Here is a 144,179-nt window from a genome sequence, read left to right on the forward strand (position 1 = left end):
AATTCGTTTTATTAAACGAACCCAATCAAAAGAATTTAATTCAAGTCCTAAGCTAGCCCAATCATTTAATCCCCTAAGCCCAATTCTAATTTCCTAAGCCTAGCCCATTAACAATAAGGAGCCTATAAATAGGACTCCTCATCATTAAATGACCCCCTATTTTGTCATAAACCCTTTTCTCTCTTTCTTGCCCAACACTCCTCTTTCTCTCTCCCTTTGTTCGTCCGGCTCACTCGGCCCGCAAGCACGAGCCTCGTGCTTTTGCGTCGCTGCTGCTCTCCCTTGTGCCCTCGTGTGCTGCCGCGCCCAGCGCCCAGCATTCCCTCTCTCGCCCCTCGCGCGCCAGCGCCCACACTCCCTCTCGTCTCTCGCCCGCAGCGAGCCCTCGTGCCTGCGCTGCTGCTGCGCCTTGTTGTTGCTAATGTGCTCAGCGCACACCCCCGGTCTCTCGCCCCTCCTCTCGCGCGCACGCGCCCCAGCGTGTCGTGTGCCCTGTCCCACGCGCAAGCTCTGCTGCGTCCCTTCGTCCCTACGCGCACACACGCGTGTGTGTGTATGTTGTTCGTGTTCGCAATTCAATTCCTTTTTTGCCTAATCACTCTAATTCGTGGTTGTTCCGTCCTATAGGCCGGATTGGTATAATTCTCTTCTTCCTTGCCTATTCTATTTAAATTCCGTATTTTAAATTATAATAATAATATTGTTTTGAGTAATTAAAATGCTGAGAACCGGTTATGAATACCGTGGTTTGAGGATTTGCGTGTTGTGATTCATTAGGTTTGTTTTAATTATTAAAGGATGAATTTTCAGATTTGTTTATTGAATAAAGCATTGATTTTTATGATAATAAACTATTTTTATTGGGATTTTCAAGTTAGGGTTTTAACCTAGACCTAATGAGTCAATTTATTAGCATAATTAGGTGATGATTTTAATTATGATAATCAATTATATTTTCAGATTTGAATAAAGGCTTAAAGTGTTGATTTTTATTGATTTTTATTGATTTTAAAGACGGAAAAAGTATGTTTTTGTACTAGGCATTGACCTTGAAAATTGAGACGATTATATTATTGAAAAACGATTGAATTCTATAGTTTAAAGGAGGTTTTAAATTTTATAAAGTTGCTGGAAATTTAATGAACATGGAAATAATTTAAGTTTCATTATTTTGATGATATGAGGTGATTTCTAGTTGAGTGCTCGTTATTGCAAAGTGGCCCCTACGCTTAGGTATTCAAGGTACGTACAAGTCTAGGGCGACCACACCTTTTGTCAATGACATTACATGATTGTTGATGATGTGAATTATATTATGTGGAATCATGTTTATTTTGGTGAACGAGCATGTGATTTGTGATGTTGGATTTATTGGATTAATTGTTGAACAAGCATGTTGGAATTGTTATGAGTATGGATTTCATTGTCAATCATGTTTTTCAATATTTATGCATGTATGGTTTGTTTCACATGCAAGGGATGGATTATTTATTTGTATGCTATTGTACGGGATGTCTAGCATACTTTGAGCCAATTATTCGTACCTCGTTGTACTATTTATTTTACCACATGTGAAGGGTTAGCTCACGTAAGCCACCGCACATGTAGGGTTCAGTTGGGAATATTATGTATGAAATGAATTAGGATTTGTCGTGCAAGGGCACAACCCTCATGTTAATGTGCATGATGTGGAGTCTCACTTTGGTGAGGAGGAACATGGTAGTAATTTCACAAGTGTCTTGCCTTGTTGATCACAAGTCCTAAAGCATTTAAAATAAGATTGTTTTGGTTGTTGTTTATTAATTGTATGTGTGCATGTTGGTGAGTCTTGAGTTCGCCCTTAATAAAATATTAATAAACGTAAAGTGCAACCAGAACAAGCTTCAAAACTCTTGGAACGTATATATCTTGAGTATGAACAATGGGGGGAGTCTTGCCGGAAAGCTCGTACTCCTACTAATGATACAAGACATTGTTTCATTTATATTATGCGCAGGAATTCCGTCGGTATGGCCCGACACTCGGTATGGCCCGAATTTATTATTTATTATTTGGTGTATGGTTGGCTCCCATCACCTTTTTCCTTTATGGAATATTCTTTTGGCCCGTTCGAAGCTTATTCTAATTAAATGGTGAGTCAAGAGTCGAGTCAAGAGTCGAGTCTTGTATTCATGATTGGTTTGTTAATTATTATATGGCTTTTGCATGTTGATTAGTACCTAGTGAGTGATGCATGTTTTAGTTTCAGTTCTCTATTCTTGTAAGTACTCAGCTTTTGCTGACTACGTGCTTTGTGTGTTTTGGTCATGGCCTTTACCTTAATGACCCTATGATGATCTATCATTTGCACTTGCATTGGTGGGGAGTAGAATAAAATAGCAGGTTGGTAGATCGGAATCATGTGGCTTGGGATGATCGAGAGAGTTGCATGTTTTCGTATTTTGAACTATTTAACTTTACTTTAATTATGTTTAAAATGGTTGAACTATTTATACTTTGGGTTTTAGGCCATTATGGTTCCAAATTGTAGGAGGCCTCGATATTTCATTAATTATGTTTTTAAAAGTTAGTTGACATTAAATTCCGCTGCGCAATTCTGGTAATAGCCTTAACCGTTATCACGGTGGCGGTAATGCTTTAGTAATTCCTTTATTTTAAGTTGGAAAATGATTTTATAAAAGCAAGGAATTATTAGGGTGTTACAAAGTGGTATTCAGGAGCTTAAGGCTACTTTGTAGTAAGTAATACCACAAAGTGGTATACTAGAGCTTAGTTTCATTCCTTCTTTGTAGTAATCAATACTACAAAGTGGTAATCGGAGACTAATGCGGAACTTTAGGATTTTTAAATATTATTTTCCTAAAGTCAAAACGTATTATTTGAATATCTTTTTTTCGAATTTATATTTTAATTTTTCGGATTTTATTTTTAATTATCCGAAATTTATTTATTTATTTATTTAATTAATCAATAATTCTTATTAATTTTCGATTTTAATTTAAATAATTTCAACTAAGTTAGGAGTTATTTCTTAATTAATTTCGAAAATTAATATTATTTTCAAGTGAGAAATGGGTAGACTAAGAAGGGCATATTAGTTTAAGTATGCATTTTATGTGATTATGTGGATTATTAATTTCCATGTATATGTTCTAACCATGTTTTATCTTGCTTTATGTGATTAAGTGCATCATATTTCATGTTAAGCATATATTTGTGCATTGAAAATTGTATGGCTCCACGAACTATTTATTGTATCCTTTTTGGGGTTGGAATTTCTATGGAAACGCGTTAGTAAGACTTTTGAGTTGTGAATTTTCAGAAATTAAGGATGCTACCTTCTAAGTTCACCAGTCTAGGATACTTAGAGAAGATGGATAATGAGACTCCTCGCACGTATGTTCAGAAGATCGTGTTTGCTTGTGACTATTTGGCTTCGACCAAGAATATTGCCCCACCTTAGGCACAAAGATATAATGGCTAGTATGGTTATACATTGTTTACCCCATAAGAACCATTACATAGACCTCAAGAACAAGTTCAGTGACATGAATTTTGGTGATGGTACCCCTAATTGGTACAAATATGGGACTAGTGATGGTAGGTGGAAGTATGATTCTGAGGTTTTTGCTACTATCTTAGAGGTTGCGGAAAATAGCTATGAGGATGGGAAATATTCTGCGGGTCTAGGTATGGGCTATGGAGGAATATAAAGTGATGGTGAGGATGGCATGATCCATGATGAGCAAGCTAGTGAGGTTGAGGAGGATAGTGATGATGATGTGGTAGAGATTGAAAATCCTAACCCTATAGTTCCTGAACCAACCATTGAGATATCTAGTGGATCTGAAAATGAGCTTGAAGAGAACAATGTGGTTGATAGTGAGCCACAGCAAAATGATGAGGCTATGGATGAAGACTCGGATTCGGAAGAAGACTTGGATGATCCTAATGATCAAGACTTTACTCCAAGGAAAGAAATTATCGTCGTGATGACGTTAGTCTCTAGAGAAATGTAATCCTTAGTTTTATTTTTCGTTGATTAATAAAGTGGCAAAGCTACTATTTACGGTTTTTAGTTTTATCATAGTTGGAGAATAAATGCTATGGAATTAGTGGATGTAAGACTTATTCATTGGAGTTTTAATAAAAGAATAGAATTTCCTTTTTCGTTATCCTTTAAGTTCAATTTTCAATCCTAAGTCTTGTGGGTATCGCAAAGGGATTACTTGTTGTTTCTTCAACGAAATTTTATGTGCAAGGTGAAATCATGGGATTCGAGTTGAGAGTTTTATTCTTCCGTAATTTATAAACACTATTTTATTTAAAGTCATGACTACTATTGTCAGTTAATGGATTTCAAATGGTTTAATACTTTGGATTTGGGCCTCAGTGGTTCCAACTTGTTTTAATAACCATTAACTACTTATTTGATATGTTTTGAAAGTTAGTTAATTCTGCTGCGCAATTCTGGTAAATAGCCTTAACCGTTATCATGGTAGCGGTAATATCTTGGTAATTCCTGTGTTTTAAGTCGGAAAATGTTTTATAAAAAGCAAGGAATTATTAGGGTGTTACAAAGTGGTATTTGCAGATCTCTAGTTTGAGAGCTGCTTTGCATAAATTAATAGTGCAAAGTGGTAAATCCTTAAACTACGATTGCAGAACTTTAGGATTTTTCGAAAACTATTTTCCTAAAGTCAAAATGTTGTTTTTGAGTACTCAAAATTTTGAAAAGCCAAATACCAATTATTTCAAGAATTTGAAAATCATTTTAATTATTCGATTTTTTTATTTCGAATTAATTATTTTAATTCCGAAATAATTTCGTATTTTTCAAAAAAAAAAAACTTTAATTTTATTTTCGGATTTTTTCCGAATTTAAAAAAAAAAAAAATCGGAACAATTAATTATTTATTTATTTATTTCTTTCTTTCTAATTATTTTCGAAAATAATCGAATTAATTAATAAAATTATTCGATTAATTATTTTAAATTTTTTATTTTAATTTTTAATAATTTCGCATAAATTTGAAGTTATTTATTAAAATTAATTTCGAAAATTTTTATTTACTCTAAGTGAGGAAAGGGTAGAATAAGAAGGGTACAATTAGACTAAGTATGCGTTTGATTTAAGTATGCTTTTCTAATCAAGTGTTTGTGTAATTATGCCTTGATTATGTGATCTTTTAATTAAAGTTTGATTATGTCTTGTTTTGCTTTATGTGATTAATTGCATCACGATTCATAATTAAGCATGTACTTGTGCATTGAAATTGTATGGCTCAACGAACTTACTTTGTTTTTGGAACACTTTAGTAAGACTTTGTAGTTGTTAACTTTCAGGATTAAGATGTTGATTTCAATGTACCCAAATCTAGGAAACCTAGAGAAGCTAGATTGTGAAACCCCATACATTTATGTGAAGAAGATCGAATTTGCTTGCAACTATTTTGCCACAGTAAAGAACCTACCTGAACTAAGGAATAAAGATGTTATGGCAGAGATGGTTATTCATTGCTTACCTTCCAAGAACCCATACATAGAGCTTAAGAACCGATTTCGTGATATGCATATGGAAAATGGCATTCCTAATTACTACAAGTATGGTACTCCAGATGGTAGATGGAGATATGATTTGGTGATTCTGACTACGATTATAGAGCTTGCGGAGGAATGTTTTGATGATGGTAAGACAGTGGAGAACATCAACCTTATAGGATTAGATCATGTTACAGAGACTCGGATGGATGAGGATAGTGATGATGATGTTGTTGAGATTGAGAACCCTAATCCTATCATTCCTGAACCTACTATTGAGATCTCCAGTGATACAGAAATTGAGCCTGAAACCAACAATGATGAAGTAAACAATGTGCTACAACAAAATAATGAGGATATGGAGTATGAGTCTGATCCAGAGGAAGACTTTGATGACTTTGAAGACCATGAGCACTCTTCACCAGTTTGTAGAGGTGGTTGGATAGTAGAGTAGAATTTTAAAGACTTTTCTAATGTAATAGCTAGTGCTTAAATTTTAGTGAAGTAATAAAGTAGTAAACTACTATTTATGGTTTTAGTAGTTCATTTTTGTGGTTTCCGAATAAAGAACGATCTAAAGGATGTCTTATTCTTTCCATTGAAGCAATAAAAGTTTAGAATCCTTTCTTTTACCCTTAATTCTAAGTTTATGTTCTCTTTAAGCGATTATCGCAAAAGAAATTCATGTATTTCTTCAATGAAATTGTGCTTGCAAGGTGGTTCAATTTTCACCACTTGAACTTTGTGATGCGGACTAAGAGAGAAAGCGGCCCATAATAGGCGCATATCTTGCTTAGGGTCCGAAATTTCCATGTATGTGTTATAATTGTATGGCTAGTTAGTGCAATGTTTTAGCAAGGCAGTGTCCAAACTCAGTTGTTAAAGTTAGTCTTTTGTTTTACTCAGGAAAAGGGAAATGACTACCCAAGGAATTGCCGATGTGGTTAGGCAACTAGCTGAAGTAGTGCAGAACTTAGCACAGAATAGGAATAACCAAGGAGTTGATCCAGCTGGTGAGATGTTTAAGAAGGTGGCCCAAAGTAAGCCTCCTTTGTACCAAGGGGTGATAGACCCAACTGTATTTGAGGACTGGCTAAGGGAGTTCGATAAGCTTATCGTAGCTGTCAATTGCCCGGAAGATCTTAGGGTTAATAGTGTTGTTTATTACCTTAGGGGAGAAGCTGATCTGTGGTGGAAGAGGTGTGAGAATGCTTTGAGAGCTGCACCTGGATTTGGATGGGAATCATTCAAGGTAGCCTTAAGGAACAAGTTTTACCCACCATACCTGAAGAAGCAAAAATCCCAAGAGTTCATTGAGTTGAAAATGGATGGTATGTCTGTGACAGAGTACTATTCTAAGTTTATAGAGCTGTCTAGATTTGCACCGGAAGTGGTGGCAACGGAGGAGCTTAGAGCCCAAAGATTTGAGAGCGGATTGACTATGGATTTGCAACTGATGCTTGCTGGAGAGACCTTTACATCTCTTGACACCCTATATGGAAAAGCTGCCCATTTGAATGGCCAGCAACAAAGGAAGAATGGAATTGGTGAAAAGAGGAAGGATGTTGGTAACCAAAACCAAGGTGGTGGTCAGCAGAATCAGGGGAACTTTAAGAAAAACAAGGGAAACAACCATTTCCAGTTCAAGGGAAACCAGGGTGGAAACAGGAACAATTTCCACAATAACAATGGAGATAAGAATCGGTCTGTAGGGAATGGAACGAGAGTCTATGAGTGTAGACGTTGCCATACTAATCACCCAGGTCGAGATCGTAATGGAAACCAAGTTATCTGTAGGTTTTGTGAGAAGCTAGCCATAGAGAATTTGAGTGTTGGGCCAAGAATGGGAAACCCAACCAAGTCAACCAAGGCAACCGCCAGAACAACAATCGAAATAACCAAAACCGGAATGGAGGGAACAATGGTGGAAACCAAAGGGGGAACCAGAATGGTAAGAATGGCAATAATGGCCAGGGTAATGGAAAGCCCGGAGGGAACTATCAGCAGAATGGGAACCGAAATGCCAATGGAAATGCCAATGGAGGTGGCTATAACAAGGGAGTTGCCCAAGGAAAGCTGAATGTGATCACTAGGCAGGAAGCCGAAAACTCGTCTGACGTCATAGCTGGTACTTTTTGTATTGACTCCATTTTAGTTAAAGTACTATTTGATTCTGGTGCGACTTATTCGTTTATATCAAAGGGTATCTTAGAGAAGTTAGGATTGAAAGAGCCTGAAGAGATTGAAGTACTCATAGTGATACCAACCGATGAGATTGTGAAATGCACTAAGATCCATAGGAATGTACCGTTAACCATAGCCAAGACCATATTCTTGTCTAGCCTAATTGAGTTTGAGTTAGGAGATTTAGATGTGATTTTGGGAATGGACTGGTTGGCCATGTTCAAAGATAATATTGACCGTGAGAAGCAAAAGATTCATTTGAAGTCTAGTCTAGGAAAGGTTGTATCATATCGACGTTTTGGGAAGCCTAGGAGTGTAGGAATCATCACGGCAATGGAACTCGTGAAGTTAATACACAAAGGAAACCCTGTTTTCTTATGCAACGTAAGAGACCTAGACCATGTGATGAAAGAGCAACCAGGGAATATTGCAGTGGTGAGTGAATTCCAGGACGTGTTTCCGGAAGAGATCCCGGGAATGCCGCCCAACCGACCAATCGATTTTACCATAGATTTAGCACCCGGAACTGCACCTATCTCAAAAGCCCCATACCGGATGGCTCCAGCAGAAATGAGTGAGTTAAAAGGTTAACTTGAGGAATTGCTAGAGAAAGGTTATATCAGACCCAGTGCATCGCCTTGGGGAGCACCAGTCTTGTTTGTGAAGAAGAAGGACGAAAGTATGAGACTCTATATAGACTACAGGGATCTCAATAAGGTCACTATCAAGAATAAGTATCATATGCCTAGGATAGATGATCTATTTGACCAGTTAAAAGGAGCGGGAATGTTTTCAAAGATTGACTTGAGGTCAGGTTATCATCAGTTGATAATCGCAGAGCACGATATACCAAAGACTGCGTTTAGGACTAGATACGGTCATTATGAGTTCACAGTTATGCCTTTTGGGTTAACCAATGCACCTGCAATCTTTATGGACTTAATGAACCGAGTATTCCATGCATTCTTGGACAAGTTTGTAGTGGTTTTCATAGATGATATTCTGGTCTACTCTAAGAATGAGGAGGATCATTCGGAACACTTAAGGTCAGTGTTGAGTACCCTGAGAGACAACCAGTTGTATGCCAAATTCTCAAAGTGTGAATTCTGGCTGGAAAGAGTTGCGTTCTTAGGACATTTTGTATCCAAGGAAGGAGTTGCAGTGGATCCTGCAAAGATAAAACCTGTAATTGTTAGGTTATGATACATATGATATTACATAAATCATGCGGAAACAACCATTAACCCAGGATTACATATTATTTACACATAATCATATAGCATAATTTAGATGCATACTCTTTGTTGCGTGCCCTCCCTAGCTGCGCCCGAACCGAACAAGAACAAGTCTTTAGGACTCCAAGTGTCGTCCCTCCGTAGATAGTCCACAGCACGTCCGGATCCGCCTTAAGATTGACCAACTAGAATCGCCCTTAAGGTACTAGAATTTTCGGCACTTTTGAGCAAGATGTGTGGCTGAATTTTTCTCTCAAAAACTCACTTTGAATACTTTGAAACTCGTTATAAATTGTGAACCCAGGCCACATATTTATAGGGTTATGGAAAGGGAATTGGAATCCTATTCAGATACAAATTAATTAAACCTAGAATCCTACAAGAACTCTAATTTAATTAATTTATCAAATAGAATTAGGAATTTAATCATTAACCGAACTCTGCACGTTTTAGGAAACGTGCACGAACACAAACACTTACGCATACACACACGGCAGCCACGATGGGCCGCCCATGCGTGCGTGCGAGCAGCAGCCCACGCAGCGAGGCCTGCGCGAGCCACAAGCCCACGCAAGCACCCGCGCGCGCTGCGCGCGCTGTGCGCGCTGCCACGGCCTGCTGGGCCTGGCCTTGCGCTGGGCCTGGCGTGGCTGTTTGTGTGGCGCGCTTGGCTTGCTGGGCGATGGCCTGGCTTCGTGCTGGGCCCTCGTCCGGCAGGCCTCGTCCGATGCTTATTCGTACGATACGCTTCCGATTAAATTTCCGATTCCGGAATTCATTTCCGATACGAACAGTATTTAACATTTCCGATTCCGGAATTAATTTCCGTTTCGAACAAATATTTAATATTTCCGTTTCCGGAATTATTTTCCGATTCCGGTAATATTTCCGATTCTGACAATATTTCCGTTTCCGGCAATATTTCCGATTCTGGTAATATTTCCATTTCCGATAATATTTTCCGATACGTACCATGTTTCCGTTTCCGGCAACATCTATGACTTGGATAATATTTATATTTCCGATACGATCCATATTTCCGTTTCCGGCAATATCATCGTTTCCGGAGTATTCATTTCTTGCTTGTGACGATCTTAGCTCCCACTAAAACCAAGATCCGTCGATTCCGAATATCCATAGATAGAGTATTTAATGCCATTAAATACTTGATCCGTTTACGTACTATTTGTGTGACCCTACGGGTTCAGTCAAGAGTAAGCTGTGGATTAATATCATTAATTCCACTTGAACTGAAGCGGCCTCTAGCTAGGCATTCAGCTCACTTGATCTCACTGAATTATTAACTTGTTAATTAATACTGAACCGCATTTATTAGACTTAACATAGAATGCATACTTGGACCAAGGGCATTATTTCCTTCAGTCTCCCACTTGTCCTTAGGGACAAGTGTGCATTTCCTAATTCCTTTGTCGCTCGATGCTTGCTCTTGAACATAAGGTAAGAGTTGTCATCCTTATTATGTCCAGAGGTGTTCCTCGGTTTCAGAGTTCAACTGATCAAATAAACAGATAATCATAGCCTATGATTCATCCGAGCACGGCCATGCATTTCACAGTTTCTAGCTCTCCGAGTGGCCTTGTACAACTTTTAAGCATCTCATCCCGATTTATGGGAGGACAATCCCAATCTTGCGATCTTGAGATTAGACTTCGTTTGATAGGTGATTACCTGAGCGTTGCCTTTATAGCCTCCTTTTACGGTGCGACGGTTGGTCAACGTCAAAGCAACCAGTTCTCAAACAAGTAATCTCAAATCACTCAGGTATTGAGGATTTAGTGTCTAATAATTTAATGAAATTTACTTATGACAGACTTTCATTTCTTACAGTAAAGTTTCATAGGTCTTGTCCGATACTAGTCTTCCCAAAGTAAGTATCTATGCAAATGATTATGACATTGCCATGTCCACATAGTTCAAGAAACAGAACTACTAGTCATCTTGCATTCTAATCGTCTAACGTTTTCTATGCGTCCAATTTTATAGAAAACTCCGACTAGGGACCATTTTCAACTTTTGACATTCAAGTTCACTTGATAGACATTTCTTAGTCACAGGACTGGTCCTGACAGTCTATCTTGAATATATCGTCAAATTGAAGGGACTCATCATTTAATAAACCACAAATTAAATGGAAAAATGAATTCTTTTCATTTATTGTGAATGATTAACCAATAATGTTTTACAAAGATTTAAACTCTAAAACTTTAAAACATTAAACAGAGACATCAAAGCCATTCTCCAATATGCTTGATTCCCATAGCTGCAGTGTGCAAGTTGTGCTTCGCCTGCGGCAGAGGTTTAGTTAATGGATCTGATATGTTGTCATCAGTTCCAATTTTGCTTATCTCGACTTCTTTTCTTTCAACGAACTCTCGTAGAAGGTGAAATCTACGAAGTACATGCTTGACTCTCTGGTGGTGTCTAGGCTCTTTTGCCTGTGCAATAGCTCCGTTATTGTCACAATACAGGGCTATTGGTCCTTTAATGGAGGGGACTACACCAAGTTCACCTATGAACTTCCTTAGCCATATAGCTTCCTTTGCTGCTTCATGTGCAGCAATGTACTCCGCTTTAGTTGTAGAATCCGCAATGGTGCTTTGCTTAGCACTTTTCCAGCTTACTGCTCCTCCGTTGAGGCAGAAGACAAACCCAGACTGTGATCTGAAATCATCTTTGTCGGTTTGGAAACTTGCGTCCGTATAGCCTTTAACAATTAATTCATCATCTCCACCATAGACCAGGAAGTCATCTTTATGCCTTTTCAGGTACTTCAGAATGTTCTTGGCAGCAGTCCAATGCGCCTCTCCTGGGTCTGACTGGTATCTGCTCGTAGCACTGAGTGCGTACGCAACATCCGGGCGTGTACATATCATAGCATACATTATTGAACCAATCAATGATGCATATGGAATCCCATTCATTCGTCTACGCTCATCAAGTGTTTTTGGGCACTAAGTCTTGCTTAGAGTCATTCCATGAGACATGGGTAGGTAGCCTCGCTTGGAGTCCGCCATCTTGAACCTATCAAGCACCTTATTGATATAAGTGCTTTGACTAAGTCCAATCATCTTTTTAGATCTATCTCTGTAAATCTTGATGCCCAATATGTACTGTGCTTCTCCTAGATCCTTCATCGAAAAACATTTCCCAAGCCAAATCTTGACAGAGTTCAACATAGGAATGTCATTTCCGATAAGCAATATGTCGTCGACACATAATACTAGGAAAGCAATTTTGCTCCCACTGACCTTCTTGTATACACAAGATTCGTCTGCGTTCTTGATGAAACCAAAGTCACTGACTGCTTCATCAAAACATATATTCCAGCTCCTGGATGCCTGCTTCAATCCGTAGATTGACTTCTTTAGCTTGCATACCTTCTTAGCATTCTTTGGATCCTCAAAACCTTCAGGCTGTGTCATAAACACAGTTTCTGTTAAAACGCCGTTTAAGAAAGCAGTTTTGACATCCATCTGCCATATTTCGTAATCGTAATATGCAGCGATTGCTAACATTATTCGAATAGACTTTAGCATTGCAACTGGTGAAAAGGTTTCATCGTAATCCACACCGTGGACTTGCCTGTAACCTTTTGCAACCAATCTAGCTTTGAAAACTTCAAGTTTCCCATCCTTGTCCTTTTTCAGTTTGAAAACCCATTTGCTTCCAATGGCTTGATAGCCATCTGGCAAATCGACCAAATCCCATACTTGGTTTTCAGACATGGAGTCTAATTCAGATTGCATGGCTTCTTGCCATTGCTTGGAGCTAGGGCTCGTCATAGCTTGTTTGTAAGTCGCAGGTTCATCACTTTCAAGTAATAGAACGTCATAGCTCTCGTTCGTCAAAATACCTAAGTACCTTTCCGGTTGAGATCTATATCTTTGCGATCTACGCGGGGTAACATTTCTAGATTGACCATGATTCTCACCAGATTCTTCTAAAGATCTCTGAGTTTCATCCTGAATGTCATCTTGAGCATTCTCTAGAGTTTGTTGTTCGACTCGAATTTCTTCGAGGTCTATTTTTCTCCCACTTGTCATTTTGGAAATGTGATCTTTCTCCAAAAAGACACCATCTCGAGCAACAAACACTTTGTTCTCAGATGTATTGTAGAAGTAATACCCCTTTGTTTCCTTTGGATAGCCCACAAGGATACATTTGTCAGATTTTGGATGAAGTTTGTCTGAAATTAATCGTTTGACGTATACTTCACATCCCCAAATCTTAAGAAAAGACACATTTGGAGGCTTTCCAAACCATAATTCGTATGGAGTCTTTTCGACAGCTTTAGATGGAGCTCTATTTATAGTGAGTGCAGCTGTATTTAGTGCATGTCCCCAAAATTCTAATGGAAGTTCGGCCTGACCCATCATTGACCTGACCATGTCTAGCAAGGTTCTGTTCCTCCGTTCCGACACACCGTTCCATTGTGGTGTTCCAGGAGGAGTCAACTCTGATAGAATTCCACATTCTTTCAGATGGTCATCAAATTCATAGCTCAGATATTCACCACCTCTATCAGACCGCAGTGCCTTAATCTTCTTGCCTAATTGATTCTCTACTTCACTCTGAAATTCCTTGAATTTGTCAAAGGATTCAGACTTATGCTTCATTAGGTAGACATAACCATACCTACTGAAGTCATCAGTGAAAGTGATAAAGTAGCTGAAACCACCTCTAGCATTTGTACTCATTGGTCCACATACATCTGTATGGATTAAACCCAATAGTTCATTTTCTCTTTCTCCAACTTTAGAGAAAGGTTGCTTTGTCATTTTGCCAAGTAAACATGATTCGCATTTACCATAATTCTCTAAGTCAAATGGTTCTAGAATTCCTTCCTTTTGAAGTCTTTCTAAGCGTTTCAAGTTTATATGGCCTAATCGACAATGCCACAGATAGGTGAGATCTGAATCATCCTTTTTGGCCTTTTTGGTATTTATGTTATATACTTGTTTGTCGTGATCTAATAAATAAAGTCCATTGACTAATCTAGCAGATCCATAAAACATCTCTTTAAAATAAAACGAACAACTATTGTCTTTTATTAAAAAGGAAAATCCCTTAGCATCTAAGCAAGAAACTGAAATGATGTTTTTAGTAAGACTTGGAACATGGAAACATTCTTCCAGTTCCAAAACTAGCCCGGAGGGCAACGACAAATAGTAAGTTCCTACAGCTAATGCAGCAATCCGTGCTCCATTTCCCACTCGTAGGTCGACTTCACCCTTGCTTAACTTTCTACTTCTTCTTAGTCCCTGTGGATTGGAACATAAGTGTGAGCCACAACCTGTATCTAATACCCAAGAAGTTGAATTAGCAAGTATACAGTCTATAACGAAAATACCTGAAGATGGAACGACTGTTCCGTTCTTCTGATCTTCCTTTAGCTTCAATCAATCTCTCTTCCAATGCCCCTTCTTTTTGCAGTAGAAGCATTCGGATTCAGAAGTGGGTTGACTGACCTTCCTCTTTGCAGATTTGGCGCCAGTTTGCTTAGTTGGGCTGGCCTTGTTGCCACCTTTCTTAGCATTCCTCTTCTTTCCGGATTTCTTGAACTTGCCCCCACGCACCATAAGCACATCCTGCTTATCACTTTTGAGCGTCTTTTCAGCGGTCTTCAGCATACCGTGAAGCTCAGTGAGCGTTTTGTCCAGACTATTCATACTGTAGTTCAGTTTGAACTGATCATACCCGCTATGAAGAGAATGGAGGATGGTGTCTATAGCCATTTCCTGAGAAAATTGCTGATCCAGCCGACTCATATTCTCAATGAGTCCAATCATTTTGAGAAAATGTGGACTTACGGGCTCGCCTTTCTTAAGTTTGGTCTCAAGAATTTGCCTATGAGTCTCGAATCTTTCGACTCGAGCCAGATCTTGGAACATGTTCTTCAACTCACTGATGATTGTGAAAGCATCTGAGTTGATGAACGTTTTCTGCAGATCCGCACTCATGGTGGCGAGCATTAGACATTTCACATCCTTGTTGGCATCAATCCAACGATTGAGGGCTGCCTGAGTGACCCCGTCGCCTGCAGCTTCGGGCATCGCCTCATCTAGGACATACTCCTTTTCTTCCTGCATAAGAACTATTTGCAAGTTCCTTTGCCAGTCAAGGAAGTTTTTCCCGTTCAACTTCTCCTTTTCGAGAATTGATCGAATGTTGAATGAATTGTTGTTTGCCATATTAAAAAACTACAATTGAAAAGAATAAACAAATAAATAACCATTCACAGTTTCTCTTAATAAACTTAAATTCTAGCATACATGCATAATTCAATGTTTATTAAGCATTTTATTCAAGTTATTTGTTCCGGCAGGTGTGAATAAAATGATTCCAAGATCCTAAAATCATTGAAGAACTAAGCACAGTTTGTCGACTTAATCCTAGAACATCTTAGGTAAGCAAAAGCCTTTTGCTAATAGTCTAGAAACTATTCTTGGTTGATAGGTACGTCTAAGAACTTATTAGGTAAACCTATCGAATTTGCCACGACATAAAAGGACTCCTTACTTATATCGTTGAGTTTCACCAAAACTAACATGTACTCACAATTATTTGTGTACCTTGCCCCTTTAGGACCAATAAGTAACACCTCGCTGAGCGAAAACTATTACTAGATTGATGTAAAGGATATCCAAGCAAGTGTATATTTTGGCATGGCACCTTTTAACTCAATTTTTAAGTTTGGAACTTAAGGCTCTTACTATGTTGGTTAGATTTTAAGTGAACTAAAATCCTTAATCATGCAACATAATCAAGCTTTTGATCTCATGCATTTTAAGACATATTTAAAAGCAATAAATAACTTAAAACATGCATAAGATATTTGTGATCTAGTATGGCCCGACTTCATCTTGAAGCTTTAACTTCAAAGTCCGTCTTGAAAATCTCCGTGGGAGGCACCATTTTCTTCAAATAGGATAAGCTATAACTAATTACAACTATTTGATGGTACGCATACCATATTTGAATTGAAAAATAACTTTGGTACTTCAGACCAATTACATTCAAATTAATGGTACGCAAACCATATTTTCTATCCTATTTGGGCCATACTAGTCACTTCATAACCTGCAAAACAGTACATATACAATATATACCATTCACCCATTCATTATCATGAATGGCCCACATAGCTGGTTAGTAAAACACATTATGCATCACGTAAACATTTGCAGCAATTAATCAAGGGCACCAATAATCTACCAATTATTCAGTCCTTATTAATTCTAATCAAGTTGTTTTAACCTTAAGGATTTGTAGACTTAATCAAGAGTTTATGACTAAAAGCGCTCCCACTTAAACCAATAAATTCATATGCTTTACTAATTTTAAACATAAAAATGTATTTCTAGTCTAACCGGAAACATACAAATTTAATTAAAATTTAAAGCTCATATGAATTTATAATTGAATCCAAAAGTTTAATTTAATTTCAGTCGTGTTTAAATTAATTCATGATTTTAATTTTAGTAAAATAATTAGAATAAATAAAATTTATTATAATTACAATATTCAAAATTAAAATCCAAGAAAATAATTTAAATTATTAATTTTAAAATTAATTAAAATTACGTGAACTGAAATTTTCAAATTAAACATTCAAAACGATCTAATCGTAACGCAAACACCCTACGCATTGCACGCCCATGGGCCGCTCGCACACAGCCATCGCTGGCCATGTGCGCGCAGCCCATGCGCTCGTCGCATAGCTGCTGCATCTCCATCGCAAGCCATCGCACGCTGTGGTGCTTGCTGCGCGCGCGCCAGCGCTCGTCGCACGCGAGCCATCGCTCGCAGTGCGCGCGAGCCATCGCTCGCTGGGCGCGCGACATCGCTCGCTGTGCGCGCGAGCCATCACTCGTTGGGCGCGCGACATCGCTCGCTGTGCGCGCGAGCCATCGCTCGCTGTGCGCGCGAGCAACGCTGGGCGCAGCGCTCGTGGCACGCGAGCTTGCGCTCGCTGTGCGCGAGGCTGCGCGCTCTTGCGCGAGGCAGTGCGCGTTGTGGCGCAGCTCGCTTGCTGCCCACACGCGACTGCCTTGGCTCGCCCTTCGCCCATGCCCATTCGTCCATTGCTCGTGGCCCACGACACAAGGCAGGGCTGCTGCCTTGTGCTCGTGCACTACGCCCTTGCTCATTGCATTCGTGCCGCACGGGCGACGAGCTCCCTTGCTCGTCGTCGCATGCCCGCATTATACAACACCCCTTAAGGGTAACACGAAGCGTCCATTGCTTTGTGCGTGCAAGTTATATGAACGAATCGCATAAAAAATTTAAAATTTATAAAATTAATGACAAATTAACAAATATTATTAATTTCACAATTTTAGGGCGAAAAAATCGAAAATTTATTATCCAATTGATTTCCGATTGTTATGGATTCAAGTCTAGGTCATAAAAATTTAAAATTTATCATAAATTTACAATTTTTATGGTGGTTTTTAATCATAGGTTTCTAATTAAATTACAATTAATTATGAAAATCAAATTAATTCTAAATTATTCTAATTTTCAACAAATTAATCATAATTACAAATTAGATTGCATAATTAACAAGACTAGGCATTCAAACTTGTTAAACATATGCAGTAGGTCAATCAAAAATTCAAGATTTATCAACAAGAATCGCAAATATTTAATTTAACATCTTAAATTTACTAAATTTTGCATTCGAAAAACTAAAACCTTCGAAAAGTCATAGTTAAGCTTCGAATTTGAGAATTCTGGGTTCGGCAGAAAAATACTGTTTTTGTCAAAATTTTAGAATGCCTTTTACATGCGGAATTGACACAAAAATCACTCGATTTGGATGAGTAACGTAGAAACTGCCGAAAAACTGCGTACGTATAATTAAATAAACGCAATTTGCAATTAATTAACAATTTCGAAAATTAATCACCCCTTTTAATTCTTGCAAATTTGTAATATTTAACCATGTTCATGCAATTTAGATTATGAAAATAATAAGGGGCTCGTGATACCACTGTTAGTTTATGATACATATGATATTACATAAATCATGCGGAAACAACCATTAACCCAGGATTACATATTATTTACACATAATCATATAGCATAATTTAGATGCATACTCTTTGTTGTGTGCCCTCCCTAGCTGCGCCCGAACCGAACAAGAACAAGTCTTTAGGACTCCAAGTGTCGTCCCTCCGTAGATAGTCCACAGCACGTCCGGATCCGCCTTAAGATTGACCAACTAGAATCGCCCTTAAGGTACTAGAATTTTCGGCACTTTTGAGCAAGATGTGTGGCTGAATTTTTCTCTCAAAAACTCACTTTGAATACTTTGAAACTCGTTATAAATTGTGAACCCAGGCCACATATTTATAGGGTTATGGAAGGGAATTGGAATCCTATTCAGATACAAATTAATTAAACCTAGAATCCTACAAGAACTCTAATTTAATTAATTTATCAAATAGAATTAGGAATTTAATCATTAACCGAACTCTGCACGTTTTAGGAAACGTGCACGAACACAAATACTTACGCATACACACACGGCAGCCACGATGGGCCGCCCATGCGTGCGTGCGAGCAGCAGCCCACGCAGCGAGGCCTGCGCGAGCCACAAGCCCACGCAAGCACCCGCGCGCGCTGCGCGCGCTGTGCGCGCTGCCACGGCCTGCTGGGCCTGGCCTTGCGCTGGGCCTGGCGTGGCTGTTTGTGTGGCGCGCTTGGCTTGCTGGGCGATGGCCTGGCTTCGTGCTGGGCGATGGCCTGGCTTCGTGCTGGGCCCTCGTCCGGCAGGCCTCGTCCGATGCTTATTCGTACGATACGCTTCCGATTAAATTTCCGATTCCGGAATTCATTTCCGATACGAACAATATTTAACATTTCCGATTCCGGAATTAATTTCCGTTTCGAACAAATATTTAATATTTCCGTTTCCGGAATTATTTTCCGATTCCAGTAATATTTCCGATTCTGACAATATTTCCGTTTCCGGCAATATTTCCGATTCTGGTAATATTTCCATTTCCGATAATATTTTCCGATACGTACCATGTTTCCGTTTCCGGAAACATCTATGACTTGGATAATATTTATATTTCCGATACGATCCATATTTCCGTTTCCGGCAATATCATCGTTTCCGGAGTATTCATTTCTTGCTTGTGACGATCTCAGCTCCCACTGAAACCAAGATCCGTCGATTCCGAATATCCATAGATAGAGTATTTAATGCCATTAAATACTTGATCCGTTTACGTACTATTTGTGTGACCCTACGGGTTCAGTCAAGAGTAAGCTGTGGATTAATATCATTAATTCCACTTGAACTGAAGCGGCCTCTAGCTAGGCATTCAGCTCACTTGATCTCACTGAATTATTAACTTGTTAATTAATACTGAACCGCATTTATTAGACTTAACATAGAATGCATACTTGGACCAAGGGCATTATTTCCTTCAGTAATAGCCCTGATTTTTAAGCAACCCTTAATATGTTGTTATCGCCTGAAACATGTTGTTAGAATTTCTCTTAAACCTAAATTTAAGACCTTGGAATTTTATCAAATTGGTGAATGACTTTGAATTTATTTTATTTTATTTTATACTCCAAATTAATTCTCGAGTTTTACCTCGAGATAATTTTAAGTTTTATTGGAAATGTATTCGTTTAAAGGGTTTAGATTTTTGTTAATTTGTTTTCCTTGGTTAAATATTTCCTAAACATAAATTTATACTTTATTTAAATTGTTCAATGATTTAATTAGGAATTTACAAATTTGGTTTTGTTGATTAAATAGAAAATCAAATTGTTTTTTTTTTTTGTCTTATTTTTCCTTTGATGCCAAATTTCCATTCCTCCTTTACTTAAGTGGCAAAACCTTTTCTAGAGAAATCTAAGGACAACTACCAAGCCATTATTTCATTTACTAAAAGAAACCAAAACCCAAAAACCCAAAAAACCAACCCAATCTCCTTCATTTTCCCTTCTCTCTCCTCACGGTCAATCTCTCTCCTCCTCCTTTGCTCTCTGCTCCACCGCACCACCGACGTCGTACTCTCTTCTCCTCCGCCGGCGCGGTGGTTGGTGTGTGTTGCTAGTGTCGTTGTCGGTCTGTCCTTGCTCCGCCTCCCTCTCATCTCCTCCCTTCTCTCGTCCAAGCTGAGTGCCGCCGCCGCCGGTGGTGGCTGCAAAACCATCCTCATCTTGGTTCTCTTCTCAATTGGTAAATTTACTTGAACTCTTTTGTCAATTGTATTTAATTAAAAACTCCCAAATTGAAGAAACCCTAACTCGCTTCTTTGATTTTCTCTCTCCTCTTGTTGTGGTGCAACGACCACTCCACCGCCGCTGTCGTTGCTGTGTTGGTGCCTTGGTGGTGTATTTCTCTTGGTGTTGGTGTGGGGTTGCCCGACCTCCCCGCCCCTCTCGTTGGCCTCGCCTCTCTTCTCACGTGAGCCACTGCGGCCTTGCTCCTCTGCCGCCGTTGTTGCTGCTTGTCGTTATTGTTGATAGCTTCCCTGATTGTTGGTTCCTTCCTCCTTCCTGCCACTCCAATTTCCTTGAGGGTATAAATTCAAGCTCAATTAAGCCTCCATTTATTTATTATTGTACTAATTTTATGGAAATAAATTGTTTTGATAAATTATTCCTATTATATAGTATTGAATTCGAGTAGTTAGTCAACCATGTTTAAAAAAAATACATGAATAGTTATCATCCAGCTTTATAGTTCCAATCAAAATTTTGTTTGACAAATTCATTCCATTTTATTGAAAACAAGTTAAGTCTAATGATTATTTTGAAATAGATTTCAAAATAAAATTTATAAAGGAATTCTAAAAGAATTCGATTCAGTTCTAATTCGATTAAAGTGAATGATTTATTGGAGGTCGATTAAGGAGAATGGTGTTCGAATGTGCGGCTTGGGATTATATGAGGCGACTATAGGTACACATCGTCCAACCAACTTCAATGTTTGAAAATATATCTGGTGTTTAAGTATTATGTGTATATATATATATATATATATATATATATATATATATATATTGAATGTTGTTTTGCAAATTGAATGTTATTTTGCGAATTGAATATGCTATTTTGCGAATTAAAATTGTGTTTTTGCAAAACTGAATTGTGATTGCAAAATTGATTTATTCTTTGCAAATTAAATTGGATTGTAATGCTTTTAAGAATCACGATTCATTTAAATTAATGTTTGTGTCAATGAGAACCCAAGTGACAGACGGTTTGAGTTGTGGCATTGAGCGGCTAGAGAGTTGAGTTCATTGAGTATCTTGAGGTCGAACTTGAAAGTCGTGAGATATGTGAAAGAGTAAAAAGGTTAAAGAAGTGTTAATTAAGAATTAATCATAAGTGAATACGTTAATGATCAGGTAAGAGTCCTTGCATAATGGAGTAGTCCTACTTGAGTTTCTAAGGAGTTAGAGGTTTTAGTGTTAAACTATATAAGAGATATCAAAGTAAGATTTAGTGGAACCAAAGACACCTCTTTTAAGTCTAAATTCTTGTTTCAATAAAGGTTTATGTTTTCTTTCAACCGGGTCATACTTGTTTTTAGTTTTCTTAAAGGACGCTTGTTTTCTTAATCAAGTGTTAATAATAAAAGAATTCTTTTAATGTAGTAAATGAGAAATCTCTAAAGTATTTTAATTTTTAAGTATAACAAAAGCCGAGTCTTTAATGATTCTTGAATGAGTCGTTTCAAGGGTTTGTAATCTTTCCTAATAAGCCATATTTATTTTGGAATTTCCTAAAAGTCACATGTTTTTCCCGAAACTATGAATTATGGAACTTAAACTAGTTTTGAACAATATTAAAGTGTTTAATGAACTTAAGAGTTGAAAACAATAAACTAAAGATGTTTCGGTTTTGTTTAAAGTTCTTTAAATACATATAGTTTGCAAATAAGTAAATCTTTGACAAGTTTTATAAAAGAAATTATTGTAAAGAATAACGATATACTTTAAAATAAATAATCAAGTTTTCATATTTTTGAAACCTATTAGTTTGAGATATAACTAGTGGGCATTTCTACGAATAATAAAGATTATGGTTGAGTATTTATGTTTTATGTAAATGTTTATAAAGCACATTTCAGATACACTAAGCTATTAAATAATGAATTCGGATTCGAGGAAAGTATAGCCTATTGATAACTTTGGGATCTTAAATGAGTGTAACCAAGGATAAGGAGTGATTCTAAATTATAAGGGAATAGTTGAGAAGAGTGTCCAAATTTTAAGTAGATTGTTACAGTTTGATCAAGTATAACAAAAAGTGTCAGCAAGTCTTGAGATTGATATTTAATTGGGTTAAGGATTTATTCTGAAAAAGAAATTGATTTGAAATATAGTGAGAATGAAGATAATACATGATTAAGGGAATGTGAATTATGTTTTGAGATCGAAAGTGCATAAATGGGTAATAAAATGCTTAAGTAGGGGAAAGTAGCCGTGTATGTGTAGCATATTGCTCACATGCGTCGGTGATAAAAACATTTAAGCGAGTGCTACAATAGTAGACTCGTAGTTCGGCGGGATAGACCCGTTAAAGCGGCTTTGCCGTAAAGCGAGTGCTACAAAAATAGACTCGTAGAAGCGGGATAGACCCGTAGTTCGGCGGGATAGACCCGTTAAAGCGGCTTGGCCGTAAAGCGAGTGCTACAAAAGTAGACTTGTAGAGGCGGGATAGACCCGTAGTTAGGGACATGTCCTAGTTAAGTCTTGCAAGCGTATGCTTATCAGGAGGGTGACGACCCCCACCAAATAGAGACAGTTGGTTGAATAACCCCTCTCTATTCGTGTTCACTTTCCCCAACAGTAAGCTAATATGTTGTGACTGTGTAAGCTATTATGCTGAGTTTGAGTTGTATGTTTTCGCAACGAGTTATAAATTTCTTACGAATGTTTATATTTGCATTTGAATTGTTATAAGAGCTTTATGAAGAGAATTATGAAATTATATCGAACATGCATTGTGAGTTGGAATGGTGTTTGTGAGTTTGTTATGTAGCAACGTAATACGACGTGATAACCTTGTGGGAGAGAGTTTCGTATTGAGCTATGAATAAATATGTATATTATGAGTAAATGACTGTTAGAGTTATGATTGGAAAGGAGTCAGAGTATGATAATAACTAGATGGGTAATAAGATGCTAGCTAAATTATTGAGGTGATTGTTAATTGGGAGTCATGTGGCATACTAAGTAAAGTCGTAAACAATAGTGTTTATTCTATTGTGATATGGTTGCATTGCGTTTTCTTTTAAAAGAATAACAATGGTTTGAATCATACGGATTTCACAAAATTGATTTCAAAGGAATTATAAATCTTCTTCAAGTAAAGTTTTCAGGTGTTTTGAGTAACTAAGTTACATTTCAAAATAAAACATAAAAGCTAAAACTATTTTGAGCCACCTATCAAATGCATTTTAGATTGGATGTGTGTACTCAGAATTCCGCTGATTTTGTTCAATGAACCTGTCCTGGTGGGGGCAGAGTTAAAATGTTTTGCAGGCAGCGAGAATCGAGTCTCAATTAAGGTTCAAGGTGCGTAGAGTACTCCAGAGACCTTATATGTTTCAAGGCGGGCTTATGGATTCTCCAAGTGTATTTAAGTCTTTCCTAATTTGTTAGTGGGTTATATTATTTCTTTCTAAAGCTTTTTGGTTATTATTTATGAATTATATCCTTGTTGAGTTGGGTGTCACCCTAATGATGATTTGGGAAATGTTATATCTTGGAACGAAGTGATAGCAGGTGAAAGAAATGTGACGTAATTTCCGAAACAATATTTTAGGTTGTCCAAATTTAGGGGAAGTGCTGCCGAAATTTGTAATAATTAATTAATTTTAATTAAGACTTAATCTGTGATTAAATCATTGAAGTTGTTTGAAGAGTTAAAGTTTGTTTAGCAGGGTTTAAAGTTGTAATTTCATTGAGTTTGTTTAAATTAAGACTAAGTATGTTTAGAAAGCAGCCCGTTAAGGGCGGGCTGTTACAAAAGCCGTTAGTGAGTGGCCTACACCTAAGAGTGTCACCGATATTCGGAGTTTTCTTGGTTTAGCGGGTTATTATAGACTCTTTGTGCAAGACTTATCTAGAATCGCCAAACCAATGACAACCTTGATGAAGAAAGAGGCGAAGTTTGAGTGGAATGACCAGTGTGAGGAGGCGTTCCAAGCCTTAAAGAAGTGATTGACAACCGCGCCGGTGTTAACTCTGCCAGATGAGAGCGGTACTTATGATGTGTATAGTGATGCCTCTAAGAATGGTTTAGGGTGTGTGTTGATGCAGAACGGGAAAGTGATTGCGTATGCATCGAGGCAGTTGAAGCCATATGAATCCAATTACCCTACCCATGATTTAGAGTTAGCCGCCATAGTGTTTGCATTAAAGATATGGAGACACTATCTGTATGGTGTGAAATGTAGGATATTCACGGATCATAAGAGTTTGAAGTACATTTTCACACAGAAGGACTTAAATATGCGCCAACGAAGGTGGTTGGAGTTAATCAAGGACTATGATCTGGATATTCAATACTATGAGGGAAAAGCCAATGTAGTTGCAGATGCTTTGAGTAGGAAATCAAGTCATGGTGTGAATGCGTTAGTAGTTGCTAGCGAGTTGTGTAAGGACATGCATCGATTGAATCTAGAAATAGTGAGTGGAGAATGCCTTGAGGGTATGATGAGTGCCTTAACCATCCAGTCGTCGGTATTTGATGAAATCAGGGAGAATCAGGCTGGTGATGTTAAGTTGAGCGGATCAAGGAAAATATTTCGCAAGGAAAAGAGATTGATTTTAAGATCCACGAGGATGGAAGTTTGAGGTATAAAGGACGATGGTGCGTACCTCAAAAGTATGGTGAACTAAAGGAGAAATTGATGAGAGAAGGTCACAATTAGGGATGTCAATGGGGCGGGGCGGATGCGGATGTAGGTCCCTCCATCCCCATCCCCACCTAAAATTTTCATCCCCATCCCCGCCCCATCACCCATGGCGGGTACAAAATTCATCCCCATCCCCGCCCCAACGGGTGTAAGCTAAAATCCATCCCCGCCCCGCCACCCAACTGGGTATCCATCCCCGTCTTATCCCCGCTTCATACCCGCGCTAATACCCGCCTAATTTTTCTTATTTAGCAAACATTTGCCATATATACGGAGTAATTAAAGTTAACTATAGAAAAAAATACCTTATGACTAAAGTAACCTATATAATCGAAAAAAATACTCGTCATAACAAAAAAAATCCAAACAAAAAACATAAAAATCTCACCTAAATTTATATTATCACCTAAAGATGCGAATAAATCCAAACTCACCCCATCACCCATGGCGGGTATAAAGCGGGGCGAGTGGGGATGGGGCGGGGCGAGTGGGGATGGGGCGGAGCGGGCGGGGATGGGGCGGGTTCAACACAAAATCCACACCCGCCCCATCACCCATGGCGGGTACAAATTTTATACCCGTCCCCGCCCCATCACCCGCCAAATCTACCTCCATCCCCGCCTACTTGGGGCGGATGCGGGGCGGGTCTCCCGCGAAACCCGCCCCACTGACATCCCTAGTCACAATACGCCATATTCTGTTCACCCGGGAGGTGACAAGCTGTATAAGGATCTGAAGAAGGTCTATTGGTGGCCAAGGATGAAAGTCGAAGTGGCTGAATTCGTGGCAAGGTGCTTGACTTGTCAGAAAGTTAAGATTGAGCATAAGAGACCTCAGGGAAAGGTCCAACCTTTAGAGATTCCGAGTTGAAAGTGGGACTGTATCTCAATGGACTTTGTCACTTTTTTACCCAAGTCGAAAAGTGGAAATGACACCATTTGGGTAGTGGTGGATAGGTTGACTAAGTTGGCAGTGTTCATACCAATGAAAGAGACCTGGAAAATGGAACAACTTGCCAAAGCTTACATCAAGCATGTAGTGAGATTACATGGAGTTCCTAAGGATATCGTATCAGATAGAGATTCTAGGTTCCTTTCGAATTTCTGGAAGAGTGTGCAGAAGAACTTTGGTACCACATTGAAAATGAGTACAGCGTTCCACCCAGCCACAGATGGACAAACCGAAAGAACTATTCAAACCTTAGAGGATATGCTAAGAGCTTGTGTGATTGATTTTCAAGGTGGATGGGAAGATAGCCTAGATCTAATTGAATTCTCATACAACAATAGGTATCATGCTAGTATTGGAATGGCACCATTCGAAGCCCTGTATGGACGAAAATGCAGAAGTCCACTATGTTGGAGTGACATTAGTGAAACCGTTGTATTAGGTCCCCAATTGATAGAGGACACTATGAATCAGGTTAGGACTATTCAATCCAAAATCCAAGCCGCGCAAGATCACCAAAAGAGCTACGCAGATTTAAAGCGTAGGGATGAAGAGTTCCAAATAGGTGACAAAGTGTTGCTTAAGGTTTCACCAATGAAAGGTGTGATGAGATTTGGGAAGAAAGGAAAACTTTGCCCAAAGTATATAAGCCCATATGAGATCCTAGAACGGATAGGGAAGGTAGCATATAGATTAGCCTTGCCCATGGACTTGCATAGAGTGCATAATGTGTTTCATGTATCTCAATTGAGAAAGTATGTCCCGGATAAGTCTCATGTACTGCAACCGGAGACCATAGAGTTAGACCAAAGTTTGACATTTGAGGAAAGACCTGTCAAAATACTCGATAGCAAAGTGCGTAGTACACGAACTAAGGATGTTAAGATCGTTAAAGTGTTGTGGTCTAACCAAGAGTCTGAGGAAGCTACCTGGGAAGCGGAGGAGGAAATGAGAAAGAAATATCCCGAGCTTTTCCCGAGGTTAGTTGAGTTACGGGGCCGTAACTCGTTTTCTTTAAGGGGGGTAGAGTGCGGTAGAATTTCGCGCTTTTTACCTTATTTACCCAATTTATCCTTTAAGATATGCTTGAATCGTTGTTTCCAGTGAAGTTTCACTGTTTATTGTCATGTTGAATTACTTAAAGAGTACAACAACTAAAACTTTTTGCAAAGAAAACACACTAAAGTCTCAAAATAGTCTCAAGTCTAGTTTTAAAGTTGTGATTTCCGTGCCCAAGTTTCGAGACGAAACTTCTTTTAAGGAGGGTAGACTGTAATACCTCGTATTTTTCTATAATTATAAATATATTTTATTATATTTATACAGCATTTCGTCGTATTTATAAAGTATTTTTATAAATTAATTTCATTTAATGAGAATTAAATACTTTTTATTTTAATTAAATTAATTATTAATTAATTACGAAAAACCGAATTTTATTAAATAAATTCAACGAATTTATTTAATCGGGAATTGTTGGGTCGTATTTCGAAAACGAATTTAATATACTTAAAGCCCGGTTGTTTTGTCTTAATCAAACCCAATAAAAGCTTGCAAGGATTAAATTCAACTAAGCCCGAAAGCAAGCCCAACCTTAAACTCTAATACCTAGCCCATGAAGGGATGAGAACCTATAAATACCCCTCCCCTTCATGAGATCCCCTAACCTAAAATTTCTGAATTTTCTCTCCTCTCTCCTCTCTCCTCTCTTGCCTCTCCTCTTTGTCTGGCCCTTTCTTGAGCCACAAGGCACGAGCCGTGCCCTTGCGTTCCTGCCCAGTCGCGCCTCACGCGCACCCCTCTCTCCCTCTCATCACGTCGCAGCCCCGCAGCGCCCAGCACTCGTGCACGAGGTCGATGCTGCTGCTGCTTGTTGAGCGCACCTCGCGTGCCCGCCCCTGCTGCCCAGCGCACCTCGCGTGCCTCGCCCCTCGTCGCTTCCCTTGCGCAGGTTATGCGGTGCGTGCGGTGCTTATTGTTGTTGCTCGTGTGTGTTGGTCGGCACACACACACACGATTAATTAATCGTTGTGTGTGTGTGTGTTGATCAATTGTTTAATCAAAAATTTATTTTCAAAAATATTAATTTTCAGTTTTAAATTGGTTTAATTGTTGTGATTAGTTTAAATATTTGGGTTGTTTAAATTAATTAAAACGGTTATGAACACCATATTGGGTTAGTATTGTGTTTTAATTAAAGAGATTGGTTTTGATGATTGAATTTATAATTTTCAGATTTAATAAGTTTATAAAGTGTTGATTTTTGAAGTCAAAACATGTTTTTGGAATAAACTATTGTTAGGGTTTTGGTTTCAAATTAATTAAGCAATTGATTCACATAATTTAATGACAATTTAAATTATGGGAATCAACTTAAATTTTCAGATTGTTTATAAGCTTTAAAAAGTTGGTTTTTAAGGGTTTTAAAGCTAAAAGTCAATGTTTTTATGTTAGGACTTGAGTTGACTATTTGACACTATTAAATTAACGATTAACGATTGATTTCTAATTAAACTAAGAGTTTTAGAATCTTAAATAGTTGCTGGAAATTTAGTAAACATGGATAATAATTTAGTTCTCTTATTTTGTTTATAGGAGTTGATTTCTAGTGAGTCGTGATTCGCACAGTGGCCCCCGTACTTAGGTATTATAGGTACGTACAAGACTAGGGTGACCACCCATCCCTTGAGGACTTTGTAAAGTGTATTGAATGCGAATCATGTGAACTTATATGTTATTATGAATTCATGTTTGATGATTGGAAATGAATATGTTATTATGAATTCATGTTTATTGTTGAGAACGAGCATGTTATTATTATGGAATCTATGTGAACGAGCATGTTATGAATTGAATTATGCTTTCTAGATTCTATTGAACTATCATGTTATGGACTTTTATAATCGTTGAATTATGTCAAGCATGTTGTTCAAGTTGGTTTGCATGTATGAGTATTGCGCATGCAAGTTGTTATTATTATTATCCTATAGTACAGGATGTCTAGCATAATTGTTGAGTCAGTCGAATATTTCCAGTGAGCAATATATATTCTACCAAAGGGGTAGAATATGTTAGAGAGTCTATGTGAATTGAATTAAGGACAATTCGTGCTAAGGGCACACCTCGCTTGTTAATAGGCAATGTCGGGTTATCTCAAACAGTGTTTTTGAGAAGGAACAATGGGAGTAATTTCACTTGAGTCTATGTTTGATCACAAGTCCTAAAGAAGTAAAATAATGAAGAGTCATTGTTGAATTGTTTAATTGTTCAATTGTTTGTATGTTGTGTCTTGTGTAGAGTCTTGAGTCGCCTTGAACATAATATACTAATTAACGTAAAGTGTAACCCAAAGAGCTTCAAAACTCTTGGAACGTATATACCTTGAGTATGAACAATGGGGGGAGTCTTGCCGGAAAACTTCTACTCCTAGAATGATACAAGACGTTGTTTCATTCTCTTTTATGCCATTGTGCATTGGAATTCCTGTCGGTATGGCCCGACTGTCGGTAGTAGCCCGACTTATTTTGGTGTATGGTTGGCTCCCATCACCCTTTCTTTCCTTTTGAGGATACTTTACTTTACTCGTTCGAAGCTACTTTTTATTAATCTGTGGGTCAAGAGTCGCGTCAAGTGTCGAGTCTTGTCTCCATGATTGTTTGTTTATTATATGGATTTTTCATGTGGATTATTTAATTTGTCGAGTGAAGCATGTTAGGATAGAATGTTATTCTAGCTTGTTCGTACTCAGCGTTTGCTGACTTCGTGCTTCATGTCTTCTGGTCATGGCCTTTGCCTTAATGACCCTAGGATGATCCATCAATTGCATTTGCGTTGTTGGGGAGTAGGTTTTCAATAAAGCAGGTTTGTAGAGATAACTTGCGGGAGAAGTTATCATGGGATTCGAGTTGAGGGTTTTATTCTTCCGTAATTTATAAACTCTATTTTATTTAAAGTCATGACTACTATTTTCAGTTAATGGATTTCAAATGGTTTAATACTTTGGATTTGGGCCTCAGTGGTTCCAACTTGTTTTAATAACCATTAACTACTTATTTAATATGTTTTGAAAGTTAGTTAATTCCGCTGCGTAATTCTGGTAAATAGCCTTAACCGTTATCACGGTGGCGGTAATATCTTGGTAATTCCTGTGCTTTAAGTCGGAAAATGATTTATAAAAAGCAAGGAATTATTAGGGTGTTACAACAGCTACACACGAGCCTTGCAAGTGAAGCCACAACAACCACTTCACACGAGCAAACAGCAGCCATAGTTGTTGTACTTGTGCGCACAAACAGCCTTGTACACGGCTTTGCAGCAGCCCCGTGGGCTCAAATTCACGAGCCTTTCTAGTGCCTTAATAGCAGCATCACAAGACCAAACAATGGCAGCCACAACCACTGCAATACACCCAACCAGCAGCTCCAACAAAGTACAGAAGCAACACGCAAGAACAACAACTGCAGGAGCTGCTGTGTGGGCGCACAACCTACTGGGCGAGCACGTAGGTTGGTCTTTGCGACCATTTTACAGAACACGGGCTCAGAGAATGGCGGAAATGATCAGTAGCTGCTGTTTTTGTTTCACTTTTATATATTTAAAACTTAACTTTTGTTCATTGAAGCTCACCGTTTATTCATTTTCAAGTTTTTCATTTTCAATATGTGGTAATGACCAATGACGTAGTTGGCTAGATGCAAACTTTAATTTTGAGTTTGGGTAAATTAACAAAAGGTTATTTGGGAATTACCAACCTGTAGATATTTTCGTTTTCTTCCATTATAATAATCTATTAAAAAATTGTAAAGGAGATTCAAATCACACAAAGTCATATGTTGGTGTTTAAATTATTTTTTTATTAAAAATAAATATTTTTAAAAGAAATACACATGGTCACACATCTAGGAATCAAATCAAATGTAATGATTAACAACATATAGTTAAAGGTTATTTGGGAATTACACAAAACTCAACCATTATGCATCGAAGCTCACATATCATTCATTTCAAGTTTTATACATTCTTAATTTTTACTCATTTGATTCACTGATTTTTTATTCATCAAAGCCCCCCCCCCCCCCCCGCCTCCCTCTTCACTCCCGCAATCCTGCCGCCCTTATCACCGTTTGTTCATTAACCTCCGACCTTTTGTTTATTACATGTTGCCCTTTTCGTTTTCGTTTTCTCATTAATCTGGTTTCATAAAGAATTTTCCATATTTAATTTGACAAAATTTTGACAATTTTTCAGATTTAGTTGCACAAAGATGATAATTCTTTTTAGAATTTAACTAAACTTTTTTGGGCGAAATAATTAAAAGAAATAAACATTGAAAAAAATTGATTTTTATTTTTGGGTAAAAAATAATTTAAAAGATTTCTTGAAATAATAAAAATGATTTTAAATAAATAAATAAAAATTATTTTAAATAAATAAATAAAAAGGTAGAAAAGAAAAGATATTTAAAACAAAAAAAAAGGAAAAAGTAAAAGAAATTAAAGGACTAGGATTTATTTGTTTACTAGTTTAGGGCCCGTGCAACGCACGGCTATTACTAAAACAATTTAATATTTTAATAGTAACTAAAAGACTTGTGATATTAGGAAATCATGAAAGTAAAAAGGATATATAAAAAAATATAAATTCAAAGTTGTGTAAAAAAAATATTCAAATGAACTAAATTTGCATATATATTACTATACGAAGTTAAAAATTATAGTCGTTTACTTGTATGTAGAACGATCTAACAATGTTAATCAAACCTGAATGACTCAAGACTAATTTTCGAAAAGACCCGAGCATAACCGAGTTAGTTAAATACAACATAATTTGAATTGAGTAAAATCTTGATAAATAAACTCATATGTTAGTCTACTTACCATGTATTATTATTTTAATTAACATTCTTACTTACCAGTTACCCTGTATTATATTATTAATAGTAGACTAACATTAGAGTTTATTTATCAATATTTTTTATATTTCTTATCAGATTAAAAAGTTATAATAATGCATAAATAAAATTATATCATAAAGGAAAAAATAATATTGATTTAGCTTTCCTCCAATAATATATTATGCAGTACACATCTATGGTAATTAAAATATATTTTTATCTTAGTTTCTTAAAAAAACGCAATTGAAAGAGTTTAATTCCGTGAGGATTTCATTCCATCAATCAGCAATATATATACAAAGTACGGAGTATTTCGAGGCTAATCAGCCGTGATTCTAGCTATGCACAATCTGATATTTGACTAAATTAGGTAACAAAATATCTACGTAACTTATTTACATCAACTAAATATATGCTGATATATTCTTAACAAATAAATATATTCTCATATATTTTAACAGTAATTTATTTATTTTAAAGTAAAAAAATAAAAGGCATTTTGGCGGGAAAATTTTACACCAGGAATTGACACGTGTCATTCCTGGTGTCTCTTTTAGTATATAGTAAAGTACTCCCTCCATTTCTTTTTGATGTATCCATTTGGAATCTGGTGTGGTTTTTAATAAAATTGGAATATTGGTTTGTATGGGTATAAGTGTAATGATTGGGTATAAGAGAAATGATTGGGTGTAAGAGATTATAATAAATAAAGGAGTGAGAAAATAATAAAGAAATAAGGTAAGAGAGAGGAGTGATAATGATGGGTGATAAAGGAGGTGAGAGAGTGGGTATATGGGGAAGGGAAAAGAATTAAATATTATGGGTGTGGAAAATTAGGTGGGAATATGGGTAGAATCTTTAGGTATTTTGGTAATTAGATAGAAATGTAAGGGTATTTTAGGATAAAATGTATGTCCAAAAATAGAATAAATTCTAAATGGATACAACAATATAAAACGCTTAAAATGGAAACGGATACAACAAAAAGAAACGGAGGGAGTAATAGATAGATGGTAACACTCAATAGGAGTATCACCTTAGAATTTTAATTAATAAATGCCTCTTATTCTCTTGATCTTTAACCGAGGTGTCGTTTTCGAGCCATGTTTATGAAAAAAACCTCTGCCAGCCTGCCATTTACTCAGAAAATTAGTGCACTCGGTGAAGGCTGTAGAAACTCCCGGTTTATGGACAGTTATCCCGGTATATACCCCGTAATGCTCCATTCTTTGCATTTCGCTGTCTGCCTCTGCAAAAACTAACTTCTGGGGCTTGTCGTTTACATACACAGTTTTATCATAAACAACATTTCGGCACCTCCAATGCTCCTTTGAAGATTCAACTTCAAAACTTTTGTGTTTTGATCGCACACGTTGATTGCGCAACTATGTTCGCCCATGGAGGTGAAACTCCTTCAAGGTATCATCTCATCGCCTTTGATTTTTCAATTTCTTCTCCTTTCATTCATACTTGTACAATTGTAATTTCGTTTTACTATGACAAAAGTAATAATATAATTTTTCTTGTTAATATCTGCGCTCAATTTGTCAACTCTGCTTCTGAAATTGGAATTAATTAAAATTTTTGATGTTTAAGTTCGATTAGTTGGTCGCTGGATGCTCCCTCCGTCTATTTTTTTTCCGTCTATATGTTAGTACCTTTTTTAATGAATAAGAATCTAACCCATGTGTGGAGAGAGATACTTAAAGGGTTTACTTGGATATTTGGATAACAAGTAGGCCAGTTGGAAATTTACTTGTGACCAAATCGGAATTACAATTGTGATACAATTGAGATAAACGTTAGACAAATAAAGAAAGATAATAAAAGAAACTAACAAATAAACAACTAAATACGGAAAGAGTACTACCATTCAAGAACGGAGGGAGTATGTGATATCGTGCTTTGTGATAATTGAAATGTCATTTACGGATGACCCAAGGCCGGGCAGGGGAGGGGTTGGTTGGGTGGGAGGGAAAGTTGTCTCATCCACTTCTCTTGATGACTAGTGCCTGGCATAGTGACTCTTGATTCATTGCACCAGTTTTTCATCTTGCCTGGAGCTTTAGTGTGGAGACATTTTATGTCAAATTTAAAATTGTTATGATATGGAATTTTATTCGGCTAATGGTGCGAAGTCATCGAAAACATACATGTAAACTACCCTCGGGGGTTGACCAAGTAAACCTGTTCGATTCTTAAGTAAGCAAACAGGCGGTAATGTTAATCAACTTAAAAATCAAGGGGTCAAAAAGTACAACGAGCTAATGGAGTGGTTTTTGTAGAGGTTTTACAAATTGTAGAACAAGTTTATCACTAGTTGTTGGATGGGATAAAACATACCTTCACGACCAGTTTGGTAGACGGTAATAAACGGTGGTCACTAGCAAAAATGTCCTTGAGAATGCTAATGCACCTAAAGAATCTAATTTCTTCATTACCATCCATTATCATTTGGGGGGTATTGGGCGGGAATGAGCATTTAGGAAGAAAAACTCAAGTTTGGATCAATTCCAATACCATGGACATTATGATTTTACTTTTCTTCTCAGATTACAGTAGAGTTCATTCCATCACCGGCATTTATTGGCTACCAAACGGTTCGTGCAGGTTGATTGATGAGTCCTATCTTGTTTCCATCCCTAAACTATGATATATCCTTTTAAACTTTTAGTTGAAAATTTAAGGTTAAACTGTCCTCTTTCTTTCGGTTATTGTTTGTTGAATTGTTAAGGTCATAGGATAGTCAATTCCTAGAATGCCAATACGTGGTTTGGATTGTATTGTAGGATATTTTGTCTAAGGTGCCTTCAGTAAATTCTTATTGACAAATTATTCTCTGAGCGAACTGTTTGTCTCTGGGATTTTGAAGGTGCTCGCTACCCCCTTCTTTTTTTTAAAAAAAAATTATTATCTTTTTTATTGTTAGTTCACACTTTACTTTGACCAACTGTAGCATATTTTGTGTTGGGTAGTATTTTGCATTCTCGTTATCAAGGTTTTCATTGGCGGACTCTTTGTTTCGAAGGTATGATTTGCTGAGTATGGTGAAGAAGCACTCTAAGTTTTTGGGAAAGACTATAGTTGATGAGCAGGATGTATCAGATGTTGAATTGGATCAAGCATTTTGGCATGATATTCTGAACCTTTATTTCGTTCAGGGCAAGGAGTCAAGGGGATGCCAAGATGACGATCTCATTTTTTTTGTTAGGAAAATGGTGCTCTAATATTTGTTTGTCCTTCCTCTGCATGGATATAGTTGTCAATCTGTCATTTGCAGTAAGATCTATATTCTTACACCACGCTTGTATTGTTTATTGTGAGTGCAGAACTTGCATAGACATACTTCCACTGATGACCCAGATGCTGATTCTCCTTATTTTGTACGCAGGTGGGCATCTAAGGTAAACAACAAACTGAATAACATTCTTAATTGTACTTGTTTCATAGTAATTTGCAATGTCCAAACCCTTACTAGATATAACGTGAGAAGTAGTTGCTAATAGAGTTTGGTTGAAAATTATAAGTAATCATTCATCATGATCTTATAACCAGAACTTTTGTTTTATCCTTTGGAATGCCAGCTGCTGCCCTTTTGCAAATAAAATAAAAAAATAAAAAATTGAAAATTTGAAAATGGGATACAGTATATATATATATAATTTTTTTTTTTGTTTGTTTATATCGGGTTATTTTTAAGATTAATCATTAATGTGAAATATATTTTATCATATTTATTCAGTTGGATAAAGTGGTCGGTGACAGTTTGGTGGAGGTGGATTGGAGGCGATCATTTTATTTGAACCTAATTGCTCACACTTCATTCACCGTAACTGTTGCTATATGCAGGTAGTTCCTGTCTTTGTCATAATGTTTTCTGCTCTCTGCCTTTTATCTCTTTCAGAGTTGCTAGTTTTTCTTGATTTTCTCCTTTTCTCTCCACTTATTTATTTTGGAGTAGAAAAAGGGCTCCTTTGCATATCTTAGTTGGTTGCAAATTCAGAATGTGGGGTTAGGGAAGTCCAAGGAGAAGAAGGTGTTGTGGTGAAATGTTGTGATGGTGATCTTGTGGAGTATATGGTTGGAACGGAATGGCCGTATTTTTCTTCTGTCTCGAATGTTATGCTGTGGGACAAAGTAAGTTCATTAGTATCTTTGTGGCCAAAGGTAGCATGGGCTTTTAAGTATTTTGAATTGGGGAGATTCAAAGGAATTGGATTAATTTGTAACTAGACTAATTACCTTGTCCTCTTGCTGTTAATGCAGTTCAGTTGACTAAGATATCTTTTTTTTCTTACAAAAAACATGTCTACATACCCAACCTTCGCACAGATTCTTGTCCGAGTAACATTGGTGGGTTGTGATTTAGTGTTTTATGGGTTTGATCATGCCTCAATTTCGTGTTGGTAGACCATTGTTGGGGGTGGGAGACTTTGTTAATTAAAAGTCTTGGATGAAAGCAATTAACTTTTTCATGTACATAAGTTCTTGAAGTTTTAAAGGTTTTGCCTCTTTCAATGGAAAAGATAGTATATTACTAGAACATGCTCCTTGTAACAATTTACTTCACCTTTGATTTGATTATTATAATAGAGTTTGTCTTGTCAGGAAGGAAAAACATGAAAATCTGAAAATTGTTGATTAACCTAAAGGTAGTTTTGCGATTTCTGGATCAAGGTGTCGATATGGAGTACTTTCCTTTGTGTCACATTCCTAAGATTCATGCATTCACTTAAAGATCTCCAAAATTCACAATTTTCTTAATTGAATGATGCTCTATTCAGATCTAAAGATTTGACAATTTGCTTATTAATGAAATAACCACTAAACGAAATGTTGTCATGAATAGAAAAGGAAACGTTTGAATTGTATCTACTAACAGAACTGAAAACATCTAATCAATGATTACCCTTCATGGATGCACCTTTGTAAGCTACGATTTTATTTTCAAAATGTGGGTTTGCATACCACATGTAAATAATCCAAGAACCATAACAGGTATAGAAACCACTAAAGAAACAAGAGCAACAACTAGTAATTGATCTGCTAATATATTTCCGAAAATTCAAAAACTAAGTGATCGAGGTTTTGTGAATTCTTCTAACTTGAAGATGTGTTTCCTCCATTTTTCTTAAAATGTTTCACTTTCCTTTTTCGGCCTTTTTTTATAAAACATGCGTTACTTCTACATTTGGTAATTTTCTATCATATTTTATTATTTCCGTCTCTTCCATTAATCCCTACTCAAAATATTGTATTGTCTCTCTCTCTCTCTCTCTCTCTCTCTCTCTCTCTCCCTCTCTCTTTCATTGTACCCACTTAAATAAAAAAAAAACCACCATCGCTCACATGCTAACTCTATTGTGGTCCCCAGTGTTGTTTTTGTTAGAACAAATAAATCATCTATATTTGGTAATTTTCTATCATATTTTATTATTTCCCCTCTTCCATTAATCCCTACTCAAAATATTGTATTGTTTCTCTCTCACTCTCTCTCTCTCTTTCATTGTATCCACTTAAATAATTAAAAAAACCACCATCGCTCACATGCTATCTCTATTGTGGTCCCCAGTGTTGTTTTATTAGAACAAAATACATTTCCGATGGATTCTCTCAATAAAAAATAGAGAACGAAGTAACTAGAAGGATTCTCAGATTCTCCTGTTCAAAGAGGGATCATCTGAATATAATGCATTCATATAAAAACCTGGAAAAATTGAAAAAGGCTTTTCTGAGCATAGTACATGCAAGCATTATGGCTTAGTGGTTCTCGTGAAGTGGCTGTAAGCTCTATTCTAATACTCACATGGTCATGTGTATGTGTTTGACCATTGGTTTTCGTAAAGGCTTCCTAAACCCTTGATCTTAGAATTTGTCTTTAGAATCATACTTTATCACTTGTGCAAAATTTCATATCAATAGTTAGCGCAAGGTGAAGGAAAGGAATTGAGGACTGATGCATAGTTTTTTAAGTTGGATAACTGTTGTCTTAAGGAATTTTTGGTCTTATACTGGTTATATATAAGCTTAATCAAAATGCCCCAACACATAATGAAAGCGCACACCAGGATTTGTATGTGCAACTCCTTTGGAATCTATGTCAACTGCAGCATGTCTCTACAGTCTTCACAGAGTACAAAACGATGACACATACTTCATTATAATTTTAAGAATCAAGAAGACATTACAACTGAATTTAGATGTGCAACTTGAATGTAAAGATAAACCTGACTATCTTTATAGCCCAAATGGAAGTGCCCTTCAAATACTATCTATTGTACATAATCAATTCAATTGGACTGGTGTTGTATAAGCTTATCCTCACGCAAAATCTAGGGTACCCAATATAATTACAGTCTATCTTTGATGAGATTAGATATTCATGGAACCTAATGATTTAAAATTTGCTAGAATTTTTCTATCCAGTATGAAACATTGGAACCTTAGTTGTGTTCTATTCCCTCCGTCCCTTTTTGATTTCCCTATATGCCATTTTGTGGTGTCCCTTTCAGTTCGCCCCATACTTCTCTTTGTATGTTTTTCCACTTCCTCTCTCTCTCTATCTCTCTCCTCATAGGCCCACTTTACCAACCCATGTGCAATATTTACACCCAAGTATTAATAAAGTGAAGTTTGCTCTATTGGGCAATAAAAAAGGGACCGAGGGAGTAGTTAGGTTTCTCTAACATTGCAATGACTAGAATGTGGTGTACCTTAGGTTCAACTGTGATACAAACATGAAATCGATCTTTGCAATTGTTTACCATAGAATGTTCCAAAAAAAATCTGTTTATCAGTCAGCTAGTAGTCAGAAATAGGGAGGGAGGGTTGGGGTTGGGGGATAGTAGAAGAAAGTATGGAGAAGACTGAGGTTGAACTAAAGCACTCAATCATTTCTTTTACTTGTATTTACGGCTTGGAATAATTATTCCCACTTTGTAGTATGGATTAAAAGATTGTATGTGTTGAAGATAGAAAGGAGAAGCAGCCAGTTCTTGTCATGTACCTGTCCTGAAATAATTCTTGCCTCATGGTGGTTTTGGTGTGTGGTATGGTCATATGCTATCTTTTGTTGAACGAATTCATTCTTTAAGAGCCTATTTTCTATTGGGTTGTGTATAATATTTCTACTTGTAAGGAGTGTGCCTCACTTAAATGAGGTGCGTGGCTCATTCCTGAGCTTGAAGATCTGTTAACAGGGCCATCTACATTGGGAGGTCGAGTTAAGATATTCGGTCAATCCCAAACACAAGATTTTGAAAGGTGTAATACTAGTCAGGTGGCTAAGTGAGATATGGATTACAGCTTGTGTTTTGATGATTTTGGATAGAGTTGATGCACGCTGAGAAGATCATAGCATGGATCTAATGCTTGCGAACTTTTAAGGACCCCGATACGTATTTGTTATCTATATTGTGTTGTCTAATATCATTCAAGCGGGGCTCAAATTTATTTGTGTCTGTTTAGAAAATACTTCCAATGCAAGTAGAAATGTGAAAATTAAGCTGTATAAACCTTTGCCTGCAATTATTGTCAGCTATTTAATTGTTTGTTTGAAAACATTTTGGAAGGATGCTTGATTGCTGATCTCCTTGAAATGTATGGATGAAACATTGCATTTTATGTTCACTTGTTTTAGTGTATTTCCAATGATTATTTAATGTGACTTATCTGTTTTAGCAATCAGGTCCTTCAACATCACCGAGTGGGGCAAGATACAAAATTGAGTCCTATATACAAGGTCTGTTCTCTTCCCCTTGGATGATTTTCTGGGCTAACATAATTAGTGCTTGTTCTAATCTTGTTATAATGCTAAGGTAGCGGGATACTAGTCCATGAATCAATATTATGAAACCTGTAACTTCTTTTAATAATATTTTTTCTCCAGGTTGTAAAGACTGTTTATGCGTCACCAAGCCGGGTCAATTTCCATTTGGATTCTAGAAAGGCGAGCATAAATCTTGTATTTGATCTACCTTCCAGTATTTCCTTCTTTTTTTCACTAGGTTATCTAAATTAGTTTATCTTATGTCCAGGAAGCAGAAACTGTACCAGCATATCCTGATATATGCTTTGCTATTGATGACTTTGATTCCACATTTGACACTGTGGTAATGCAATTCAGAGCAGTTATTGTTTTCATAACTTCAAAGAGTTGTAATTACTCAGTGTGTATCAGTATAATTTTCATTCATATTTGTGGTGTTTTGCTGATCTAATTTGTTTTTGTTCAATTTTCTGTACTTTTTTCCTACTGTAGGTTTTGTCGGATGCAGATCATTGCTATTGTGTGGTCCTTAATGCTCATGCTGGGGCAGCATTTCCCAGTGAAAAGCTTGAGCATGAAGTTTCAGACAAGTTGCCGAAAACTGAAGAAGATTCTGGAAACACAAAGAAAACCAAGGTTTGAATCATGTCTGTTTTAGAATATGATTGAGATAGTCAAAATAAATTTATGCTTCCTTGATTTGCAATAAATATTGGGAAACAACATACTAAGATTACCAAAATTCTCAAGAATGACCTTTGAGTTTTGAGATCTATATGCATTTATAAATAACCTTCATGGTAAAGGCAAGCTAATGGCAGTACAAAGAAGGAAAATAAATACGGTGATGGTGGCAATTTCTTGATGTTATTTGATACTTGAGAAGGATAACGCAACTGGACATTTCTCATGCCATATATCTGTGGAATCAAGTGTAGATTGAATTTGAATATGTATGATTAGAGCTCGTAATTGGGTAGGCCGGATTTGTCATCAATTTTGTGCTGATTACTTACTTAATTTCAGGTTGTGCTATAGATATACCAAAAAATGAAATTATTTAATTACACTACATGAGAATCTAGTCAAATATTATCGAGTTAAGATGGTTTGTGTTCATGTCGTGTCAGGTTCAAGTTTCTCTTTGTACTTCATTTGGGTTTGAGTCATATTGTTATGAAAATTATAATGTGCACCCTGGTGCACGGCGGTATTTTTATGCCGGTCCTTCTCACATTTTGTCCTCGCATGTAAGGGGGAAATGTGAGAGGGTGCAAGGTGCACCTGGGTGCATATAATATGTACTAATATTATTGTGGTTGGTCAAAGATAGCCGACTCTATGTGGTTTGATTTAACTTCACTTATGCCTTTCTTGAAATTCCTTTAACCAGCGCGCAAGAAAAGTTAATCCAGAACCATTAATTTGTTAAATGCGGCAAATTTGTGAATACCGTTCTCAATCGACAGTTTACACACCCTATTCTTGTCAAGAAACCTTTTCTTGGAGTGGTCTATGTCTACGTCATTCTCTTGTTCCAACTGTGAAACGTATCTTTTATCATTCAATTTGTACTCAGCCAAGCTTCTCCTTGGTGATAATCCATAAGCCTAACCATATGTTACTTATTATCATAATAATATTGACAAGTATAGAAAAGGTGATCTCAACTTCTCAAGTCTCATTTCAAAATTTAGAGGATAACATGTTGAATTTAAGGAGGGATGAATTTCTGTCAGTCATGGTTTTGACAAGCCTATTGTGCAGTTTTGCTGGGGATGTGTATTTTGTGAAAACCATTCAAAGAATTGTATTTGCAATATAGGGGTGAGTGAAGAAAGATGCCAGATCTGGGATGATAGAATTGAGTTATCTGCCAATGTGACTAGATATTTTGTGTTGTTTCGGAAGTAGGACAGGAGGAAAGGACTTGTAGTTTGAGATGAACTGACTATTTGGAGCAGAAATTTAATGGCATAAATGATGTTAAATTGCTTGATGGATGAAGAACACATAAGGGTTACAAAAGTAGTAGCTTGAGGCTACAAATCTCCGTTTTAGTGACTTGAGGTCACCACTCTCCAAAGCCTAAGCTTTACCAATTTCTTAACATGCCTCTCATAACCTAATGTGTCTTTATTTATAACCATTCTACTACACCTATCTAATTTGTCTTCTACCTAATATTACTCACCACCTAGTATGCCCTTCCCTTACACTTGGTTCATTACAATACCGGCCCCCTAAACTTCCACCTTATCCTCAAGGTGGATAGTAGGGGGATAGTAGTCAGCAATAGAATCTCGGCCTCGACAACGCAGATCAATGCTGTCCAAGCTCCTGTTTGTTGGGTGTTTGTTGGGTATTGCAGGCTTTCATGGAAGAGTATAAGGTTGTCATGTGGTGAAAGTAAGGTGAGAGAAGAAAAGTCATGCGGTGAGATGAATGATGATTCTGATATTTGATTATAAGCTTTTAGGTTGGGCATATTTGAAAAGAAATTGGGATTAAAATTAAAAGGTTTATGGGTTTATTGTAAATTGGGCTTGGTGGATGATTGAGTTGTGAGGTGGGTAATTCGGGTCTCCAAAATAGGGCAAGATTGATGTTGGGTAAGTTGCTTTGAGCTGTGAATTGAGAGTTAGAGTAATTGGGGTTCAGAGGTGGGGAAAGCAAATTGGGCCCAAAGTCATATGTTTGGCCTTCTTGTAAAACAAGGCAAGGCTTTTAAATGGGTCACCCCCATCACCATCACTTCCTTGCTGTAATCATTAGCACCACCTTGTCCCTTTACAAAATTGCCCTTACTAACCTCATCTTCTCCAATTGGCTTCCCCTCCAAGCCAACTATTAACCCAACCAAGCTTATTGCACACAATTTTTCCGGAATCTTCTTCTGCAAGTACCACCATGACTGAAGTTGTATGCAACCACCAAAATTCTCACCGGAGAAAGGAGTAAACCATCGCCGATATTCGTTTTGGACAATTCTCCAGGTTCACCACCCTATACCCGCTTGCTTCCCCCTTGCTTCTGAACCACCTTTCATGGATCTCTCTAGTCCCTTGTTCAGGCCACCACTTGACTTACAATTTTTCGGTAAGGAATTCAAGATCCTCCACCTGAGCCACTGCACCCAACACCTCCCCTCTCAAATACTTCTCTGTTTTTCTTTCTTCCGGAATTTTGCCAGCACCATCACCACCACCAACCTACAAATTAACCACTAGAGCGTCCACCGGTGGAGCAACCAGGACCCCCACCAGTAGGGATGGCAATTCAATCCGAATCCGATCCGAGTCCGACCCGACCTGGAAGAAAAAATCCGATCCGAATCCGACAAAAAAATCCGAATCCAAATCCGATTAAAAAAGTCTGAATCCGAATTTCCGAATGGATATGGATCGGATATGGATCTTGTTTAAACTCCGACGGATTTAACCCGAATCCGAGTCCGACCCGCCACATATTAAATTTCTGTTATTTTTAGGGTTGTAAGTAATTTGACAAAGGGTATAAAAGAGTAAAAGACCAACACGACCCAAACAACCCAAACCTTGTTTTCTCTTTCACAATCACGCCGCTAGTTCTCTACATCTCTCTCTCTCTCCTAAGTTCTTACTGCCGCCCAGACTTTCATCCTTCACCACATATCCTTATCTCTCATCTCTTTTTCTTTGTTCTCACTATTTTTTTTCTTAAATTACATAGAAATTGCTAGCAGCATATAATTATTAAGGTGGAAAAAAAGAAATCAAGTAATTGCAACTTTTCTCAAATAATCGAAGTATCGAGTCGATGGATCTGGGTATTTGTTCTTGCATGTTTGACCATTTTTGAATAAGCCAAAGAATTAAGGTCATTGTACCGATCTTAACGGCTTATGAGTTTGTAGTTGTACTGTTCTAGTTTTAGACATGTCGTTATTTTGTTTAAGGTGGTACGAAGTAGTGTTTTTAATGAATTTGATCGAGGATTTTGAATTGCTACTTTATTTGTAAATCTAATTTAATATACCACCTTAATTTATAAGAAAAATTAACGTTTTTGGATCGGATTCGGGGGTGATAGATTCGGATTCGGAGGCGGAGTCGGATGCGGTTTTTGGGTCCGATTTGGCTTTTAAAGGGTCCGACCCGAATCCGACCCGTTGCCATTCCTACCCACCAGACCCGCAGTACCAGACACCTCCATGCTCGAATATTCTTCTCTTCCCTTCACCTCTGGAAATATCAAACATGCCATCAGGTTCGACCACCGTAAAACCACCACCATAGTCTCCTTGACTCTTGTAAAACCTGCCATCAGATTTGTCGTTAAATAAACCACCCCGACCTTCTCTGACGTGATAACCCTCGAGAAATCCGGGATTATATTTAGATCTATTTTTCCTCAATTCCTCAAGCCTGATCTCTTTCGCTCCTACCATCTCCGGATCTGCCACCGCTTCCTCTTTGAGTATCTCTTCTCTAACTTCAGTAAACTTCTCTCCGTTTTCCTTTAATTCTTGCCGGAACGAAGAAAAAATCGGAGAAAGACCTTCCATAATGTTTTTCACGAGATCTTCCTTACATTTTTGGAAAATCTCATCCCACACCATCTTTTTTTTTTTTCCTCCTCCAGAAAGTTAGATGAGTACTTACCGCTCCCAGAACTGTACCGCTCTGATACCAAGTGAGATGAACCGACTATTTGGAGTGCAAATTTAATGGCATAAATGATGTTAAATTGCTTGATGGATGAAGAACACAAAAGGGTTACAAAAGTAGTAGCTTGAGGCTACAAATCTCCAGGTTTAGTGACTTGAGGTCACCACTCTCCAAAGCCTAAGCTTTACTAATTTCTCAACATGTCTCTCATAACCTAATGTGTCCTTATTTATAACCATTCTACTACACCTACCTAATTTGTCTTCTACCTAATATTACTCACCACCTATTATGCCTTTCCCTTACACTTGGTTCATTACATAGTTTAGAAGGTTATGTCTCTCTCTAAGGAAGAAGGGGTCTTGGGATACAAGGAACTGCTTGGAATAAAGCCTTGCTTCGCTATATTATTTAAAGTCGAGGTTGAACCGTAGTTGTTGATTCGGTCCTACTGGATGAGAGTAAATTCCCAAAACATCATCATTTAACAGAGTTAAATTAAGTTGAGAACTGTTTGGTGTGTCTAAAATATGATGTTGGTGAGGAATGATAAAGGAGCTTCTCAGGCAACACGGACGAAGAAATTTGCACAAAATAGCTGCTAGCATATTAGCAAAGGAAAATCTGACATATTAGGCATGAAGGGGACAAAGTGAGCTGGGGAAGTTGATTAGAGAAGGGTTTCAAATCCAGAGTTCCTTTTTTTATATTGTGGTTTTGGCTGAAAGAGCGGCTTTTTTTACTCAGTAGTTGAAACCGGCCAACATGGTGCAAGTTAACCTGTGTTAACTATCTGCATATTCTGCACAATCGTAAGAAACACGCCAACCCCAATCCTTTGATGGGAATACTCGTGTAATGTTTAAAGGGGTTATCAGAAGGTTCTGCTGGAGTGGGGGCATGTTTTTCATTTGACTCTTTTATCATCCTTGACCAGCATCATATTCTAGTTCATTACATATTGCACGTAAAATTTCATTGAGGCGGAACATGTTGAGACAATTTTGAAATAATGTAAGGAATAGATAGAGTACTAGGTGAGTAAAGGAAAATAAGGTTCATAGATTTTTATGCCAAAATTTGAATAATTTATTCTTATTTCGCGATGTAAGTTCCTGGGTGTTTGGTTCTATGGTATATTGTTATTATTTTAAATTAGGACTTGTCTTGCTTCTTACCAGCAAACAATTTTTTGGAAAATTTGCTAGGAAGGACCTTTTGTAGCTCAAAATTTGCGAGAAAGGACCTTATATAAATTTTTGGATGAAGTCAGACCTTAAACTAAAAATAATTTGTGAGAGACAACCTAAGTCCACCTTCCGGCATTGACTTTTTTCAGGTTGTTGACCATCACGTGCACCTCACGTATTGTCGTAGTTGGCTAATTTCACCATTTTCCGTCCAACATTCCCAAGTATAAAAGTTAAAAAACCAAAAAAAAGTCTAAATTTCTTTTCCCCTATGTTTCTTCATTTCAAAACCTAGAAAGTCGGGAAAAAAAAATTCAGCATGAAAAATTGGGCTAGCTGAAGGTACCTTTGTGGCTTATTTTTTCTCTAATCAGTCATTCCCCATCATAATTCGAGTGTGTTCGTCAAGAATTTGGTAAGATTGACTTTGTAATTTTGTCTATTTTTAATGACGAAAAGTTAGGGTTTTTTCCCCAAATCTGTAAATTTAATTGAATTGGATGGTGTTCGTTACTTGTTGCAGTAACCATGGCTCCCATGAAAGAAGTGAAAAGTGGATGTGGTTTCCCTGTTGCTTAGTGGACTGATTGGACTCATGAAAATCGAGGAAGAAAGTTCGTAGCTTGCAATTTTTTAATTTTTTGAGGTTTTGATTTTCTAGTTATATTTGGGAAATGGAGGAAAAAGGGTGAGAATAGCCAAAAGTGAGGCCATGTGCCCTGCACATGATGGTCAACAACCGGAAAACGAAAGTCAATGCCTGTAAACGGTCACTGGTTGTCTCTCGCAATTAATACTCCCTCCGTCCTGGAGTACTCGACTCTTTGCACTATTCACATAATGCACTTTGGCCCTATTTTATTTATAGTATATGAAAACAAGTGTTAGCATATAATATTCTGTTGGCTTCATCTTAATATATATTTTCAAAATATTAATATTTTATAAGTTTTTATAATATATAATTAAAGATATTAATGGTCAAATTTGTGCATTGGCAAGCATGTCCAGCTAAAACATTGCGAGTATTCCGGGACAGAGGGAGTATTTAGTTTAAGGTCTCACTTCACCCAAAAATTTATACAAGATCCTTTCTCGCGAAATTTGAGCTATAAAAGGTCATTTTTTTAATTTTTTATTCTTCCTTTTTTGAATTTTTTCACTATATATTTTCTGGAAATAGTCTCCAGTATGGACTGGTTAATGATCAGGCTGCACTTAAGCATATTTCTTAACCTCCTGAAACAGTGTCAAAGGATTCACGCTAGGTTGTTGAAAAGACTAACCTGTTTTAACAATATAAACACTGAAGTTTCAGTGATGTATATTTAGTAAACAGGTAAAAGATGTGTGTAGTGATTATGCAGCTTAGTCGACTTTTTATTTGAAGACTCTTACATTTAGTAGGTCTTTAATGGTGGAACTTCATAGAATGATATAGCTTTTCTCTTCAGCATATCATTTATGCCTTGTAGTTTTCCAACTTACTCCATCCCTAATTTTTTGGAAGTTTCGGAACGATGACTTGAATTGACTTTTGCTGATGCAAGAACAATAGTATGTTTGGGACATTTCTCTCTCTCTCTCTCTCTCTCTCTCTCTCTCTCTCTCTCTCTCTCTCTCTCTCACAAATCTCAAGAGTACACAAAACACAATAAATGTTTTACTACCCCTTCCCTCCCTTTTAATTGCTACACATTCGTACTGCCCCTCACCCACTACTATCGTTGCTGCTGGTGTTATTTGTTGTTTGTTGTCCGCTGCTTCTCTTTGTCTGCTTGCCGTTGTTGCTTCCCTTGTCCTCTTCTTGCGTAGGTGATAGTTATTGGAGGCCTTTGCCAGGTCATCACATTACTCTCCACCAAAAGATTCACCTTGTCCTCAAGGTGGAAGGATGGAAAACGTTCTTGCAACAGTGTCGCGTTCTCCCAAATAGCTTCAAAGGAAGGCAGCCCTTGCCACTTGATCAATACTTCCAGGCTTGTCTCTCTCCTCTGTTTTCTGCATGTACTCCAACAACTCTTCTGGTGTCCAATTCCGGAGTAATCTGATCGGGAATTGTTGGTGAGGTTGGGTGACCTATAGCTCGCTTGAGTTGAGATACATGAAACACTGGGTGAAGTTTGCAAGTGGGGGAAGTGTGAGTTTGTAAGCAAGTACCCCAATCTTCTGATCACCTCAAATGGCCCGTAGTACCTAGCTGCTAATTTCTCGAAGGGCCTCTTGGCTCGGGACTGTTGCGGTATGGTTGCAATTTGAGGTAAACTTCATCCCCCACATCAATGCTTTCCTCCTTCCTCTTCAAGACTGCGTTCTTCTTCATTACTTGTTGTGATTTCATCAAATTGAGCCTCAAATTCCACCACCTTGAATGGAACCATGTTTTTGGAAAGGTGGGGTGATGTATTATATGAGTATTCTGCCCATGGCAACCACCTTGCCCATGATCTCAAATTACCTCAAATGTCTCCAAACTCTTGTTCACGATTTCGGTACGCCCATCCGTTTGAGGAGGGTAAGAAGTACTCCTCTTCAATTTTGTGTCTTATAGGCGAAACAATTCCCTCCAAAACACACTAATGAATATCCTATCTCTGTCCGTGATTGATGGAGGAGAGAAATCCGTGCAGCTGCACCACCTCCTTAATAAAGACTTTAGCTACTGTCAAAGATGGAAATGGGTGCTTCTACTTGATGAAATGGGCGTACTTAGATAAATTGTCCACCACGACCAAGATTGAATCTACACCTTAGAGATAATGGAAGTCCTTCGAGGATATCCATCGAAAGTTTATCCCAAATGATTTGGAATGAGATAAACTTACATTGTTGACACACACTACAAGCTTGTACATATGCAGTCACCTCCTTCCTCATTCCTTACCAAAACCATTCTCCGGCAATGTGGAGGTAAGTTTTAACCTCCCCCGAGTTCCCTCCTACCATGAGTTATGGTACGCTTTCAAGATAATCGGAACCAGTGAAGAAGATTGTGAGAGTACTACCCGCCCTTTAAACATCAGCTTGCCATTGTTTAAGGAAAATCCCTTATGAGGCTTGGTTCCATCTTCTATCTCCTGATTTATCTGCTGGAATACCCCATCCCCTTCTATTTCTGCTTCTATATCCTCCCAATTCACGCCATGATATTAAGGCTCCTAATTCCACCCATTCCCTTTTTCTGAATAGAGCATCCGCGACTCGTTTTGAGATTCCGGGTTTATATTGAATGTCGAAGTCGAACCCAATTAGTTTCCTCACCCACTTTTGGTAATCTGCCCCTAATTCTCGTTGTGTAATAAAGAGGACACTCTGTTGATCCGTATGAACCACAAACCGCCTACCGAAAAGGTAGTCCTTCCACTTTTGAACGACCAAACATATGGCCATTGACTCCTCATATATGGACTGATCACGTGCCCAGACTCCTAATATTCCACTATAGAACGCAATGGGACGGTCACCTTGCATCAAGACAACCCCCATGCCATATCCGGATACACCTCTTTCTACAAAGGGCAAGTCAAAGTCCCGCATGGCGAGCACGACTGCATGGAATTAAAACTCGGTCGTTCCGTATTGTAACGACCGTTCTGTAACCTGTTATGGATTTGCCGTTCCGCGAAACCCCGTTACGTTGCGGTCGACAAGAATCATGTATTTCTTCCCGCGTCGTCCGTTACGTAATGGTGACTCGCCGCGTTAGACGTTTTTTTCCCCGTCACACCGTTCTTTTACACAAATTGACCAAAATTATTTTTGTAATTAGTTATGTAGTTTATGAAACATGATATTTCGAGTGCTTATTTGTTCACAAAATATAATACTCACTCATATTTTGATAGATTTTGTTATATTGTGTTGATAAAATACTTTTTAGACTTAAAATATAATAATAAGGCTTAGACATGCTAATATGGTTTTTTCAAAAAATTCACACCGCGCCAGCCACGATACGTTCTATTCATCCGTTACAAGCGGTTTCCGTGACAACGAGACCGTTACCGCGAACGCGACCGCATCCGTATTTTTTTCTATGAGCACGAGTGCTACTTGAGAATGAGAATCAATTTTCGCTTTACCTCACCTCAAGCCAGATCAGGGGCCCGCCTACGGCGTAAAGAACATGTCTCCGTACTCTCTTACTTGAGCTACATTGTCCTCTTCGCTATATCTTTGAATGTCAACTTGTCACCACTAAGTGATTTTGGTGAACTCATTGTCTATGTGCAGCTTGATGATCGAGCTGTTGATGCTGACCATTGCCGCTTTCAGTTTCGCGAACGCCATAGTTCCAGGCTTCCAACCTCTTTCCAGCATGGACATCATCATCTTTCCTTAATTGATCCGTGTGAGGATGAGCAATTCGTGTGTAGTTGGCCACAAATTTTCTATAGTATCCTTTCGGCCCCAAAAATCCCCTTAAGTCCTTAACTCATGCAGGTTGTTAGGAATAAACCACTCTACTACGGCCTTGATTTTATCTTGATCGTCGACCACCCCTTTGCTCGAGATTATGTGACCAAGATAAGCCACCTCCGGTTTATCGAATTCACACTTCTTCAAGTTAGCATACAATTTATTCTCTTCTAACTTAGCCAACACCAACCTCAAGTGCTCAATGTGGTCCTCCTGAGTCCTGACTCATACTATAAATCAGTATGTCGTAAAAAAAAAATTTGAACACAAACCGTCTCAAAAATGGCCGGAATACATCATTCATGAGAGACTGGAAAATAGCCGGTGCATTCGTCAACCCTAAGGGCATGACTAAAAACTCGTAGTGCCCCTCATGTGTTTGAAATACGGTCCTCCGATCGCACCAAAATTGGGTGATAACCTTCTTTAAGATCAAGTTTGGAAAAAATGGTGGCTCCATGAAGCTCATCCAATAATTCATCAATGACATGGACCATAGTATCTGGTACTGTTTCTTTGTTGACGGCGCGGTTGTCAACACAAAATCTCCATGACTCGTCTTTTTCTTCACCAGTAGCACGGGGTTTGGGAACGCGCTTGCAGTTGGGCGGAGAATTTCTGCTTGCAACATCTCCCTTATAACCTGTTCAATGTCATCCTTTTGGAACTGTGAATATTAGTAGGGGCGGACACTTACGGGGTTGCTGCCCTCCTTAAGGATGAAGGTGTGTCCATGCCCACGGTGAGGTGGCAGCCATACCGGAGCTTGGAAAACGCCTCTGAAGTAAGTGATAAGCCCCTTCAAGAATTTTGAGCATTGGCCGAACTCATCTTGCATCTCTTCCTCCCCTTCTTCGAACTGAATCAACCCAATTAACACCCCCATGCCTTCCTTCCTCAACATTCATATCATTGCCTTCAGAGATATTTGTGATCGGGATAAGGATGGGTCCCCTTTTAAGGTCATCGTCGCGCCGTTCACCTGAAAACGCAAACGCATCACCTGTGTCTTCTGCCCCTAACCTTTCCAACCATTGTACTCCTAAAAAATGTATAAGTTCCCCAAGACCCCAACTCTAATGGGAGAAATTCATCCACCACCCCGACTCCGCCTTCTAGCCCGAGTCGCAACCCCTTACAAAACCCCTTACGTCGAACTACCTCTCCGTTCCCAGGGCCACCCCAAAACCGGCGGATTCGGATACCGAAATGGCGAGTTCTTCGATTGCTTTAAGGGGCATGGAGTTGTGTGTTGCCCCGGGATCCACCATAATCACCATGTTGCCCCCATTGACCTCGCCACGGGGCTTCATGGTTTTAGGGTTAGTCAACCCCATCACCGAACACAGGGAGATCTCGGTGGGCACTTCCTCTTCGACCGTAGCTTCGTCATCCCTAAACTCCTTCCCACTTCCGTTTTCCAGGTTCCCACTCTCACACCTGAAGCAGTGCCTCTTGGCCCATTTTTCTTGGAGCTCTCTCCGAAAGTTGCTTAACTTTCCCCACTCCTTTTGATGAAGCAGTGGATCTGGGTGCCTGATTAGGAGCTTGTGACCCCATTCACATCCTGTGGGCCCGCCCCGCTCAATCTGGATCCGACCACTAAATTATAGTGGATGGGCTTGTTTGTGAGATTGGGCTTGTGTGAATCAGAGATAAGGAGCCATTCTTCGTGTTGGACCAAGTTTGACCCCTTTTTGTGTTGTTGACTCTGTTCCTCTCCTCTACCCTAATAGCCACATCCACAACCTGCTGTAAGGTGAAAGGGTTCAACAACCTTCCTTAGATTTAATTTCTTCTATAAGTCCATTAACGAATTGGTCCAACATTATACTATACACCTCCGCCTATACTCAACGACGATGGCCGTCTGCGAAGGTGCCAGCCACAGTTCAGGTAAGGTTCCGGCGTTGGCCGACAGAAACTCCATCATAGCTCATCCCTTCAAGTCTCTCCATTCTCTTATGCAGGGCATTCCCCTCCATAGACACTACTGCCACTTCGAGCTTTTCCTCCTCGGTGAGTCGGTAAATATCAAAGAACTTTTCACCTCTTAACATCCACCTGTTTGGGTCACTTGCATCGAAAAGGGGTATTTCCACTCTTTCCGCCACCGACGTCATCATGGAGCCCTCCCCTTTCGAACACGTGATTTTCTTCCTCGAAACCCAATCAGTTTATGTGATTGGGTGCTCCCGTCTCAGAGTGGCGCTGCTCACGGTTGTTCATCTGCGGTGGAGGTTCCTTCTAGGTGCTTGTGAATTTTCACACCTCCTCCTGAAATTTCTCTTGGTTAACCTTCGTGGAGCATGGTCTGCCTTTGTTCTTCTCGAAAACAATCAAGCCTTAACGGGGCCGCGTCGCCTCGGCGTTCTTTCTCGCCTCCTCACCGGCGGTCTTAAACTGCTCGGCTAGCGACCTTTGGACTGCCGCTATTCCCTCTGCTACTGCCGTATTGACCATCTGTTGAATATTGTTCTCAACTCCCTCAAATCTTGTGTTCAGACCGTTGAGCCCTTCTTCCAGCACTGTTGGTTACTGCTCACCATGTTTACTGCTTGCTACCAGTACCGTACTGCTCTGATACTGCTCTGATCCAAGTGTGATAAGAGACTCACACACAAAGAGCAACTTGAGGCTGCCAATTAGGTCACAAATCTCAAGAGTCTACACAATATATGATTTACTACCCCTTCCCTCCCTTTTAATTGCTACACATTTGTACTGCCCTCACCCATTATTATTGTTGCTGCTGGTGTTGTTTGTTGTCTGCTGCTGCTCTTCGTCTGCTTGTGTCAGAGTTGGTTTGGCTGCATTCTGTTGTTGCTTCCCTTGTCCTCTTCTAGCGTAGGTGATAGTTATTGGAGGCCTCTGCCAGGTCATCACATTACTCTCCACCAAAAGACTCTCACCTTGTCCTCAAGGTGGAAGGATGGAAAACGTTCTTTCAACAGTTTCTCGTCCTCCCAAGTAGCTTCAAAGGAAGGCAGCCCTTGCCACTTGATCAATACTTCCAGCCTTGTCTCTCTGTCCTCTATTTTCTGCATGTACTCCAGCCTTGTCTCTCTGCCCTCTGGTCCCAAATGGAAGTCCAAATTTAGTAGAAGTTCTTATTGTACTAATATTTTGAGCATTATGATTCTCCCTTCAGCTTGTACATGTGTAACACAGGTAGGTATACTTTTCAATTTTTTTTGGCTTGGCCATAGAAGGGAATCAAATCTCGGTCGCATCGACTGAAATCCCTTGGGCCTTGGGGCTTTTATCTATGCTTCATTTCGTTCGTTTGTGCACTATCTGCATGTTATAGCATTTAATGGAATCAGTATTTCTTTTGATATGATTTGTAATATCCACTATTCTCCACCATACAAGCCTGATGAAATTTCACAATTGTGGCTACAGGTTACTATTTTTTCTGGATTCGTGAGCTATCAAATGGTTCGTGATGCGTATGATGGTAAATTTTCACAACTCAAGGTCTAAAATTGTTTTTTCCTAATGCAAAGAGTTGCAATTTAAATTTATTAAGGTGTTGCTGTTTCACTGTGACCACAGCTGCAGATTCTGTAATAATGGCTGAAATTAGGTTAATACATCTAGAAGATTTAATAAGTTCCAAGCATAAATTATAACCATGGAGAGAACATGTCTATGGCGATTCCTAAATTAGCCTGATTATACAAGTGATTTGTTTAGTAAACTAGAGAAGGATTACATGGCATAGGACAGCTTCAAGTACTGCCCAGCATATCTTCAGGCCAAAAAAACTTATGAAACCCTCAAAGAGAATATGTGGTTGCATGTATGAATTCTGATACATGTTTCTGAGTTATACGGGGTCTTCTCAGAGACTCCCTTCCTGGGTAGTGTTACTTGGTGATGCCCACGTTTTGAGAATCCAAGTTGCTGTTTCAATGTCTTGATAATAAGTTATCTTTGATAATAGAGTAACATAAATTTTTTTCTGGTAAAGAATTTCTTTTTCTATATCCTTGTATAGGTTACGTTCCTTTATGTGTTTCTATTAAATTTCACATGTGCGGTGATTTGCAGACTTCTAATAAGTTTTCGCTTGAGAAAAGATTAATTTCTCTTATCGTTGCTCTTTTTGCTGGTGCCGTGTTCCATTTTCGAGATAAATTGCTAACTTCTAATGGAAGCGTTTCTAGTCTGTATCCGTTATGCTACATTTTTACAATTTGCAGATACCGTCTAGTGAGTCTTTTTCGTTTAGTCTTCACTCTTCAGGTAAATTTACAAGAAATGATTAAACATTAAGGTTAAGTATCTTTTCTACTTTTAGAACTGTAGCCCGTAGGTAACAGTTTTTAATTATTATGCTTGATGTGTTTCTTTAGCCTCTGATTGTTTGATTTGAAGACTAAATATACTGAAGTACTAGTGGACATCGTGATCTACTTCTAATCAAGGACTTCTAGCTAAATTCATTTTCATGTCTGATTGGCTGAATCTTTATCATTTCTGTTTAGAATGTTTTGCCTGTAATTAGTAGTTTTCATATAGGTTTTTATAAAGTTCTTACTAAGGGAATAATAAGCAATTTGCCAGTAATTTATTTATTTTCCTTCCGTGGGAGGTAGGGAGCTACTGTTTATAATTGTCTTTGAGTTGGCCCAGTGTTACATGAAATGTGATAGTGTGGTATATTTTGCATGTGAAACGAAAACTTAACCAGTACCTAGTCTCATTAAACTAGTCCAAATTGCCGCCTGCGGAGGATTGTGAAAATTAGCTAACAATAGGCTGGCACAGTGTCACCTGGAGGCTGACTTATATAATTGAAATTCCTTGGAGCAAAATCTTCAGCTTTTAACTGCTTTACAACTTTTGTACCTTGGGTACTTGTCAACATCTTATCAACCATTTATAATGATACAACTTTATTGTTTTAAGCACGTGAATGATGGATAGGAGATGGCTTTCAATTCGATATGAGTAAGGTCTATGATTGAAAACAGTAGAATGCATGATACCATGTTAAAGATAGGTTTCCAAGTGGCTTAGATGTGGTTGATAATGGAGTATGTGATTAAGCAGACAACCAACCTATGCCTGAAACTTCTACATTGGTCACTCATTCCAGAAGGAAGAATAAGGGTAAGGAAGTAAATCAGTCACAAAGTTAGTCACAGTTTGAGGGAAGGGTAGCAATGGTATTTGTCAGTTAAGTATTGTGCAAGTTTCACGATGGTCACTTATTCCAGAAAGAAGAATAAGAGCAAATCAGGCACAAAGTAGGTTACAGTTTAAGGGAAGGGCAGCAGTGGTATTTGTCGGAGTTAAGTATTGTGCAAGTCTCACGATGATCACTTATTCCAGAAGGAAGATTAAGGGCAAGGAAGTAAATCGGCCACAAAGTTGGTTACCATTTTGAGGAAAGGGTAGCAATGGTATTTGTCAAAGAATTAGTTAGAGCTTTGAGAATTGTCCAAGTCTCTATTAGGACATTGTATTATAAAGGGGGTAGGAATGAGCTTATTGCAACATTAATCAGTTAATTGTAAATGGGAGTCTCGATAGATTGGCTAGGCCCTGATTTCCACTTATACAGTCATATCCTTGCTTGCCCTCATTACCCAATTTCTTCCTTCATTTCAGCTGTTAATAAAATATAAGCCTGGTGCAGAAAGTAGAGAGGCAGCTGTATTGTCGGGAGAATTTGCAAGTGCAGTAGAGTTGTGCACCACAGTGACAGCTTTTGGGATTAGCTGGCAGAGTATACAAGCTCGAATTCGATAGGACCAATTTATACAGAAATTTACTGCTGAAGGCAGCATACTCCAAAAGGCTTGAAGTAAAAAGAAAGAGGTAGTCATGCCCAAGGACTCTTCAATGTTGACTTCCTTCAGGAATACCATGGTTTGGAAACGACAAGCGAAGTCGGAATTGATATGGAAACGAAAAAATCACTAACCAACTAATACTCGGTAAAGATAAAAACAAGAAATTGAAAGACTTCAACAAATAATAACATGAAATCAAAGAGTAATCTAAGAAAAGCTCATTGATTAATTGATGGAGATTTCCAAATCATCAAGTTTCGCATCTTTGATTCTTCAAAATCCATTTTCAACACAATGTTTTCCTCATTTTCTGTCTAAAAACTATCTAAAACCCTAAAATTAAGGCTATGTTCGGGACTACTGTGGTTTTCCGTTTTTTCATTTTTTAATCAAAAAAACCAAAACCAAGTTGTTCGGCTAAAGCGTTGAATAAAACAATTTTCAAGGGTTTTTGATGAAACGGAAGCGGAAAAACCAAAACCACTAAAAGTGGTTTTGAAAGTCCTGTTTCGGTTTTTGCCCACAAAGTCTCGCTCTCTCTCTCTCCGTCATCTCCGATCTCCATCTTGGATCCTGTCTTCATACCCTCCTATTATTCTTAAGATTCAAGATTGGAGGTTGAATCTAGTACATCCGTACAGCTATGGAGACTTCTCCTCTTCTTCTTCCCTTGTTTTCTCTCTCTTTTTCTCCCCTTGAAATCATACCCATGTTCTATATCGTTTCATATTTCTTGTTCATTGAACTGAAAATTTTTGTTGATAAATTGGGTTCATCTCTATCCATCTCTGTTCTTTAGAAGAAATTTTGAAAAAAATTCTAAAGCAATTCTATATCTATCCATCAGTTCTTTCATTTGAGGAATTGTGTTAAGTTTGGTGTTTTTATTCTTCTTTTTTTCCCTTCTCACAATACATAATTGTTCATAAATTGGGTTGGGTTCAATCGGACATTTTGAGTTTTGGTTAATTTGATAATACAGGCGAAAAGGTAATCCCAATAAATGGTGGTTGTAATTACGAGTTTCTGAAAACAGGAATTTATCGTAGTTATGTTGTATAATACTGAATGTGTGAAGGAAATACCAAATTCTGGATTGGAAGAGACAAGGGAACTCAAACATATTACTCCGTAGTTTTTAGTTAAGTGGAAAATAAAACTGAAACAGTTTTAGGAAATTAGAAAACCAAAACTGAAATCAGTTTTCAGTTTTTTAAAAACTGAAAATTGGAAATGATGCCGAACAAACCCTAATCTAATCATTTATAATGTAGTGTGTTTTCCCCCTTGTTCATTTTATCCATGAGGTACTTATACAACCTCTAGTTAAAGAGAAAATAGAAAGGGAAAAGAATATTAAGAAGAGGTAAAAAAAAGAATAAGAAAACTAATAAATAAGAAAGAAAAGAAAAGAAAAAGGAGAATACCCCAAAAATATCTAAGCACTCCCCCTTCTTTCTTCCCCTTCGTTTGTCTGCTTCCTTTTTCAAATTATTGCTGTACTTTTGGCAAGAAATCATAGCCCCTTGATCTCTTTCAATGCTCTATGATTTAATCACGGCCATATAATCAGTTCTCAATCATCTCTTCCATCTTTGTCCCCTACAATCCTGGCCATAGATTCAAATATTGGAGGACCACCTTCACGTGCAGCCATGGAGTCACGAGAAGTTAAAATGGCAACACCCATAAGGGTGGACGCTCTGCCTTTAACTTGCGCGTTTGGGTGGAAATGCTGCTGCATTTCCAATGTTGTAGAAAACTGTTCTCGCGCAGACGAGGTACATCAGACAAGCTTGGACGCGTGAGTCCATTGGATTGTTGTTGCTGTGTGGTTTGCGGTGGTGTATGGTGGCGCTGGTAAGGCGGCGAGCAGAGGGGCAGCAAGGCTGTTGGAGTTGATTGGCGAGGGGAATTGGTGATGGCTGTTGGTATGGAGGCGAAGGTGAAGGCTGGCTGATGTTGTTAGTATCTCTGCTCATTTGGTCGGGTAGTGAAGCAAAGCAAGGAGGAGAAGGTGAGATGAAGCTGGCTGTGAGTTTGGTGAGAAGGCGGCTGCTGGTGTTAGAGAGGAGCTTAGCTGGTGCGGTGTTGCATTAGGCATGGTTGTTGCATGGATCCGGTGATGCAGCGTGTTGATGAGGGGGGATTGTATGGACTGTTATGGTGTTGCTAGAGCTGTGTTTGTTTGGGCTTTATGAAGGCTTGGAGTAGGTTGTAAAAGTATGGGACTCAATTCCTATACGTTGATGCAATATGGGGTTTCATGAAATACTCGAACCTCAAAAATGTGTGCCTACACATTAAAACAAAACCGGGAGAGGACGAGACCAACTAAATATAAATAAAATAAAAGAAACAAGACCTAATAATGAAAAATGATTAATTAAGCTGTAAAATATAAATACGCGAAGGCTGCATGGTTCCCTCTTCCACAGCATCATATAGAGAGGGTAGTTTTAAGCATATTGTGGAAGGAATTGTTCTGCTTGCAAGGTTGCATACCACCCTCAATCTGATGGGAAACTGTGGTTGTAAATAAATGGGTAGAATCTTATTTGAGGTGTTTCATCAATGTGAAACCAAGAACATGGGCTAGCTACAACACAGCCACTCATTCTTCACAGTTATTCAAGGCGGTCTATGGGAGAGATCAACCACCTTGATCTGTTAGGTAACTCTGCAGTCCCTCGTTGGAGGAGCAGTTGCAAAGAGATGCTATATTGCATGATTTAAATGCTCAACAGAAAATGAAAGGGTATGAAAATTCCCAAGTGTAGAGAAGAGGGCTTTTAGGTGGGAGACAGGGTATTCCTCAAGCAGCAACCATACAAACACCAGTCGGTTGCAAAGAGATCTTATAACAAGCTATCAGCTAGGTACTATGTATTCCACATTTCCTAATTGAAGAGGGCTGTGGGGGGTTTTTCCCCGTTTCAAAACAGCTGCCTACCTAGCTGGCAACAGACTTAATGTTGGAGGTTGAACTGAAGCTGTGCTAAGGTTGGGTGAAATGTGGGTGGTGGGTAATGCAGAAAACCAACCTACGCTTGGACCTCCTACAATGCTCACTTATTCCAGAAGGGTGGATACAGGTAAGGAAGTAAATCAGCCGCAAAGTTGGTTATAGTTTTCAGGTAAGGGTAGCAAGTCTCTGTTAAGGCATTGTGTAAAGTAGCCTAAGTACAGGTGTTTAGGGAGAAAGAAGGAATAATGAATATTTTTGAGATTTTTCTTTAGTTTGTTTACGCCGAGGGAGAGAACAAGCGTCTCGAGAGCTTGTACTTCGTATAATATTTTATTTCCAGTTTCTAATGAAATGTCTTCCATCTTTTCCTTTAATTTTCTGCACAAATTTCGAGCTCATAACACGTTGTAATAAACTGGACAGGGAGGAATGGATTATTACATCAATGTGAAAAGTAATCAAATAAATGTAATTGGGAGAGTGCCAACCTCTCGAAAGGTTGGCTAGGCTGTAATTTGGTGAACTTTACCTTGATTAGTCATGATTTTTTATTATTGTGGATAAAGAAATTGATGCAACTTTTAATGATGCTGAAGATTTTCTGGACTGGCTCTTATTTTTGCTTGAATTTTCTTATTTTTTTTATCAGCTTCAGTTTGCAAAAAAGTACACTTGTCATTACTCTTTGCTCTTGGTGGCTTTTCTTATATTTTTGAAATCTATGTTGACATCAAACTTAAGAATTTCTAATCTCTTTTGTTTGTTTAGCGTTCTAATCGTTATTCATTCTACCTTCTGCAGCTGGGAGAAATCGTTTTGGAAGTCTTCTTTCTTTCAGTCATTCTTCAGGTAAAATAGATAGAATTTACGTGAAAGGGCCAGGTGGACGTGGAGAAGTTGAAGTTGCCGTTTCTGGTGTTGAAGGTATTAGATATTCAACTCGTAAATTTTTATTGGATATACATGGCGTATTGTGTACTAGTAACACAATTGTTATATGTGCCGGTATCAATATCCACTGCTTTGTGAAATGCTTTGCCTGTATTGATTGATATACGAGATTTTGTGCATTTAGTCATCTGTCCAGTCTATTTACGTTTTTGCAGTGTACTTCCTCCGTCTTTTTAGTTGCAACGTTTCTCTTTTCACGCTTGTCAATGCATTATTTCAAACACTAATATCTCTAATTGTCAATAAGTAAAAATTGTAAATAATGATATTTTGAAAATATACATTCGACGAATCTAACAAGACTTCACATGATTAGGCCTGGTTATTAGGAGGGTCGAGGCGGGTAAGTGTGGGTCGTTAGTGGGACTGGTCAGAAGCGGGTCAGAAGAAATACGATCGAGTCACGGTCAAGTCCAAGATATTAAAGGGTCATCTGGATTGATCATTACCGGGTACCGGTTTATCTCATTCTTCTTCCAAACAAAAGTAATATAGAAGTGTATAGTATCTATGTGATTAATTAGGATAACTAAAAATTACAGTGAATTGAGCTCAAGTATTGCTTGAACAAAGACAGAGAAACTAAATAATGAATCATAAGAATGAACTTTTATTAACTGAATTTCCAACCTCGTTAATGTACGGGGAGGAGGAACGGGATCCAGACTTCTAGATTACAATTTGCAAAGCCAATGATCTTGGTGGACTTACACTTACGATCAGAAACTAGACTACTGACAATAATTTTATGGTATACCCAATTGCCATGAAAGGAGAGAGAGAGAAAGCAGTAAATTTGGAGATCGAGAAAGCACGAGAACAACAAATGTGATGGAACTACAAAGAAGGCATCTCCGTGGGTTGTGAGTCTCTAAGAGGATGCAGGCCAATGAGGAATGAGGAGAGAGAGAGAAAGCACTAAGATATGATCCAGCAGTAGGTTATAGGGGAGGAGAGAGAAAGCAAAAGATTTTAGTTGGCTCTTAAGTGGTCTTGTATCTACTCTTCATAAATATTGGGGTTTTAACATAAACCCTATAGAGCCCTATATTTAAGACCCTATAAGAGCCTTGTCCATTAAGAAGGTAAAAAGCCAAGACCCGTTTTAAAATTAGCCTGACCCTGCTACCCATTGGACTACCTTGTCTACTAACCACGTCTATACGTGACTATATCATTAATATGAGATAAAGGGGATAAATCATTAAAAATAGTCAAAGTAGAATATGTGAATAGTCCAACAAAAATGGAGAAAATATTAATAATGGATACGTTTTAAAAGCTTTTGGAATTTAGTGGGTAATAATAGCGCATATTTTACCCTGGTCGAATACCTATATCGGACACGGCGGGTACATGCCCGACTTGGCTATTTTGTGAAAATTTGCGTTTTAATGGTCCAAAATGAAGTGTCGAAGTGTCCAATCTATGTACAAGTGTTGAGGATCATACACGGGTATTTGAGGTAAAATGAAGAGTCTAGGTAGCATAAATTGATGCAAAGTTTTCCTTTAAATTTGGTGAAAATGATTATGTGTACGGAACTTAGTATTTGTCTAGGAGTTTGCATGTTACTCTTTTGTTTTACACCTTTTTTTTAAGCTGTAGCTGTTGTTGCACTTGCTTCCATCTGTTTTTATGGATATTATTTAAGGAAATAGGAACTGTCAAATGCTCGTAGTGGGAAATGAACTTAGGTGTAAGTAGGGAAACCTCCAAATTCAAATGCCCGTAGTGGGAGTGGAACTTAAGTGTAAATAGGAAAACCTCTTAGCACTTTACCAATTGGGCTCCCGCATGGGGGCATTTGCCTTAAGTCGTCGTTTTGTTGGAAAATATGAACTCTTGTTTTTTTCTGGTAGGGCTGAAATAGTTCTATATTTTTTTTGCAACAGAAGGGAGATGCCCCAAAAACTTCAAACTAGGTAGAAATAAATTGTTGCAATGCCACTCCCATTATAATATTCACATACTCCCTCCAAGGAGGGTAGGAGAAAGAGTGGGGTATGTGTAAGATAAAGTACGAGAGATATTGTTGTAGGTGATGTTTGTGTAAGAAAATATTGGAAAGAGAGTGTCGCAACTGTGGTTTGTGTATGAAAAAGTAGGAAAGAGAGTTGCATGTGGGGTAAAATTGTCAAATATCATTACCATAAATTGGTGCGATAGGAAGTGAACCCACCTCAAAGGACTGGACCAAAGTATAAAATGTAACTCATGATTAGTAAATTATTATGATTAGATAAATATCTTAATACTTGGGATGCATACTCAAAATTTTGCACAATCTATTATCATGCATGGTGATTAAAATACGCAAATGTTTTACCAGACCAGAGCGAGCATTCATCAGGACCTTCTTCACCTGTTAGTTCAAAAGGTGCATTTGGTCTAGCTACAATTGTTCGGAGAGCTGCATCTGTTGCTTCTGTTGCTGCTAAACAGGCCTATGCAGCAGCATCAAATAATGCGGATGATGAGATGTTACCTTTAAATTGCTCCTTAATGTCTGTATCATTGCCTTGGGAGCATATTGCACATGATCTCTTGCTTAAGGTAACAGTTTAGTATGGTATTTTTCTAATTTATTGTTGGTAATGTGTTGGTTGGCTTGTTAAAAAGGATTGACTGGAAATTTTTAGTACTTATTTAAGAAATTACTAATGATTGATTTTGTCACAACTGGGGAGCTGATTTCAGAAAGAGATATTAGAGGCTTAAATTATGTGACTCAGTTTATAGATGTACACATGGGATAAAAAATGGAGAAGTTATTGTAGAATGAGAACTAATTGTTTCACAAATGCAGAATTAGCATTTTGAAAGAAATTACTTGCTGTTCACATTGTCTATGCAAGTTTGTTTTATCTTCAAAGTGACCGTGAGCTAGCAGCCTTTAGGTCTTTTTACATAATTAGATATCATCAGCTTGCTGGATTTTATTGAGCGATTTCCGTAGACATTGTTTAAAGATAACAAAATTCCCAATATAAACTAATTTTTAAAATAATTCCCACCATACCGTACACGTCAGCAAAATAATTTGGTCTAATTTTTTTAACGAGCCAACACAAAACCGCTAACTCAATTAGCGGTTTAATAGCTAAACCGCTAACTGAGTTAGCGGTTTTATAAAGGAACTGCCAACTCACTATTATGGAGCAAATTATTGAATCCCAATTCCCACAAATCAGTAACCCAAAAATCAAAACCGAAGATTATCAGAGAAGAAGTTGCTTCCTCATCTTCCTCGTATCATCTTCCTCATATCATCATCATCATCATCATCATCATCAAATCAACAACAACAAACACCAGTAAGCGCCCAAAACCCCAACACACCAGTAGACGCCCAAAACCCCAATTTTTGTTTGAAAAGATAAACATAATTTGTCGATCTACTCTCGTCGTCGCTGCAATCAACCACAGAAGTTTGTCATCTTTGTCTTCATCTCTTACTACGGCGTTGCCATAAAACCCCAACCAACAATTTCGGTGGCTACAACAACCCAACGAAGTAATTTATTTGCTTAAACTTATGGTATAATTATCATGTGAAATTGCTAAATAAATAAAAATTCATACTAGATTAAGTTTGTTTGATGGTTGTATAAATCCAGATTACTAGAAGTATGAATTATTATTGTTGTGGTTAATTCCTCTGCCACTTTTGTTGTTGGTGAATGGTGATGATAAAATGGTAATGGTGAATTGGTGATGTTGCAGGGAAGACATCTTATTTTTATATTTTTTATTTTTTGCTTTTTTCTCTGATTTTTTTTTTTTTACTTTTTTTAATTAGTGGTGTGATGAAACCGCTGATTCAATCGACGGTTTCGTAATAAGTGAAACCGCCGATTGAATTGGCGGTTTATAAGTAAACCAGGAAAAAAAATTAAAATTATAAAACCTTGATGACGTGGACGACATGGTAGGAATTACTTTAAAAATTGGTGTATTTTGGAAATTTTGTTATCTTAAAGCAATATCTATGAAAATTGCTCGATTTTATTTAATTTTTTTGCTAATTTTTTTCTTCTAATGCTCGTCAAAATTAGGGTGGTCCACCGGTGAGTATGTAATCTTCTATCTTGGTGAGCGGAAGATTCACGAATGCAGAACTATCAGATACGGTCGCATAGAATTCCAGATGTTGGAATTTCCTTTGGGTTGAGTATTCCCAGAAAGTGGATTAAATCTGATTTCTCAAGTATTTTGTGTTGGATGTCCTGATGCTTCCTTAAGTTTGAGAAAACTTCAATCTAAGGCTAATGTAAATATGTGAATCTCTTTCCTTAGTCAGTTTTTAGAAACCGGAATGATACCGGCATAGTAATGGCAAATAACTGATGAAGTCTCAATCATTTTTGCTAAGTGATGTATCCCGCATTTTGAAATAGGGTAGATACATGTAAAAGAGATAAAAACTACTAAAATTATATATAAAAAAAACATACAATGGAAATGACAATTGCATAGTTCAACCCATATAAAATAAATTTGAATAGATGCTTACAGAATTTCTTGTTTTGTCCAAATTGTAGTTGTGCTAGCCGAGTTCTCATATTCTGTAAGTGGTTCAATATATCATAGTCACTTATTTGTCGAAGCACATTTTTCTCTATATAAGTAACTAGACAATCATATTATTCCTCAACTTACTCTTCACAATAGTCTTTGTAGAGAATGGCCATTCTACAGTAGTTGTCACATCAACACCATATTATAAGCAAGTAGATAAAACGATATGTATCATGCTTCTTTGTCTCAATAAGTTTTTTGGATAGTTCTCTAATATCTTTCAGAACCTCAAATCTCTCATCTCTTTGCATATCATGAATTAAATCAAGTTCATCCTCACGACAGAGCAAATCAAAACATGAAAACTCATTAGCATAAATTATCATGTAATAGTACAAGATTGCAAAATTTTCTAAAAATAGAGGCAACCCACAATATATTTCCCACAAAAAGAAAGGGGCATTTTTTTTTCCCATTTTCCCGCTCTTCCTTCTTCCCCTTTCTATGCTTTTACTTCTGCCATCGCCGTCGCCGTCGCCGCTTCTTCCACCACCGTCGCTGCTTCTTCCATCGCCGCCACTGCTTCAGCAATCGTTGCCGCTGCTTCTGAAGAACGTATTCTCGAGGTTAGTCCATCTTGAGTCACCCCATCCACCCACACAACCAGATGCTTCGATTTGCCCTAATTTGAAGAAATCGTTCAACGATTCTGCTTAATTCAAGTTTCCCGGGTTATTACACTTTCTCTATGTGATTCAATTTTCGTTTTAGTTTAATTTCGATTTAAAATCAAGTTCATATGGTCGAATCACTCTTGAGTTGATTGGTTAGATGCAAATAACTTTCTGAACTTGATTTCATGGTTCATAGTTCATAGACTGAGATATCAGTTGATGCGCTTTCCATTTTATTTGATTCTTTTGTCTTGAATGATCGATTTTCATGTTTATCTGTACCGATTATAATTTTTAACCTAATTTGGTCGTTTAACTTTCTAGATTTTGTGCTTGATTTTAATTTTAATTACTATTTTCTGAAGTTCAGCTGCTCAACTCTCAATATCAATTTCTCTGATTTTGATTCTAATTTTAATTGGTGATTTTGATTTTATGGGTTTTGAATTAAATGGGTAATTTACGAGTAGATGTTGGTGAATATATAGTAAATTCAGGTGTGATTTAGGTCCCTAAAAATCGTTGATGTGTTGCTGTAGTTTCTGTTATTGTTGTGTTTGATGTTATTTATGTTGTTGTTGTTTCCGCTATTTCTATTGCTAGTTGTTCTTCTGCTGTGTTGCACATGTTTTGTTTGTGTTTCAGATCTGCTTGTGAAAATGGGGGACTTGGTGTGGGATTGCTTTAGTTTTGGATACTTGATGTTAGTGTTAGAAATCTTTTGAAAATTCAACACATCCTTGATGTACTTCATTTTATGGTCTAAAATTTGATGCGTAACATATTAACAGGTTGTAGGCTCCAGGGGATGGCCGTCTATGTCTCGTTATCGAGCATCAATGCGTAATTAGTCTCCCAAGGTTGAGATAAATGATGGTATGTTCAAGCCTGTGGCTGGAACTAATCAAGATCATGGCATGATCAGGTAGCTTTACGCAACAAGTTAATCTTTCATTCTTTCTTGCAATATAATAATGGCTTTTGTTATCAACTTATTATGCAACTGTATGATATCAAAATGATTAAAGCTATGTTTGGATGCCACTTTCTTGATTTTCTTGCAACCTGTTATCTAGTGAACTGTTAGTAGACTTTTTTCAGAGTTCTGGAAAGCAGAAACCACAACACATAATTATATTCAGGTAAAGAAACATACCAACCGTTCTTTATACTCAGTAATTCTTAAAATCGAGTGTTTTCTCAAATAATGCCATTGTTAACATCATGTAGGCATATTCAAACATTTACGACTGGAATTTTAGTTTTGTTCAACTTTTAGTATTTGTTTATCTATTTGGTTACTTTATCTCATTACTGATCTATATTGAAAGAAAATACATGTGGAAGTAAGGAAGATATAATATTCTTACATGATAATTTATGCTCAAAATCATCAGGGGAATAAAAAAAATTATATCTGCAACATGAACTACTTAATATAGTTTAATGTATGAGCTAATTAGTGATGGTTTCTAATTGTATGTTTACCTTTATGCTTCTCAGGAATGATGTCAGTGAACCATTAGTCCAGTCAAGTCCTGAATATTGAACTGAATCAGATTAAAGAGGTTAAATTAAAGTGCTTTCCTGTTAGTTTTATGGTTCTAAATCATTCACTTAACTTACATTAAATTTTTTGTTGTTAGGCTTGCAAATTTTTAGAAGAGAATTGGTTTCCGAAGTTTACACTGATTGTTGCCTAGAAGAATCATCATACGAAGTTTTTCCAGGAAAAAGCTCCAGACAATGTTCTAGCTGGCAAGTTATCTTCTCAGTTGTATATTAGAGATCTAGTAAATATTGTACTCTGTAGTATTGCGTGTGAAAGGGACTATATATCCTTGTTTGGTTCTGCAGGAACTGTTGTTGACAACAACATCTGCTATCCTAAGAACAATGATTTCTACATCTGTTCCCATGCCGGAATGATAGTGAGTTTTTCTTTGAGCTTATAATCGAATAATGGTTTTATTTTTTAGAGTGTCATAGTTGAAGAATGTTTTGTTCTTTGGAGCTTCATACTGGTTAATGTTTGTAGGGAACAACTAGGCCAACACATTATCATGTTCTGCTTGATGAGATTGGTTTCTCAGCTCACGATTTGCAAGATTTGGTTAATTCTTTATCCTATGTGTAAGTGTCGTTATGCAGTGCAAAATTCTCTAGTGGTAAGTTACTTGTTTATATTTCTTCTCATAGTTCCTGAAGTTTGAATACTATATTATTTCCTGCACAACTAACAAAGAAGCACAACAACTATTTCTGTGGTTGAGTGTTTGAGTTCTTCTTAATTTATTTGGTCTCTTAGACAATTAGTCATATGTCAAAAAATGAGTTTGTGTTAATGCTGCTATTTGTGTAATGCAGTTTCTCACTTTCTCCTGTATGCCATGCTCATCTAGCAGCGAATCATATTGGTTAGTTTATGAAGTTTGATGACCTCTCTAATACTTCTTCGAGCCAAGGTGGTGTCACTTCTTCGAGCCAACTTGACTAAAGTAGGTGAGAATAAGTCTTTTAAACATAAAACTAAGTATATTAAATATGTAAAGGGTTTACAATACTTATTTAAGTTCATTAGTTGAAAGTTAGAAACGAAATAAGCCATTTTAGTCAAAATATGACCTATAATGAACAAACTAGCCTTAAATGTGCATACCTTGACCAAATTGGGTAAGAATGAGTCTTCAAAAACATTAAAATAAGTCTAATAAACATATAAAGGGTTTAAGATACATATTTAGGTTCATTAGTTGAAAGTTGGAAGCGAAATAAACCATTTTAGTCAAAATATGATCTATAATAAACAAACTAGCCTTAAATGTGCATAACTTTCCCAAAGTAGGTGAGATTGATTCTTAGAAACATAAACATAAGTCTAATAAATATGTAAATGGTTTTTAATACGTATTTAGGTTCATTAGTTTAAAGTTGGGGCCGAAATAAGTCATCTTAGTCAAAATGTGGCTTATAATGATCAAACGAGGCTTAAATGTGCATAACTTGACCAAAGTAGGTAATGAGTATTTGAAACTTAAAACTAAGTATATTTGACCTGTAAAATGTGTAAAATACTTATTTAAGTTCATTATTTGAAAATTAGGACCGAAATAAGTCATTTTAGTTAAAATGTTACCTATAATGATTAAACAGGCCTTAAATGTGTAAAACTTGACCAAAGTAGGCGAGATGAGTCTTTGAAACATTAAACTAAGTCTAATGAACATGTAAAGGGTTTAAAATTCTTATTTAAGTTCATTAGTTGAAATTTAGGAGTGAAATAAGCCATTTAAGTCAAAATGTGAACTATATTGAACTAACGAGCCTTAAATGTGCATAACTTGACCAAAGTGGGTGATAATGAGTCTAATGAACATAAAGCTAAGTGTATTAAATACGTAAAAGGTTTAAAACAATTATTTTGGTTAATTAGTTGAAAGTCGTGACCTAAATAAGCCATTTTAGTGAAAATGTAAACTATAATGACCAAACGAGCATTAAATATACGTCACTTGACCAAAATAGGTGAGAATGAGTCTTAGAAACATTAAAGTAAGTCTAATAAAAATGTAAAGGGTTCAAAATACTCACTTAGGTTCATTAGTTGAAAGCTGAGATCGAAATTGGAACACCGATGCCTATTTTATCACAAATGGAGATCACTAAAGTCAAAAGAGATTCTCATCCATTTTCTCTCATTGTTGCAATCATTCTATAGTCAATTTCACAAGTGATATTGCATTAAATATGTCTTGATTCTTCTTTTTGCAGCACAATATTGAATTGAATTGCCAGCCAATTTATTGTCTTCATCGAATGTACCATGAAAATAAAATCAAATGACACAAATGCATCACCAACACGATCAACTTTTGCACGATCATTTGATTAGGGGGATTTTCGAAAATCATATCTAGTATCTCAAATATAGCCGCATGTAGGACAATTATATTCAACAGTAACTTATGATGAGACCCCCAACGAGTATTACCCAGTCTTCCTAATCCAAGTTGTTGATTTAAACTTTTCCCACTTTCAATTTCACCATCTTCAAATTCTTTTGCAACTAATTGAGTTTGAGATTCATTAAATATTTCTTTGACGCTTACAAGAGCCTCCAACAACATTCAACGTAGTAGAGAGAAGTTCAAATAATCAACCACAATCAACATTCTTTTTGGAAATTGCAACAAGTGTTAGCTGGAGTTGATGTGCAAAACAATGAATGTAATATGCAGATTTTGTTTCATTTATAATCAAAGTTTTTATACCATTAGAGTATCCCTTCATATTTCTAGCCCCATCATAACCTTTCCCTCTAATTTTAGTTGGGCTTATTCCATACTCAACAAGTATAGAATAAATCGATCCCGGAGAGACAGTGCAGTAGTATCCTCAACATGAACAACATAAATAAATCTTTCCACAATTTGCTCCTTTTTTATCGATATAACACAGACAAAATGCCATTTTCTCTTTACATGACACATCACGAGATTCATCAACCAATATTCCTAAGTAATAATCACCCAACTCCTCCATAATTACGTTAGTTGTTCAGAACAAGAATTATCAGGGTCTTTTTGAATCAAAGGAGAAATCATTTGATTATTTCCCGGTGCATTTTTCAAAACAACTTTAGCAACTTTTTTTTTTTTTTTTAACTTTTATAATACCACTTTAAAGTTCACGAAAAGTTCCCCGATTAAAAGAATTTTCACTCTCATCGTGACCTCAAATCGTCATACCTTGAAGTAAAAGGTATCTCAAACAATCAAGTGAAGCAATCAAACGTGTTCATTAACCCTTTCTAGCTTGTGGAGCTACTGGTGATAAAACATTTTGAATGTATGCTTGTGGATCAATTAAATCATAATATTTATCCATACACTTATTATGAAAACTATTAATAGTATCAACATGCTAAGAAAAAGCACGTGGTCTATTCCAACCTTTAAAACCTTTTGTGACAAAAGCAATATGTCCATCACCATCCACAACACCTATTTCATCTCTAAACAAATAACAAGCAAAGAAAACTACAACTTCTTTTGCAATACTATACTCAATCCAAGTTTTATAAGCATCATACAAGTCACGATTAAAACGACGCATTCCACCTCCAACAACTATTTGTTGAATGTCATGATCACGTGGTTGGATAACTTTTCTTTGAATATATTCTCTTTGAACTACATTTTGATCATCAGGATGATAACCAGTAATACTTTTTCTCTGTCCAGGATCATATGAGAGAGAGTTGATATCAAATTGACTTAATCTTTCTCTAGTTGTGGAGCAGAGGGGGAAGCTTCATTCTCATTATGATTTTGAAGGGCAATTGGAGATGATGTATATCCTCTGGTGTCCTCCTTTTTTCTAAAAATATGCATCTAATATACTATTTCCCTTGTTCTTCTTACTTCATGCATTATGGTTACTCATCTTTAATTTTAATCGGTTTTGAGTTTTGAACCTTGCATAATGAATATAATTAACTCTTGTTATCAGGCCTCTGTCCGTATAAACACCCCAAATCGTCCCATTCGTAGCACAAACCATAACCGGTTCTTGATCTAAACTAAGGGAATCTAAGGGGAAACTCTGGAGGAATCGCACCAAGATTCAGGAGCATTCGTCAGTTGCCAGGAAGTTCGAAGCTCAAAAGGAAATCTAGCAAAGACAAGTGGTAAGTGTTCATGAGAACCACAATAAAGCAAAAAAGTAACTGTAACGCACGTTCTATTTTACTGCTTTCCTCACCGTATAAACTGTTCACACAATCTGTCTATTAAGCACGCCTAATAAGATAATCTTTGGACAAATCTATTACTGCTAGGCACCTTTAAATCAATCTAAATCAGCACATGTCCCTTTCGTCGATGCATTAAACTAGTAAGGACCGTCACATGGGCTAATGCTAGGCAGTCCCCGTATTAGTAAATGTACCCCGAACCCTCAATCCCTACTATGCGGATGTACATTGAGAGATCTCAAAACTAGGGATCACAAGGGAACCTAAGGCCGTGGTGGTCAAATACGCGAGCCTGAGTTTCGGCTGCTACTCGCGTATCGCAAGAACCGGATTTTGTCAGTTTTCCTCGATTTCGTTAAAAACTGAATGCCTACTCCACGATCTAGTAAATAGGAAGGTATGACCACCAAGTTAGTCCCCTTTTACTTAATAATGATTGCCACATCCGCGAGGGAAAGTCGTTGAACCATCAATTGGAACATCGTCTTTCCGACGCCTTTCATAGTGGCGACTACACTAGGGAGTATCATGAAATAAATTTGCAAGTAGTATGTCGACAAAGCCCAAGGGAAGAAATCAGACTCTACACCGCAGTATTTCCTTATTAAGTTGGGACGACCTGAAATCTTAATGCAACGTTTTCGATCGGGACAGAACCCCATACAAATCTTAGCTTCCTCGACATGTATCATTTTGGAAGTTGGGAATAAGGACACCTAATATCCACGGGGGGTGTATACGCCTCGGATGTTTTCTATTTGACACTTTCATTGTACTCCACCTATCCCAAACCAAATCGTTTGCCTCCTGGGTCAATTCTTGGTATGCGTAACTCCAACTCATATCGGATAAGCCTTTTGTGGTAAAATTCGCTCATGAACTCGTCAACCTTGAATGGGGCTTCCTTTGAATTGACGTTTGGTTTGGCACTATCGGCATTCAGCCTATAAACCTTAGAGACTATGCATAAACTAAGTGGGCAATATACTTGAATCCATGTTCGTTGGTAGGTCTGTGTAGAATATTATGTGAGACTAATCAATCATCGCATGGTTTAGGGTCAACAATGTTAATAAGGTCAACAAAAATGCTTAAAATGTTAAAAAACCAAATAATAATTGCGAATCGAAACGACCAGAATTACTTGCTCCGCAAACCTGGACAGGAGCCAAAAGATTTCAGCGCCTGCCATGGAGGCGCTACAAAATTCCAACGCTGCCTTGTTGCGCGCTATAATATTATAGCGCAAGCATGCATATTCAAATCGTTTCTGCTTCGAAATTACAAAAGTAAATTGGCGCCAGAAAATTCTAGCGCCAGTCTACCTTGCGCTACAATATTCCTACGCTGCTCAATCAAGCGCTAGACATTATTGGCGCATGCTCTGTCTAGTTCGCAAATTAATTTTGTATGTTTCGAAGTCTAAAATAATTAAGTTTAATATTCACACGATTATTTCGAAAGACTACAAACGAATTTGCTCTAAGTGCTACGTTGGTCTAGTTGAAAATACCAACCATAAAACGCATGTTCAAAATTTCTCTGGAGGTACTTTCACGGAATTAATTTATTCAAATATAGTCATGAAAATTAACCCAAGTAGTACTTACAAGTTAATCCAAAGGCCAATAAGCGCAGATTAGACTTTTTGCGTCGAAGCTCTAAATGTTTGAGTGCACGAACGCTCAAGCAAAGGGCTTAATACAGTAAAAAAAAGTTACGCGAAAATTAGATTGACCAAAATGAATAAACAAACAAACTGCACAAATAAGCCACGAACAACCTGCATGCGCTGGAAAAATCCAGTGCTTAACTAGCTCGCGCAACAAATTTCTGGCGCTTGCATTGCAAAGGCAAAAAAATTCTTGCGCCCTTTGGTTCATTTCGCGCAAATGAGTTCTAAACGTACTTAATGCCTAAATAATGATTCGTAAGTGGTTGTTAGTTTTCTAATGAATCTAATGGCTGGCCTAATACTGTTCATGCTAAAAACGACCTTTAACGTTCAGTAAAGCAAGTTTTCGAAAACCACTTTCCAAAAATCGGCCATAGTCTAGACTAAGTTCTGCCTAGCCAGCCTGAAATCCTAAAGCTAGTTGACTTATACATAAGGTCTGTTCCACTGAGGTACCGATATGCAGACAAAATATTAGAGCGTTGAACCTTCTACCCCAATTCCACAAGTAGTAACGCCCATCTTAGTTCGTTTTTCTCATGTTCCAGGGTCTCCAATCTTTCAAACTCAATTATCTCCTACACCAGCCAGAAAAATGTCACTCAAAGATCTCCAAGCACAGCTCGAAAAAATGGCTGCCACCATGGAGCAGCTCCGCATAGAAAATCAGTCCTTAATAGTTGCACAAGTCCAAAATGAGTTAGAAAATTAAAAGAAAATCGAGGAACTGGTGCTTCAGCAGACCATGGGAAGCAAATACTTCTCACTCGTTCATAAATCTCTTTCTGGCACATTACTAAAACAGTTCAATTCGTGTAACCCGCTAAAGTTCAAGGTAACAGAAAAACCCGAAAATAAACTCTTGAGCTTTGTAGGTGCCATGAACCTTAAGGGTGTGGACACGTCTATGTACTTACCCGCATTTCCCTTATACCTGGAATGAACTCCACTACAGTGGTTTTATCATTAGGATCCTAAGACATTCCCCACTTGGGATGCCTTTTTCAATGTGTTCATCAAGAAATACTCCTCTAACATGGACTTTCAAGCTTGTTTTGGAGGTTGGGCTCAATCCCAAGTAGAAGGTTTGTAGGAGGAGCCATTTAGGGATTCCATGGTGAGGGCACTCCCTTTGATACTCTTTGAACCTATCCGATGCTTCAAATAGAGACTCATCCCACTTTTTTTCAAAAGAATGGATCTTATGACGGTATTCCGCCGTGTTCCCGTGCAAATAAAACTTGCTCAAGAACGCACTTGTCACTTCATTCCAAGTCCGTAGTGAGTTTATCTTGACCTCCTTGTCAAGCCAATCACTAGCACGCCCTAGGAGGGAGAAGCGGAATAGCGTCAACCTTATGTATTCGGAAGTCACTCCATTGTGTTTAATAGTATCGCAATAATGCTCAAATTTCTTCAAGTGTTCATGTGGCGATTCACTACTCTTTCCACAAAATGGATGACTTTGAACCAAAGTAATCAATGCGGGCCTTATTTAAAAGTTTTTGGCATTGGTAGTCGGGGCTTGAATGCCACAAGTCACCTCAAATGCTCCCGAAATTCCTAGGTTCTTAACCGGAAGAGTCATTCTCTCAATGGTTGGACTTGTTGACTATTGATCCGTAACTTCACTCAAAAATTCGAATCTATTGTAGCTCGACGAACGGGTTCTGATACGTCTCAAGCTTCGCAAAGTCCTCTCTAACTCAAGGTCGAGAGGGTAGAGAGGCCTATGACGAGTCCGTCCCCTATCTTGCATACAAAACTCAAACAAACCGTGAGCAATGAAAAGCAAAAACTAAACAAGAATGAAATATTTTTGGTATTTTTCTTCTTTATGGTTAAACTAGACTAAACTTAACTCAAGAACAACAACTGACTCCGGCAACGACGCCATTTTGATTAGGTGATTTCCGCGTCGTTAAACGTATACCGCTCAATCAAACAAAATTTATAAACACCTAACTAACCGGCTATATTGACTATAACAACAAGCATTGTTAGGTTATGATACATATAACTGAATATAAATCATGCGGAAAAACCATAAAGCCAAGAATCCAAATTAATTGCCACATAACAATTAGCATAATTTAGGACACATACACTCTGTAGCGTGCCCTCCCTAGCTGCGCCCGAACCGAACAAGAACAAGCCTAGGACTCCAAATGTCGTCCCTCCGTAGATAGTCCACAGCACGCTCGGACCCGCCTTAGATTTAATTAACTAGAATTGCACCTAAGGTTCTATGTAATTTTCAGATTTTATAGCAAATAAAAATCTGAGTTTTAAGCCTAAAACTTGAATGAATACTTGATTTTTTCGTTATAAATTGTGAAATATGATCACCTATTTATAGGGTTGGGAAATCGGATATTAGAATCCTACTAGGAATCAATTTAGCCAATCTTAATTTAACTTAAATTCAATCACTTAATTTCTAGTAGATTTAGGAAATTAATCTAAACGAATCCTAATCAATCGAGGCTTCATACACAAACACAAACACACACGCACAGCAGCCCACGAAGGGCGATGTGCGCGCGCGCGCTGAGGCTTGGCCCAGCAGCTGCTCGCAGCCCACGAAGGGCGCGCCAGCTCGCTGGCCTTGCTCGCGGGCCTGGCCTTGCTTCTTGCTTGGCTGGGCATGCTTGCTTGGTCGCAGTGGGCTGCGCCTATGCTCTTGCTTGTGCGTGCGGGCATCGCTAGGCGTTGGGCCTAGCTTCGTGCTGGGCCTTGCGTCTAGCAAGCTCGTCCGATGTTTATTTCGTACGTCGCGCTTCCGATTAATTTTCCGATTCCAGAATTCATTTCCGATACGAACAATATTTAATATTTCCGATTCCGGAATAAATTTCCGTTTCGAACAAATATTTAATATTTCCGTTTTCGGAATTATTTTCCGATTCCGATAATATTTCCGATTCCGACAATATTTCCGATTCCGGCAATATTTCCATTCCCGATAATATTTTCCGATACGTACCATGTTTCCGTTTCCGGCAACATCTACGACTTGGATAATATTTATATTTCCAATTCGATCCATATTTCCGTTTCCGGCAATATCATCGTTTCCGGAATATTCATTATTTGCCTTTAATGATCTCAGCTCCCACTGGAACCGAGATCCGTCGATTCCGAATATCCATAGATGGAGTATTTAATTCCATTAAATACTTGATCCTTATATGTACTATTTGTGTGACCCTACGGGTTCAGTCAAGAGTAAGCTGTGGGTTAATATTTTTAATTCCACTTGAATTGAAGCGGCCTCTAGCTAGGCATACAGTTCACTTGATCTCACTGAATTATTAACTTGTATAATTAATACTGAACCGCATTTATTAGACTTACCATTAAATGCATTCTTGGACCAAGGGCATTATTTCCTTCAGTCTCCCACTTGTCCTTAGGGACAAGTGTGCATTTCCTAATTCCTTTGTCACTCGATGCTTGCTCTTGAACATAAGGTAAGAGTTGTCATCCTTATTATGTCCAGAGGTGTTTCTCGGTTTCAGAGTTCAACTGATCAAATAAACAGATAATCATAGCCTATGATTCATCTGAGAACGGCCATGCATTTTATAGTTTCTAGCTCTCCGAGTGGCCTTGTACAACTTTCAGCATCTCATCCTGATTTATGGGAGGACAATCCCAATCTTGTGATCTTGAGATTAGACTTCGTTTGATAGGTGATTACCTGAGCTTTTCCTTTATAGCCTCCTTTTACGGTGCGACGGTTGACAACGTCAAAGTAAGCAGTTCTCAAACAAGTAATCTCAAATTACTCAGGTATTGAGGATTAGTGTCTAATAATTTTAATGAAATTTACTTATGACAGATTTTTATCTCTTACAGTAAAGTTTCACAGGTCTGTCCGATACTAGTCTTCCCAAAGTAAGTATCTATGCAAATGATTGCGACATTCCCATGTCCACATAGTTCAAGAAACAGAACTACTAGTCATCTTGCATTCTAGTCGTCTAGCGTTTTCTATACGTCCATCTTTATAGAAAACTCCGACCAGGGACCATTTTCAACTTTTGACATTCAAGTTCACTTGATAGACATTTCTTAGTCACAAGACTGGTCCTGACAGTCTATCTTGAATATATCGTCAAATTGAAGGGACTCATCATTTAATAAATCACAAATTAAATGGAAAAATGAATTCTATTCATTTATGTGAATGGTTAACCAATAACGTTTTACAAAGTATTAAACTATAAAACTTTAAAACATTAAATAAGGACATCAAAGCCATTCTCCAACATGCTTGATTCCCATAGCTGCAGTGTGCGAGTTGTGCTTTGCCTGTGGCAGAGGTTTAGTTAATGGATCTGAGATGTTGTCATCAGTTCCAATCTTTCTTATCTCGACTTCTTTTCTTTCAACGAAATCTCGTAGAAGGTGAAATCTACGAAGTACATGCTTGACTCTCTGGTAGTGTCTAGGCTCCTTTGCCTGTGCAATAGCTCCGTTATTATCCCAATATAGAGCTATTGGTCCTTTAATGGAGAGGACTACACCAAGTTCACCTATGAACTTCCTTAGCCAAATAGCTTCCTTTGCTGCTTCATGAAGGAAATAATGCCCTTGGTCCAAGTATGCATTCTATGTTAAGTCTAATAAGTGCGGTTCAGTATTAATTAACAAGTTAATAATTCAGTGAGATCAAGTGAGCTGAATGCCTGACTAGAGGCCGCTTCAGTTCAAGTGGAATTAATTATATTAATCCACAGCTTACTCTTGACTGAACCCGTAGGGTCACACAAATAGTACGTAAACGGATCAAGTATTTAATGGCATTAAATACTCCATCTATGGATATTCGGAATCGACGGATCTTGGTTTCAGTGGGAGCTGAGATCGTCACAGGCAAGAAATGAATACTCCGGAAACGATGATATTGCCGGAAACGGAAATATGGATCGTATCGGAAATATAAATATTATCCAAGTCGTAGATGTTGCCGGAAACGGAAACATGGTACGTATCGGAAAATATTATCGGAAATGGAAATATTGCCGGAATCGGAAATATTGCCGGAAACGGAAATATTGTCAGAATCGGAAATATTATCGGAATCGGAAAATAATTCCGGAAACGGAAATATTAAATATTTGTTCGAAACGGAAATTGATTCCGGAATCGGAAATATTAAATATTGTTCGTATCGGAAATGAATTCCGGAACCGGGAATTTAATCGGAAGCGTATCGTACGAATAAACATCGGACGAGCTTGCTAGACGCAAGGCCTAGCACGAAGCTAGGCCCAACGCCTAGCAAAGCCCGCGCGCGACCAAAGCAAGCAAAGCCCAAACGCGAGAGCAAGGCCAGCATGCGCGCGCCCCTCGTGGGCTGCGAGCACTTGCTGGGCCTGGGCTCAGCGCGCGCGCGCATGGCGCCCCTCGTGGGCTGCTACGCCTGCGTGTGTGTTTGTGCTTGCGTACGAAACCTTGATCGGTTAGGATTCGTATAAGATTGATTTCCTAAGTTTACTAGATAAATTAAGTGATTGAATTTTAGATTAATTCAGATTCACTAAATCGTTTCCTAGTAGGATTCTAATATCCGATACCCATGCCCTATAAATAGGTGATCAATGCTCACAATTTATATCGAGTATTCAAGTATTCAAAGTGATTTTTGAGAGCAAAATTCATCATACAATTGCCTATATGTGCCGAAAATTCTAAGTACCTTAAGGGCGATCCTAATTGGTCAAGCTTAAGGCGGATCCGGACGTGTTGTGGACTATCTACGGAGGGACGACACTTGGAGTCCTAAAGACTTGTTCTTGTTCGGTTCGGGCGCAGCTAGGGAAGGCACGCAACAAAGTGTATGCATCTAAACTATGCTAAATGATTATGTGTAAATAATATGCTTTCCTGGCTTTATGGTTTTTCCGCATGATTTATGAATTGTCATATGTATCATAACCTAACAGTGGTATCACGAGCCTCTTATTATTTTCATAATCTAAATTGCATGAACATGGTTAAATATTACAAATTTGCAAGAATTAAAAGGGGTGATTAATTTTCGTAATTGTTAATTAATTGCAAATTGCGTTTATTTAATTATACGTACGCAGTTTTTCGGCAGTTTCTTCGTTACTCATCCAAATCGAGTGATTTTTGTGTCAATTCCGCATGTAAAAGGCATTCTAAAATTTTGACAAAAGTAGTATTTTTCGGCCGAACCCAGAATTCTCAAATTCAAAGCCTAACTATGACTTTTTGGAGGTTTTAGTTTTTCGAATGCAAAATTTCGTAAATTTAAGATGTTAAATTAAATATTTGCGATTCTTGTTGATAAATCTTGAATTTTTGATTGACCTACTGTATATGTTTAAGAAGTTTGAATGCCTAGCCTTGTTAATTATGCAATCTAATTTGTAATTATGATTAATTTGTTGAAAATTGGAATAATTTAGAATTAATTTGATTTTCATAATTAGTTATAATTTAATTAGATACCTATGATTAAAAACCACCATAAAAATTGTAAATTTATGTTAAAATTTTAAATTTTTATGACCTAGACTTGAATCCATGTTAATCGGAAATCAATTGAATAATAAATTTTCGATTTTTCGCCCTAAAATTATGATATTAATATTATTTATTAATTTGTTATTAATTTTGAATATAAATTTTAAATTTTTATGTGATTCGCTCATATAACTTGCACGCACAAAGCAATGGACGCTACGTGTTACCCTTAAGGGGTGTTGTATAGTGCGGGCATGTGACGACGAGCAAGGGAGCTCGTCGCCCATGCGGTACGAATGCAATGAGCAAGGCCATGGTGCACGAGCACAAGGCAGCAGCCCTGCCTTGTGTCGTGGGCTATGTGCGATGGGCGAATGGGCGAGGGCGAGAGCAAGGCACGAGCAGTCGCGTGTGGGCAGCAAGCGAGCTGCGCCACAGCGCGCACTGCCTCCTGCAAGCGTGCGGAGCCTCGCGCGCAGCGAGCGCAAGCTCGCGTGCCACGAGTGCTACGTCCAGTATCGATCGCTCGCGCGCAGCGAGCGCTATTGTGCGTGCGACAAGCGCTGCGCCCAGCGATGGCGTGCAGCGTGCTTGTTGTGCATGCGACAAGCGCTGCGCCCAGCGATGGCGTGCAGCGTGCTTGTTGTGCGTGCGACAAGCGCTGCGCCCAGCGATGGCAAGCAGCTTGCTTGTTGCGACGTGCGACGAGCGCAGCGCCCAGCGATGGGCTGCGGCAGCATGCTCGTGCGTCGAGCGCTGGCGCGCGCAGCGAGCACCAGCTCGCGTGATGCCTTGCGATGGTGAGCAGCAGCGATGCGACGCAGCGCATGGGCTGCGCGCACATGGCCAGCGATGGCTATGTGCGTGTGGCCCATGGGCGTGCGTTGCGTAGGATTGTTGCGTTGCGATTAGATCGTTTTGAAATTTTAATTTAAAATTTTCAGTTTACGTAATTTTAATTAATTTTAAAATTAATATTTTAAATTATTTTCTTGGATTTTAATTTTGAATATTGTAATTATAATAAATTTTATTTATTCTAATTATTTTACTAAAATTAAAATCATGAATTAATTTAAATACGACTGAAATTAAATTAAACTTTTTGGATTCAATTATAAATTTATATGAGCTTTAAATTTTAATTAAATTTGTATGTTTCCGGTTAGACTAGGAATACATTTTTATGTTTAAAATTAGTAAAGCATATGAATTTATTGGTTTAAGTGGGAGCCCTTTTAGTCATAAACTCTTGATTAGGTCTACAAATCCTTAAGGTTAAAACAACTTGATTAGAATTAATAAGGACTGAATAATTTGTAGATTATTGGTGCCCTTGATTAGTTGCTGCAAATGTTTACGTGATGCATAATGTGTTTTACTAACCAGCTATGTGGGCCATTCATGTTAATGAATGGGTGAATGGTATATATTGTATATGTACTGTTTTGCAGGTTATGAAGTGACTAGTATGGCCCAAATAGGATAGAAAATATGGTCTGCGTACCATTAATTTGAATGTAATTGGTCTAAAGTACCAAAGTTGTTTTTTTTTTTGATTCAAATATGGTCTGCGTACCATCAAATAGTTGTAATTAGTTTTAATTATAGCTTATTCTATTTGAAGAAAATGGTGCCTCCCACGGAGATTTTCAAGACGGACTTTGAAGTTAAAGCTTCAAGATGAAGTCGGGCCATACTAGATCACATTTATCTTATGCTTGCTTTAAGTTATTTATTGCTTTAAATATGTCTTAATTATGCATGAGATCAAAAGCTTAGTTATGTTGCATGATTAAGGATTTTAGTTCACTTAAAATCTAACCAACATAGTAAGAGCCTTAAGTTCCAAACTTAAAAATTGAGTTAAAAGGTTCCATGCCAAAATATACACTTGCTTGGATATCCTTTACATCAATCTAGTAATAGTTTTCGCTCAGCGAGGTGTTACTTATTGGTCCTAAAGGGGCAAGGTACACAAATAATTGTGAATACATGTTAGTTTTGGTGAAACTCAACGATATAAGTAAGGAGTCCTTTTATGTCGTGGCAAAATCGATAGGTTTACCTAATAAGTTCTTAGACGTACCTATCAACCAAGAATAGTTTCTAGACTATTAGCAAAAGGCTTTTGCTTACCTAAGATGTTTTAGGATTAAGTCGACAAACTGTGCTTAATTCTTCAATGATTTTAGGATCTTGGAATCATTTTATTCACACCTGCCGGAACAATAAATTCGAATAAAATGCTAATAACTTGTTTGAATTGCATGATTGCTTTAATTTCAAGTTATTATTCATGATAAATGTTTAGACTTTGCATGCTTCAATGTATGTTTTAATTATTGTTTATAATTAAATATCTTTCACTGCAGTAAATCCTTTTAGAAAGGTAACAGTAAATTTCCTCGATTGGTAGTGAATCCAAGAACGATTCACGGAAATGAGAGAAAATGAGCAATTTAAAATGTACGTTTCTTTTAGCGACTTTTATGGTTGTTTTCAAATATCAAAATCGAATGGCAAACCAATTGGTACTTGTGAATTCAAAATACAATGTAGTTTTGAGATCATAAAGCATTGAGTTTAAACGCTCAGCTTTACCAATGGTTAACAACCTAAAATCTTTTTTCCATTTAATTCTCGAATGAGTCTAGTCCCTAGACATTCGAATAGATCGATACTTAGAGAACTTTAGAAGCTTCTGGTAAGATCATCTAGTTGAAACAAAATATTCAACATAAATTAAAATGGTAAAGAACCTTGTTGGTGACATTGGACATGTCTAACAAAGTATAAAAGTCAACACTAAAGAATTCAATTCTTAAGACTTTAAGAAAGGGTACAAGAAATAGGAAAATAAAGGAACAAATGAAAGGAATTTATAATTCCGTTTCTACCTATAAATTTATGTTTAAAGAGAAGTGACCTAGGAATCAAACTTCCTTGGTATCATATACCGCTTGAGGTTCTTACTTCAGTAATAACTCAAATAATGGAAGCTAGGCTACACTAATGGCCTACAAGTGGGAAATGAAGCATGGCAATGCTACATTAGCTGTAGGGTCATCTAGTTTGTTTTAAGTCCTTTCAAGGCTGGAACTAAATGGCTATTTTGTTCCATAATCAGCATACCTAAATTTCTGCTTCAAACACAGAAAGACTCACATTCAGAAAAACAAAAACAATGTTTGTTTGTTTGAGTGAAATGGTCAATTACGGGTTGAGTCAATATGCTTGATTAAAACAAACAACTCTTTAACAATAAAAACTTTACTAGGTTCAAATCAACCCCTTGATTTAAGTTCCACTAATCTTTGGCATTGTTTCTTAGACCATGTCAACAAGTTAACATTCACAAGCTCTATTTTAATGGACTTTTGAAAGTTGGTTGATTTCTAGATCAACTTAAGACAAGCTAGTCTTACTTGTTGAAAGTAACAAAGAATATGAACTATTGTTAGAACGCCTAGACGATAGAGTTCAAAGCTAAAGAAAGGTTTTATGACTTTATTATTTCACATGGATTTGAGTGAATATAGGTTTATTTACTCAAAAGTGATATAAGTTTGAATCTGTTTGACTAGTTCAAAGATTCAGAAGTATAAAATCCACTTGGCAAGAAATCATAAAGATCTAGGTTAGATCATGTTGATGATTACTTGAGACCAAATATGATCATCAATGATTGTGTGTTGTAATTTCACAATCTAGGTCCATAAGATATGGCATATCTTAGTTGGAATAATCGAAGTCAATTAGTACTTGATTCGATTAATGATGAATCATAAAGACTTTTCCTATAATTTCTAAAACAAAATGCTCAACTACCACCAAACTAAACCAAATTCGTCAAAGCTATTGAAAAGTAATTTCAAAATATCTTTTCATAATATATCTAAAGAGTTCCTAAACTCAGTGGGAGCTTAGTGTTTGTTATTCAACAAACTAAGGACCCAAGTATAGATATATGTTTCATTGTGATTTATTCAAATGAGACACAAGGGTATTGTTTCTACCACGAATTTTTGAGAACATAATGTTTGTTTGCTCGAAATGATGTCCTTTTGGAGATTCGTTTCCAAAAATGACAAGTGGGAGAAAATAGACCTCGAAAGTCTTCGAGGCAAACAACAAACATAAACGGACATTCCGGAGGCTTTTTGAAGTGCTTCAGAAAATCCGAACTTATTCTTTAAGGACTTTAGAAGTGGCTTTAAAGAATAGACATCTCTTAGAAGACTTTACAAGTGCTTCAAGGAGAACAGAATATTCAAAGGACTTTCAAGTGGCTATTGATATTCTATTGTTTGATGTTCTATACCCAAGTAGGCATAGAGTTCAAATCACTGAAACTATGAGATTCTTCTATTAGATAGTGAAGAAACATGGAGTTCAGGTCACTGAAACTATGCAATTCTTCTATTAGATAGTGAAGAAACCTACAACTTACAGTCAAACTATTATCATGAAGATTAATGAGTTTGTGACCTGTAAGAAAGCTATGACGAAACCCAGATTCCCTAAAAAGGTTAGAGGCCTTATATAGACTCAAATGTTTTAAATGGTTAGAGGCCATAAAACATACTCAATGTTTTGATGACAAAATTGAAATTTTGTTGATTTGCAAGAATAGTTTCACACCTATTGGTTGCAAGTTTGTTTTAAGGATAAAAAACATCAAACATGAAATTGTGTTCACACACAAAGCTAGATTAGTTGCTAAAGGTTACAAGCAAATTCACGGCGTGGATTGTGTTGAAACCTCATGCATAATCGTAATGCTCAAGTCTATGATTCAAGCAATGATTGCATATTGGTACATATGACAATTGGATGACAAAACGTATTCCTCAATCAAATGTTGGAATAAACTATGTACATGGTATGTCATAGGATTTGTGGATCCAAATAAATGCTTGAAAAGGAATGCTAACTTATGAAATCTAAGTACAAATTTAAGCAAGCAATTGGGAATTGGAACTGTATTTTAGTGAAACTAATAAGTATTTTAGTTTCATAAAATATACATGATTCTTATAGATATATAAGAAGTTTAGTGGGAGTACGTAAAACTTATTTGGTCCTATGTGTATCACACATATCTCCCTATTGTGAAATAACATTCAAATGCTAATGACTTAGGTTTGAAATTATTCATCAATGATGGACCAAGGCGAAACTTAGTACATACTGGGTATTAAGATCTATTTACAAAGATCTTATGATATTGTTTAGTAATGGCATTTACTAAATCAAACACGAAAGACTCCATTGGAGATATTCGACCCATGTGAATAAATCTAAGTAAAGAATGTTTGAACTATGTATAAGCATTTACTAAGTTAAACATCAAAGGATCTAAGTGAGATTCTTAACCTATATTATATGTCAAAGAATTTAGCTGGATTCAGTATCTACTGAAATTGAATGAGCTAATGTTACATGAATAGAATTCAATTGGGAATTATTCTGCAAAAGGATTTATCATGTATATAATATAATATGAGGATCGCCAAAAACGTATCGTATGACTTTAGGCATGACGAACATATACCAATCTCTATTGATCTAAGTGAAGATCAACTAGATTGAGATCAAGAACACTTATGGTACTTGAAAAGGTACATAGGAATAGTTCTTGATTCAAGGAAATAAAGATATGCTAAATATTGATGCTACACGCATAAACACTGGCAAAGGATCAAGCAAGACCCTTTGGAGTTAACCATTGACATGGACGAGCTAAAGAGCATCGTGTACAATGGCAACATGGATTGAAGACCATGAGTTGTTGCGTGGGAAATTAAAATAATAATTTCTATGTTCTAAGATATAGTTGGAGAGTCTTCCACATATCTGTGAACTGCTTGGATAAGTAGATCCAAACAAAGCATCACTAGCAACCTATACAGTTGAAGTAAAAGTAATTATTGCCTAAGAAGCAATAAAATAGAGTTGTTTATATGAGTTCTTCATTGAACTTGGGAAGATCACATGTCTGTTGACTTAATGGTTCTTCATTGCAAAATGCGTAGAACCACTAATGTAGCAAGAAAGACTAGATCACAAAATAAACATATTCAAAAGTTCTTATCATCATATCTCGAAGAACATTCGATGAAAAGGATGTTAAGATTGGCAAAGCGTGATAACTAAACCTATGCAACAAGTGAGAAGCAACACTTACATTGTAGCATTGGAAATCAAGCATAGCTTTGAAATTCCATGAACTGTTTTAGAAGATGGGTTTGAGGCCCATGGTTGTAAAACATTGGGGTTGAACATTTATCATATATGAAATGTATTTTCATATTCCATTTAATCTTGGTTTAGTATTAAATGATGAGTCCCTTCAATTTGACGAAATATTCAAGATAGACTGTCAGGACCAGTCCTGTGACTAAGAAATGTCTATCAAGTGAACTTGAATGTCAAAGGTTGAAAATGGTCCCTAGTCGGAGTTTTCTATAAAATTGGACGCATAGAAAACGTTAGACGATTAGAATGCAAGATGACTAATAGTTCCGTTTCTTGAACTATGTGGACATGGCAATGTCATAATCATTTGCATAGATACTTACTTTGGGAAGACTAGTATCGGACAAGACCTATGAAACTTTACTGTGAGAGATGAAAATCTGTCATAAGTAAATTTCATTAAAATTATTAGACACTAAATCCTCAATACCTGAGTGATTTGAGATTACTTGTTTGAGAACTGGTTGCTTTGACGTTGACCAACCGTCGCACCGTAAAAGGAGGCTATAAAGGCAACGCTCAGGTAATCACCTATCAAACGAAGTCTAATCTCAAGATCGCAAGATTGGGATTGTCCTCCCATAAATCGGGATGAGATGCTTAAAAGTTGTACAAGGCCACTCGGAGAGCTAGAAACTGTGAAATGCATGGCCGTGCTCGGATGAATCATAGGCTATGATTATCTGTTTATTTGATCAGTTGAACTCTGAAACCGAGGAACACCTCTGGACATAATAAGGATGACAACTCTTACCTTATGTTCAAGAGCAAGCATCGAGCGACAAAGGAATTAGGAAATGCACACTTGTCCCTAAGGACAAGTGGGAGACTGAAGGAAATAATGCCCTTGGTCCAAGTATGCATTCTATGTTAAGTCTAATAAGTGCGGTTCAGTATTAATTAACAAGTTAATAATTCAGTGAGATCAAGTGAGCTGAATGCCTGACTAGAGGCCGCTTCAGTTCAAGTGGAATTAATTATATTAATCCACAGCTTACTCTTGACTGAACCCGTAGGGTCACACAAATAGTACGTAAACGGATCAAGTATTTAATGGCATTAAATACTCCATCTATGGATATTCGGAATCGACGGATCTTGGTTTCAGTGGGAGCTGAGATCGTCACAGGCAAGAAATGAATACTCCGGAAACGATGATATTGCCGGAAATGGAAATATGGATCGTATCGGAAATATAAATACTATCCAAGTCGTAGATGTTGCCGGAAACGGAAACATGGTACGTATCGGAAAATATTATCGGAAATGGAAATATTGCCGGAATCGGAAATATTGCCGGAAACGGAAATATTGTCAGAATCGGAAATATTATCGGAATCGGAAAATAATTCCGGAAACGGAAATATTAAATATTTGTTCGAAACGGAAATTGATTCCGGAATCAGAAATATTAAATATTGTTCGTATCGGAAATGAATTCCGGAACCGGGAATTTAATCGGAAGCGTATCGTACGATTAAACATCGGACGAGCTTGCTAGACGCAAGGCCTAGCACGAAGCTAGGCCCAACGCCTAGCAAAGCCCGCGCGCGACCAAAGCAAGCAAAGCCCAAACGCGAGAGCAAGGCCAGCAGGCGCGCGCCCCTCGTGGGCTGCGAGCACTTGCTGGGCCTGGGCTCAGCGCGCGCGCGCGCATGGCGCCCCTCGTGGGCTGCTGCGCCTGCGTGTGTGTTTGTGCTTGCGTACGAAACCTTGATCGGTTAGGATTCCTATAAGATTGATTTCCTAAGTCTACTAGATAAATTAAGTGATTGAATTTTAGATTAATTCAGATTCACTAAATCGTTTCCTAGTAGGATTCTAATATCCGATACCCATGCCCTATAAATAGGTGATCAATGCTCACAATTTATATCGAGTATTCAAGTATTCAAAATGATTTTTGAGAGCAAAATTCAGTCATACAATTGCCTATATGTGCCGAAAATTCTAAGTACCTTAAGGGCGATCCTAATTGGTCAAGCTTAAGGCGGATCCGGACGTGCTGTGGACTATCTACGGAGGGACGACACTTGGAGTCCTAAAGACTTGTTCTTGTTCGGTTCGGGCGCAGCTAGGGAAGGCACGCAACAAAGTGTATGCATCTAAACTATGCTAAATGATTATGTGTAAATAATATGCTTTCCTGGCTTTATGGTTTTTCCGCATGATTTATGAATTGTCATATGTATCATAACCTAACACTTCATGTGCAGCAATGTACTCCGCTTCAGTTGTAGAATCCACAATGGTGCTTTGCTTAGCACTTTTCCAGCTTACTGCACCTCCGTTGAGGCAGAAGACAAACCCAGACTGTGATCTGAAATCATCTTTGTCGGTTTGGAAACTTGCGTCCGTATAACCTTTAACAATAAATTCATCATCTCCACCATAGACCAGGAAATCATCTTTGTGCCTTTTCAGGTACTTCAGAATATTCTTGGCAGCAGTCCAACGTGCTTCTCCTGGGTCTGACTGGTATCTGCTCGTAGCACTGAGTGCGTACGCAACATCCAGGCGTGTACATATCATAGCATACATTATTGAACCAATCAATGATGCATATGGAATCCCACTCATTCGTCTACGCTCATCAAGTGTTTTTGGGCACGGAGTCTTGCTTAGAGTCATTCCATGAGACATGGGTAGGTAGCCTCGCTTGGAGTCTGCCATATTGAACCTTTCAAGCACCTTATTGATATAAGTTCTTTGACTGAGTCCAATCATCTTCTTAGTTCTATCTCTGTAAATCTTGATGCTCAGTATGTACCGTGCTTCTCCTAGATCCTTCATCGAAAAACATTTCCCAAGCCAAATCTTGACAGAGTTCAACATAGGTATGTCATTTCCGATAAGTAATATGTCGTCGACATATAATACTAGAAAAGCAATATTGCTCCCACTGCCGTTTTTGTATACACAAGATTCGTCTGCGTTCTTGATGAAACCAAAGTCACTGACCGCTTCATCAAAACGTATATTCCAGCTCCTTGATGCTTGCTTCAATCTGTAGATTGATTTCTTAAGCTTGCGTACCTTTTTAGCATTCTTTGCAACCTCAAAACCCTCAGGTTGTGTCATAAACACAGTTTCTGTTAAAACGCCGTTTAAGAAAGCGGTTTTGACATCCATCTGCCATATTTACTAATCGTAATATGCAGCGATTGCTAACATTATCCGAATAGACTTTAGCATTGCAACTGGTGAAAAGGTTTCATCGTAATCCACACCGTGCACTTGCCTGTAACATTTTGTAACCAATCTAGCTTTGAAAACTTCAAGTTTCCCATCCTTGTCCTTTCTCAGTTTGAAAACCCATTTGCTTCCTATGGCTTGGTAGTCATCTGGAAAATCGACCAAATCCCAAACTTGGTTTTCAGACATGGAGTCTAATTCAGATTGCATGGCTTCTTGCCATTGCTTGGAGCTAGGGCTCGTCATAGCTTGTTTGTAAGTCGCATGTTCATCACTTTCAAGTAATAGAACTTCATAGCTCTCGTTCGTCAAAATACCTAAGTACCTTTCCGGTTGAGATCTATATCTTTGCGATATACGCGGGGTTACATTTCTAGATGGTCCTTGATTCTCACCAGATACTTCTAAAGATCTCTGAGTTTCAACCTGAATGTCATTGAGCATTCTCTAGAGTTTGTTGTTCGACTCGAATTTCTTCGAGGTCTACTTTTCTCCCACTTGTCATTTTGGAAATGTGATTTCTTTCCAAAAAGATACCATCTCGAACAACAAACACCTTGTTCTCAGATGTAATGTAGAAGTAATACCCCTTTGTTTCCTTTAGGTAGCCCACAAGGATACATTTGTCAGATTTCGGTTGAAGTTTGTCCGAAATTAATTGTTTGACGTATACTTCAAAACCCCAAATCTTAAGAAAAGACACTTTTAGAGGCTTTCCAAACCATAACTCATATGGAGTCTTTTCGAAAGCTTTAGACGGATCTCTATTTAGTGTGAGTGCAGCTGTGTTTAGTGCATGTCCCCAAAATTTTATTGGAAGTTCGGCCTGACCCATCATTGGTCGCACCATGTCTAGCAAGGTCCTGTTTCTCCATTCCGATAAACCGTTCTATTGAGGTGTTCCAGGAGGAGTCAATTCTGACAAGATTCCACAATCTTTCAGATGGTCATCAAATTCATAGCTCAGATATTCACCGCCTCTATCAGACCGCAGTGCTTTAATCTTCTTGCCTAATTGATTCTCTACTTCACTCTGAAATTCCTTGAATTTGTCAAAGTATTCAAACTTATGCTTCATTAGGTAGACATAACCATATATACTGAAGTCATCAGTGAAAGTGATAAACTAGCTGAAACCACCTCTAGCATTTGTACTCATTGGTCCACATACATCTGTATGGATTAAACCCAATAGTTCATTTGCTCTTTCTCTAACTTTAGAAAAAGGTTGCTTTGTCATTTTGCCAAGTAAACATGATTCGCACTTACCATAATCCTCTAGGTCAAATGGTTTTAGAATTCCTTCCTTTTGAAGTCTTTCTATGCGTTTCAAGTTAATATGACCTAATCGACAATGCCACAGATAGGTAAGATCTGAATCATTCTTTTTGGCCTTTTTGGTATTTATGTTATAAACTTGCTTGTCGTGATCTAATAAATAAAGTCCATTGACTAATCTAGCAGATCCATAAAACATCTCTTTAAAATAAAACGAACAACTATTGTCTTTTATTAAAAAGGAAAACCCCTTAGCATCTAAGCAAGAAACATAAATGATGTTTTTAGTAAGGCTTGGAACATGGAAACAATCTTCCAGTTCCAAACTAGCCCAGAGGGCAACGACAAATAATAAGTTCCTACAACTAATGCAGCAATCCGTGCTCCATTTCCCACTCGTAGGCTTCACCCTTGCTTAACCTTCTTCTTCTTCTTAGTCCATGCGAATTGGAACATAAGTGTGAGCCACAACCTGTATCTAATACCCAAGAAGTTGAATTAGCAAGTATACAGTCTATAACGAAAATACCTGAAGATGGAACGACTGTTCCGTTCTTCTGATCTTCCTTAAGCTTCAAGTAATCTCTCTTTCAATGCCCCTTCTTCTTGCAGTAGAAGCATTCAGATTCAGAAGTGGGTTGTCTCACCTTCTTCTTTTCAGACTTGGTGCCGCCATGTTGCTTAGTCGGGCAGGCCATCTTGCCACCTTTCTTAGCATTCCTCTTCTTTCGAGATTTCTTGAACTTTCCCCCACGCACCATAAGCACATCTTGCTTATCACTTTTGAGCGTCTTTTGAGCGGTCTTCAGCATACCGTGAAGCTTAGTGAGCGTTTTGTTCAGACTATTCATACTGTAGTTCAGCTTGAACTGATCATACTCCTTTTCTTCTTGCATAAGAACTATTTGCAAGTTCCTTTGCCAGTCAAGGAAGTTTTTCCCGTTCAACTTCTCCTTTTCGAGAATTGATCGGATGTTGAATGAATTGTTGTTTGCCATAGTAAAAACTACAATTGAAAAAGAATAAACAAATAAATAACCATTCACAGTTTCTCTTAATAAAGTTAAATTCTAGCATACATGCATAATTTATCATTTATTAAGCATTTTATTCAAGTTATGTGTTCCGGCAGGTGTGAATAAAATGATTCCAAGATCCTTAAATCATTGAAGAATTAAGCACATTATGTATTTAGACTCAATTCTAAAATATTTTAGGTAAGCAAAGCCTTTGCTAATAGTCTAGAAACTACTCTTGGTTGATAGGTACGTCTAAGTACTTATTAGGTAAACCTATCTCTTTTGCCACGACATAAAAGGACTCCTCAAACTAACATGTACTCACAATTATTTGTGTACCTTACCCCTTTAAGATCAATAAGTAACACATCGCTTAGGCAGAAAACTATTACTAAGATTGATGTAAAGGTTTATCCAAGTAAGTGTTATTTTGGCATGGCACCTTTTAACTCAATTTTAAAGTTTGGAACTTAAGGCTCTTACTATGTTGGTTAGATTTTAAGTGAACTAAAATCCTTAATCATGCAACATAATCAAGCCACAATCTCATGCATAATTAAAACATATTTAAAGCAATAAATAACTTAAAACATGCATAAGATATAAATGTGATCTAGTATGGCCCGACTTCATCTTGAAGCTTCAACTTCAAACTCCGTCTTGAAAATGGATTGGAAACTTCGTCTTGAATTTCACCATGGGAGGAGCCATTTTCTTCAAATAGGATGAGCTATAATTTAAACTAATTACAACTATTTGATGGTACACAGACCATATTTAAATTAAAAACTTTGGTGCATTAGACCAATTTTACATTCAAATTAATGGTATGCATACCATATTTTCTATCCTATTTGGGCCATACTAGTCACTTTCAATAACCTGCAAAACAGTACATATACAATATATACCATTCACCCATTCATTTATCAATGAATGGCCCACATAGCTGGTTAGTAGAACATATTATGCATCACATAAATATTTGCAGCAATTAATCAAGGCTTCCAATAATCTACCAATTATTCAATCCTTATTAATTCTAATCAAGTTGTTTTAACCTTAAAGGAATGTAGACCTAATCAAGAGTTTATGACTAAAACTCTCCCACTTAAACCAATAAATTTACATGCTTTACTAATTTTAAACATAAAATTGTATTTCCTAGTCTAACCGGAAACATACAAATTTAATTAAAATTTAAAGGTCATATAAATTAATAATTGAATCCTTTAATTTATTTTCAGTTCATTAAATTAATTAATTAAAATTTAATCAAGGTTTTAATTTTAGTAAAATTATTAGTATAAATGAAATTTATAATAATTAAATTATTCAAAATTAAATTCCGAGAAAAAAAATAAAATTACGAATTTTAAAATTAATTAAAATCGTTTTCCGACTGAAAATTCAAAATTAAATTCAAAGCGCATCAATCGGATCAAGACGAGGCACATGGGCTTGTGCCCATGCCCCGTCGAGTGCCCGAGGCAGCAACGCCCCTCGACTGATCGCATAGCACAGCAATGCACGAGCAGGCCACACGCATACGCAGCCAGCCCAGCCACGCATGCGCGCAGCCCGCTTGCTCGACGAGTTCTGGTCTGCTCGCTGGGCGAGGCAGCGCGCGCTGTGGCGTAGCATCCCTCACTGCCCACGCGCGCCTGCTCGCTCGGATTGTGCCTTGCCCCCATCGCCCATCGCCCATGGCTCGCAGCACACACGCCCAGGCAGCCCTTGCCTTGCGCGCATGCCACGCCCGTTGCTCGTTGCATTCGTACCGCATGGGCTATGAGCTCCCTTGCTCGTCGTCGCATGCCCGCACTATACAACACCCCTTAAGGGTAACACGTTGCGTCCATTTCTTTGTGCGTGCAACATACATGAGCGAATTATATAAAAATTAAAACTTTTTAATTGAAATTTATAGACAAATTAATAAATCATATTAATTTCAAAAATTTAGGGCGAAAAATCGAAAATTTATTATTCAATTAATTTCCGATTATCATGGATTCAAATCTAGGTCATAAAAATTTAAAATTTATCAAAAATTAACAATTTTTATGGTGCTTTTTAATCATGGATACCTAATTAAATCGTCAATTAATTATGAAAATCAAATCAAATTCAAAATTATTCGAATTTCAACAAATTAATTACAATTACAAATTAGGTTGTATAATTAACAATATTAGGCATTTAATTTTGTTAAACATATACAGTAGGTCAATAAAAAATTCAAGATTTAACAACAAGAAGCGCAAATATTTAATTTAACATCTTAAAAATTACAAATTTTGCGTTCGAAAAACTAAATCCTCCGAAAAGTCATAGTTAGGCTTCGAATTTGGGAATTCTGGGTTCGGCCGAAAAATAATAATTTTGTCAAAATTTTAGAATGCCTTTTACATACGGAATTGACACAAAATCACTCAATTTCGTTGAGAAACGAAGAAACTGCCGAAAAACTGCGAACATATAATTAAATAATCGCAAATTTGTAATCAATTACAATTACGAAATTAATCACCCCTTTTAATTCCTTGTAAATTTATAAAATTTAGCCATGTTTAACTAATTATTATGTAATTAATTAGAGGCTCGTGATACCACTGTTAAGTTATGATACATATAACTGAATATAAATCATGCGGAAAAACCATAAAGCCGGGAATCCAAATTAATTGCCACATAACAATTAGCATAATTTAGGAAACATACACTTTGTAGCGTGCCCTCCCTAGCTGCGCCCGAACCGAACAACAACAAGCCTAGGACTCCAAATGTCGTCCCTCCGTAGATAGTCCACAGCACGCTTGGATCCGCCTTAGATTTAATTAACTAGAATTGCACCTAAGGTTCTATGTAATTTTCGGATATTATAGCAAATAAAAATATGAGTTTTAAGCCTAAAGCTTGAATGAATACTTGATTTTTTCATTATAAATTGTGAAATATGATCACCTATTTATAGGGTAGGGAAATCGGATATTGGAATCCTACTAGAAATCAATTTAGCCAATCTGAATTTAACTTAAATTCAATCACTTAATTTCTAGTAGATTTAGGAAATTAATCTAAACAAATCCTAATCGATCGAGGCTTCGTACACAAACACAAACACACACGCACAGCAGCCCACGAAGGGCACTGTGCGCGCGCGCGCTGAGGCTTGGCCCAGCAGCTGCTCGCAGCCCACGAAGGGCGCGCCAGCTCGCTGGCCTTGCTCGCGGGCCTGGCCTTGCTTCTTGCTTTGCTGGGCTTGCTTGCTTGGTCGTAGTGGGCTGCGCCTATGCGCTTGCTTGTGCGCGTGGGCTTCGCTAGGCGTTGGGCCTAGCTTCGTGCTGGGCCTTGCGTCTAGCAAGCTCGTCCGATGTTTATTTCGTACGTCGCGCTTCCGATTAATTTTCCGATTCCGGAATTCTTTTCTGATACGAACAATATTTAATATTTCCGATTCCGGATTAAAAATCCGTTTCAAACAAATATTTAATATTTCCGTTTCCGGAATTATTTTCCTATTCCGATAATATTTCCGATTCCGACAATATTTCCGTTTCCGGCAATATTTCAGATTCCGGCAATATTTCCATTCCCGATAATATTTTCCGATACGTACCATGTTTCCGTTTCCGGAAACATCTACGACTTGGATAATATTTATATTTCCGATACGATCCATATTTCCGTTTCCGGCAATATCATCGTTTCCGGAGTATTCATTATTTGCCTTTGACGAGCTCAGCTCCCACTGGAACCGGGATCCGCCGATTCCGAATATCCCTAGATGGAGTATTTAATTCCATTAAATACTTGAACCGTTTACGTACTATTTGTGTGACCCTACGGGTTCAGTTAAGAGTAAGCTGTGGATTAATATTATTAATTCCACTTGAATTGAAGCGGCCTCTAGCTAGGCATATAGTTCACTTGATCTCACTGAATTATTAACTTGTATAATTAATACTGAACCGCATTTATTAGACTTACCATTAAATGCATACTTGGACCAAGGGCATTATTTCCTTCAAGCATAGGGATCGTCCCAAGGAAACGGAGTGAAACGAGTCTAACAAGTTAAGCTAGCTTAGAAAACGAGAATTGAATTGGATTATCAACTAACAAAGCTATGCTACTAAGAAAGATATTCAAATTAGGAAAACGTTAGGGAATCGGGGATAGACTTAGGGTAATTAGGGAAGGACAAAGGTTAACACACATAGATGTCGCAAAGACTTGACAATTAGAGGAAAAGCCACAAATGATGCGTTCACCACCTCTCGGATAAAACACATTAGTTCCCTAATCTTAGGAAGAGCCTTCGCATTATCCCTAGACTAAGTCACTAGCAATTAGAATTAGCTCTTCACATGCAACATCCTAATTCACAATCTCTTGCCAAATTAACATGAAGCACTCCAATCAATCCTAGTAGAACTAGCATTTGCAACTACCAATTCAACTAGTCATGGAAATTCTAAGCATTAAGTCAAGTTTAATCACAACATCAACATGAATTTTCCTTCAATTTCCCCAATTCATTCCCAAGATTCACCCCTATCCCTAACCTAAGAATCTACTCACAATTCATAATTCTAACTAATGAAATCAAGGAGTAAGAGCAATTGGCCATTGAATTGAAAATTTGAATTGAAGGAATCAACAACTAAGAATTAAAGTGGACTAATCAATTGAGAATTATGAGAAGATGAAAATCAAAGCAAATATCATCAAGGCATTAAAACATTCAAGAATTCAAGAAGAGAAGTAAAGCAATTAAAAATTGAACAGAAAACATTAAAGAAATTACGAGTTGAGAGAATTACAAATGAAGTTTCCTCCAATTAAAGAATCTCTATCTCTCTTAGCCACAGCATAAAACAAAGAACAAAGCTCTCTAATATTTCTGAAAACTAATTATGAAAAAGGTTCTTCTAAAAATAATATAAGAAATGTATTTATATGTTCCTGAAAAATAGAAATTTAAACTCGAAAAATGCCCAGCCCGCGCCGCCGTGCGAACGGGCAGACCCAGGTGCAAGCGCACCGGTGCGAACGAGCAGATATGTTGTACGAGCGGGCAGAGCGAAGATTCTTCTTCTTCGTACTGTGCGAGCGCACGAATATTCCGTGCGATTGCACAGGTCTGAGATAGCCAAAAATCACAAAATTCCTCGTGTGCTCGCATGGGTTCTTGTGTGTGCACACAAGAATTCTGTGCGAGCGAGCTGATACTTCGTGTGATCGCACGCTAATCTGAATTGTTCCTGTAAGGATTTTGCGATTTTGTGCGATCACACAATTCTTGAACTCGGTCACACACACCTGCATGCCTTCAACATCAGTTTTTCTGACCCGTGCGAGCACACACAAATCTCGTGCGATCGCACAGGTCTGCTTCGAGCCTTTTTTTCTACTCAATTTCCACCTTTCTTCAATAATTCCTGCAAAGTACAATGATAGAATACGGACATATAAATGCAAAAAAAACTATATAAAATCACCAAAAATCAAAATAAAATAATACGAAAACCTAAGCTTAGAGCGACATAAATGCCGCTCATCAAACTCCCCCAAGCTAGGCATTTGATAGTCTCTAGCAAACTAAGCATGAAAATAGGGAAAAATGAGCGCATTATTCAGATTCTATAAACTACAAAAACGGGAACTACAAGAATATACAACCTAACTCACTTTCGTAGGAATCATGGTTGCATTTAAGCACATGCAACAAGCTCTTTAAACCCCACAATCGCTCATGAGGGAGAGTGGGATCTCGCAAGGGTTTCTAAAGAGAACAACCCATAACTCTTCCAAAAATTCAATCAAGGCAAGATCTAAAAAGAAAACAAACCAAGAAAAAAGGGAAGAAAATAAAAGAAAGGAAAAGAAAAGAAAAGAAAAAAGCGAAATAAACTACAAAATCCAAGAAACAGGCTTTTATTATGAAACGAGCACAAACGAATGCTAATATTACTAAATCAATAAATGAATGCGCGCTAACAAATCTCCTAAGTCGAGTGAAGGATTTAAGTGTGGAGCATAGAGAACTAAGGATTTGCACTTATCTATTCCCCTTCAACCGATCTTACCGCGTCAATTCTCTAGATCCTATTCACCCTCAAAGATAGCTTCTCGTGACGCCGCGAAGGCGCCGGAAATGACAAGACTTGCAAGAGAGTAGGGAAGGTTACTCAACATCTTAGCATGACAATCCCGTTCCATAAATTTGACCGATTCCTCCCTCCACCGACAATGACTCAACTCAAAAGGGTCAAGAGGGCTTTCATGGTGTAACGTATAGGCTAGGGGTAGGGTGTGGAACAAATTTGGATATTGGTGCTCAATCCTAAAGTGAAGCGCAAAATGAACTTTACTCAAGCAAATAAAACCAAAACAAACTCACACCACTTATTTGGGGCACCCCCAAGCTTATTCAACAACAAAACTAAACTATACTCTTTTTTGAACTTTTCTTGATTTGATTTTTCTCTTTTTTTTTGTGTGTTTCAAATGAAACTTTTCTCATTGCCTAGTTTTTCTCTATTTTTGGCTTTTTCAAAACTTTCCTTTCTCTTTTTGCCTTTTTATTCACTATACACATCACATTTCTAAAACTTGCCATTCCAACCAACAACCATCATTCCTCATCATTGGCATAATCATTCAAAACCATCAAGCATAATAACACAAAGCTTCACTATCACTCTAAGGGTGAAAATAAAACAAAGGCTAATAGGCTTGTAATGAGCTTATAAGAAATGAAGGGACAAGGCTCAAATGGCTAGCAAGTGGGCAAATGCAAGCAAAAATATGATGGAAAAATAAAAATGAAGTCCTAATCTAAAAAGAAAAATAGTCACCGAAAGAAATGCCTCTATCGTCCCGTAAAGTAGTTCGGTCGCAGTCTCGGAAAGGAAAAAGTCAAATCCGGGATATAGGAAAGTCAATTCCAAGGATCCATGCCACTCCATATATGTATAAGTTGTGTTTGGGCTAAAATGAACATGATCCTCACCAATGGGAGAAAATACTACCCTCTCTGGTTTCAAGTCACTAGAGAGAATGACACCGTCTTACCACAAACCAAGGGTTCAAGACTCATGCTACCCAAAGTTCTAGCCGACTACCTTAACACCCAAATCCTAGACTCGAACTAAGGCATTCAAAACCGTGCACACATCTACCACTTATGAATAAAAGCATTCTAAACTACAAGTTCCATTTTTATTATGCCCGAATCAAGAATAAATCCTAAAAAGCTAGAAAAACTTGCCTTGACAAAAGGAAAGGGAAATGAAAAAAAAGGAAAGAAAAAGGAAGCAAAAGGAAAGAAAAAAAGGAAGAGAAGAAAATAAGGAAAACAAAAGGGAAAACAAAAAGAAAACAAAAGAAACTAAAATCAAAGAAACTTAAAACAAAGAAACTAAAGAAGCTAAGCACTAAAGTACATACATGAGCACACAAATGCATGAAATCATTGGCATGAACATCACAATGGCAACCACGCAATAAAATCTCCCCCCAAGCTTGAATTAGGCCATGTCCTCAAGACCTAAAACAAAACAAGGAGGGGCACAACTACCCATCCAACCAATGCCCCACAAGAATAATGCTCGTTCCCAAAAGAATGCATGTGAGTGATAAAGATAGTACCGGAGATGCCGTGGGAGCAAGTCCCGCAAAGAACCGGAATATCGAACAAACTCACAAAAAGAGAGCAACGAGCAAGGCAATGGTGGAAGACAGAATCCACACCAATGAAACACACAAAACATGCACAAATACCACGGGGCGCCTCCCGGAAGCGCTCGTTTAACGTCATTAGCTTGACGAATCCCCCCCAATTCATGGGGGGATAAGAGAAAGTACCAATACACGGGTTGCCTCCCGTTAGCGCTCGTTTAACGTCATTAGCTTGACGAATCCCCCCAAAACTCATGGGGGGTCAAATGCAACTAACTTGGGATCATCACAAGTCAAAAAGTTCCTTTTTTCCCCCTTGGGCACAAACAACTTACCAAAACCACAACTCATGGAGGGTGGATCAAACCAACTCCTCTTGGGCTTAGCGCTCATTTAACGTCATTAGCTTGACGAATCCCCCCAAAACTTATGGGGGGTCAAACGCAACTAACTTGGGATCATCACAAGTCAAACAGTTCCTTTTTTCCCCCTTGGGCACAAACAACTTACCAAAACCACAACTCATGGAGGGTGGATCAAACCAACTCCTTTTGGGCTTATGTTTTCCCCTCTTGGGCTTCTTGCCCGGGGAATGCTTACCATTGAGAGCCGAAGTTTGTGCTCCATCATCATCTAGATCCATCCCGAATGTCTCAGGGATGGTTGTGACATCATCAAAAGAATCACCCAACACCGAGGGGTTAACAAGTACCTTATTCTCCTTGATGTTGTTCCTAGGAAGCTTATCATCAAACTTAGAAACACAAGAGTTGTTAGAACAATTAGCATAATGATGCTCAATGCAAGCAATAGTGTCTAACTTCATGCAACTCTTCATCTTGGAACAACATCCATCATCGATAGGAAGCTTGAAACTAGCCTTGGCATCTCCCGCCTTCAAAGTGATAAGACCACCTTGAACATCAATGAGAGCCCATGCCGTGGCCAAGAATGGCCTCCCTGAGACAATAGGGGTATGGGCGTCCTCATCAATGTCCAAGACAATAAAGTCAACAAGAAAAGTTAACTTCCCTATCACAAGGGGAACATCATCAACCCTACCCAAAGGGAGCATAACCGAGCGATTGTCTAGTTGCAAAGACATAGGGGTAGGGGTGAGATCACCAAGACTAAGCTTCTCATAGATTTTTTATGGCAAAATACTCACGCTTGGCCCCAAATCACAAAGAGCGTTATCGAATTTCAGCTTTTGGATGCTACAAGGAATCGAGAAACTCCCGGGATCCTTGAGCTTTAGGGGAAGCGGGCTCAAGATCAAGGCACTACAATTCTACGTGAGATGCACACTTTCCTTGGGGCCACAAGTTCTTTTGCCACATAGAATATCTCTCATGAACCGAGAATAATGTGGCATTTGCTTAAGCGCCTCAGTGAAAGACAATAATACATAAATCTTGCTAATAGTGTCTAGAAACTTAGAGAATTGGTCATCCAAATTCTTTCCAACAAACTTTTGAGGGTAGGGGAGAGTAGGAGTAGGGAGAGGTAGAAGAGTAGCCTCCGTTGGCTTCACACCATCGCTCACGTCATCAACGTGAGACTTCTCTTCGACCACATCATATTCCGTAGACACGATTCCCTTAGATTCTTCTCCCCTAGAACAAGGAGCGTCAACTAACTTAGCACCATCATCTAAAATCTTCTCACTCCTAGTCATGACCGCATACATATGCTTAGGAGGTTGACCTTGGGGTGGGAGACTAGTATGCAATTGTTGTCCCTTGATGGTGCTAGCAAGTTCTGCTAATTGGGTTTCAATCATTTTCAAATGAGTGTTGGATTGCTTGAATCCATCCTCAAACTCAACATTTTTCTTGGCTTGCGCCCCCACAAACGACTCCATAAGAGCCTCAAGGTTAGACTTGGGAGGCGGGAGCGGTGGAGGAGCATTGCCATAACCAATAGGATTTTGTGGGAATTGATTGCCATAGGTCCTTGGCCCATTGAATCCGAGAGGAGGAAATTGAGAACCACCATATTGGCCTCCCGGGTTCGACGGATAGCCCCCACTAGAAGCACCCCTATATTTCCCATATGGATAGTTGTAACCCCCACCACCTTGGTGGTTAGGGTTATAACTACCTTGATTGAATTGGGTTTGATTGCCAAGGACATAAGATTGACCATAGGATGCTTCGCCTTGATAGCCTTGCGCCCTATAGTTACCTCGGCCTTGATTATCAAACCCTCCTCCTTGGAAAGATCCACTTTGATAATTGGCATGCATAGGAGAGCCTCTAGGTGCTTGCCTACTAAAGTTTTGGTTCGGGGGACCATCATATCTAGGCCTCTCATTCATAGCATTTTCATATTCCACATCAAATTCTTGCTCATAAGAAGATGCATGATCAACATATGAAACGTTATGCAAAGGATAGCACATGCTAGGAAAATGACCATACTCACCACAATTATCACAAAAAGATGTATCATGTGGAATTGTGTTATAGGAACTCACCTTGCCCTTCCCCTGAGTTAGAAGAGTAGCCGATGGTTGAGGAATGGTTGATGGTGATGGAGGTTGACTCGGAGCACTCTCAAGCTTTTCTAGCCTTGAGCTAAGCTTCTCAATTATGTGCGCTTGCTCCATTGCATAGATCGAACCCTTACCATCCTCATACTTCCCTTTGCTATCATAGTTCCTTGTTCCCTCGTGCCAAGCTTGATAGTTTGCACGACATCTTCTATGATCTCCTCTATTTGGTCCTCCGTCTTGTTCATTATAGGACCACCCGCCCCCGCATCCAAGCTTGGTTTGGAGGTTGGGCTCAATCCCAAGTAGAGGGTTTGTAGGAGGAGCCATTTAGGGTTTCCATGGTGAGGGCACTCCCTTTAATACTCTTTGAACCTATCCCATGCTTCAAATAGAGACTCATCCCGCTTTTTTCTCAAAAGATTGGATCTTATGACGGTATTCCGCCGTCTTCCCGTGCGAATAAAACTTTCTCAAGAACGCACTTGTCACTTCATTCCAAGTCCGTAGTGAGTTTTCCTTGACCTCCTTGTCAAGCCAATCACTAGCACGCCCTAGGAGGGAGAAGCGGAATAGCGTCAACCTTATGTATTCGGAAGTCACTCCATTGTGTTTAATAATATCGCAATAATGCTAAAATTGCTTCAAGTGTTCATGTGGCGATTCACTACTCTTTTTAAAAAAATGGATGACTTTGAACCAAAAGTAATCACTGCGGGCCTTATTTCGAAGTTGTTGGCATTGGTAGTCGGGGCTTGAATGCCACAAGTCGCCTCAAAGGCTCTAGAAATTCCTAGGTTCTTATCCGGAAGAGCCATTCTCTCAATGGTTGGACTTGTTGACTCTTGATCCGTAACTTCACTCAAAGGTTCGAATCTATTGTAGCTCGACGAACGGGTTCGGATACGTCTCAAGCTTCGCAAAGTCCTCTCCAACTCAAGGTCGAGAGGGTAGAGAGGCCTATGACGAGTTCGTCCCCTATCTTGCATACAAAACTCAAACAAACCGTTAGCAATGAAAAGCAAAAACTAAACAAGAATGAAATATTTTTGGTATTTTTCTTCTTTATGGTTAAACTAGACTCAACTTAACTCAAGAACAACAACCGACCCCGGCAACGGCGCCATTTTGATTAGGTGATTTCCGAGTCGTTAAACGGATACCACTCAATCAAACAAAATTTATAAACACCTAATTAACCGACTATATTGACTATAGTGGCAAGCATAGGGATCGTACCAAGGAAACGGAGTGAAACGAGTCTAACAAGTTAAGCTAGCTTAGAAAACGAGAATTGAATTGGATTATCAACTAACAAAGCTATACTACTAAGCAAGATATTCAAATTAGGAAAACGTTAGGCAATCGGGGATAGACATTGGGTAATTAGGGAAGGACAAAGGTTAACACACATAGATGTCGCAAAGACTTGACAATTAGAGGAAAAGCCACAAATGATGCGTTCACCAACTCTCGGATAGAACACATTTAGTTCCCTAAGCCTAGGAAGAGCCTTCGCATGATCCCTAGACTAAGTCACTAGCAATTAGAATTAGCTCTTCACATGAAACATCCTAATTCACAATCTCTTGCCAAATTAACATGAAGCACTGCAATCAATCCTAGTAGAACTAGCATTTGCAACTACCAATTCAACTAGTCATGGAAATTCTAAGCATCAAGTCAAGTTTAATCACAAACATCAACATGAATTTCCCTTCAATTTCCCCTATTCATTCTCAAGCTTCACCCCTATCCCTAACCTAAGAATCTACTCACAATTCATAATTTTAACTAATGAAATCAAGGAGTAAGAGCAATTGACCATTGAATTGAAAATTTGAATTGAAGGAATCAACAACTAAGAACCAAAGTGGACTAATCAATTGAGAATTATGAGAAGATGAAAATCAAAGCAAATATCATCAAAGATTAAAACATTCAAGAATTCAAGAAGAGAATTAAAGCAATTAAGAATTGAATAGAAACATTAAAGAAATTAAGGGTTGAGAGAATTACAAATGAAGCTTCCTCCAATTGAAGATTTTCTCTCTCTTAGACAAAGCTTAAAACTAAGAACAAAGCTCTATAATATTTCTGAAAACTAATTATGAAAAAGGTTCTTCTAAAAATAATATAAGAAATGTATTTATATGTTCCTAAAAATAGAAATTTAAACTCGAAAAATGTCCAGCGCGCGCCGCCGTGCTAAAGGGCAGACCCAGGTGCGAGCGCACCGGTGCGAGCGAGCAAATATGTTGTGCGAGCGGGCAGAGCGAAGATTCTTCTTCTTCGTACTGTGCGAGTGCACGAATATTCCGTGCGATCGCACAGGTCTGAGATAGCCAAAAATGACAAAATTCCTCGTGTGCTCGCATGGGGTTCTTGTGTGTGCACACAAGAATTCCGTGCGAGCGAGCTGATACTTCGTGCCATCGCACGCGAATCCGAATAGTTCCTGTAAGGCTTTTGCGATTTTGTGCGAACACAGAATTCTTGAACTCGGTCGCACACACCTGCGCGCCTTCAACATTAGTTTTTCTGACCCGTGCGAGCGCACGCAAATCCCGTGCGATCGCACATGTCTGCTTCGAGCCTTTTTTTCTACTCAATTTCCACCTTTCTTCAATAATTCCCTGTAAAGTACAATGATGGAATCAGGACATATAAATGCAACAAAAACTATCTAAAATCACCAAAAATCATAATAAAATAATACGAAAACCTAAGCTTAGAGCGACATAAATGCCGCTCATCAACACCACGTAGGCGCACATTATTTCTTTTGCCACAATAGCCAGTGCAAGAATTTTCTTGCGCTCGTTACAGTTTCAGACGGATACTAACGAGATTTAAATCTGGTTTAACGATCCTAATTTTATTGGAATTCTGCAGTCTACACTATAAATACAACCCTACTGCACCCCAATTGGAAGAATCAATTCAGTCTCACTCCTTTGATATTCCGAATTCTCTCTTCCCTATCTTGTATTCTAAATCTCTGTTGAAGTCCCCTCCCGTATTCCTAATAGTTTTGTCGTATTAACTCTTGTAAAGAATAACTCTGTCCGTATAAGCATTCAAACCATCCCAATTACTTTATCCTAAACCGAAGAATCTAAGGGGAAACTCTGGCGGAATTGAAGGAAGGATAAAGATCTAAAAGTCAGTACAAAGGTCGTTCTAAAGCTAAAAGAGGCTTTGCTAAGGCGAGTGGTAAGTGTTTCTGAGAACCGCAATATAGCCTAAGCTATATTGTAACGTGCCATATTCGGCTAATGTCTTTAATCACCTTTATAAACTATTAACATAATTTGATTATTTATAACGCCTAATAAGATATTATTAAAACAATCCAGATTACTTTTAGACTCCTTAAACTAATATAAATCATCCTACCAACGCTTGTTAGTTAATACGTGTGCATTAAAATACCCCCATATTAGTAATGTAGTTTAACGCATGTCACACCATCGTTACATTGACCTAGTAAGGACCGTCACATGGGCTAATTCTGGGCACTCCCCATATTAGTAAATATTCCCTGAACCCTCATTCTGCACTCTACGGATGTATATTGAGCGAATCCACACCAGGATCACAAGGGAACCTAAGGTCGTTTTGGTCAAATACGTGAGCCTGAGTTTCGGCTGTTATTCTCGTATCATAATAACTGGGTTTTGTCAGTTTTCCTCATTGTTGTTGAAAACTAAATGTAGACTCCATGGTCTAGTAAACAGGAGGCTATGACCACACAATTACTCCCCATTTACTTAATATTGATTGCCACGTCTGCGAGGGAAGAGAATGAAGAGATCCTAAACACGTCTTTTCGGCCCCCCTCACAGTGGTGACTCTGCTGGGGAGTATATTGAAATAATTATGCAATTAGTGATTTGACCTAGCCCGAGGGAAAAATCCAATGCTATGCCTCTTTGTTTCCTTATTAAGTTGGGAAAACCTGAAACATCAATGTAATCGTTTGACCGAACAGAACCGCATACAATCTTGTCTTCCTTGGCATGTATCTTCTCGGAAGTTGGGAATAAGGACACCTAATCGCCACAGGGGGTATATATGCTTCGGATGTTGTCCACTAGGCACTTTTGTTTGTAGTCCACCTATCCCAAACCAAATCGCTTACCTCCAAGGTCCCTTCTTAGGTATACATCACTACAACGTATGCCGAATAGACTTTTTAATGTAAAATTCGCTCATAAACTTGCCTACCTCGACCAAGGCCTACTTGGAATTGACGATAGGTTAGGCACCACTGGAAACCAGCCTATTAACCATAAAGACTTTGCATAAACTAAGTGTGCATATTTAAATTCAAAATCATGTTCGTTGTTAGTTTCGTGTAGAAATTACATGCTATGTGCGAATTAACTAACGAGACGCAAAGTTAAAAGTCAACGATATCTGAAAAATTAATAAAAATTCTTAAGAACGTTAAAGAAAAAATAATTAGCTACGAATCGAAACAAAGCAAACTATGTGTTCCGCAAACCTGGACGAGCGCTCCACTGCCCGCAGCTGCTGCTGCTGCTGCTGTCTTTTATACGCTCAGCTCCTTGTTTTGTGCACGCGCACAAACCCTATGTGCTCCCCCACGAAATCCATGCGTGCACACACAATTTCCGCTGAGCTTTTGAATGACTTTTGCAGCTTTGTACGCCCCCACAAGGCAGGTCTATGCGATCGCACAGACTTGAAACTGTTGCAATGTTGTTTTTCTGTTTGCTTGCTCGTGTGTAGCTGCTGTGGGGCTAAGTGCCTACTCATGGGCTAGGCTTGGTGTGGAGCTTCTGGGCAGCAAAGGAATGTTCGTGTGCTAGGTGGATGCGTCTGTTCTTTCTTCGTCGCTGCACATCAAAGCTCGTCGCGGCACATCAAACTTCGTCGCTGCACATTGTGCGTCGTATAACCCATGATGGATTTCGTCGCTACAAAAATAAAGTATCGTATGCACATTTAGAAACTCGTATAGCGCACCAGAAAATCATAAGCCACAATATTAAATTGGATAGCATCTTATTAAAATCGGGAGGCATATTATTAATTCATCTAGCATTTTTACAAATCGTAAAATCATTTTAATCGTCGTCTTAGCCAAAAATCACATTATTTGACAGGTTAACACTCTAAATGACCCCATGGTATAAAGTTGAGCATAAAACACACATTTAGAACGAAAACGGCTAGAATATACGCAAGACGAGAAAATGATACGATTAATGAAAAAACGCGACAAACGAACTAAAAACGATAAAACTAAGCAAAAAATAGGAATAAAATGCTAATAAAATGGAATAAAATCCTAGGCTAAGAGCGACATAAATGCCGCTCATCAAACTCCTCCAAGCTAAACCTTTGCTTTTCCCCAAGCAAATCTAGAATGAAAAACAAGGAGGAGAATGAACTCATTTATTTGAAATCAAAATTACGAAAATAAGAACTACAAGAATGCACACTAACTCATTGTCGTAGGAATCATGGATGCATTTAATCACATGCAACAAGCTCTTTGAACCCCACAATCGCTCATGAAGGCGAGTGAGATCTCACAAGGGTTTTCTAAGAGATTGACCCATAACTCTCCAAAAGAACCAAGTCAAGATAAAAGGAAAAAGATGGAAAACAAAGTAAAAGAAAAACAAATGTACAGGGGATTGAGATTTTATAACGAAACAAGCAACAAATGGATGCAAACATTTATAAATCAATAGGCGAGTGCACGTTAACGGATATCATAGGTCGAGTGAAACATTGACATGCAAAGCGTAGAGAACTAGGAAGTTTACACTCTTTTTCCCCCTTCAACCGACTTTACCGCGTCCTCTCTCTAGCTTCAAATCTACCCTCAAGGACGGCTCCTCATGACACCACGAAGGTGCCGGAAAAATTAGAATTTCAAGAGGGAAAAGAAAGCTACACGACAATCTCGACATGACTAACTCGCTCCATAGGTTTGACTATTTCCTCCCTCCATCGACAATGACTCAACCCTCTAAGGTCAAAAGTGCTTTTAAGGATGCAATGATAGGCTAGGGGTAAGGGAGTGGAAAATTTTGGAATTTGGTGCTAAATCCTTAACTGAAGCGTGGCTGCACTTGGAACCTCAAGAAATGAACCGAAACCAAAAAAAAATACCAAAAATTGGGCCTTCCCCCAAGCTTGTTCAACAAACAAAATCAAACTAAACATCTTTTTAAACTTTTCTTCGCTTTCTTTTTCTTATATTTTGTGTATTTCAAGTAAAACTTTTCATTTGCCTTGTTTTTCTCTCTTTGGCTTTTTCTTTTCAATGCAAAACATTTGCTCTTATTCAATAAAATATACACAATGATTTTCAATCTCCCATAGAACTTCACCATTTATTTCTTTTCTCAAATTTTCTTGAAATTCACAACTTCAAACCATAAGACCATTAAGCTTCACTATCACTTCTAAAGGTGAAAATAAAACAAGGGCTATTGGCTTGTAATGAGCTAATAAGAAATGAAGGGCAAGGCTCTAATGGATAGGAAGATTGGGCAAATGCAAACAAAAATACAAGAAAATTAGAAAAATGGTCCTAAAACTATAAAACGAAAAATAGTCACCGAAAGAAATGCCTTTGTCATGCCCTAAAGTGGTTCAGTCGTGATCCCGAGAAGGAAATACTCAAATTCTAGATAAAATAAAGTCAATGCCAAGGATCAAAGCCGCTCATGCAAAGTGTGTTTGAGAAATAGGCTAGAAAATTCAATATCCTCACACAAGGGTAGCAAATACCATCCTTTCCGGTTTCAAATGACTAGAGAGCATGACACTAGCTGATTACAAACCAAAGGTTCAAGAATCATGCTCTTCAAAGTTCTAACCAACTGCCTTTGCATGAAAGTCCTATATTCGACCCTAGATATCCAAGACCGTGTGACAGGCTAAAGTCGTATCACCTAATAAAAAATAACCTAAGTCCACTAACAAGATAGCAAGGGAAGTAGGGATCGTATCCACAGGGAAACAGGCGTTCTTTCTATTACTAAAACTAAAGTCTAGACTATTGCGAACAAGAATTTGGTTGGTTTTGTAGGGGAATACAGTTAAATATAATAACATGTGCAGAAACGATCCCCAAAGCCAGGAAGCATGTATAAAGCACAGATTAAGCATACTTACATTTGAAGCGTGTTTTCCTCAGTAATCTGTCAACGAACACGAACTTAGAACTCCACTTGTTGTTCCTCTACTTGGTTCACCGACACGATCAGATCCGTGTTGATAATCGTAGCTTAGACAATCGATCAAGAGTGTTTGCTTTTGGGAAGAACTCACTTTGGAGGCACAGAGAGAATTAGGGTTCTCTGAGTCTCTAGGGTTTGAGTATAATTGAATTGTGTTAGGAAAACTAGGGTGTGTAGGTTATTAGAATAACCTACTAACCGGCCAAGCCAATAAGGCCACGACCGGCCAGCAAGCCCACGCGACACACACACGCAAGCACGCAGCCAGCTGGGCCGCGCGCTGCTGCTGATGCGTTGTGGTCTTGGCCCGCGCGCACACACACAACCGCTTGGCTTTGGGCCAGCGCTGTTGTGCTCGTGTTGCTTGCGTACCAAGCGCCCATGGTCCTTGAATGCTTCGTGTATTCGGCTCGTGGGATGCTCTTCGTATTCGTGACTTAATATCGTTGCGGATATTATTTATCGTTTCGTATACGACGAATCACCGTCGTACGATACGATTTATTCGTTTCGCCCAGCTTACGAATATTCGCGATACGATATACGATTCCGATGCTTGGTCGTATCGTATAATATGTTTTCCAAAACTAATTCCCAAAAAGCTATTAAATGAATTTCCGATTCATTTAATCCGGTGATCTGTTACGTGTCATTGGTGTGACCTTGTAGGTTCAGTCAAGAGTAAGTTGTGATTTTAATATTCATTAGAACTCACTGATCGGAAGCATTGCTCCAGCTAGCTGTTCCGATCACTTGATCTCACTGAATTAATTGTTCGAAATTAATCTTAACCTTGGTATTAGACTTAATGCACCTTGGGTGAAGGACATATTTCCTTCAGTCTCCCACTTGTCATTCAGACAAGTGTGCATTCACATTCCTTTGCACTTAGTTTTACTTACTGAACATAAGGTAAGATCCAAGCCATCCTTATTAGGTCCAGAAGTATTTCTCGGATTACAGAGCTCAACTGTTAAACTTTTACAGAAGGTTAAGCCTTCACCATTCTGAGCACGGCCATGCATTTTACAGTATCTAACTCTTCGAGAGGCCTTGTTACACAACAACACCATATCCTATCAAAGATAGGAGGACAATCCATTCTTCTAATCTATGAAAACTCACTTTTATTCATAGTAAGCCCAATAACTTCTTTTATAGCCTCCTTTTATGGTGCGACGTTTAGCTAGCATCAAAGCGAACTAATCTCAAACGAGCAAACATAATCGCTCATGTTTTGAGGAACGGTTCTAATCACCATTAATGAGAACTACTTATGACATGACTTTAATCTCTTAAAGTGTTCTCATGGTCAATCCGATACAAGATCCAATAAGTATCTATGCAAAAGTTTCTGACATCCAGTCATACTAGTTCAAGAAACCGAACCAAAAATCTACTTGCAATCTAATCTTCATTAGTCATTGGTCGTCCACCTTTCAATGACCTGGATTAGGGATCCTTTGTGACTTCAATATTCAAGTTTACTTATGGGTGTTTCTTTGTCGAAGAATCCATCTTGACATCCCATTTGAATGATTTTAATCACATGGACTTATCATTTAATACTAAACCAAAATTAAATGAATATGAAATAATAAATTTCATAAATATGAAATGGTTAAACCAATTGTTTTAAACATAGATCTAACAGATGTTCTAAAACAATACTTAGAAAATCAAAGCCAATCTCCAACATGCTTGATTCCCATGGTTGCTACATGTGCGTTTGATGAGCGGCATTTATGTCGCTCTAGGCCTAGGATTTTATAGAATTTTATTATGCTTTTTGATAGTTTTGTATAGTTTTGTTGCATTTTTATCCCCTTATTCTATCTATGAACTTTTCAGGGAAAAATGTTGGAAATGATGGAAAACACTTGAGGATTGCTCGAATTAAGCCCGTGCGATCGCACAGAATTTTTGTGTGTTCGCACGGGTCAACAGATTTGCCTCCAAAGTCAAGCAGGCTTGTGCGCTCGTGCTCCCAGATCGTGTGTTCGCACGAAATCGAAAAAAAGATGCAGGAACTATTTGGGATTTCGTGCGATCGCACAGAAGAAGATCCCGCTCGCACTGATTTTTCGTGGGCTCGCACTGAATTTCCGTGCAAGCACATGAAGATTTCTGAGAATTTGGCTAAGTCAGGCCCGTGCGATCGTACGGTTTGTGGGCACGATCGCACGGATCGAAGAAGAAAATTCGTCGCTGAGATCGCTCGCACTAAACCACAGCCCGCTCGCACTGATGCGATTGCATGTGGGTATGCCCGTTCGCACGGCTGCGCGGGATTCCCTTTTCGAGTTTAAACTTCTCAATTTTAGGGGTTAGTATAAATAGAATTCTCATTATTTTTATGAGATAGTTAATTTCAGAAATAGAATTTAGGAAGTTTTAGAAGGTTTGCTCTTCAAGCTAGTGTTCTAGAGAGAGAAACTCATTGATTTCAAGCTTCAAATCTGTAATTTCTTCAACTCTTCTCTTTTCCTTGCAATTTAATTTAAGTTCTTAGTATTTTGTTCATGCTAATCTGTCATAGTTCTTTGATTGTTCTTCAACTTCTTGAATTTCTTTTGCTTTGATTTTAATTCCATTAATTCTAAATTCTCTAGTTGTTGATTTTAGTTTGCAATTGAATTCTTGATTCTCTCCTCTTATTCCTTCAAGTTCATGCTTGCTACCCTGGTATTAATGGATTTCTTGATTTGTAGAATGATTAGTGAGTAGAATTAGGTTAGGGAAAGGGGAGAATCTAGGGGCTTAATTAGGGGAAATTGATGATTGAATTGATTAATGATTGATGTAATTAAATTGATAGTGCTAGGATTTTCCATGACCAATTGAGTAGTAGTTGCAAATGCTAATTGATTGGACTTGATTGGAATGTATGATTTAGGTTTGGCAAGACACTGTGAGCCTAATTCGTGCAAGTGAATGATTGTTCCTATTATATGCAAGCCTATCTAGCTTAGGATTAGGCGAAAGCTCTTCTATAGGCTAGGTTGCTTCGCGTGCTCCATCCTAGAGGTGGCGAGCACGTCATTTGGTTTCATTCCCCTATGTGCTATGTCATTGCATCATTCATGATTATTTAGATAGTACTCCCTCCATTTCTTTTTGATGTATCCATTTGGAATCTGGTGTGGTTTTTAAGAAAATTGGAATATTGGTTTGTATGGGTATAAGTGTGATGTTTGGGTGTAAGAGAAATGATTGGGTGTAAGAGATTATAATAAATAAAGGAGTGAGAAAATAATAAAGAAATAAGGTAAGAGAGAGGAGTGATAATGATGGGTGATAAAGGAGGTGAGAGAGTGGGTATATGGGGAAGGGAAAAGAATTAAATATTATGGGTGGGGAAAATTAGGTGGGAATATGGGTAGAATCTTTAGGTATTTTGGTAATTAGATAGAAATGTAAGGGTATTTTAGGATAAAATGTATGTCCAAAAATAGAATAGATTCTAAATGGATACAACAATATGAAACGCTTAAAATGGAAACGGATACAACAAAAAGAAACGGAGGGAGTAGTTCATTTCCCCAGATTTCCCTAGCCTATCCCCAACTCCCTAACGTTTCCCTTTCTTGATTCAAATTCGCATAATTGTTAGTTTTAGTTTCTTAGTGATAATTCAAACCAAACTTCTTGTTCGAACTAGGTTGAATCTAAAATCGATAACCACCGTTTCTTTGGGACGATCCCTATACTTTCCACTATAGTTCATATAGTTGGTTAGTCTAGCGGTTCTATAAATTTTGTTTGGTGAGGTGTTGATCTATCAACGACGGAAAAACACCCTATCAAAATGGCGTCGTTGCCGGGGAACGGTTGTTGTTTGTTGAGTTAGTTGAGACTAGTTCATCATTAGAAAATACAAAAACTTTGCAATTATGCTTAGCTTTCTTTTTCCTTGGCATTGCTCACGGTTTTCTTGAGTTTGTATGCTTGTTAGGGGGCATGCTCGTCAAAGGACCCTCCATCCTCTTGACCACGAATTGGAGAGGACACTTAGGAGGCTAAGGTCGTGTTCGGTCTAGCTCATCATGCCATAACAGATTTGAATCGTTGAGTGTTGGTGAGGAACAACAAGAGAGTGAGCAAGTTTTTGAGAATATGGCACTCCCGGTTAAGAACTTGGGAATACCGGGGGCATTCGAAGCTACATGCGGTATCCAAGCCCCCACAACAAGTGCCAACAACTTTGAGATCAAGCCTGCCTTGATCAATTTGGTCCAAAGCCACCCCTTTTGAGGGAAGAGCACTGAATCACCTCACGAACACCTCAAACAATTCGAGCACTATTGTGACACAATCAAGCACAACGGTGTCACGTCGGATTATGTGAGGTTGACATTGTTTTGTTTCTCTCTACTTGGGCGAGCAAGTGATTGGCTTGACAAGGAGGTCAAGCCCAACTCACTTTGTACTTGGAACGAGGTGACTACTGCCTTCTTGAGCAAGTTTTACTCGCATGGAAAGACGGCGGAATATCGCCACAAGATCCAATCCTTTGAGCAAAGGCGAGACGAGTCACTCTTCGAAGCTTGGGATCGTTTTAAGGAGTACCAAAGGGAATGCCCTCATCATGGGATCCCTAAATGGTTGTTGCTTCAAGCCGTCTACTTGGGGTTGAGTCCAAGTTCAAAGACAAGTCTAAATGCGGGCGCGGTAGGTCCCATCATGAACAAGACCCAAGATCAAATTGAGGAGATAAATGAGGACGTGGTCCAAATTATCAAGCTTGGCATGTTGGTGCAAGGGACTATGATGGCAAGGGAAGGAATGATGATGGTAAAGGATCGGTCTATGCTATGGAGCAAGCTAGGATCATCGAGAAGCTTAGCTCGCGATTGGAGAAGCTTGAAAGCACACCAAGCCAACCGCCATCACCATCTAGAGTTCCATCACCTTCGGCCACTCTTCTCACTAAGGGGAAGAGCAAGGTGAGTTCCTATGACACAATGCCTTTGGGCACTTCTTTTTGTGATAATTGCCAAGATTATGGTCACTTCCCCAATGCATGCCCCTTGGTTCATAATGTGTCTTTTGTGGATTATGGCCCTTCGTATGAAGGTGATTTTGATGTGGAATATGCTCATGCCTTAAATGAGAGGCCTAGAAATGATAACCCCAATAATCAAAATTTTGCTAGGCAACCTAGAGGGCCCCCAATGTATGGTTCCCATCAAGGCTATGGCCAAGGAAGTGGGTATGATAGCCAAAACCGAGGTGGCTATAAAGCACAAGGCTATGAAGGCCAAGCGCCCTATGGTCAACCTCAAGGTTTGGGCAATCAAGGCCAATACAACCAAGGGAGTTATAATCCCAACCATCAAGGTGGGGAGGGTTATAACTACTCTTATGGGCAATTTAGGGGTGCCTCTGGTGGGGGTTATCCTTTGAACTCGGGAGGTCCATATGGTGTGTCTCAACTTACACCTCCCAGATTCAATGGACCGAGGACATTTGGCAACCAATATCAACCAAACCTTAGTGGTTATGGCAATGCATCTCCACCACTCCCGCCTCTTAAGACTAATCTTGAGGCTCTCATGGAGTCGTTTGTGGGGGCTCAAGCCAAGATGAATGTCGAGTTTGAGGATGGATTCAAGCAATCCAACACTCACTTAAAGATGATTGAGACCCAACTTGCACAACTAGCTAGCACCATTAAAGAGCAACAAGTGCACACAAGTCTCCCACCGCAAGGTCAAGAACCTAAACAAATGTACTTGGTTGTGACTCGGAGTGGGATGACTCTAGAAGATGATGCTAAACTAGTCGATGCACCTTGCTTTAGGGGTGAGGATCCTAAGGGGAATGAGTCTCTGGACTGTGATATTGTGGAAGAGGAGTCTCATGTCGATGGTGTGATTGATGGTGTTAAGTCGACGGGGACTACTCTTCCTCCTCTCCCAATTCCTCCTCCCCCCTATCCTCAAAGAATTTCTGGAAATAAACTTGATGATCAATTTCACAAGTTTTGGGAAACCATTAGCAAGCTTTATGTGTCATTGTCTTTCACCGAGGCACTCAAACAAATGCCTCACTATTCTAGATTCATGAGAGATATTCTTAGTGGCAAAAGAAGTTGTGAAGCAAAGGAGACCGTGCAACTCACGGAGTGTTGTAGCGCTCTAATTCAACACTCTTTTCCTCCAAAACTCAATGATCCCGGGAGTTTTTTTTATCCCTTGTAGCATTCAAAAGCTCAAATTTGATAATGCTCTTTGTGATTTGGGGGCGAGTGTGAGCATCTTGCCATATAAGACCTATGAGAAGCTCAAGCTAGGTGATCTCTCTCCTACCGCTATGTCATTGCAACTAGCCAATCGATCGGTTATGTTGCCATTGGGTAGGATTGAGGATGTTCCCCTCGTTGTTGGCAAGCTTACTTTCCTTGTTGATTTCGTCGTCTTGGACATCGATGAGGATGCCCATACCCCAATTATCTTGGGGAGGCCATTCTTGGCTACGGCGGGTGATCTCATCGATGTTCAAGGTGGCCTTATCACTTTGAAGGCGGGAGACGCCAAGGCTAGTTTCAAGCTTGCAATTGATGAACATTGTTGCTCTAAGATGAAAAGTTGTATGAAAGTTGACACTCTTGCTTGTGTTGAGCACAATCATTCTTGTGCTAATGCTTCTAACAATCCTTGTTTTATTAAGTGTGATTTTGAGATTGATAGGAAGGTGAAGAAGGATATGCACGAGAGCTCCTTTGTGCTAGGCGATTCCTATGATGACGTCATCACCCTTCCCGACACATTCGGGATGGATCTTGATGATATGGGGTCACTCACTCCGGCATGTAATGGTAAGAGGTGTATGAGCAAGAAGTCTAAGCAAGGCAATCCTATGCCTAGGAAGACTTGGTTTGGTCCCCACTCAATAAGTGGTGATTTGGGTAAGTTCTTTGTGCCCAAGGAGGCCAAGAAAGGTTTGTTGACTAGTGTTGGCCTAAGGTTTGTTGTGTTCGACCCCCCTTGACTTTTGGGGAAGTCCGTCAAGCTAATGACGTTAAACGAACGCTTCCGGGAGGCAACCCGTGTATTCATTTCCTATCTTGTCCCCCCCCCCCCCCCCATGAGCTTTGGGGGGATTCGTCAAGCTAATAACGTTAAACGAGCGCTTCCCGGGAGGCAACCCGGTTGCCTAAGTCTAGTCTTAATTTGTTTTTGTTCACTAACTTTTGTTTTCATAGTTTTCTTTTTCTTTTTATTAAATAAAAATGATGAGATGGGGTGCATTAATCGAGTAAGGCAAAAAAGACATTTATCCAGTTCTGTGCGATCGCACAGCTAATCCATGCGATCGCACAAAACTGGAAATATGGATCAATAGCTTCCCAGCAGTTCGTGCGATCGGGTTAGCTTTATGTGCGATCGAGCTCAATCCGTGCGATCGCACTGAAATTTCGTGCGCTCGCACGGGTCGGGCGACCCGGTTCTGCAATCGTGTTTTATCAAAAATACGCCCCTTCTTCTTCATTTCTCACTTTTATTTCTCATTTCTTCACCATCTCTCCACTCTTCTCTCTACTCAAACTCTTCAACCTCCATTTACTACTCAATCTCACTCACTCATTTCACTCCAAATCAATCACATTCACAAATTCATTATCTTCCCCAACTTTAAAACCATTAATTTCAGATTTTTATTCAAAAACCCCCCAATTTCTAGGGTTTTATGTGAACTTTGATTTTGTGATTCTTGTTGCAATTGGAGCTTTGGAGTGTGCTTTTGGGTGATCTTGTCTTCTTCCTTTGCTAGTGGGTGACGATTTATTTCCCTTCCTTCTCCATTTTCTTTGCATATTGATTTCATTGTTCATATTATTTGGGTGAATTTATGAAATTTTTGATTTTGATTGGTTAGAGATGCATGTTGGTTTTTGTGTTTGCTCCTTGATAGTCTAGACTTTTTATGCATGATACATTGTTAATATTTGTAAAGTCTAGTCTATTGGTAGATTTTTGGTGAAATGTTGATGGAATTCTAGTTGGGATTGTTGTTTTTGGTTGATGTGTATTGATTTGAGTACTCTTGTTCGTATTGAACTTGGGTGGTATATTGGTATTCATTTGTGGTAGTCTTGGTGATAGATTGTTAGCTTTCTTTACTAACTTAGTTATTCCATTTGTTTTGGATTGTGGTTGTTTTCTTTGGTTGTGTGTAGGTTTTTGTTCTCTAGTAGTTCATCATGATGACAAACGTTCCAAGAAAGGGCCCAACGCCCAACCAAACAAGTGCAAGGCACCCGCTCCGCCGGAGTTCGAAACTTATGGCATTACCTTTCCGGAACAACGGTCTTGGACCTATTTTGAAGAATTGTCTAAGCGGACCATCCGCCCGACAAAGTTCTATCATAAGAAGACCGTTCGTGATTTGGGGTTTAAGAAGGAGCTTGATGTTTTGATTGACGGACTCGATCTTGAGGAGTTCGTAAAGATGCATGCTAAGACATAAAAGAGGGTCACCTTCGAGTTTCTTGCCTCGGCTCGGAGGCGAAGGGTTTTTGAGGATGGGAAAGAGACGGTGGAGCTTCACTTTCAATAATCAGCACAAGCTCACCGATGAAGAGATCAATGATTTCTTCACTATCTTCCCAAACCGGGGTCTTGTCACTAACCCGGTGGTGGAGTATGCGGGCTCCTATGATGAGAACATTTGGTGGGGGGACCTCACGGGAGAGGAGAGGAAGTTCATTTCCTCTTCGGCAAAGTCATCTTCATTTCATCACCCCGCCATTCGTTACTTGAACCGCATGCTCTTATATGCGGTCTTTGCTAAGGGATCTACCGGGTTCTTGTCTAGCCCGGAGCTTGGAGCCTTATGGCTAGCCACCGAGAGCGATCGTGGCGTTTTGTATTTTGGGCAGCTTATGATCACCCGGATTATTGAAATTCGGGATGGGCAACCGACTAGTGGTGATATCCTTATTGATGGGATGCTCACCCTTCTCTTGAGGGCACTTCCCAATGATTCTTACAAGACCGCCCTAGAAGAGTTGGATGAAGTTCACGGAGGGAAGTTCCTTGAATTGCGGACTCTCACCAATGCCAAGTGGATCAAGGCCACCAAGAATGACAAGTATATTTGGTCGGTCAAGCAACGAGATTGGTGCATCCTTCCCAATCCCTCCATCACTTCTTGGACTCCCAATGTGCGGTATTTGCTTCCCCGCGATCCTCAATTCATTGGTCAAGAGGCAAGGGTTCCTCCTCCTCAACCCGCCCCAGAGTCTCCTCCTCATCGTCCTCCCCGTGGTCCTCCTCCTATCTCGGAGACTTCCCCTCATGAGGGTGGTATGTCGTCTTCCTCCTCTCCTTTTGATTTTCATGGCTTACAATCTACCTTTGCGGCTATCTTGCAAGGGCAAGAGGACCAAGCTCGTACCTTGGCCACTCTTGCTCCTCAAGGGAGCTGCACGGGAGATTCTTATCCCGATTTTGACTCGTCCTATTACGGTAGGAGGGTGTACGGTTTCCATGTTGACAAAGGGGACTTTGCCTCTTATGTCAACTATCCTTATCACCCTCCCCAACAAGGGCCCGTCCCTAGTTGGAATGAGGAGCGTACACCCACCTACCCGTATTGGATGGGTCCATCCCGACCCGGTGTCACTCCCCCCTCCTTTCCGCCCTATGACTATACTATGATGGGCGGTAGTGACTACCGTGGTGACCTTATGTATCCTACTCCCCCACCGGTTGATCGGCCTGATGGTTGGCCGGAGGATTTCACCAGGTGGCCTAAGGATTATACGGGAGGTTGGGATGGTCCCCGAGGAGAGCCACCCCAAGGCAACTACCCCCTTAAACCCGAGTATGCTTGGCCTCCCTATACCAACGCTTCGGGTCCCGATGTGGACCCCACCTACAATTTCACCCCTTTTACGGATGAAGAGGCTCATGCTCATCGTCTTAAAATGGATGAATATTGGAGGCTTTATGACCTTGAGCGTCATGGGGAGGGCCCAAGCACCTCTTAGGGTTCCCTCCACTTCTCCCCCATCTTATATTGTAATGGTATGCTTGTCTTTAGCTTGGGGGGGGGGGGGGGGGGGGGAAGTGTGACGTGGGGTTTTGCTATGAGGACCCTTTTATGATGGTTGGTGTTGTTGGTGTTCTTACCACTTTTAGTGGTTGTATATATGATGAGCTTCTTGGTGTGTTTTGGCCATTTGGCCTTGTCTACTAATATTTTTCTTGATTGTTTTTTAGTGTTCTTTTTGGTATTGTTTCATTTTTGTGGGTTCATGCTTTCAACCAATGCCTTGTTCGTCGATATTTTGGTGAGTTTGTTCGGTTTTTATCGGTTCTTTGAGGGATTTGCTCCCACGGCACATCCGATAATATCCTTCTTACTCTATTACATTCTTTGGGACGGGCATATTGCATATGGGGCTTTTGGTTGGATGGGTAGTTGTGCCCCTCCTTGTTTAGTTTTAGGCCTTGAGGACATGGCCTAATTCTAGCTTGGGGGGAGTTTTGTTGTGTGGTTGCCTATTTGTGATGCTCATGTCTTTGAAACCATACCCTATGTGCACTTGTATATATTAGTTTCTTTGTTTTTAGTTTGATTTAGTTTGATTCTAGTTTCTTTTCTTTTCGTTTGTTTTGTTTGTTTCTTTTTGTTTTCCTTTTTGGTGTGTTTTCTTATTTTCTTCCTTTTTCTTTCTTTTTCCTTATTTTTCTTTCCCTTTTGTCAAGGCAAGTTTTTCTAGGCTTTTTAGGCATTATTCTTGATTTGGGAAATTATTCTTGATTTGGGCAAATAAAATTGGAACTTGTAGGTTAGAATGCTTTTATTCCTAATTGGTAGATGTTTGCACGGTTTTTAATGTCTTGAGTCGAATCTAGGATTTAGGTGTTAAGAAAGTTGGTTGAACTTTGGGTAGCATGTGTCTTGAACCCTTGGCTTGTGGTAAGATGGTGTCGATTCTCTCTAGTGATTTGAAACCGGAGAGAGTCGTATTTTCTTCCATGTGAGGTTCATGTTCAAATTAGCCCAAACACATATACATATATTGAGTGGCATGGATCCTTGGCATTGACACTACAAGAAATTTGACTTTTTACAACATAAATCTACCAACAATTTATATATTTGTTGGTAATAGTTAATATTACCAACAGAAATATACGGTCATGACTTTCTTATCTCCCGAATTTGACTATTTCCTTCCCGAGACCGCGACCGAACTACTTTAGGGGACGATAGAGGCATTTCTTTCGGTGACTATTTTTCTTTTTAGCTTAGGACTTTATTTTCTATTTTCCTCATATATTTTTGTGTGCATTTTCCCCCTTGCTAGCCATTTGAGCCTTTCCCCTTCATTTCTTATGAGCACATTACAAGCCTAATAGCCTTTGTTTTATTTTCACCCTTAGAAGTGATAGTGAAGCTTTGTGTTATGATGCTTGATGGTTATGAATGAATATGCAAAGTTGAGGAATGATTGTTATTGGTATGAATGGCAATGTTTGGGAAGTATGTTGTATATAGTGAATAAATGATGCAAAAGCAAAAAGAGAATAAAGTTTTGAAAAAGCCAAAAATAGAGAAAAACAAGGCAATGAGAAAAGTTTCAATTGAAACACAAAAAAAGAGAATCAAATCAAGAAAAGTGCAAAAAGAGTTGTAGCTTAGAATAGTTGTTGAATAAGCTTGGGGGTACCCCAAATAAGTGGTATGAGTTCGTTTTTGGTTCGATTTGCTTAAGTTGAGTTCTATCATTGCGCTTCACTTTAGGTATGAGCACCAAATCCCAAATTTGTTCCGCACCTTACCCCTAGCCTACGTTACACCCTAAAAAGTCCTCTTGACCCTTTTGAGTTGAGTCATTGTCGGTGGAGGGAGGATTTGGTCAACTTTATGGAATGGGATTGTCATGCTAAGATATCGGGTAGCGTACTCTTATTTTCTGGCGCCTTCGCGGCGTCTCGATACGCTATTCTCAAGGGTGGATAGGATCTAGAGATTTGACACGGTATGCTTGGTTGAAGGGGAATTGACTAGTGTTTACCCTTAGTTCTCTTTGCTTGGCACTAGAATCTTTCACTCGACTTGTTAGCGTGCATTTGTTTATTTAGTTAGTAATGTTAGCATTCTCTCACACTTGTTCCATAATAAAGACCCATTTCTTGAGTTTTGTAGTTTCATTTTTCATTTTCTTTTTCTTTCTTTTCTTTTTCTTTCTTTCTTTTTCTTTTCTTTCTTTTTCTTTTCTTTCCTTTTCTTGGTTTGTTTTCCATTTTAGGTCTTGCCTTGATTCAAATTTTTGGAAGAGTTATGGGTGTTTCTGTTTGGAAACCCTTGCGAGATCCCACTCGCCCCCTTGAGCGATTGTGGGGTTTAAAGAGCTTGTTGCATGCGCTTAAATGCAAACGTGATTCCTACGAAAGTGAGTTAGTGTGCATAGATCTTATTTTCGTAGTTTTAGATTTTGAATAATGGCTCATTCTCTCCTATTTCATGCTTGGTTTGCTAGGGACTAGCAAACGATTAGCTTGGGGGAGTTTGATGAGCGGCATTTATGTCGCTCTAGGCCTAGGATTTTATAGAATTTTATTATCCTTTTTGATAGTTTGGTATAGTTTAGTTGCATTTTTATCCCCTTATTCCATCTATGAACTTTTCAGGTAAAAATGTTGGAAATGATGGAAAACACTTGAGGATTGCTCGAATTAAGCCCGTGCGATCACACAGAATTTCTGTGTGTTCGCACGGGTCAGCAAATTTGCCTCCAAAGTCAAGCAGGCTTGTGCGCTCGTGCTCCCAGATCGTGTGTTCGCACGAAATCGAAAAAACGATGCAGGAACTATTTGGGATTTCGTGCGATCGCATAGAAGAAGAGCCCGCTCGCACATGAAGATTTCTAAGAATTTGTGTAGGGGTTTTTTTTCCCGTTTCCTACAAGGGAGGTTTTAGGAGGCCGGCCGGCTCGTTTAGAGAACCGTTTGAATTTTTGCACCTCGAAGGAGTCGCCACCAAACTTTATTTAAGGTCTTGTTTGGAAAGAACGCAAATGACTCTATTTTTGGATAAGGCCTTGAATCCTTGAAACGGATGTGTGAGATCCGGGCTCGGGAACGAAAATGCTTATTCGGCGAGCTTTAGAAATATTCAAGACGTTGGCACAACATTAGTTCGAAAATAAACCCTAGATTAGACTATGTGGGTTTGAAATTTAGAGCAAAATAGAATTTCTAATTGTACGGTGGTCACTTTGCTTTAAAGATTGATTTAAGGACCTAAGGCCGGTTTGTCCAAAAAATATCTTCGTTAAGCGTGATGTAACCTTTGTATTAGGTTGTATTTAGCATGTTGGTGATGAAAGCGATAAAGCACATAAAGCAACATCACAATACTAAATAAAGTGCGGAATTAGTAAATACAAGACCCCCTAGAAAAGGACTAGGGAGTAGGTCCACATCGCCTAGAAATGGACTAGGCAAGTAAAGATGAGGAATTGAAAGTGCGATATTGAAAGTGCGGTATTGAAATTGCGGTATTGAAAGTGCGATATTGAAAGTGCGGTATTGAAATTGCAATATTGAAAGGTGCATAATTGAAATTTGTACTTGTGCACATGAGATTCGAACGCCAAGCGGCTCCTTAAAAATAAGTGCGCCCGACATGAATTCAAAGCCAAAAATCTCAACTTGGGAGAGGTTGCTCTACCCAAATATCCTAGATTTTGCATATTGAACTTAAAATTGAAATCTTGAATATTGAAATGTTTGAACTTGAAATGATTGAAATTTGAACTTGAAATGATTGAAATTTGAACTTGAAATGATCCTAGTTTAGGGAAATAACTATGAATAACCCTAAACATGGCAAGATCTTTGAAAATTGAAGACTTGAATTTGTATATTGAAAATGGAGTTTTGAATCTCAAAGACTAAACCTTTAAATGTTAAAAGGTGTTTATATTTGATTACCCCATGTTTGATGGTGATTCTAGCCCAAGAGATGATTGTAAACAACTTGGACATCCTTGAATCTTTGAAAATTGTATTTTGTATTTTGAAAAAGTTTGTATTTTTGGAAAACATGTGTGATTGTTGCAAGTGGTGTTTTTTATTGATTAAAAAACACCAACTTGCTAATCATTTGGAAATCAAAGCAACATAGTACATTAGAATGGGATTCGGATTTACCTAGTTAGATTTAGGCAAGAGCTCCCAATTGCTTTTGATTTTAGGAAATTTGTATGTGTTTTTGAGGAGTTTTGTGTTGTATTTTGAGACGTAATGTCGAAATTACAACGTTGTATTGTTGTGCTCCCCCTTTTTTCGATGGAAATGAGGGGTATTTATAGGAGGGAATGGTGCAAAACGCCAGCACACACCAGCGCAGGGCGCCAGGCCAGCGCTACGCGCTGCTGACGTGGCATGAATGCCGCCAAAGCAAGGACGGGGAATCGTCCTTGTTTCTTCTTGTAGCGTTGTACCTGTTGTACGAATAGTACTAGGTTTGGCGTTTTGTATTTGTTTGGAGGTTAAGGCATCGTTTAGCGTCTTAAAACAAGCCTTTCTCGGGTTTTTGAATTCCGGTTTTACGGGACGGGGCCCGGCATGCTCGGTTTTATGGGTCGGCGCCCGTATTTGACTTGCCTTATATGATTTTGAGTGGAAAAGGCCTAGTAAAACCAATGGGATGGTATAATAGTTGAGATTGTACTTGGATTTTGAAATTGGATTTGGAAAGTTGTATTTTGTACCGAGAACCGAATGGGGAACGGTCTCGGGTGTTGGATTTTGGACCTTGTATTTGGAAATTTTCTTAGCAATTGGGATTTCCGCCTGGAGTTACTCCCATCACCTAACAAGGATAATGGTATCGTCATCATCCCAAAGGGGAGACACAAATTAGGTGTCTACAGAAGCCCCCACTTTGACTGAGCGTTCGGTTAGGAAAGCGCTAGTCAAAGTATTTCGAAAGGGACGCAGAATGGTCAAGATGTTCTGTAATCGAGACCACTCTTTGTACGCCGGTACCTGCATAAAACAGGAGTTAGAAAAAGGATAGAGTCTACCTCAGTGCGGTTGGTGATGACTCCGGTTTGTACTTGTATTTTTCCGCCTTCAGTTCAGGACGGAGCTTGGCATCGAAATTTTTTGAATCTTGAATTTTTGAATCTTGAATTTTTGAATCTTAAAATTTTGAATACCCGGATTTAATCCGTTGGGGATGTGCTTTGCTGGGGATAAGAGTTTTTACTGGCCCTTAAAATTTTTAAATTTCGACTGACTTTCCCGGAGCTTGGGTCCGTTGGGAGTTGAACGCCTGATTCGTTGTATTTTTTGGACTTTGTATTCTTGAAATATGCATCTGTTTGCACTTGGAGATACAGGCGTATACCCGTATTTTCGATGGATGGTTCGATGCGACGTTTGATGCTTGGTGCGGAAGACCGTAGCAGCAAAGGACGTGCAATCAGCACGGGAGACCGCGCGCGCTGCAGGTCCGCGCATGCAGCAAGGCAGCGCCGTGCGCTAGGGCGGTGCTTGGCGCGGGGTTGAGCTATAAAAGCTCCCCTTGCCGTGCCATTTTGAGGCACATTCACTTGAAATTCTTTTGCTCTTTTCTCTCTCAAAGGTCGATTCAGCTCTTCCCTTGGTCTTGTTCTTGCCTTGTCCATGTAAGTATTCATGTTTTGGCTTATGAAATAACTCTAGGATTGCATGTAGTTTTGATTTTCTTGTACTTTGAAATGATGCTCGTATGCTTAAGCTTCTTGTATCTTGTAGAAAACTGTTTGATAGCCACTTGAACTTGAATTGTTGGAACTTGTACCTTTGAATTTTTTTGAACTTGTATCTGCTTCGGCATGGATAGCCTAGGCGTTGATGTAGAACTTGTATACCTGCTTCGGCGTGGATAGCATAGGCGTTGGTGTAGAACTTGAATACCTGTTTCGGCGTGGGTAGCCTTGGCGTTGGCGTAGGAATTTGAATACCTGCTTCGGCGTGGGTAGCCTAGGCGTTGGTGTAGGAATTTGCATCTTGAACTTAGAGGTCCACTGGGGATTGTTGTTTCGAATCTTTTGGCCTTGTATAGGCCAGCATAGGATAGCCCCCAGTTTAGAACTTTGACACTTTGTATGCTACTTGATTTAGTATGCCTCGTCACACTCGGAGGAAACTCGCTGAATCATCTGTGGTTCGAGCTGCCGAGGAAGACGCTTCGGATGATGAAGCGGCTGCAATAAATGCGCCAGGTGGGGGTATGGTTCCCCGAGATGCGCCCGCTTTCCCTAGTATTGGTTGGATCCCTTCCAACCTGGTGTTCCGGCCGGATTGACACTTGTCTCAGCGGCCTCGCGCTGGCATGGTGAGTCTTGTACTGTGTATTGGGTTTGTACTTTGTAATTGTATAGGTCTTGAGCTAACTCGTTCACCTGTAGGCCGATGGAAAGCCGTTCCGTACTTATTGGTCCTTGGTGGAGGTTCAGAGGGCCTTTAAAGCTCTTCGTGCTGATGGGGAGGCTATGGAGATTTGGTCGCAGATGGGCCTGGCCGATTTCTGGCGTACCATGGGAGGTTCTTCGAGGAGAACGGGGATTAAGAACCGTTTGTGGGCTTTGTTAGAGCGGTGGTGGGATACCACCAACACTTTCAACATGGCATGGGGGGAGATTACTATCACCCCTCTTGAATTTTCTATGATTAAGGGTCTTCCTTTTTCTGAGAGGAATGTGACCTTTGATTCTGAGCTGACGTGGCGCTCGGCCGCTGCCAGGGACTTGCTCGGCCCTGTTGTTGACTTATCTGATGATGATGCTCACGCTTCCGTGAAGGTGATTGTGGAGGCTATCTGCGGTGGGGATGTGTCCTCCTAGCCTTGGTGAGCGGAGTGATGGCCCCGAGTAGGAATAGTCGGGTGCACATCAAATTCTTGTCCGCTTTGCGGGACTTGGGAGCTGTTTCGAGCTATAACTGGGGTGGCTTGGCATACAACCACCTTTTATACGAGATGAAGCGGGCCTCCTGGACTGCACTGGGGAGTGACCCGAGCATGGCTGCTCTATGGAGTGTGCTGGAGGTATTTGAGACTCCTTGTACTTTGTACTTTGTACTTGTATGCTTGTATTTTGAACTTGACTGATGTTTTGCTTGTTCCTTGAAAGATTTGGATCTATGAGCACTTTCCGACTTTGGCGCCGGAGCATACTAGAGATGCGGCTTACCCGTATGCTGCCTCTTGGATAGGAGAGGTGCGCGTTGGTGCGTCTTTGGCGGCTTCTCGCAGGGCTTGGAGAGTTCTATCCGCTGAAGATGTAATCTTTTGTACTGTTTTTCTTTCTTGTATTTGTATTTGTACTGTTGCCTGAGTTGTTTGCTTTGTCGGCGGTATGGCGTCCTTTTGCCAACGTGGTCGTACCTGTCTCGGCTGCTCGTGCCCATTTCCTGTCTGGGCGGCGGGTTTGCTTCCAGGGGTGTACCGCCATATGTGGTCTCTTGGAGAGCGAGTGTCCCTTCAACACCATTCAGGGGATCGGCTTGTCCCCAAGGATCCACCGGAGTCCATGCTGCCTCTAGATGAAGATCTTGCCCGACTCTATGCGGAGGCTAGGGGCGAGGCTGTTTGCCGCTCTTGGAGGGAGATTGTACACAGGAAGGGTAGCTATGATGACTTCCTGAGGAGGTTGGCCCCACCAGTACGCTTCGTACTGTCGGTGAGCTTTGAACCTTGTATCTTGTATTCTTGTATTCTTGTATTCTTGCATGATTGTATGATTGTATGATTGTATGTAGGAGGAGGAGGTTGATCCTGAGGAAATTCCTCATGCTGATAGGATCCTCCGCTATGAGAACTCGGACGGGGAAGAGGTGGTGGAGACCATTCCTTGGGCTTCTCCTCCGCACTGGAAATCATATGATGTCGTAACTGAGCATTACGCCCCTGTAAGTACTGTTGCATTTTTGAAACTGTTTGTAACTTTGTATGGGAAAATTGATCTTGAATTTTGTATGCAGGCGCCTCGGGTGAGAGTGCGTCGCTGGATGCTCTTGCTTGATTCTTGGAAGAGGCAGTACGCCAAGCTGACCCGGAAGCTTTCTGGCCGGAACAGAGAGGTACCTCACTTGATCTTGAAACTTATATACTGGAAATTCTAACTCGGAAATTGATTCTTGAAATTGTATTTTGTATAGGAGCGCCGTCGAGACCGTAGAGACTCTGTTGACATGGAGCCTCAGGCGGAGACGTCCTTGGAACAGGAGGGACCGAGCTTGGAGCTGGGACAGGGGTCCGGTGCTGGTGCTCATCAGAGGCATTCTGATGCTGAGCGGGGAGCTTCCCCTTTTGTACATGTTGATCCCACCAGGCATTCATTTGGAGGTGTTAGCGGTTCACGGCCCTTTGTTCCTCCTTCCGGTTACTACTTCGAAGGAAGTGGTCCCCAGCCTTGGGGTACAGGTTCATGGGCTTGCTATGCGGAGATGGAGAGGATGCGTCAGGCTCAGATGTTTGGGTCGTACCCGTATATGCCGATGCCGCCGCCTTATCAGTATTCCTCTTCTCAGCGGGGAGTTCATCCCTCCACTGGCACGCTTCGTATCTCGGAGGAGGATCCTAGTACCCTTGGGACGGAGCTGGATCGGGAGCTGGAGCCCCTTAGGAGGCGAAACAGGGACAAGGCGCCTGTGGTTGACGTCACCGTTGATGATGACTCAGACTGACCCTGCATGGTAGCGAGTTCCAGCTTGCCTGGGTTGATTTTGTATAGGCTGAATTGTATTGTATTTGTACGGTTTGAAACTTGAATTTTTGTATGGTTTGTAATGGCTTTGAACTTGAATTGGTTTGAAGTTTATTGAAGATTGGCTTTTGTATGTTTGAATGCTTGAAATTGTATGCGTTGTGTGTGCCTTGAAATTTTTTAGCTATATGCATGCATGATAATTTTGCAAAAAATTTGAAAAAAAATAAAAATTGCCCATTTTTTCGGGTGTATATACCCACTATAAGCCCCCACTTTGACTGAGGTTTTTTGGTTAGGAAAAGCGCAAGTCAAAGTATATTCAACTTTTGCTAATGCATATGCAGACTCGACTTAGGACGCCGATCTAGGACTAGAATGCTTGAATTTTGAAAAAAATTGACCCGAAATCTGCCCGAAGCGTTGATCCGGACTGCTTGAAATTGCGCGGCTTGCGGCTTTAGAATCTTGAATAATGGAGGTTGTACTCTGTTGTTCGAAACACTAAAGAGTGTGTACTCGGAGTCATAAGAGAGGACGGTGGCCTCGTCCTTTGGTGCAGGCTCCCGTCGTTTGGCGCGGGCTTGGTACCTGGCGCCTATGGGCTGACGTACAAGCCGGCTCTTGTATAAATAGGGAGCTTGTTGGATCATTTCTTGCATCAATCCTTCCCTGCTGTCATTGCATACTGCTTCCTCTTGAAAAGAAAAGAAAGTATGGCTGTGTCCTTTGAAAGTGCTTTGAACACGTGGTTTGGTTCGCTAGGCAAATTGGAGAAAAGGGAGCTTGATGGCATGCATCTTGGGGTGCTCGTCTCTTTCCGGTTTGTAAAATTGGATTTGCACTTTATTCTTGCTGCTCTGGAGGCTTGGGACCCGAATCATCATGTCTTCCGTTTTGGAAATAATGAGGTATGTCCCCTCCCTGAGGAATTTAGTGCCATATTGGGTGGCCCTTGATGCTGGAGCCATGCATGCCTAGTGTTGAAGAACACTTTTTCTTGAATTTTGAAAGGTATTTGGGCTTGAAGCCCCCACTTTTGAGTGCTGTTGTATATGGCAGAGGGGTGGATTTGTCCCTCTTTGTCACCTACTTTGCTGGGCTTGATGTTCCCAAAGTTTTTCGCCTGAGAGCCTTGAGTTTTTGTATATTCGCTCGCTTCCTCTTTTCGAACCAAGGGTTTGGCAATGGTGATGCCTCCCTAATAGAGATTGTAGAGCAGTTTGCTAATGGTCGGGACCCAACGCCGCTTGTGATTGGCGAAACATTGACGGGCCTTGATATGCTGAAGTCGGACCCCTCTTCTTTTCCATCGGGAAGTCCGGTGTTACTCCAAGTAAGGATATGGAGCTCTCTTGTATGTTGAATTGTGTACTCGTATTTGAATTTTGAATGTTGAATTTTGAAATGTGCTTCTTGTAACTCCCCAAGGTTTGGCTTATGGAGAGGCTCATGTTGGTGGCACCACCGGAGAACATGGTGAGCTATAATAGAAAGGGATTCACTGTGCGACCCATGCTCCATGGCCGGCTTTCATTGGATGAGTGGCGGTGCGCACTCTCTGGGGTTGAATCTTGTATAAGGTGGGTAGTTCCTTGGTGGAGGATTGCTGTTATGAAACATGCCCCTGGTTCTATTGCTTTGAGGGTGCCAAGCCTCACAATACTGGTTTTCTACTCGCCGGCACGAGTGATGAGACAGTATGGCTTGAAACAGGAGATCCCGGACTGGTTTGAAGAGAACCCGAAACCTGTTGCGCTGAATGCAAATCGACTTGAAGTTTGGAGGCGGTATTGGGTTGCCAGACCATTCTTGAGTATCCAATTCCCACCTAAGTCAGTTACTCTGTCTGCGGGGTACATTGTATGGATGAGAGGCCTAAGCTAGAGGGACATTTCTTTCTCCCGACCAGCTAGAGTCCGAGGTTCTAGAGCTAGACGTCCTGCATCAACTGACCATGAGGAAGGTGACGGGAGTGTGACCCATCCGGTGCTTGACCGTTCGGAATCCAAAGGAGGTTCGTCGTCCTCCCGTCTTGGAAGGCTTGCAAGTTCCTTCTCCCGCCGCTTGGGCAAGGGGAAGATTGATGATTGATTGCCGGAGGAGCCAGGGGATAGTACTCAAGGTGCCAAGACTCGAGAGCATAGTCGCCTGACCCTAGATCTTTGTAGGCTAAATGTGTTTGAAATTGTATTGGAAGGAATTTTTTTTAGAATGTGTTTAGAAAGATCTGTTTGGAAAATGTGTTTAGGAAGTGAAAAGGCTTTTGAATTTTGCTTCACTTGATCCTGACTTTGTATTTGAATTAGCTTTGAAGGCCTTAGGGCCGAATAAAGAGTTGTTGTGTTAAATTCCGCTTGAACATGCTTTGCTTTGAATTGGGACATTTGGAATAACAACAATTGAACTTTGAAATTTGATTTGATTTTTAGGATGCCCTTAATTGAGGAAATTTTAAATTTTTTTTGTATTAAAGTGGTCGGGCCTCGGAATGAGGTTGCATACGTGTCCCGTTAGGGAATCAGGCCGAACGTAGTTCTGACTACCTTACAAGACCTGAATTTGGATTCTTGAATTTGAACATGGAACTTAGACATAGAACTTCTTGAGTTGATCGAGGTTGGTAAGAGATCTGAATTCTTGAAGGAAATATGTCCTTCACCCAAGGTGCATTAAGTCTAATACCAAGGTTCAGATTAATTGCGAACAATTAATTCAGTGAGATTAAGTGATCGGAACAGCTAGCTGGAGCAATGCTTCCGATCAGTGAGTTCTAATGGATATTGAACTCACAACTTACTCTTGACTGTACCTACAAGGTCACACCAATGACATGTAACAGATCACCGGATTAAATGAATCGGAGATTCATTTAATAGCTTTTCGGGATTTAAGTTGGAAACGTATTATACGATACGACCTTGCATTGGAATCGTATATCGTATCGCGAATATTCGTAAGCTAGGCGAGACGAATAAATCGTATCGTACGACGGTGATTCGTCGTATACGAAACGATAAATAAATATATCGGAAATATAATTAATCGCGAATACAAGGAGCGGCCCACGAGCCGAGTGCACGAAGCACTTGAGGCCCATGGGCGCGTGCACGAATAGGCGAGCAAGCAAAGCAACGCAGCAGCAGCGAGGCCCTTGTGGCGCGGAGCTGTGCGCGTGCATGCGGGCCGAGACCACGACACAGCAGCAGCACGGCCCACGGCCCACTGGTTGTGCGTGTCCGTGTGCTTGGCGTGCGGGCTTGCTAGCCGGCCTTGCCTCTTGGCTTGGTCGGTTAGTAAGGTTATGTGAATAACCTTACAACCTATTTTCCAACTTAGTACAATCATAACACAATACACACAACCCTAGCAGAAAACAGAGAACCCTAATTCTCTATGTGCCTCCATAGTGTGTTCATCCCAAAAGGCCAAGTATCTTGATCGATTGTCTAAGCTACGATAATCAAGACGGATCTGAACGTGTCGGTGAACCAAGTAGAGGAACGACAAGTGGAGTTCTTTGTTCGTGTTCGTTGACATATTATTGTGGAAAACACGCTTCGAATGTAAGTTTGCTTAATTTGTACTTTATACATGTTTCCTGGCTTTGGGGATTGTTCCGCACATGTTATTATGTTTAACTGTATTCCCCAACAGTGGTATCAGAGTCTTATGTATTCAAAGCATGGATTAGAATGATAGAGCTTCTGTGAAGGTCGTCGACTAATAACGACTAACTTTTTAGATTAAATCTGAACCATTAATTAATCTTAGTTAAATCTAGGCCGCTAGTTAGATTTACCGTAACAAAGCCTTGTTTGGCACTACCTTTTTGTAATGAATATTTCATATTTAGTGCTTCATTTATATATAATTATTGATGATTGGGTGCCTCCATTAAAGAAATCAACTTTTTCTTCTACATGAACCATTGTCTTCCTTCGATCATCCTTTTCTTCCTCAATCACCATTTTTTATCAGATTCATCATGACTGTCAATTTTCACGTAAAATAGCACATTGAAAAATTATTTTTTCTATTCTCCTCAAAACATTATCTTCCTCACGCATAAAACATTAAATTTTGTTTGATAGATTTCTCTCATTCACGATATTTACTGTTTTATTCCTCATGTTGTAAATCATCAATATCAAATTCTTTTCGTGTAATTCTTTATATTTGCATATGATAATATGCAATAATTTTTTTGGATTAACCTATATTTTAACCAGAGATATGGATTAACCTATATTTTAACCAGAGATATGGATTTATTTTTATCAATTCCTAAATACGCGCGTTCTTCCATTGATGCAGGACTCAAATGTTCAAAGTTCCGCCATTGATTGTCATGTAGCAGTAATTTGAAAAGAAAAAAAACGTTTAATTTCTATACTAATTTTTTTTTTGGGAGAAAAAAAAAAGATCCAGCCAGCCTACACTCTTTCCTAAAATCAAGGGATTGTAATTAATTAATAATTTACATATTTAAAAAATTGACAACGGAGATTATATACAATTCCACTTGCATGGACCCGGTCCACCATAAGATTACCATGTACCAGGGTAATTAGGTAATTTTAACAGTGAGTAAATTATAGAAACTGTAGGTTCTGTAAAGTAACTATATCTCCAGAATAATAACTATGAACATAATAATGATAAGAATAACTATTCTATCCAAAGAGTAACTATATCATATAGAAAAGTAATTTAACTGTAAAACAATTACTACTATATATTCATTCTTGCAGAAAAAAGAGTAAATTATAGAAACTATAGGTTTTGTAAAGTAACTATATTTTCAGAATAGTAACTATGAAATAAATAATAATAATATAGTAATTTCGATGAGAACAATTATTCTATCCAAAGATTAACTATATTATATAGAAAAATAACTTTAGCTGTAAAACAATTACTATATTATACAAATAAACAATATGATATAGATGGTTTAGAGGTCATATAGTAATTTTTTCTATTATATATCACATAATTACTGAAATATAAAAGAGTAACTATATCAAAAGTAACAGTAATTATAACTCTTGAACAATAATAAAGAAACATTAACTACTTGGTTAGTTGTTTTAGCTACGACATTCTAATTGTTTGCATCTATTAAATAAACCATGTTAAACTCAAATGTTTTTTGAACTAAAAAATACTAATCGACACGTCCATGTGGACCACGTCTCTTTTTTCCACCAACACATCATGTCCTTCCTCTACCACGTTCTTGGTTTCCATTGTTGTCAGGATTTTCTTCTTCTCCTCTTGCTTTTGTTTTCCTTGCAAAATTTATTATTTGTACGATTTCAATTTTGGGTGCATCATCTTTGTATTTCTGAATCAATAATATTTAAACTAAGTTAATAATTTAACATTTAAATATGAAAAAGTAACATAGTAACTATGTAAAACGTGTAGTTTCTATTATGCATCATATAGTAACTCTTACAATTAACGATGGTAAAATACTTGAAGAATTGCATATATAGTTATTGTTATTGTTATAGTCATATAGTTACTGTCAAAATAATATAGTCACTTTTATTAATAATAACATGGAGTACAAAGAAAGATCATAAAAAGAACATAATGATAAGATAATAACTATTAAAAATATATAGTTACTATTATACATGATATAGTAACTCTTAATATTAATGATAGTCATATACGAGCAAGGTTGTAGATATAGTTATTGTTATGATCATATAGTTTTTGTGATCATAACATAGTAACTCTTATTACTAATAACATAGAAGACAACAAAGAACATGAAAAGAACATTATAATATACATAAAAAACTATACCAAACATATAGTTACTATAATACAAGATATAATACCTATAAATATTATTGATGGTCATTTAGTCACAGAGTTGCAGACATAGTTGATGTGATAATAATATAGTAACTCTATCCATAATACAGTAACTATATCATTAAAAATATAGAATAACATTAAAACATGCACATAACATAATAAACTAACATAGTACCTATTTCAAAAATATAGTAACTATATAAAACGTACAATAACTATTAAAGAAAATAAACATATAGTAACAAGTCATGATAAAATAAACATAATATCTATTTCAGACATATAGTAACTATATAAATAATATAGTAACTATATAAATAATATAGTAACTATTGAAGAAAATAAACATATGGTAACACATCATGATAAAATAAACATAGTACCTATTTCAAACATATAGTAACTAATATAATAATATAGTAACTATTGTACACATATAGTAACCATTATAATCACACAACAACCAGCTTAACATATAGTGACTATTATTATAAGGAAAATTTGTAATTTATTAATCCAACCTTTGCCCGATTTTCTTTAATTAAGCCTACCTATGCGATATTTCTAAATAATCCAACCTTTATGACCCAACTACTATTATTAAGCCTAACAAGTTACTAACCTGCTATAGGCGTTATTCACCCTTACGTGGCATATAACAGTTATAATTATTTTTTTTCCCCTTATTTTCTTTACTTGCTATTTTAATTTTCGTTCCTCTCTCCTCTCCGATTTTCTGCTTCATCTCTGAACTCCTCTCCATTATTTCTCTTCTACCTCTTCTCCACCATTGTCGATCCCTCATACCTCTCCATTCGAAGTTCATCAAAAATAATCAGCAATTGCTATGGTTGGGGTAAAGCAATTGTCTGTTGGCTCTGGATCTTCTTCAAATTCAAGGTTTTTTTTCTTTCTAAATTTTCAACAAGACCACATAACCAACATCCCACAACATAAAAAAAAACTATATTATTTCAACAGTTCGGGTTTTTACGAACTGACCATCAAGGAAGCCCAAAATTCAAAATTTACCAAAAAAGGAACAAAAATGCTAAGGTTCGTAAGTTCACCTTCAATTGTACGATTTTGGAGACGGAATTTGAATGCGCGTGGATGAAATCACCTATTTCCACAAGAAAATCGCTGATGATGTCATGAACCAGTACAATTGTGGTTGAAGCAGCAGTAATGGAGGAGAGAGGAATTGAAACACGGTACAGAGAAGAGAAGGGTAAAGGGTTTTTTGAAAAAAATAATAATAAAATCCTTGTTTAGGTGGCAAGTGATAATGACGTGTCCAATATTTTAGCAGGAAAACCAACTTTAGGTTGTCAACGTTTTAACGTTGACTTTGTACGTAGCAGGTAACCGGTCATCCAGGCTTAATAATAGTAGCTGGGTCATAAAGGTTGGATTATTTAGAAATATTGCATAGGTAGGCTTAATTAAAGAAAATCGGGCAAAGGTTGGATTAATAATTACAAATTTTCCTTGACTTTGTAGCAGGTAACCGGTCATCCAGGCTTAATAATAGTAGTTGGGTCATAAATGTTGGATTATTTAGAAATATCGCATAGGTAGGCTTAATTAAAGAAAACCGGGCAAAGGTTGGATTAATAATTACAAATTTTCCTTATTATAATATAGTAACTATTGTACAAATATAGTAACCATTATAATCATATAGTCACTATCTAAGAAGCAGACAAAAATATACTCGAAATAACATATTACATAATGTAATCGTATAGTAACTATTATTTATCAAAAAGTCACTATAAACTGTTCTTAACATATACTATCTTATACAAATGATATTGTAAAGTAATTTTGGAGATTCGTCACTAGATAGTGCAACTTTAGGACCTGGAATAACATGTGATTGATACTTCGTATTATTTTCTTATACAAATATCAAATATATAGTAACTATATAAACCATATAGTAACTATATAAAACATATAGTGACTATTATTATAATATAGTAACTATTGAACACATATAGTAACCATTATAATCATATAGTCACTAACTAAGAAGCGGACAAATACATACTCTAAATAACATAGTACATAATGTAATCGTATAGTAACTATTATTTATCAAAAAGTCACTATAAACTGTTCATAACATAATAACTATCTTAAACACATAGTTACTGTTTTAAACTTATAATAACTTTCTACAAAATATAGTGACTATTTTAAACACATAGTTACTGTTTTATAGTTATAGTAACTTTTAAAAAATGTATAGTTACTTTAAAAACTACTACTAACATAAACACAACGAACATTCCAGTAACTATTAAAAACACTAATTCGCAACATAAATTAAAGGTAACTATATCATTTATATACTAACTATGTGAAACACTAACCCTAATTTCAACAAAACAACAAACATTTCGAATCACTCAACAAAATAATAACTATTGTACACATATAATAACTGTTGTACACATATAGTAACCATTAAAATAATATAGTAACTATTGTACACATATAGTAACCATTAAAATTACATAGTACCTCTTTAAACCATATAGTTACTGTATTACTCATATAGTTACTATTTAAAATCGTGAAGTCACTGATCGAATTCGCGAAGCGAAAACGATACTTCGGTAAAACACAAACATTAATTTCTTCAAAACAACAAATATTTTCAATTTTAAATAAAAATAGACTTAAAATTCTTTAAAAAACAACAAACCGAGATGTGATCTCTAAAAATTCTTGCGAAGATTTGTAGGCGAGCGCAAATTCTTCGATTCGATTTCGGCAACGACGAACCTCCTTCTTGATCTACTACTTCCTCCAATTTTTCCTCATCAAATAGATCCAATCATAAGATAATTACAAAAAAATCGAACAAAACCTAGAAATTTGGGCTAAATTTTGAAAAGCATAGAGAGAAAACGAAGAGAGAGAAAATGAAAGAGAATGAACAGAATGTAGATCTGAAATTTTGAAAAATAAAAAAGTTTAAAACGTATATAAAGTGGGCTAGACACAAATCGCATTAAAACTCTTCAAAACACATAGTAACTCTTTAAAACACATAGTTACTGTAATACGCATATAGTTACTATTTAAAATTACAAAATAACTGTCACGTGACAGTTACATATGTTACCCATAAAAATTACTCCGTTGCCCTGGTCCACGCTAAGTTAGTATGGACCAGGTTTATATTAGTGTAAATAGATTATATAATCCTACTTTGGTAAAAAAAAATCAATTAAAGATTCTTGATTACGTTTTCCATGATTGGTGGATTTTACTTTATAAATGTTTAACTTAAATAATTTGATTTTTCTATATTTAAAATATTTGGCTTTAAATTACAAAGTAATTCATATCTTGTGTGATTATTGGTTCTGGGTATGAAATTTAACTAACAAAAACAAAGACGAAAATTAACTTTAAAAAAAAGAAATTATCTAACTAGTTTTAATTATCATTTCCATATGATAAAATTATCTACTTCATAACCAATTTTTTAAAAACTCAAATTATCTAAGTAATTTTAATTATCATTTCCAGTTAAGAGTACGTACTATGCAACTTATCTGATATATAGTCAGAAAAAATAAGTTCAGATAATATATGTTCAGAAAAAATAAGTTTTTTTTAGACTATTTCAAACACAAATAAATTTATTTCAGACAAAATAAGTTTCTTTTAGATAAAAAAAGTTTAGTTATAACTTCAGTTAAGTTCAGATAAGTTCAAATAATACAAGTCCAGACAAAATAAGTCGAATAGAATGGAGCCTTGGAACTTGCCTGAACTTATTATAACCGATCAGATATGATTTACCCGATTGGAACTTATTATTATTATTATTATTATTATTATTATTATTATTATTATTATTATTAATGAAACTTATTCCCTCAAAGAAAAATGAAACTTATTAGACCCTTGGAACTTATTTAACTTATTGGACTTGATTGTAACTTATGTAAACTTATTATACCTGATTTTTTTAAGGGTGAACAGAATACCCCCTTACTTCGTATGCTCCAATTTGGAGTGCCTAAAAATCTATTTGTGAGGCCTAATATAATCGAAAATTGAGTCATTTGGTCTACATGAAATTTTTCTCAATAAGCCATAAGAATTAATTTTTCAATACATGCAGTTCCAAAAAAACAACAAAATTTTCATAAGATTTGTAACTATCAGTTGAAAATTTTAATTAATAATGCCTAAATCATAAATAGGTAGTCCCAAAATAAAATCTTAGGTTCGGTTCGGTTCGAATCTGTTTATTTTCATTTATTTCAGGAAAAAGAACTAAAATGTTCCTCACTTTTCCATTATGCGCAATATTCAATGCACTACTTTGACCATTAATAGTTGTAATTTTTCGCATTAGTAAAAGTTACAAAAAGTTTTGACATTTAGAAAATTTACATTGAAAGGAAACCAATGAGATCCCGGTCCGCAAGTTAATTAATTTTCTTTTTCTATATTATTTTTACACTAATGACCATATGAATAGTAAACATTAGAAACATTATGGAACAAAGGAAGTAGTAACTAATTTAGAAAGTTTATGAAGGCAACAAGCACATATATTGTCTTTGTATTGGTAATAGTTATTTGTATAATTATTTTAAAATATAATGCTTATATTAGTTTAGTTACAGTGCGTAAAATGCCTTTAGGGAGACCCAAATAATAGTCGGATTGTTTAATAAGCATAATTTGAACAACTAAGTAATGCCTAAATAATAAATAGGTATTCCCAAAATAAAATCTTATATAATTTGACCGTGATAACTAATTTATAATGTTTATAAAGGCAATTAGCAAATATATTCTATTTTTTTCGATCATTTTAAAATAACACGCTTATTATTAGTGTGGTTTATAGCACGTAAAACACCTTTAGGGAGGCCCAAATAGTAGTTTACTCGTTTTATTAGCAATACCTGAACAATCTAGTAATCTAAAATATAAATTAAAAGACGTTTCTACAAATGTCTACATGTCATATGGTGCTCTCCCTTAATCCATAAATCCATGCTATCAATCCACTTTCATTTAAAAAATGAGAAATATGGTTTCATAAGATTCGAACATGTGACCTCCTGTATCAATACTAGAGCATTATCCAATTGAGCTATGACCTTTTATTTGTTATCTTTGCAAAATTAATTTTAATATAAAACAGAAAATTATTTTGTGAAAAATATTAAAACAAATTTTATTGAAGCATATAATAATTAATTGTTATTTACATAATAACCTGAGGCGTTGTCCGGGCTCAAATACTAGTGGCTAAATAATAAATAGGTAGTTCAAAAATAAAATCTTACATAATTTGATTGAAATAACTAATTTAGAAGGTTTATGAAGGCAACGAGCAACATATTATTAGCTTAATCATTTTAAAATAACATGCCTACTAATAATTCGGTTTATAATGCGTGTGAAAATGTGTTTGGGGATACCCAAATAATAGTTGAGTAGTTTTATAAGTACCCTTTGAACAATTTAATAATGCCTAAAATAAATAATGGCAATCCCAAAATAAAAAAGCAAATATTTTGCACAATTTAATAATGCCTAAATTAACAAGTACGAAGTACATGGTACATAATTTGAACGTAGTAACTAATTTAGAATGTTCATGAAGGCAACAAGCAAATAAATCGTCATTTTCCATTTTGCTACAAATTATTTGTGTAACTATTTTAAAATAACAAACTTATTATTAATTTGGTTGATAGTGCTTAAAACACTTTAGGGATGCCCAAAAACTAGTCGAGGGGTTTGATTAATTTGCCTATTATTAGGATTTTAAAAAACAGTTTGGAAAATTAAATGAGCAAAAGTATTGGAAGGATTTCATTCCTTTAAATATACTAAGTAGTATGGAAATGCATAAACAATTACTCCCTATAATTATATTAATGAATTTAAACTTTGGGACTGGCTATTTGTTATTAAGAAATTACTAAATTAAATTAGTAAAATATTTACTATTTACTTTTGGGACTCCTAATCAATACCTAGTATTTAAAAAAGATAACCATCTTTGTTTTAAAGACACGTAAGCAACACCGTTATGAAGACATGTGGCGGACACATCAGCATCACCCATCTTCCCTGTTACCTTCTCATGAGAATTCAATTGTTCCTCTCTAATTAAACCTTGAGTTCAAACTTCATTCAAACTCGATTCAATTAAACCTTTAATTCAATCCTTTAATCTACTCTCATTAACTCTACCGTTATAATTTAATTTTCGATTTCCGGTAGAACTTCAACCAATCCCGCCATCTTCTCTCTTCCCCCAATATTATTCAATATAATTAATTCAATCCCTTTACTTTCTCCTCTGCAATTAGCAACTCAGTAGTTTCAATTTATACTATCGTTCACCAACTATTTATAGTTGAGACAATTTAGTTGTGAAATTCATATCCCCAAGTATCCGACCTTTCCAAATACGAGTTATGGAGGCTTAACACATTCGCTAATGGAATCAAAAGAAAGCAATAAGTATTATTGCACGTGCGAACTATCAATCCACGATTACGATCAAATCCAATATATTTACAAACAACACAAACTACCAAAATATCTTGCACAACCATATCAAAGTGTAATAGAATGTGTGACAGTGTGGGTTAGGCGGTAGAAAATCAGGAGATGAATAAAAAAAATCAGATGATTTTACAGATAAATTGTTGTAGAATGTGAGAGTTCAGGCGGTAGAATGTGAGAAATGGAAATTAATTTATGGTTTACAGTGGTGAGGAAGAACAATGAACAGAGAGTGATCGGATAGAGCACGAAAGTGAGTGGAGGGGGTATTCTAATTTTCTAGAGGTTTTTTTGTTTTTCACTTTTTTGTAATTTGTTTTTATACTAAGGGATCCTCCTTTTCTTTTTCTTAATAGCGACGTTTCACCCTTCACAATAATGCATAGATATAACCAATAATATCTTGAGTTGGAGGTACAACACAAATTAGCTATTAGTATGCATTAATTCAAATGAGGAATCGGTCTAATGGTAAAGACGCAGGAAATGTGCACGATAATTCTCAGGTTTATTTCTCCTCCTCCAATTGTAATTTGTATTGTCTTATCGCTCATCACACACTCTAAAGAAAAATGATTAATTCCATTGCTCGATCTTCTTATTTATTGTTTTAAATATTACTACCTATTAATTTAATGTAACTTTTACCAGTTATGCACAAGACATCTCCAATATTGTAAGTTTATAACTTTTTAACACTCCCTATAACAATGCTTAGTATAACTTTACTTTCTTACAAGAATTCACATTTTCCTTACTACTAGCCCGTTCGTTGAACGGGCCATAAAACTAGTTACTTTTAGAAGGTAGATAATTTAACGTGATGTAATATACCAAATGAATTACGTTAGGGGTTCTAAGTTATGGACTCTTTTTTTTTCTACATACTTCCTTATCTAGGGTGACCCTATAATATAAAATATATTAATAAATTCATACTTTACAACTTCCTATTTCTTATTTAAAAATTCCGAAATTAAAGTTGGGGTTCCTAATTAATTTTAGAAGCTACCAAATATTTTGGGACATCCCATTTATTAATTAGGGATTACATAATAATAAGGGTAAAATAACCTGGATATAAGAGAAAATATTAAGAGATTTAGTTGCATGTTGTAAAAGATGGATAATTTTGGTCACCCTATTTACTATTTTCGCGTCACCGTATCTCTATTATATAAGTGAAGATGTGAGGTTATTTTAGTAAATCCACTTTTGGTGTCCCCCTTGAATTACTAAAATACCCTCAACAGTTATAGAATAGAGAATATAATGACAACCTACCTAATAGGAAATGCCCAAAGAAACATTTTAATCAATCTAGCCCCTTAAATAAATTCTTACCATTTTAATCAATTTGTTAACGTTCGACTGTATCTAACTTATATGTTTCTTACATTCGCACGCATCGCAATTATATTATATTTTTACATGTTATTTCAGGTTTAAATGTATAACACAAATCTGTTTCTTATATTCGCACGCATCACGTGCATATAAGACTAGTACATGGTATAATGGAACTAATGGTTATGTTAGATAATTTAACCCGGTGTAAATAACGAACGAAACTTACACATTTGAGGTTCTTAATTATGACATTTCTTATACTATTCTATGCATTTCCTTATCTACGATGACCCTATAATTATTTATAAATTTATACATATTTTGGGACCTCCTATTTGTTATTTAGAAGTTACTAAATGATAAAGGTAAATTACTTAAAATTTAATTTTGGGACAATTAAATTATAAATAGGAGTTAGTGAGTTGCCAAATACTCACGGATTTCACTTTTCTAAACCAAAATGGTAAAATAACATGGACATAAGAGATTGGGTGCATGAAAAAGATCGATAATTTCGGTTACCCTATTTACTATTTTTTCGTTACCGTATACATAATATAAGAAAATTCAGGGTCGTGTTAGATAATTTCACCCTATGGCTTAATTATCAAATAAAAGGGTCGCTTAATTATCAAATAAAAGGGTCGCTTAACGAATCAAATAAAAGGGTCGCTTAATTATTCTACATACTTCCTTATCTATGGCGACCCTGAGTTATAAAATACAATAATAAGCTCATATTTTACGACTACCTATTTCTTATTTATAAATTACTACATTAAAAAAGAAATTATTTCAGACTTAATTTGGTACTCCTAAATTAGGTTTAGTAGCTACCAAATACTCAGGAACTTCCCAATTATTAATTAGGATTTACTAATGAAAAGTGTAAATTGACTTGGACATAAGAGAAAAATATTAAGATATTGATCGAGTGTTGTAAAAAATCAATAATTTTGGATACCCAATTTACTATTTGTGTATTACCGTATACATGATATAATTGAACTTACAGTGTGTTTGGGAACTCTAATTTAATGAGAAAAAGTGGGTAAAATTGTGAACATATGAGAATTCCTTAATTTTAGCTTGTTTGGTAATTTAAATGGAAAAGTGAAGAAAATGAACGTTGGAAATGTGTGGAAATCAACTAGTTATATTTTGCTTGTTTTATTTTTCACACTTTTTCCCTCAAAAGTGATGGAAAAGATGTGGATTATTGTGGAAAACAAAATTAAACAAGTGAAAAATCTGTATTATCCCATTTTCCATTGTTTTCCATAATAATTTGTCAAACAAATTAAAATTTATGGATTTCCACATATTTCTCTAGATTTAATTTACTTTTCTATAGATTTCCATAGTTTTATTTTTTCTTATATTTTCACATTAACTTGGTTTTCAAACACAGTGTTAGGGTCGTGTTAGATTATTTTACCCAATGTAAAGTAACGAACGGACCTTACACATTCAAGGTTCTTAATTATGGCTTTTCTTATTGATTCTATGCATTTTCTTATATAAGGTGATCCCATGATTATTAATAAATTATACTTATTTTGGGACCTCCTATTTGTTATTTAGAAGTTCCTACATTAAAATAGTAAATTATTTAAGATTGAATTTTGGCAATCACTAATTAGGTTTAGGAGTTACCAAATACTCAAGGACTTCGCGTTTCTTGATTAGGAGTTTCTAAACCAAAATTGTAAAATAACGTGGACAAATGATAAAACTATTAAGGGATTGAGAGCATGTTGTAAAAGATTGATAATTTAATTTTGCTAATTGACCCTATTTACTACTTACCATATACTTGATATAAGCGAACTCAATGTTGTGTTAGATAATTTAACCCGATGTAATGTAATACGAACAAATCAAATAAGAGATTCTTAATTAGTTATGCCATTGCTTATTTATTCTACGTACTTTCTTATCTATGGCACGTGACCCTAAGTTATAAAAGATATTAATTATAAATTCATACTTTGTGACTTCCTATTTCTTATTTATAAGTTATTAAAGTAAATAGTAAATTATTTAAAATTTAATTTGGGACTCCTAAATTATTTGTTTATATTGACATCACTATTCGGCTGTTGGGTCTTTTCAAATTAGTATTCGAGTGACTAGATCATTGAAAAAGTATGTGTTTTAAAATTCCTTAATCATGTAACCACATACTATTTTTGGAATTTTTTATTTTTTTTCTATTTTTTCCCGGTTTCCAGAAATATTTTTTAAATAACCTAATTGGTTGGGTGTGTGTAATATTTCTTTCAAGGGTCCTAAACAAAAAGGTTTAATGTCTGCACTATTTTTTTTTAATGCTATGCACCTTTAATGTCTATACTATTTGATCTTGAGTCGAAAATTGTGAATCATCTTTAAAATTATTTTTTCATGAATGTACAAAACTTGAAACATTTACATTACCAAATATGTTCATATAAAAAGTTTATTAATATAGTTGTTCAATGGCTATTATTACTCTAATACAAAATGAACTTGTCATCACTACCCTTGACAAAAAAACTTTTCATAATTTCTATTTATATATACATAGATATTAAGAGTCATACTCATGTTTTGGAGAACGTAAAATAAAATATGATGCAATATTTAAAGAGTGTAGGAAGTATTTAATATTGTTAGTGGATCGATCATTCATATTTCAAGAAAAACCTCACCTCAATAATAACAGTACAATGGATGCGAAGTTAATATCATCCTACGTTGGATTGCAAATAAATATAGACGCTAATAATAAAGAGAAGGTTACAATTCTAATGCATTATACTTTGTATTATGGAGCCCGAGTCCTCATTCTTTACCCAAAAAAAGAAAGAAACCCATTATAATGCATTACGTAATAAAATGGGAACTATTATGTCTATTTACATAGGCTTACAAATGAAACATGACCTCAGTTACTTCCACCACCAAATCCATAACTTATTTGTTATTTTGTTATCCTAAATAATACCCCGTATACAATCGGCACACGGCATAATGCATACTAAAGTTAATTCGATGGTTCATATCCCAAATTGAAAAAACGGTTTTTTCATGAAATGCCCCTGAGGTTTCACGAAATTCACCAAATACCCCTGCGTGTTTCAAAATACATAATATACCCCTATTGAAACTTAACGTGCACCAAATACCCTTTGATTTAACGGCCGTTAGTACTCCGTTAGCGTTAATTTACGTTCATACCCTTATCTATCCAATATTCTATATTTTAACTTTTAAAAAAAAATCGCATTTCTTCTCTCTCTTCTCATCTCCTTTGCTGTTTCGATCTCACTCCCAATTCATCAATAGCCATTGATTCACCTCAAATTACCCAGAAATTCAAGCCTCTTTTCCAGTGATATGGTAGTGCAGATGGTGGGAAGTCCGGCGAATCCACAATTGCAGCCGACGAAGGTTGAAGGCTGGCGGCGAGAGGAGATCGAGGAAGTCCGACGACCCATTTTTACCGGAGAAATTCATTGAAATCGAGGAGAGGACTAAGCGCGGCTGCAACGAAGAAAGGAGAAGACGGCGGCGCCTTCTCAATTCTCTCTCCTCAAACCACCTCCTTCTCCCTACCAAACTCCAGACCGCTAAAACTTCTTCACTCATTACAAAAATGGCAGCTTCATCCAATTCTTCTCTAATGTGGTTCCGAAAGGGGATCCGAATCCACGATAACCCGGCTCTTGAACACGCTGCTACAGAGTCGAATTTTGTGTACCCAATTTTTGTGATCGACCCGCATTATATGGACCCTGACCCGAATGCTTTCAGCGAGGAAGTATGAAACTGTAAGAGTGGATGGCTTTGAAAAGGTAGATATAGTGAGTGCTTTAGTTTTCTTTAGTTCTCTTTGTTAAGGAGTATTTTAGAACTGGTTTCAAGAGATGCCTGAGTGCCTGCACTTTTG

At 37.9% G+C, this 144,179-nt stretch overlaps 1 protein-coding gene, 1 long non-coding RNA gene and 3 other non-coding genes across 10 annotated transcripts; 4 read left to right on the forward strand and 1 right to left on the reverse strand.

The window, feature by feature from the left end:
* The first annotated feature begins 32,791 nt into the window (after window positions 1–32,791).
* Window positions 32,792–63,949, forward strand: LOC110784064 (uncharacterized). Of its 2 annotated transcripts, XM_021988467.2 has the most exons (13): window positions 32,792–32,929; window positions 33,018–33,145; window positions 34,755–34,944; window positions 35,056–35,130; window positions 35,469–35,575; window positions 39,407–39,467; window positions 39,615–39,674; window positions 39,763–39,837; window positions 39,987–40,130; window positions 53,158–53,212; window positions 59,329–59,451; window positions 61,811–62,034; window positions 63,537–63,949. In XM_021988467.2, exons 2-13 carry the CDS (start codon window positions 33,114–33,116, stop codon window positions 63,558–63,560), a joined length of 1,170 nt encoding a protein of 389 aa, XP_021844159.1. In that variant the 5' UTR covers window positions 32,792–32,929; window positions 33,018–33,113; the 3' UTR covers window positions 63,561–63,949. The 2 variants fall into 2 exon arrangements, with proteins under 2 accessions (XP_021844159.1, XP_021844158.1); XM_021988466.2 differs by lacking the exon at window positions 32,792–32,929 and having other exon boundaries at window positions 32,937–33,145.
* Window positions 63,950–66,526: 2,577 nt separating this feature from the next.
* On the forward strand, window positions 66,527–70,464 carry LOC130472471 (uncharacterized). Of its 5 annotated transcripts, none has more exons than XR_008932849.1 (5): window positions 66,527–66,604; window positions 66,712–66,841; window positions 67,041–67,175; window positions 69,917–70,025; window positions 70,185–70,464. It is a non-coding gene; the product is annotated as an uncharacterized lncRNA (long non-coding RNA). The 5 variants fall into 5 exon arrangements; XR_008932848.1 differs by having other exon boundaries at window positions 66,712–66,806; XR_008932847.1 differs by having other exon boundaries at window positions 66,712–67,175.
* Window positions 70,465–73,212: 2,748 nt separating this feature from the next.
* Window positions 73,213–73,318, forward strand: LOC130460377 (small nucleolar RNA R71). The gene has a single exon (XR_008920258.1). It is a non-coding gene; the product is annotated as a small nucleolar RNA R71 (small nucleolar RNA).
* A 27,557-nt stretch (window positions 73,319–100,875) lies between these two features.
* LOC130460434 (small nucleolar RNA R71) lies at window positions 100,876–100,984 on the forward strand. The gene has a single exon (XR_008920304.1). It is a non-coding gene; the product is annotated as a small nucleolar RNA R71 (small nucleolar RNA).
* An 11,277-nt stretch (window positions 100,985–112,261) lies between these two features.
* Window positions 112,262–112,364, reverse strand: LOC130460380 (small nucleolar RNA R71). Its single transcript, XR_008920261.1, has one exon. It is a non-coding gene; the product is annotated as a small nucleolar RNA R71 (small nucleolar RNA).
* Window positions 112,365–144,179: the final 31,815 nt, after the last annotated feature.

The sequence above is a fragment of the Spinacia oleracea genome, chromosome 4 (assembly GCF_020520425.1).
Source record: "Spinacia oleracea cultivar Varoflay chromosome 4, BTI_SOV_V1, whole genome shotgun sequence".
NCBI lineage: Eukaryota > Viridiplantae > Streptophyta > Magnoliopsida > Caryophyllales > Amaranthaceae > Spinacia > Spinacia oleracea.

Coding starts and splice junctions, on each gene's coding strand:
- LOC110784064 (XM_021988467.2), top strand. CDS start 33,114: ATGTTCGCCCATGGAGGTGAAACTCCTTCAAG. Junction 33,146..34,754: donor GGAGGTGAAACTCCTTCAAG/GTATCATCTCAT, acceptor TTTGTTTCGAAG/GTATGATTTGCTGAGTATGG. Junction 39,675..39,762: donor TCCATTTGGATTCTAGAAAG/GCGAGCATAAAT, acceptor TCTTATGTCCAG/GAAGCAGAAACTGTACCAGC.